The sequence below is a fragment of the Chamaea fasciata genome, unplaced genomic scaffold (genome assembly GCF_029207755.1).
Source record: "Chamaea fasciata isolate MVZ Bird 193981 ecotype frontalis unplaced genomic scaffold, bChaFas1.0.hap1 SCAF_1, whole genome shotgun sequence".
NCBI classification, from domain to species: Eukaryota; Metazoa; Chordata; class Aves; order Passeriformes; family Sylviidae; genus Chamaea; species Chamaea fasciata.
The window spans coordinates 132,354,404-132,473,465 of record NW_027094086.1 but is presented as its reverse complement, the minus strand read 5'-3'; the positions used below and the strand labels follow the sequence as shown (position 1 = coordinate 132,473,465).

The following is a 119,062-nucleotide window of genomic DNA, read 5'->3' as shown; positions in this document are numbered from 1 at the left end:
TGCTTACCTCCTATGCAGTGCAGATCAGTGTGCACTTCAAACATTTCTAAAGTCCAAGGACAGCAAGATGTGAACTGAGCTTCTGGTGATCAGAACAGGTCCAGCTTGTTTAGAGAAACACTGCAAAACCTTAGAAACATAAATTACGTTCTTTTTGTTTGTCTCTAAATTGACTTGGAATATCCTGCATGCATATGTCTCTATATAGGGGTGAGGGGAACTCCTGTATGTTAACACTTGGGGGGTAAAAGAATCTTGAAAGAGAGTTAATTCTTTTCATGCTGCCCTGCCTTCCTACAGGTTTTAGCACTGATAGCCATTTGGAGCACTTTTTTACTTTATAAAATTCAGCTGAAGACAACCAGGTTAGGTAGCATTTCTAACTGAAAGGCAGGTACAAGGGAGCACGTGAGAACTGGTGGTGGTCTTGGTTATGGCTCTTCAGCTTCATTTGTGTGAACACTCACCTATCTCCAACTGGGCTAATTACTGAATTGTAACTCTTTTGGATGGATCAGTCCAAGATGGCTATAGCCAGCACCAGAATGTGCTGCCTTCTCACTTATGAGTGCCAGTGCTCTGGACTGCAGTCTGAGCAGTTCTCCAAGCCCCAGAAACTACATTTGTGACACTCAGCCTTGGAACTGATTGTATGCTAAAAAAGGAGCATTATTGTTATTGTTGTTATTGTTGTAATTATTTAGCATACGGCAACACAACTTCTAAATGCCTTCAATCACCATAAAACTGCATGACTTAAGAGTAGGTGCTAATACTAAAGTCATTCAGAAGTACCTCACTTCTGAATTTATTACTGGTTCTTAGATCTCTAAGAGATACTTGTACAGTGTAAAATAATAAAATAGTGTCAATGGTGATATTTCACTATTTAGCAAATAAATTTGGCATAAATATAAGGCAAGCGGAATTAAGGGATATTACAAGCCTGTGGGGACAGCTAAGGGTCAACCAGTTAATGCCAGAAATAAACAGTTCTATTTTTGTGAGAAAGAATGTCAGTCTTATCTGAATAATCTTGCCATAAAACACTTAAAATAAAACAAACACTAAAGCAACCAGAACCTCACAACAAAACAAAATGCTCTCAACTGCTTTCATAGGTAGATCTAATGTAGCCTGTTTATATTGCTTCTCTATTTATCTTTTTCTAGTTCTGATTTGAACATACCTGTGTTATAAATGCTGAAAAACAATTCTTTTTCCTTGTTGTTGCAGAGCTGATTACATGGAAAATAAAATGTTTCTCCTTTTCTTCCTACCTTTGCGTTGGCCAGAAAAAAATACTAATAATACTGTCCCCTCAAGATGTGGGTGTGATGCCACACTTGGCTTTGTAGGGGATGGGAGCATTTCAGGCAGTCAGGCTTTTCTATTACATTCTTGACAAAACCAGTTAAAACTGTTGTGGAACTTGCAGAGGCAGAACAGTTCAAGAGAAGAGTTACACAGCCCCATCCTTTTAAATTACTTTCACGAAGAAATTACTAGAGGAGCTTTCTAAAAGCACGGTTCCATTTTTGTGCCACGTTCAATAGGTTATTTCTGTGGGAAAGGCGGCATGACACCTGCGCCTGCATGGAGCTGTGCTAAAGGCTCTCCTGTGCACCAGTGCGAGGTGCCCCCTTCAGCTAGTTAAAACTTCACGTAGCCAGGCACCCACGGGGAAACTTTGAGAGCAGCTGAGGAAATAATTGCATCTACTAACGTGTTCTGAACTCTGTGCCCGGCTCTACATCTTTTCTGTGGTTAGAAGGGTTTTTTTCCTTGCTGGGTTTTTTTGGTTTCTATTTAATAACGGCCATGCCGAGCAACCAAATAACAATCTGATGGAGGTTTACATTTTTTCAATGCACTTCAGTTTCCTAAAAGAGATTTTCAAGTATCAGGCTCTTAAGTTCAAACCCTTGAAAATTATGGAAGTCGAGAGAAATTCAACTCGAAACCACCAGCCCACACTCCGACATCTCCCCCAGTGAACACGACCGCCCCACGGCAGCCGTCGGTAGCTGCTGGGCAGTCACGGTGTGTCGTGCTCAGCCGGCGTTTGTCGCAGATTGACCGGCGGAGCCTCCCGGCGCTCGGTGTCCGCGGCCCGGGGCTGCAGCCCCGCGGGGCAGCGCGCTGCCAGCGGCCCTGCCGCGGCTAAGGGCCGCCAGGGGGCGCCCGAGCGCGCCTCCTCGGGGGGCGAGCGGGGCCGAGCCTCCCGCGCCGCCCCCCGCCCGCGCACGGCGGCGGCCGGACCGCACCTCTCCGCCCCGCTCCGCACCTCTCCGCCCCGCTCCGCACCGCACCGCACCGCACCGCACCGCACCGCACCGCACGGCCGCCGCACAACTGCGCTCCGCTCCGCTGCGCCAGCGGGAGCTGGCCGCGGAGGCGGCGAGGATGCTGCCCCTCAGCCGCGGGCGGCCCCGCCGCTGGCAGCACCCGCTGCTCCTCCTGTCAGCGCTGCTCTGGGCGCCGGCGCTGGTGGCTTTCAACCTGGACGAGGAGAAGCTGACGGTGTACAGCGGGCCCCCCGGCAGCTACTTCGGGTACTCGGTGGACTTCTACATCCCCGACCCCAGCACGTGAGTGCCGCCGCCGGGGGTGGCGGGGCCGGGCCGCCCCCGGGCCCGGGGAACGCTTTGGGAAAGCGGTGGGCGAACGGCGGCGTCGCGCCCGCGGGGTGACAGCGCCCATCGCCCGCCCGTCCCGATCGCCCCGGTGACCTCCCGGTGTGTTTCGCAGGGTCAGTGTCCTGGTGGGAGCTCCCAAAGCCAACACCACGCAGCCAGACATCGTGGAAGGAGGTGCGGTGTATTACTGCGCCTGGCCCGCCGCCCGGTGCAGGCAGATCCCCTTCGACAACACCAGTAAGTGCGCGGCTGTCCCGTCTGTGTCGCGCCGCCGTGCCCGGGACCCCTCGGCTCCTCCGCGATCTCTGTACTTGGGTCGCTTTGGTCGGAGTATCTGCACTCGGATAGAAATCCCGCTCCTGGGAGTCTGAATGCATGTGCTCTTGCAGGGAAGAGTTTGATAGTCTCCGGAGAAATAACAGGATTGTGACCTCCAGGATCAGTAGTTCATCTTAGTAACTGCCTTTTTTTCCTTCTTCTTTAATGAAGGGTATTTGTGGCAGATTCCTGCTTTTCAAAATACTTTTACATGTTCAGAAGGCAAAGCCCCAAAAGCCTTTTCTCACACTTCTCTGAACTATGGAAATAAGAGGATTTCTAGTCTTTGCTGTTATTTTCAAGGAGGGGATTTCTGGCTGTTCAGATGGATGAAGTGTCTCGTGTGGCTGGCATGCTTATTTAATTCTACTCAGAAAGCAAGAATTTTGTTTTAGAATACTGAAGTTAGATGCAAACCGATTTAGGGACAATGTGGATAGATTATATCCACTTCCAAAATCCCAAGACAGATGTTTCTTATTTAATTAGAGGGAACACACGTTTTAAACAATTCAAGCTGTTTATGTTTTCTGTTGTCTCTTTATAGGTCTTGAAAATAATTTAAACCTAGTGTTTGCGGAGACTTTAAAACTGATTCCTTTATTTAGGCAGACTTTGACAGCTTGACCATTAAGCAAAAGTTATTATTCTTTAGGTTATATTTAATCTCAATATTTGTGTTTTATTGTAATGGGAACACCATACTTTTTTTTTTCTGAAAGCAGAAGTTAAATTAGAAGAGCTCACTTAACTGTAGCAAATAAGCAGTGCAGTTCTTTACTCCTCCCAACTCCAGCCACCCACATCTGTTACTGTGTTAGTGTCTAGGAATACTGATCAGGACGGTTGTCCCATCATGCTGAGCATTCTTCAAAACAGAGTAAGTGATAGGTCATGTGTGTGTATATGGCTACTGGGGCAGGTAAAATTATGTACAGCATCTGGTTATATATATAAATGGAAATGTATATAGACAGTACGCATACATTATTTAACAAAAGTGAAACGTATTATCTATACAAGATAATTTCAAGTTTGAATAGAAAACTTACAGCCCAAATGAAAATTCCATTACATTTTTGAAGGGGAGTTTTGAAAAATTTATGAAGATATAGTGATGAAACCTAGAAGGACATCTGACTTTCTTGTGGGAAACTTGAAACAGCTCCAGACTCTTGGCAGAGACGTGCTTTTGCAGATACTGTGTTTTGAATGAGGACACAAAGAAACTGAGGAGTAAGTATATCAGTAAGGCTTTGGACTTTATCACACAACTATTCAGCTTGGAATCTCCAGAGGGTGGTTCATTCAGTGTTCCTGAGATGGTTGTGTCCTCTAGATAGAATCCTGACTTGCAGACTGCTGAAGTTAAGCCAGAGTGCAACCATGGTGTAGGCAGAGATGCGCTGTCCTTGTGGGAGGGATGGCAGCATAGGCAGGTTTAGCAGTGCTATCCCTGGCTATCTAACTCCAGTCCCCAGGGCAGTCAAAGTGTCATTTTGCACAGTTCAGCAGTGTCCTGTAGACAAGGACCCCAGGAAGGTTTGCATGGCTTGTACCATGCCCTATTCTTCATTGCCAGCAACAGAAAGGCCATCTCCAGTATGCTTTAGAGGACTCCTTTTGCTGATTTCTGGATGTATATTACATGTCATTTTTTTCTCTCCCAAACCCATTATTTACAGGATCAAGTTTTCCCTCTTTTCCCCTTTTCTCCCAAGCAGAGTAGTCCACATGAGCTCTGTCCGAGGTGAAACTATTGCAAATAGTCTGTCACACAAAGTTTGTTTTGAAGCCTTTAGCTGTGTTATGCCTTCTGGGACTTAGATAGGCCTTGGTAAATATGTGGGGTGTTTGCCATGTTCATGGCTCCTGTACAGGTGTCTCGTACTCATTATGCCTTCTCCTGCAACATCACTCAGAAATGTTGCTATTCCCATTTTTAATATTTATTCTAATAAACAGAAAAAAGTCAGTCTGGGTTGTCAAAGATCATACAAAAAGTTGATGGTGGTACTGGTAACCGACTCGGTAGCTTTTTCTTATTCCAGTGCCTTTACCACAAGATTATTCTTTCTTTCAAAACAGAAACACTTAGAAGTTGTTAGAAGGCTAGAGCAGTTGTAGCAGCTTTAATATTAAAGATTAATACTTCATGCCTTACAAAGCCTTGGGAATGTTTTCTGAAACAAAACAGAACTACAGGGGCTCCTTCAAAGCTGAAAAATTTCATTTTGATGCATTTTATTACAAAGCTTCCATTTTTCAATACTTTCTTCTTGACTCTAACTAAATAGTATCTCTTTCATTAAGATTAGCTAAGCAAAGCACAATAAAAGAAAAAAAACACTGAATAATTGGGAGTGTTCTTGATTAAGTTCAGGAGTAAAAAGCTGAGTGGAAATGAAAAGAACTGGAAAGGCAGTGTGAACCAACAAATGAATAAAGAATTTGCTAAATTGGCATTTTTCAGCCTCAAATTTCAATGGGGAGAACTTCTGAATTCTAAAAAATTGTTAAAGTCAAGCTGACTCACATATACTATATCTAAAGTTCAATATGTGAAACTGCTTCAGGTGACAAAAACTAATATTTTCACTATTACGTAAAAATTCCGTAGATGAACAAATCCAAGAGGTTGAAAGACAGTGCCTTAAATTACATATGAGCATGAGGACTCATGTCTTCTACTTCTGAGGGCTGGATGCACAAATGTATGTTGCATTCAATGCAAGTTATGTTTTGCCTTTGATGAGGGAACATGCGGTGTGTGTACTTGGATGATGTTTGGACTTTCACTGCCACAAACAAGTATCTTAAGTGGCCATCTGATTGGTAAGGCTCATATGGAACTGGACCAATGATTTCTGTTTCCACAAAAATAGTACAGCTAATTTCAAGTAAGATTCCTTTGCTTGCAAGTGCTTTTGTGTTAATTGTATTAACATTGTTACTATCGCAGTACTACTAAATGAAAACAGGGAGGACACTGACTAGTATTCTGTGATGGCTTTAAGTCAAGATTCCGGACATTTTCAGATATCATGATGTGGAGTTATTCTGTACTGATTTATAGTTATCATGTATTTTACAGTTATCAAGTCGTTTAATGAATGGGTAGCTATGCCTTGTTAACTAAAAAGGAACAAAATCTCTCTCCACCAACATTTAAGGCTTGTTAAAAGCAATGATGAACATGAACAGGCTCATGAGTCAGGAAACAGAAAGAAGAAAAAGCAATCCATTGAATTTCTAAACTATTTATTCCCTTAGACAGAGGGGGCATTTGTTCAAGAAGTGGTACAAGGGAACCAAGTAAGTGACAGACACCTTAGTTAAAAACTTAGTCTTGCTTAGGTTAATTTTACAATGTTCAGTGCTGAGATAGGATGATTTTTGGTTCTGCACAGCTGTTTGGTTGAAGGGATTTGTTTGTTTATTTAGTTATGTGAGTAATATATTTTTATTTTTGCAATAACTAAAGTGTTATTTTAAAAAATGTCATTCTATATCCTGAGCCATAGAGTCCTGAAGAGAGAACATGAGTGCCAGGCCTAACTGAATCAGACATCCTGACACTGGTGGGAGACAACTGCAGTGTTGCCCAGTGAATCAGAGATATGATACTGCAAGGGATGCACCCAGTCACTGGCGAGGTGCAGATAACCTCCCTCTTACCACAAAGACTGTGGCACTCAGTATTAAACTTTACTTTTTGCATCATGTAAGCTTTAAATGACAAAAAAAAAAAGTCTTTGTGGTTTATGAAGCCTCCTTACTCTTTTTTATTTTTCCTCAGAGGCTAAGGTCAGGTGAGGGATTATTCACTGTGTTCCCAGTAAAAGATACAAAAAACCTTTAAAAATGCATGACTAGTGCTGAGCGCCATGTTCAACCATGTTCAAAAACAGACTGGGCTTCTGCCCACTGCTAGCAGTGATACTCAAAAACAAGACTACTGCTGAAATCATCTCTGTGGCACTCTGCATGTGTTAGGATGCCCGAGATGGTCTGAGTGCTATGTGCAACTGCATAACCTGTGCTAACGTGGAAATGTATGTGGGCTAAACTACCCTGCTGAGAAGATGACTTAATTGGAGTTAGTGCAGGTGCAGGAGTATCTGCAGCTCATTCCTAAAAGCTACATCACCCAGCTGAAATTGCTGTAGAGGAAGTTGTCCCAGATGGTTACTAATTTCTCAGGCTACCTATCTCTGTTTTTCATGGTAGCTAACCCAGAGATGTCCAAAGCAATGAGGTTATTTACTTGCAGTAATTAATCCTGTTGATGAAATAGCATTCCTGACAAGCAAGAGAGGGGCAAAGGAGGGAAGGAGGATGAAATTTTGTCATGTAGGATTTGAGCAGACCCATCCATAAGCAAGTCATGTAACCGGACATTCCCATATGGGTTGGCCAGTGATATGGCCTGCAGCCAAGAAGGGGCTTTAGCAGGAACTCTCTGTGTTTCCTGCTGTTGATACAGCACTGACTCTGCAGTCCCATGTTTGCACTTCTTTAAAGCTCCCTAAATCTATGTGCCAGGGTCAAGGCTCTGGGAAGAAGCTCAAAGCACTGCCCCTGAGAGCACAATGGGTGCTTTAACCTGCTCCATTGCAGCAGGGAACTGAGATAAAGTATAATGGAAGGGCTTTTAGTATCCCCTTACTCCAGGATATATAGATTGAAGGGCAGTGACTCTTCTCCCTTGTTTCCCTACTTTGTGAAGTTGTCCGGTTGCATTGCGGTGTAAGGCTGTGATACTCTGAAACTCAATGAGAGGACAGGGAAACAAGCCTTGGCATCGTATTAAAGGTTTGTGGTCTGTCTTTCCTCTCTTACCTACACAAAGCTAACTTCTTTTGAGTTTCTTCTCTATGAAATGGGTTTACAATGACTATTTTTGCATTAACACTGAGGTCGAATTACCTCAAGTCCTTGTTTCAGCTGCGTGCCTTTCCTTTCAGCTGCCAGGAGAGGTAGCAGGAGAGCAGTATCAAGAAAACTTTCTCCTCTCTTGATTAACTAGGCAACTTCTGAACCATTTGAAGCGTCTTGCAGGTAGAAGCAGACTTAAATACCCTGTAAAGTGAACTATTGCATTTGAAATCTGATAAAAAGCTCATAGTTCAAATTTTGGAAACTCATTGTTCAGGTCACTTTTAGTTGTAGTACTTAATAGGCTGCATCAAATTCTTATATTTTAAATTAGGTCCTGAAGGCAGAATTTCAGATACCACTTCCCTTAAATTTCCAGAACACACTGGGTTGTTTTCTTTGCTATCAGTTAACTCTTCCAGTTTTACTAAAATAGGCTATATTTTTCTAAACTAGCTGGAAAAAAATCTGAACAGCCTCTGAAGAGGAGCAGGGAAGGGGGATGTAAATCAGTTCTGACCAAGCGTGCAGTTGATAAAAAACATGAGCTAATCTGGCCAGCAGTTGAGCTGATTGTAACAGAACCCAGGTACTGTTACTGTTACTATAAGGAGAAGATGTATTGTGGGACTTGAGAGCTTCAGTTACATGAAAAAATCATTTGCTGTGGAGATAGTAAGATTCTGGGGAAAACTTAGAATCCTGTTATAAAACAGAATTTGCATCTCAAGAGAAATTGCTGAGAGAAAACTTTGTTGTACTTTTAAATGTTGACACATTTTAGTCCACTATGCCAGTAAGACCTTATCTGGAATGTCATGGTTCACTTGTAGCATTCTGATTTATAATAGACCCTCATGAGTTTCTTTTGTAAGTCTCAGCCCTATCTAAAGAAAGGAAAAAATACTCCTAACTATGTTAGTTCAAGCCCTAAGGTCCTAAGGTCTTAATTTGGTTTTGATCAGATTGTATTTAGGGAAAAAATCCTACTGGGTTTGAATAAATTTTTTGTGTGTGTGTGTGTGTGTGTGTGGTTCATGGAATGTCCAAGTAAAACTGTCTAGATATGATCTATTAAATTAAAATGACTCATATGAATAGCAGCTAAGCTGCAGCAGAAACTAGATATAAAGTAGATGGTTGCAGAACCAGATAAATCTAAATATAAAAGCAACTCTTCTCATCATGACAGTGTTTTGCATACCCTTACTATTTCTCCACTTCAGAGTCCCTTTTTCCCCTCAGCATTAATTAAAAGCCATTGTTTATCTTAGTTACGTAGATCATACCTAGAGTTTAGCTTTGCATTTGAATTCAGTCTCTGTGGTGAGGGTCTAATATCAATGACACTGTGAAAGTTACTGAGTTACCTTTGCTTTGTAATGGGTGGTATCATTGGGCTCTTATGTTAGTGATACAGTGGTAGGATTGTCAAGATTCCCTTGTTTCCCTGACTTCTAGAATATGGGAACAAGTATTATAGGACCATTCCCTCTCCCTCTTCCCTTCTGTAAGCCAGAACACTAATGATGCAGCAGAACTGTTTTCTGAGTTAACTGAGGTTGCTCAGAGCCTTTTGTAGCCATCTTCTGAAACCATCTTAGAGGGGGAGAGCCACAGTCTCTCTGGGGAATCTCTTCTAGTGCTTCAGATTTGTTCAGAAATTCCCTTGCTGCAACTTGTGTCTTGTTGCCCCTTTTCCTTTTGCTGCATACCTCACATGGGAGTTTGGCACTCTCTTCTACCTATTGAACACTGGATGGAGCACAAATAAATCATCCTTTGCCTTCTCTTCTTTGGGCCAAACATCTGCAAGGAGTGATGTCTCAGAACTGTACATAGCATTCCAAGTGTTGTCTCCATGTTAGGGATATTCACTTTCCTTTACCTGTAGAAATTTATGGGAATGTTTGTTTATTTTATATGTTTGTATTCACGTTTTATACAAATATGGATAGATTTAGGTAATTGTTCACCTCTGCTCTGTATGTATAGTTATGTACAAATATATGAAATCCGTGTATTATATTTTACCTATATTTTTAATAGGATGGATGTACATAGATACATACACAGATATATCAAAACAGGTATTTGGAAGGGATTTGCCATCATGGATGTAGGCACAGATCTGAGGGCAGAGTGTAGCTGAACCTGCTGCAGATGCCTGGTTAGTGGACATCTGTGTTTATCCAGGACACACAGGCAAATAGACCCAGAGCATTTAGACATAATACTTTTCAACATTCCAGAATGGTGAAAACTTCTGTGAAAGAGCTGTGGGTGTATTACCTAGACAGATATTTTGCTTTGACTAGAAACATTGTTTTCCTGTGTTAAGTTTGATTAAAATATTTTCACAGAATCACAAAATCATTTAAATTTGGAAAGACTTCTACGATCATGGAGTCCAACCTTTGAATGATCACCCCCTTGATTTGCTTTTGTTCATTTGAGTATTTTTAAATTGTAAAAGATGCTGCATTTTTTACTTACGATTTTCAAGACCTGAATGAATCACACTAAGTAATTACCAGTGTTTGCCCATACATCTCTTATGCAGATAATAATTAGTATAAAAAAATACTGGTAAGGGAAATGTCTGGTACATGCCTGTTAAGCTGTTTATGATGTGCTAACTTAGTGACTGAGAGGAGACCAACTCCTATAGAAAGCACCAAATCTACTCAAATGTGTGTAAATTACGGATTTGCACTAATATTTGCTCTAGATTAAGGCTTTAATTCCTACAAGTGAATCTGTGCTATTGTTCTTAACATAGGTTTGCTTTTTGCTATCTGAATTCAATTTTTTCTGTTTGTCCAACTACTGTTCTGGCAATGTAAGGGGCTTTTTTCCCCCCCCCCCCCCCCCTGTTTGGTAGCCCCTAGGTACCGCAACTAAAAAACTGGGTGGAGGAATGCTGGTTTTAATAATCATGTTTCTGTATCTCCAGAGCTGCTTCTGAATCTGGATTGCAGGGCAGTACCATCTATAGGAGTTGTGGCTCCTGCAGTAGAAAATGAGGTGGTTTGGGTTTGCTGAAATGAAATTTAAGGATGTCCTCATACCTAAAATTATATTTATAAATCTCTCTGCTCTGCATGTTCCTGGTTGTCTGGGCCTTAGTCTGCAATATAGTCTTAGGCAGTATCATTATGAGTGACTCCAGAGCTGCATCTCAAGCCAAATTTGCGAGTCATCCAGACTGTTAACCATCTGGAACAGCTCCTGGGCTGGCTCTGAAGCAATCCAGCTGGTACTCAGGCACTCTTTGGACCTCTCTGTGGACAGGCTCAGGCGTTGTGTGCCCAGCCCAGCTGCTGCCTTGTACTCTTGCTAGCCTTGCACTAGTGTCACATATCATGATACAGGATAGCCTGGACTCCTTCTTAAAGGGGGCCAGGCATTCTCATCCAGAAGAGAAGATGATATGTGAATGCAGCCTGAATTCCCACCAAGTTTTGCTGCTCACAAAAATATGGGTAGAGGTACAGTATAAACATAGCCTGTGGGTCTCAGATGCCCATAAATAGCACAAGGAGAGCTATTTCCCTGCCATATTATGGTGTTGTCAGGATACAGATATGTTACTTTTTGAAATGCCTAGATAATGCTGCTTTGAGGAATATACAGATTTATTTTTTTTTTGAACTGGATCGAGATTTATCTGGGTAAATGAATAGTTTTTGTCTGTCTAATCTAAGATTGTCGTTCATGGCTGTTTACAGTTGGTTAAAAAAAAAAAAAGGTACTTTAGGTACTTTTAGGCCATGATTCTTCTGACCTCCTCCAAGTTTTGCTTTAGGAGGAAAAGAACTGGCTTAGATCACGTCCTCAGATGTAAGTGGGTGACTAGCTCATAAGTGGACAATTCCAGCAGGGCAAAGTAATGACAGCTGGTGTGTATTCAGACAAGTTAGTTGTGTATATTGCTTTATTTTGCTAAAGTTACATGGAAAGCAATATATGTTTTATAACATTCTTAAATACTGATAGGCTGTTATATACAAAAGACTAAACCATTTTTTCAGGCACAACCTTAGAAACTAGGAATATGACTCCATAGCTCTAGCAGGGATGCTGAACAAAAGTGTTTAGAAAATCTCTATCAAAAGAGATTTATCTAGGAAAAAAAACCTATTTGTTGATTTGTGTGTCTGTGGTGTTTTTCAAATTATTTTAAAATGAAAATTCCAAGCCACATGAAGGATTCCTACTACACCATATGCCACTAAATGAAGTGGGATTGTGCATGTGTGTATGTACAGTTCTTGCAGATTTACTGGTAAATTCAGCTGTTGTTTGATAAATCCTGCAAATGGTTGTCTAAGTTTTAAAATTTAACTTCTTTTCAAATGTTGGTATACTTTGCCAGTAGACAAGTATGTTGTTTTGATTGAAAATGTGAGCTCCTTTTAAGTTAGAATACTGGCCACAAATATCCTCAAAGCCAGGTTAGCATTGGCTGCTGTAAGCTGGCCTGGGCTGATTTTCAAGCTTGAAAAGCTTTGTTTCTATCAAGACCCCATGTGTGGACATTGATCATATTCAGATCTGCTGGAGCATTAAAAAAAGAAAAAAGAAACCTTAAAAGTCTGAATGGGTCTGGCTCCACTGGAAAAAATAATCGAAAGTAGTGTTGCCAACAACTAGGTAGGAGCTGGCAGCGCCCACCATGCTGTGTATCAAATACACTGTCTCTCACATCCACACAAGTTTAGGCCTAACTTCAATAAAATGTGGTTTTAAAATTAATACTCTTAGGGTAATTTTAAATTGTACTTCCTGAATTTTAAGAGCTAAATATTCCTGAATTTTATCTCTCTGAGCATGAACTTCAACAGTAGCTGCTCTAATTGGTGCAGCACAGAAGCAAAGATGTACAAAAGTAGATGTTTCCTTAGAGACTTTCAAACTTTAAAATCTATTCATTCTTATTCAGCTTTCCTTCATGTTTATTAGGAAAAAATACAGACATAGAGTACCCTTGTTCTCCAAGTATGATGCATTTTTATTTCTAATTCAGTTTATAACATTTATGAGTTTACCATAAGCTGAAATCAATGGAGAGCTGACATCCTAGGAAACATTCAGGTATCTCCTGTATTCCTTCTGGGCAAATCCCAAGGAGTGTTGACTTTTTAAGATGTTGGCTGTATTTTTTCTCAGTTATTTAAAAATGCATGTAAATCTTTAGAATATGATCTGACGCTACTATTTTTTAACATTCCAAGGTATACCGTGGTTTTATTTATTTTTATTTTTATTTTTATTTTAGAGTGACTAAAAAGGATTGATTCTTCTGAAATCTCTCCTGATAGGAACCAGAAACAAACATAAGGGAATGCAGATACAAGGGGGTAGGAGTAATGCCCTTCTTATGTATAAATTAAAAAGTTCATTAGGAATGACTGGTAGGAGAAGAGCATAACTCATGAACATATGGGAAATAAGTTTACTTCAGAGAGCTGAGAGTGAAGGGAAGGGTTGTCTGCTTTTTATTAAAACCTGAAATGCATTATAATTGGCCTGAATCTTTGCCCAGATGGCTTCTCTTATGCTGACATCTGTAGAAGTGTATATAAAGCAACATTAGGAAGCTGTCTCTTGTGACAGTGTGTACATATGTAATTCTGTTAAAAACTAAGTCCTTTGCTATCTGTAGTGTTGGTCTTTGACTACGCATGCTGAGAAATGTCATTTGTTTGACAAAAACTAATTATGGAACATGCTTTTTGCATGGAAGGTTTCTACCGCATCTGAGAAAACATTTTAGGGCTTTTCACCTATTTTTGTAGATTCTTGTTCTTTCTTCAGCATAAATTCCAAGTAAACTTCCCCCCACCCCCCCCCCCCCCCGGTGGAAACACAGCATTTCCTATTCCAGTCCTGTGTAGTTTTTTCTAAAGTTTAAGTGTTACTATTTTGATTTTTCATGTGTGAATTTAAGCTGTTTTCTGCTGACCAATGAAAAGGTTAAATGATAGTAAGAAGTTCATTTCCTATTGAATGGATTGGATGATGACAAGGGGATGCAATGTAATATATGGGTTAATCTGTTCAAAATTCTGTCCTTGTGTTAAAAATAAGCTGTCAACACAATACTTCTTTCTTTGTCAGACAACAGGAAAATTAAAGTCAATGGCACCAGGGAACCTATTGAATTTAAGACAAATCAGTGGTTTGGGGCAACAGTCAAAGCTCATAAAGAAAAAGTTGTGGTAAGTCTTATGCATTTGATATTCATTTGTAGATGTTTCTTTTTCTGGAATGTATATGTTTAATGGCTTTCTATGTTACATTATGAAAATAACTCTGATTATGCATGAATTATAAAACAGAGGATGTATATAAATCAAAAAAAAAAGCAGCCTATAAAATCAGGTTGAACTGATCAAGGGAAGATGATCCTGCTGCCATGTGAAAACAGCAGAATGTTATACTGTTGTGGAAGTGAATGATTTTTTTTTTAACAGATAATGAACATATTTCAGAGATACACAGGAACTGATAGCTGTATGCTATAAAATGTTCAGTATTATGAAGATATATTTGAAATGTTAAATACAGAATATAGTGAAATTGCATGTATTTGAATGTAATGAAATGTTATAAAGCCAAGAACTTCTGTTGATGTTCAGTTAGAAAAACTCTTCCCTCTTTTGTCACATTTGCATTGTTTTGAACAGCTATGTCATAGTCATGGTGAAACAGCTACAAAAAAAAGCTGATAAAAAGCTCCAAATCAAGATGGCTCTCAAAATGCAGTATCTGTTTTCCAGTTTCACTGAACCTTTTACCTGTATTGATAGAGGCCCAGCAGTGGGCAGGTATTTTTATTCCTGGTAAAGTGCTGGTGGTGCTTCCAAGTGCATTAAGGTTTACATTAAAAACAGCACTGAAGTAATTGTGATAAGAATAATTGGTTTGGTCATTAGTTTTACTAGTTTTTACAATTACCAAACAAAACTCTACCTTGGGATTGGATTAAAACTTGAAATTACTACTTAAAAAGTAGTCATAAGGGAGGAAGTATTGAAAGGAAATGCTTTCCCTTATATTGTATCACTTGTGGTTAACCCACAGAAGGATTTTGAAATGAAACAGGTAATAAGTAAAACATCACCCTATTCTGTTACAGACCTAACATAAAAATTCTAAAAAATTCTAAAAATAGATGAGCATTTTTCATTTACTGTACTCTACTAAACAATTCACAAATTGAAATAAAATGCTACTTTACCACCATTTATGAAATCTTAATCAAGTGAGGGGAAAAACTCTTCAACACACGTGCTGTGTCTGTACTGACCAAACTTCGTTTATTTCGGGTATCTCTTCTCAGAATCTGAAACTGAGATATAGTCAACACTTTTTTGGGCAAAAATTTGGACAGCAGACCTGGAAAGCTTTGTCTGTTGAGCTTTGCAGGCTAAGAGTAAAAGAAAATGTTGTCAAATTGTCAGGAACTTGTTTTTTAAGCTACAGATTTAATAGTAAACTGGATTAAGTCAACATTTATGATTATATTGTTCTTGTTTCAGTCCGTTTGGCTTGATGTCAAATGTAACAAAAATCACCCTCACAGGACACATACTCCTCTTTGCTGCCCTCTGTTCTTGCTCTCTGTCTCAATATGCAAGGTTTCCTGGGCAGGAGTGTGTGAAATGTCCCTGTTCCTGAGGCCATTGCTCCACAAGCTCTGAGTGGTGGTAAGCTCTGAGTAGCACTGTGGTTCATACAGCTGGTACTGATTGCAGAACGAAGGCTGATACAATATTGTAAATAATAGCAATACCTTGCTGGAGGTAGACACGTTTGTAATTGAAAGAGTAGGCAGAACATGAATGAAGGATTTATTTGTTATCTTACAGAGGCAAGGTTGCAGGGAGAGATAGTGTCTTCATACTCGCAGGCAATGAAAAGTTTCAGGGCACAGGAAACTGTGAGGAATGACTTGTAGACCTGAGAGCTTATTGTTCTTACTTTTCTAATTATCTGGATTACATTCAGAAAAGATAATGCTTCTCTCTACACAAGTTGTGTATGTTTTATCTTTACTCTGTCATGTTTGTAGCACCACTGCTATAACACAGAAGATTAAATATCTAGCCAAAACTTCCTTAGCAACAACCTATTAACTCAGACTTATGAATGCATTATAACTGTATCCTGTCTATGAAGATTTGAACCAGGGGCTTATGAGGAAGCAGACACTCTGATGATTGTGATTGACCATATGACAACAACCTGACAAATCTGCTAAATGGAGTCAGTTCTGCTGCTGTGCCCATTATCTTAGGACATACCAGGACAGAACTGGGATTGCATTCAGACACATATATGTGACATGCATCTTAAATTATGGGATCAACTCCTGTGCAATGAGCAGTAATAGAGCAAATATATTACTTGTGAAGCAGACTTAGAGGGTATTTGTAACATGGCTTAAATGTGACTTGTAGTGCCTGACAGATTTCACCTGCCAAGGGCTGTGAGTGAAACATCAGTGTGTTTTTCAGCTTATTATGAAATTATATGAAGCAGTGGTCCTGCATTTTCTTGCCTTGTGATCATTGCTATATGAATGATGCCACACCAGAGAGAATCCTTGTACACAGCCTATTAAAAACTACATTTGGCAGATGCAAGGCTGTGTGAAAGTATGTGTGTTTTCTGTTTTGTGTTTCTGTTTTTATAGGCTTGTGCTCCTTTGTATCATTGGAGAACCCTTAAAGACAGCCCTGAGAAGGACCCTGTTGGCACCTGCTATGTAGCAATTCAGAACTTCAGTGCCTATGCTGAATATTCACCTTGTCGCAACAGTAAGTATTAATATGAACAGTTGTGTTGTAGGAATTGGTTTTGCACTGAGGGTTTTCATTCTTTCAGTCTTCACACCATTGAGTCTCGGTTGAATGAAGGTTACTATATGATGTTATTGCATTGAATGAGGGTGTAAAGAAAAATTAACATTAAACTATATGCCTACAATTAGGTGCTTCTTGTATAATAATTTGAAAGTGGAGACACTAAGTAAATAAAGTGTGTGCAGTTACAGTAATCAGCTATAATTGGTTCAATTTTTGTGGCTTTAAATCATAGCAAACAGATCTAGATAAGAACCAGACAGCGTATTAAACCAATTATTCATACTTATGCTGAGTATAAATGTCTCATCACAAGGTCATGGTTTGAAGATCAGACCCTGCATAGAAACACACAAGCCTGTATCATCACTCATGCCAGTATGATCCACAAGAGCTCATTTGTGTAGAACTTTCAGCATGGAAGAAAGCCATGCACATTAGCACTGCTGTTCCACGCTCTTCTCTGTGCTGTTCTGAGGATGTGGTAGCCATCTCTGGGCCTTGCTTCTTGGGGAATAGGGATAAACCACGTATATTCAGAACCAGGTTCAGCTACCTAGAAGTCTGCAGAAAATACCACATATTAGGTTATTCTCAGTCATTCATCTTGTTCAGCATTCTAAGGCTATTGTAGGACTTTAAGTAGTGTTCTGTTGTGTTCTTCCTTTTAAAGCCCAGTTCTGTCTCTGTATAGACAGCTACAGAAAGAAGCTGAATCTGTAAGAAACAGTGACCTTAAGATCTGGTTTATGTACTTACTGATGTCTCACTGGGACTTCAGCAAATGCTTATGTCATTTGAAGAGAGAGTTCAAGCGTCCATTCCTACTCTCAGTTTCACAATCCTGCAGTCTTCTGGCACTCTGGCACATACAGAATTGCCATAAGATGCGTACCAGCACACCGCACAGTTATATAAGGATTTGGAGAAAAGTCAGAAGCAGAAAAGTTATTTTTCCATGTACCCATCCTAACACTTACACTATGTCAAGGTTTTTTTGATAAAACTATAGTAAACACTTATTTCTGTATGACAGATCAGACTGTGATGAGAATTCTACAGTCTAGTTGAGTTTTTTACTTTTTATCTCCAGCTAAATTAAAACTGAATCCCTGATAGTTGTTTCAAGGGTACTTTCTTGGCAGTGGGAGGAGAAAGTCCCAAGTAGCAGGTCGTATTTTTCAAAATCTTTACAAGGGACTGCATGATCGGGATCTTGTAGAAGGTCTTGATTTGCTCTGCCTCTTCTAAAAAAGAATACATATTTTCACATATATTGGCAGCATTGCATTTCGTAACTCCAGGAGTATCTGTGTTATCTTCCACATGCACTGTTAAATAAATAAAATGCTTCTACCTTCATAATTGCAGGCAATGCAGATCCTGAAGGACAAGGCTTTTGTCAAGCAGGTTTCAGCTTAGATTTTTACAAGGTGAGATTGTGCTTCTGAAGTATTTTGACCAAATGTCATTGTGACATATCTGCAGGGTTCAAGTGGTGTCTCAGTGGTCATGAGTTTATCTCCATGCTGTTGGATATGGAAAGTTTTGTGAAGTTGTTGCAAGTTCTTTCCTCCTTTTCAGGCTTCAAGCTTTCTTGTTTCATTAATAAAAATAAATACTCAATCAGCACCTGTTTATCTCTTTGCAGCATTCCAATCTGTCTCAGTCTATCTTAACAGATAATTAGGCAAAATCTTCTATGTGCTTCTATCTCAGTCTGCCCCACTTAAAATGCTTTACTTGACTGTAAGGAAGCAGTGGGGCAGGCACCAACTAGTTTTAAAAAGTTAAAATAGCCTATATAAGGATGCTTTTGGTGGCAGACTAGTCATTGAGTAAAACCATTCTTATCTGGGGGAGAAAGTACTTAAAGGAAAGAACTAGATTTTCTTAATTGCCAAGAGGTCCAGAAACAATGTTGTGGGGGAAAGGATAAACTTTGCATGATTGTTGTTGTCTGGGCCATTATTACCAGAGCCTCAGGTAACTTTGACCATTGCCACTGTTTTGAGCGTTCTGCAGCTGCATGGTATAATTCTCTATAAAACATTATTGTCGATTCATTGAATTGAGCACCCTCTTATCTGTTAACTTGGTTTTGTTACAAATAAGCAGCAAGTTTTGAAATGTTATGTTAGTGGTAAAATAAATGGCTTTCATTTCAAGTGCAGATATATAGGGTGATTTTGACTTTTTTTTTAACTGTGGATTTTCCCGCATGTCCATGCACCTACATCATTTCCTTGAACATGGCTATTCTCCTTTATCATGATTCTGATATTATTTTGACTATTTAAATTGCTTTTTTCTCATGCATGCCTAATTTTGCTGTGTTCTTTTGTTGTATAATTTTATTTAATTCTGCTTTTTGTAGAATGGAGACCTGATAGTAGGCGGGCCTGGTAGTTTTTATTGGCAAGGTATGTTCATCTGGCTGGCTAACTGTATCTAAGAAGTGAAGCAGAAAGTATCGTCATTCTACATTACCATTGTTTTGTCGGTTTAAGATAATCAGTCTCTGATCTTACGTTCAACAAATGTAAATCAAAAGAATTGCTTAACATGCAACAGAGCATAAAAATAAGCCATGAAAATTCAGGATGTAAGTTGTATAGGGAGTTAAAAAATACAAATAACTCTTTTTATGTTGGCATTTTAGTATATTAAAAGTTGAATTTTTCCCTAGAAATACTGCACGTTTTAGAATTGATAATATTTGTAGAGAAAATGTACTATTTTAAAAATGTTTGTTACTGTTTGTTTTTGAAACCAATCTTTTATAGCTATCTACATGTATTTTAAGATCATTTGTGGCATCACTGTAGGTTCCAAGATGTAGTTTCTCATGTAGATAAACCCCGAAGTTGTTTTGGTAAAGGGTTAAGAGGTTATTTTTGTTTTGACCTGCCCTTGCATGTATGATGTAGCTGATTTCCAGCCTCTGCCTACCGGCTAGCCCTCTGTCAGCCTCTTTGATGTGTGTTTTTGCATTTCTTTTAAAGAAGATCTAATTGATTGTGATTGTAGGGAATTCACAACTTTGAATTCTCCATTGAGAAAATTGCTTTCATTGGTCTACTACATTTGTACAGTGCCGTGAGTTTAGTTTAAATTAGTACATTGAAATGGGTCTGGACGTGTTTCTGTAATGGTTCAACAGAGATTCAGTGCCTTGTTTTATTGATCTATGTGTACTCTTGAGACTTCCAGGGGAGTACTGGAGAAAGCTTGAGAGAAGTTACCTACTCTTTGCATCTGTGCTGTATTAGCGTCCTTTCTGCCCTGTTCTGGTGTTCTGCCAGCCCTGTTATATAGAATCTGGCCCTCTTTTAGGTCCCTTTCATTTATGAAGCTGTTTGAATCCAGGTCAGGTAATCACTGCAAGTATTGCGGACATCATTGCAAATTATTCCTTCAAGGACATTCTGAGGAAACTGGCACGAGAGAAGCAAACAGGAGTGGCACCACCCTCATATGATGACAATTACATGGGTAAGCTGAGTTCTATATGAGTTAGCCACTTGTTCTAGAAAGATGAGTCTTACATAAATATGAAAACAAGTCCTACATTACTATTGTCCCAATTGTGAGAGGATTTGAACATGTTTTGCCGTAAGCATAACAGCAAATCAGTAGTTTGCTGGTTACTTCAGCGAGATTATTAACATTCTTAAAATGATGCAGAGCAACAGGGTTTGAATGTTGAGATTTTAAATGGCTTGTAAGGGTTCTTATTATTTGATCTTAAATAATTAAGCAGAAATACAAAATTTTCCCATTTATGTATTTTTTCATTGCAAGATGAGATTGAAATTAATGTAATTAAAGACAATTTCAGTTTTTATTAGATTAATTCAAATTCAGATCTGTGATATTTTGAACAGTATTGCACAAATACCCAATTAATTCTTACTGATTTAAAAGATACAATTGACGTAAGCAATAACAAAAGTCAATTTGAAAATACTATGTCATTAATAGAAAAAAGGCTCCTTATCTATTTTTATTAGCACTGATCTCTGAGAATTTTCTTGATACTCACATGTCTCTGCATGTAAGACAGGTTTTTATTCACACAGTTATAGAAAAGATTCAGTGGAATTTGAAGGCACATCCTTGCACTGTTGGCCATAGATTTGAAATTTAAGTCCCTCGTACAATCCAAAAGTCTTTCTTTACTGTGACAGTAGTAACTGTCTCACAGGTTTACTAAAGCTCCAGGAGGTGCTTTACTGCATCTTTGGAAATCCGTTTTCCATATAAAGCTCAGCCAGGCCACTCACGCATTACACTACAATAATGAAGACCTGAATTGTGTCAGTGGCTATTAGGGCGAAACACCATAGTACCTGGTCTATTTTTCAGATGAATTCGTAAGTATTATTGAATTAGAAGCTCATTTTTGGGGAAGAGGGTTCAATTTCTTATACATTTAGACCTACCATTAATTTAGTCATAGTAGTGCAATAAAAAAATTTCCTTTTCTCCACACAGTTTTAGTATACTCATGTTAGAAAACTTGCATTCAGCAGATCCATTGAACAGACAAATCTGATGGTCCTTGCAAATTTTTTTAAAGAAATTGTTTATCAAGTTGGGGTTTTTTTTCTTAAATTTGTCTTTTAACAGGATACTCAGTGGCTGCTGGGGAATTTACTGGGGATTCTGAACAAGGTAAACACCTATGTACTTGAATGAAAACCATATGGCTGTGCACTTACTGAATTCCTTGTTTTGAGTCTCTACACAGGAACATAACTATTACACATTTGAAACACTGGTGAGACTTAAGCTATCTGTATTCAGTGTTCTCAGAGACAATTATTTCCTTAGACAGTATAACATAACAGAATTAAAATAACACAAAGATTTGAATATGTAATGGAAGGCTACATTTTTGGCTGCTTTTTTAGTGCATGCTCAAAGTTTTATAATGGATGATTTTGAATCAGTATGTCATGTGAATGACTGGCACAAAAATATTGCATAGTTGGCTGACTTCAGATTCATCCTGTGTCATGTTCAGGCCTTCATTAGGACTCTATTTCCCCTTGAGCAAACACATTCAATCAGTATATGATCCCAGTGAGGAACAGAGGAGATCTAGGTCAGTACAAGCAGGTGGCTGAGGTGCTCTGTTATCTGAAGTTCCTGCTGCTGTCTTCTGATGTGGATATCCTAGTGAGGGAAGGTTTAGACCACAAGACTGCAGGCTGGGACTTTGCTTTTTCCTTCTTTTTTCTGCTCATTTTTTCTACTTGTTTAAGTAGAACTTGTTTTCTAGTTGTTTAAGATTTTACCATTGAGCAAAATTACTCCTAGAAGACAGCTAGGTCTAAGGTTTAATGTTCTTATTCAGTGGATCCCTCCAATGCCACTCACAAAAATTTCCTTGTAATGCTTTTAGATAGACTGTGCAGAATTTGTCAAGCACTTATATGGCATCAAGTCAAATAATGGATGAGATAAACTGTTGGTAGGTGAAAAGAAAAGAAGTATTTGTAAGGACAGTTCTATTTAGCTTCTCTGCTAGTATGTGATGCCATAACTAATTCTCATTCCATCACTACACAGCTGTCAGGTAGCAAGCTGAATTGTGCCAAGAACTTTATTATACTGTGCTATGCTAAGCAGTGCTAAACAGAAAGAGATCCATGGATGGGTATATTCAAAAGTCAGAGTGTAACATTTTGTGCAAGTAAATGAACTGAATGAATGCTATAGTCTTATGAAGTAATGGCTTGAAGTGATTTACAGGTCTTTCTGATACAGATCACAAACCAAACTCCTAAGGGATTTGACATATATATCAAGGAAGTTTTAAGTGGTGTGGGATACAAGTTGCATGCACAACTCAGATTGCTAAACCAGTTCACTGTTGATCATTTATCCTTTCAGAGCTGGTTGCTGGAGTCCCAAGGGGAGCACAGAATTTTGGCTATGTATGTACTGGACCTTCATTTTATAATTTTTATAGTGAGAAGGCAATTAAGCTATTTGTAAGGTTCCATGCTACATTTTATTTTCCGTCTCTTTCATAAAAACTTTCAAAACTGAGAAAACTGCCACTGATTTTCATCCTCAGGCTTATCTGGCTGGGTTGAAATGTCTTTACTGGTTTGGGTTTTGACTGGTAAGCATTTAGTCTCTTCTGAAATGTTTTCAATAGGCAATCACAATTACAATTACATGCTCTGACTAGTATCCCTATACCCACCGAGTGTTACCAGACCTAAGCTCACCCATAGGTTAGCATAATTTTGTGCAGTGCTGTGTCCACAGTGCAGAGGAGTCCAAGTTAAGATTATTCATACCCTTGTTTGCTATCAGTGCAAGTGTATACATTGAAATCCAGGTGCAAAGAGTCTGATATGCAGTTAGAAGTCAAGGGGAGAAAACAATATGCATTTGTAGATACAGCTTTTAACTTGTAGGAAAAAAGTTCCACAAGTAACCTGACTGGGAAAAGAGATCACAGCCACAGACACATTCTCTAGTTTTGTGGACTCCAAATTACTTCTGTCTCTGGGACTTGTTTTTAAATATATATATATATATATATATATATATGTATGTATGTATGCTTCTTTATGTTTTAAGTTCATGTTTTCATGCCTAGTCACTGATTAGTTGATAGTCTGTGATTTGTTGTTGTTCAGTGTCCAGCAAGGAAGGGAAATACTTTTCCCTGTTTTTTTCATGGGGAACCTGGGGGTCATGAAATCTTAGCACTTTGTTCAAGATCATACAGGAAAACTGTGGTGAGACAGAAAAAGAACTGCTTTTTCGTGGCCACTTGGGCCATCTTTCAATGTGTCAAATTCTTTTGCAGTGATGTCATGCTGTAGCATCTCCATGTGTGCTTGAAACGTTCCTTATTCCTCTGTTGCCAGGTCTCAATTATTAATTCTTCTGACTTGACCTTTATCCAGAACTTCACTGGTGAGCAGGTAATGTCAAGCAACTATGTGATGAAATATTGTATCTCTAGACCATATTCCTTAAGATAGTTTCAAGAATCTATAAAATGGGTTTTTTTTGTAATAACGACCATAAAAACAAAGAGGATTCAGTAAAAAACTTTACATTTTATAACCACTATGAAAGTCTGTCTGTTGTTTTTTATTTTCAGATGGCGTCCTATTTTGGGTACACAGTTGCAGTATCTGATGTTAACAATGATGGGTAGGTTACCAAATATATTCAGCTCCACAGAACATTAATAGAAGCAATGACTGATATTAATAAATGTAGGTTTTCAGGTGCTTCATACCTTAAATTTTTTTTCTTGGCTTCTCTGCTTTCCTAATTTTAATTGTTCACATGGACTTATCTTTGTGCAGTTACGGTGGCATGAGTATTTGCAGGCCTAGTTTGAGTGAGTTTGTCTTCCTGAATATTTATCCAAAGCAGTGTGTCAAATGAGTGTCCAGAGTCCTAGGAAACAGATCCAGGTAGAAAAACATTGAATAAACAGCCCTAGCTACCACGGGGAAGAGATAGGTGTAAGTCAGAAGTTCATTCTCCCATTCTCACATGCAGGAAAGTCTTTTCATCCATATGTGGGCTCAATATTTTCAGAGCCTGAGAATTGCTGAGCTCTTCCCAAGGGAAACTTTTCAACAGTTTTCTTTTTCCCAAAACAACCTTGTGTAAACAATATTCCTTTCCCATAACAACAGGTGGTGTTTGCTATTTCTGTTACTTAGCCAATGGGAGAGGTGTCAGTCCTATGGACCAATAATGTGCCTTCTTAGCGCAGCCCTTATAAAAGGGCTGAATGAATTGTAAATAAAGCTTCTGATTTCTACTGCGTTCTGACTGGAGTCAAGCATCTTTATTTCGTGTCCCATTGTGACATCCATAGCTTCACTTCTCAATTTTAAAAGCCTTCTAATGTCATCAGCTCTTCTTTCCTCATTCTAGCACCTGCTCTTTGGCCATCCATATTCATCATTCTGAGGACCAGCAAGCGTCTGTGTCCCATAGTTGTTATGGCAGGCATTGTGTTTTGGAGGGACAATAACGCTCCGCTGCCAAGGTGATGATACTTAGGGATGGTATCCTTGGGGGTTTCAGGCTCTGTTGAACAAAACCCTGGTTAACTTTCAAGTCATGTAAAGTCTGATTAAATATTTTAAAAGAGGAGGAATTTAGTAAGAGAATATTTATAGTAGCTGTCTAGCAAGGAGATAAAGATCCCTGAAACTCAGAGGCTTGGAACTCTGCACAAAGATGAGCCAGGACAATATTTAGAGATGTAGTGTACCCTTGCTTATTGCAAAATGTCTCAAATATGTCTACATCATATTTTTTTGTTTTGTGATCATTTCTTATAAAGTGCTTAAGCATAGTGCATGAAATATTTTTTTCTGGGCTAATTCATTGCTTCTTATCAGTGACTAGTGACCCTTTAAAGACTGAGTTTTACAAGAGAAGAGAAAAGTAACAAGGTGGTAAAGTGTTATTACAGTTACAAAATGAAACAGCAACAGAACAGAAGCGTCGGCAGTTTCCAAGGTGGCCTCATAGTACTCAAATCTTCCCAAGATTCTGAGATTAAACTTTGTCATAGTATCACAGCCTTTGAAAATTTCTGATTTTATGATACACAGAATCAGAATTAATTTAGTTCTACTGATGTATTACAAATGTGAAAGAGTGGAAGAACATTAACCTAAGGTGCAATAGACACTCGTTAGACTTTCAGGGAACTTATTATTTAACTTCTCACTGAACCAAACTATTTCCTGTGCAGGTTATTTCCTGCTAACCATAGGGTTACTTGAAAGGTCTCATACTTTCTGTGTACCTCTAAAACCACAGTTTATGTCAATAATATAATCAAACTGCTGTTGAGGCCTGTGTGGTCTCCCAGTCTATATCTTAAAAGAAATCTAAAGACTCTTCCTGAGATCCAAACATCCCACAGAAAACAAAACACAAAAAGCTCTACTTGATAAACATGTCTAATTAGATATGTAGTCTGTGTTTGCTGGTTTGCACATATAATCAATAGAAATATTTATCTGAAAGGAAGAGTAAAAGAGGAGAGAAAAGCAAAAGGGAAGTGAATACTTCAAATTCACTTAGGCATTTTATTCAGCTAAAGATGAGGAGGTAGTGGTGGCCTTATCAGTATGAGAAACCTGATTAAGTTATTTGCTGAAAAATTAATACAAGATTATTAGGAATGGTGCTTTGCTGTAATAAGACTCTTGATATGGCTCAAAAATTAGGCTCATCTTAGGGAAAAAAAAGCTCTGTAGACCTGGCCCAGCAGTTCTGTGGGTGTTTCAAAGTGACTCATGCGCTTTTATCTGCACCACATCAGGACTATAGGCAGAACAGGGAAATTGAGGATACTGTTTGAACTACCTTTTAGTTGCCCGTTGCTAATAATGAGAAATCCACAATGAAACTTAACAAATCAAGTTTTGCTATCAACTTACAGGCTACATTCCTAGTAAAGAAAGAAAAAGAGAACACTTTCAATTTAGCTGAATCAGCCCAATAAAAATAGTGAAATAAACTGTTTACTGTTTGTGGGGGTTTTTTATTTGGCCTATATCGAAGCTTTCCATAGTTATACTTTGACCTCTTGACATTTCCCATATTCCTGCTTTTTATTACTCTGCAGGACACAAAGGAATAGCACAAAGTCTCAGCAGGTGGTCAGCTTTGTGCTTTTTAACATTTTTTTTATGAGAAGGGAAGTAATACTGGCTGGTTACTTTTCTGTGTTGGAGCAAAAATTAATATATAATTTATGTTAACTCTAGCATCTTAGTGCTATAATGAAATCTAATGAACCAGTTCAAAATACCACTGCACACTGAACTGCACTTTACGGTTTAATATTACTGTCCAGGGACTTCTGCTTTTATTTACTCATGACTTCTCAAAAGTAATCACATCAAACTGAATTTGACTGAGAACTCTGAATTTTGTAAATTAAAACTCCTACAATTTAAAAGGCCAATTGAAATATCCTCTTTCACCAACAAAAATGCATAATACTAATCACATAGGCACTTAGAACCCACCAAATACACACACTCCCCCATGGCCCTTTGACTGCTTGTTATCTAAATAATTAAATTGTAGAAGCTGGGCGGCAGAACTGAGTATAAAGTATAGCAAGCAGCAATTGTTTGCTTATTTTACCCACTGGAAGAGAAGCCAGAAGAAAGTAAATGAGGATTAGAGAGAGTTGTGTAGCTGACAAATCCTTCCTTTCTAGTACACTGCTGTGACAGCACAAAAAATCCACTCTGATCCAAACCTCTAGAACTGCCTAAGGGAGAGTTCTGTCTTGCAGAGGACTTGCTAAGGCAGCGTGCATTGACCTACAGAGCTCAGCTCTGAAAGAGGAGGGGGGAAATTTAAGAGGGTGAGGAAAGGAAGGCCTTGGTGAGGGCAGTGCATATGAAGACCCGGAGGGAAGGCCAACCAAGTGCTGTGGGTGTTCCAGGTGGTTCTGCTGCCCATAACCAGTTGAGAAGTAGGCCAGTGTATTAGATGACTGCCTTCCTTCCGCCTATCCTGCCCATCTTAGCTACCAGATTCTGGTCCCTTCTCCCTGGACTGTTCATGCATTTTATATAGTTGTTGTCATTTATTTTAGCAAAGTTAAAATTTTACCAGAAAAATAAACCAGCACTGTGCACTTCTAGCTGGGATGCTGTGGTCCATGTTTAACAAGCTCCAGCTCCTGTCTGCTTGCTTTCTGTACCACCTGAATGACTCTTCTGACTGGTGAATCTTGTGTTCTGGGTTAGGCTTCTGCTTAAGAGAGTTTTAGTACACAATAGATAGTCTGTGCCTCTCTTTTCACCATTTTAGGCATTCTAGATATTGCTCTATGGATTGGGGGTTTAAAGATATCTGAGTATCTATTTACTTTACATCAATGTACTGGGAGCTTTCTGACTTGCAGTGATTTGTTTCTTACCACCTCTAAAAATCTTCCTTTAGTCTCATAATTGCTCATTCGTAAAATATTCAAGGGAGCCAAGCTCATCTTTTATTTCATAGTTTCTACATCACCTAACTCTCTGAGGTCCCAATGTATTGGGAATATCTGGACTGTGAGGTACTAAAAGAGTAATTTATGATAGTGCTACTGTGTAATGCTTTTAGTGCATGACATTAGTTAAATAACTTAATTTTTTAAAAACATTCATGATTTGTTTTTGTTGTTGCTGTAGCCTCATGGCAACCATTTCAGCTGATATAGTGTCCCAACCACAAACATCTTCCATTAGTAGAGGAAGACTTTTAATGTTTAGTGTGAAAGGAAAATCCGACCTTTGATGTCAAGTCAGCATTTGCATCCTTCCTTTTTTAGTTATTTATGCCATAGGGTAAAAGCTAACTAAAAAAATAGGACAGCTATACCAAACTGATCTGACATTTCAAATTACACTGTCCTTTATGGAAACATACTATAAAACTTAGTAGAAAAAAAAATTCCTAGAAGTATTTTGTCACAACTTATAGAATATGTAAGTTCTACAATGTAATTAATTTTTTTTCTAGATGAAATATTCTGTGCACTGTAAATATATTTCACAGATGAAATATTCTGTGCACTGTAAATTCTACGTATCTTAGAATCATAGTGTACATCTGTGGTAAAATAGTAGCTGAACTACTGCTGAATCATACAGCTTTTTTTTCTATCAGGATTAGGAAAAACAATGTAGTGCAATTTTACTATTTGGTTTGCTAATAGATAAAGCCTCATATTGGCAATATGATGAATTGAGAATAGAAATTATTTTGTAAGTTTTACAAAGCTTGAAAGTTTTTCCATTAGAGCAAGAGAATATGTTTTCCAAATTAAATATTCTGGGATCAAGTAGTCCTAGTTATTTGCAGTAACAGACTTCCTTCATACAGATGATCAATGCCCACTGAATATAATGCAAATTACTTTATTATATGGCCTTGAGCAATCTTCAGCAGTTAATCTGATACTATAATTTCATATCTCAAAGTAATACATTAAGAATACTTCTGCTTTTTATGAATCTGTCAATCACACTTGTTTTTATTCTTCCCAGTGCATGAAAGGATCTTTTTATTCCCTCTAAATAAACGTTGGTCACATGTTTTGAAACATGACTATTTAGAACAACAACATGCAAAATATGCTTTGAATGGTCTGTGTTCTTTTACTGATTCTTCTTGGAGTAGTGTAATGGATAGACTTTTCCCTGTAAGCATCTTATTTTTATGATTTGATTATGTCCTTTCTCTATAATACTCAGTATAGAAAACTATATGAGTACTGCAACTACTTGTATACCTGATATTGAACAGATGTGTTTTCAAAAAAGAGTTTTGAATTTGTCTCCCTGTTTCTGTTTGAAGAAGTGATGAGGCATTTGTATTAATTGATGGTCTACTTGTGTCATGTATATTACTCAAAAATCTGTTGTAAAGTGGCAGGGTTTTTTTGTTTTGGTCACTTACTAGTGTAGAAGTTGCAAAAACTAGATTTTATACTGAAATTTGTCTCTCGCTGGCACTGTTAGTAAAACAGATCTACAGAATTTGTTCTAGTGACACAGATTCACTCTTAGATTCCTGACATCAGTGTCATCAATTGCAAAGTAAGTTTTCAGTGTCTATTGTGGGCATGAATTGAAGTACAGGAAATTTCATTTAAACCTAGAAAGAAACATTTTGGCTGTTATGATGTTCAGACACCTGAAGTAGTTGCCCAGAGAGGTTGTGGAGTCTCCATCCGTGGAGATAATCAAAACTGGACTGAGTATAGCTGTGGACAGCCTTCCCTAATTGACCATACTTTGACCAAGTGTTTGGACTTGGACTCCAGATGTGCCTTCTTACCTCAGTTAGTCTGGATGTATGATAATTGTCAGCTTCCTGTTTAGCAAATGTATAAACTGTGTTTTTTGCACTCAGTCTCTCAGTGACACTTTTTTGTTTGTTCCAGTTTAGATGATATCCTAGTCGGTGCCCCTCTTTTTATGGAACGAGAATTTGAGAGCAAGCCTAAAGAAGTTGGGCAAGTTTATCTGTACCTGCAAGAAAGTGCATTCCTCTTCCAAGATGCACAAATTCTGACTGGCACTGAAGTGTTTGGTAGATTTGGCAGTGCGATCACACACCTTGGAGATCTCAATCAAGATGGATATAATGGTAATTTGTATGTAATGTAGTGTATCTCCAGCACTTAAATTACAAATGCCTAAGCAGCAAACATCGCATCTGTGCTGTGCTGGAAAAGGCTTTTTAACATATTTGAAATTAATGAGAATTTACACTAATGCTAATGAAACTGATATTGAGACCCAAATCATGAAAAGCTGGCCAATAAGAGGGCAGTCATAGTGACTACAGTGTGATTTTTTACTAAATATTAGTGTGCTTATTTGAATAAAAATACCTGTTGTTTTATAACCGTTATAACATTTAAGTACTTGGTTAAGATGTTTCGCTTTTTTGAAAGCAGAGTTCTTCTCAAATGCTTGGAAGAGTTTGATAATTGAATCAGGTTCAGTACATGGAGCATTTTGTCAACAACAAAAGAACTGGGCAAGTCCAGAAGTACTAGTTTGGAGTCAGCCTTCCACTGGTACTTAAGTCCTAAAAAAATGGGTACATAATGGGTTCTTTCTCAAATGCTTCACATGTACACAAAAAAATGTTCATGTAAGTTAACTGGCAGCCTACATTCAAGCAAACAGAACAACTAACTGCTTTATTACCTGAGAAAGCTGGGATACCTTGAGCACCTAGAGTTAGTCTCTTAGACATGGTCAGTAGCATCTTGGTTTTCCCTGGATGCATTTCCTTGCTTCTTTTTTCCAGGATGTCAGGGATCTTCAAAGCAGGTATAATTGCATCTAGAACATCAAGTTGTTTTTCCTGGAAGAGTTGTTTTGCACAGTAGCCTTTAGAATAGGTTTTCCACTAAGGAAAAATTAACTTTGCTCCTCCTTACCTCGAGGGCTGTTTTTCACAATGTTCTAGCAACTAGGTTCTAGGGCAATGTCCTCATTGTATGGCTGCTGAGTAAGAGATCATTCATGTCAGGAGTCAGAATTGCATGGGGTTCAGAGTGCACAAAATATGAATACCATCCTGCGGGTAGAAGCCATTGGATTGTAACTACTGAGAGTACCCTCAGTGGCTTGTCCTGGAATCCCACTATGGAGTTCAGCACAGCTGAACCACAGGGTGGAGAATTCCTGTTTTCCACCTGTGAGCAATAGCAGATACCATCAGCTACTCTGGGCAGGCAGTGTTGGTCTCCCTTCTCTCCAGAATTCAGATGAGGTAAGCAGAAGACATTTCTGCTTTTCTCTGTCACTGTAAGACTAAAAAGACTCTAGAGCCAAAGTCTTCTGCTTCATAACTCAACATGCCAGTCATAGAGCTTTGGTGGCCTTCTGACTTCAGAGTGAAGCTACAGAGTCCAGGTACTCAATTCAAGTTTAATAAAGAAGTCCATCATCAACTCCTAGATCGGAACCCAAAAATGAGAGCTATAGATACATATATATCCGCTATTTTTTCCTGTTGGCTAGCTCAGCTAGCACAGCTATTTGATAGACAATGCCTCCATACCCTGTGCACAGAAACTAAGAGCACTGTCAGTTCTACTTGGATATGGCACCTCATTTTTAAGGATTGAACTGTTTAATTCCATAGTGCTTAAGACCTCCTTGAAATTCCTGACACAGAACTATTCCTATTTCTCAATAAAATGATAAATTGGTATAGATGAAAACATGATATTCCATTGTTCTCTCTTGCATTCTAAAGCATTGAATGTTTGAGGGGGTGAAGTTTTTTGTCTATGTAGGATATGTTATCTGGAAAAAGAAAATAAGTTTTATCTAACAGCTGTTCTTTATTTAACTAGGTGATAGAGGAAATCAAAGAAAATTTGTGCCTGTTTAAAAATACGGAAGTAGAAGCAGGCATTCATTAGATCTTGGTTTATTAAGGCTAAGTAACTGCCCCAGATGTATGGAGAGGAATCCAATGTGGACTGGCTATTTAGTATAATTAAATAACCTCTTCATAGGATTATTGTATAAGCTTCTGTCTTGAAAGTTTGACACAGAAAAGACACTGCTAACATTTAGTATATTTGCCTTTAAACTAGAATACATACAGAAGTACAGAATATTGAAGTTCTTGCATGTTTGTTGCAGAAGCAATTTGTGTCTATTTTCTTGCAGGGGGTTAATTTTTAATTGTGTCCATTCTTTTTTATCCTTTTTTTTCTCTCTCTTTTTTTTTTTTTTTTTCTTTTTTTCACTGCAGACATTGCTATTGGTGCACCATTTGCAGGAGAAGACAGCAGAGGGAAAGTGCTCATTTACAATGGACGCAGTAATGGGTTAAACCCTAACCCTTCCCAGGTTCTCAATGGAGCCTGGGCCTCACAGTCCATGCCTTCGGGATTTGGCTTCACTCTAAGAGGAGACTCAGATGTAGACAAGAATGATTACCCAGGTAAGATTTTTTGCATTAGAAAGGGAATTTCATACTTCCATTCTCTGGTAAATGCATCGTGCCTAAACTGCTCCTTTTGGAAGGCAGAGGTCAGAATAAAAGGTAGACATTTCTGGACAGTTCTAGTTTGCTTTCCTGAGAGTTAAAAACAGACAAAACAAATACTCCCTTTCCTGTCAAAAGACATGATCAGAAAGTCAAGAAAGGGCTTAAATAGTTGTATTAACATAAAACATGTGAAGTTTACAATGAAAAGCTTAACCCTTTTCCCCCACTTCCAAAAATTGAATAGTCTCAGCTTATTCAACTTGTAAGGTCTCCTTCATCCTGGCATTCTTTCTTAATTAAAACCATGTTGCATTGTAGAAGAAGGGATTGATTTGGTTGTGTTTCTAAGTTGTTTTTTGCTGACCAAAGAGACACTGAGCTATATATAGTTAATGGCTTTGATTGCATTACAAAAAAGCAGAGAGAACGCAAATTGCTTAAAGCAACTATTTTATTTGGGCCTTTCCATCCCTTTTATGTTTTCATTTTGCTATATGGATTCTTCCTTTTTAGGTTAGCTTTGATTCCTTCTAATGAGTTTACCTGACATGTATTCACATATATCAAGTTAGTAACATTAATTAAGTTTTTCAGGGGAGCATTTGTTTTTTTAAAGAAAAATTTTCCTACCATCTAAGTAGTTTGAATGTAAGTGTGCTTGTATTTACTCTCTCTCATCTGGAAGCAAATATGTTCTGTTTCTTTTCACCACAATTCAAAAGCCTTAGTAACGGTGTGTAGTTAAACATCATATTTTCTTACTGTGAAAGGTTCATCCACAGTAAAATCCTAACAGTCCGTGCTTCCCTGACTTACTGTGAAATCACTTTTGTTAGCCTGAGTTATTTCAAGGCTAGAGTTCTTAAAAGTTGCACTATTTCAAAAGTGAAAATTGTAATTTTTCAAAGGGACAAAAATAGGGTCTTTTACCTTTTCGTGATGGATTATAAAAACCTTGAAAGATGTATCTTTCCAAAAGCAGAAGGCAATTTCTGGGAAGGGGTGTTTACAATAGAAATTACAGTTTTACAAACAGAGAAGCTGACTGCAGAGTAATAAAGTGAGGCTATCATGAGACTAAAGTAAGAAGATCCTTAGCATTTGAGAGAAGAAAGGGCTTTTAAACACTGTTCTGACTTTTTGTTTGCATATTGTTGATGTTGCTATTAATAGTCTTTCATTGTCCATGACTAATGAGGTTCTCTTGGACAACAGAGCTCTTTATTAAAGTTTCAGCATTTAAACATTTCCTAAAGCACCCCCAAGGCCCCCCAGCAAAACCAAAGGAAACAGGATATTGCATTCCTGACATTTCTAAGATTGAAAAGATAGAGGGAAGGGAGAGATTCTTTGACTCACATAGAGAAGAAAGAGGAGTAGAAGTCTCACTGCTGTATTAGTGTACTTTATGTGGAGCATCTTTTAAGCTAATTTGTGGAAAGTTTGGGTGATGAGTCTTGATCTTTCTAAATGTGCACTGAGGAACTGTACTATAATTGCGAGTTCTCTGTCATTGTGCCTCCACCATGCATCCTACTTGCAGAATTTCACATTGTGTCATCAGCTTATTATGTGTTAGATTATTTGGTTTTATTACAGGAATTACCTAATTAAAAAATGAAAACAAACAGAAGAAACACCACCCTGTATTTACTGTAACTAGCTTTTCCCCTGGATGAGCAGTCCACAGTACTGGGGAAAATATCTCAGAAAATGAGAAGAAAACCCCCTTACTCTCAGTCAACCATCTCTTCCTTAATTCACGAAGATTTGGAGCACCAAAACAGAGCTGTAAAAATAGTGTAAACATGGCACAATGCTAGCACAAAAATAGAGTGCCTTCCTATGGGGGAAAAAAAAAAAAAAAAAAAAAAAAAAAAAAGGAAATAATAATATAGGGAAATGCAAGCCTAGGACAAATACACTAGGCAATGAAGTAAGTAATCCTTCTCGTGTCAAAGAGCTTTTCTTCTTCACCTCCTGACGGAAACGCTGAAGGGCAGCCCTTGTAAAAGGAGGAAACAAGCTACTGAAGTTGGACGGATTAGGAAGGAAGTTTTATTTTAGAGAAATGGAGTCTTGCTGACTATAGAAGGTCTAGAAAATTAGCCTTTAATTCCATGCTTCCCAAACTACTGTTTGTGCCTGTGATTCAAAGAGGGTTATGAAAGGTTAGGAAAACAATCACAAAAATTTTAATTTAAGCTTTCCAGTGTGTGTATTCTAAAAGCAACCAATTTATAAAAAAGAAAAATGTAATAAAATCAGATTATTCTGACTTAACCCTCTCAGAAGTTCTGGACTGGGAGATGAGAGACAGGTGTAATGTCTGGCTGCATGTATAAAGATATATTGCTACTGTCTAAGGTGAGATTCTCCAAGCATGTAGCTCTTCCATGGCTAGAATTCAATTGTTCAAGACTGACCTACATAACTATAGCTGTGCTTGTATAATTTACTCAAGCACTTGTGCCTGACATTGTTCATGAGGCAGGCATATCCATGCTAGGAAGTGGGAGTCTGAGACATGGGAATTACTCTGCCATTTCATTTCTAATGCACTGTATAGCATTTTTAGAGCTTTTAGAGTTTCAGACCTTCTTTAAATCAGACCATAAGGTAATGTTTTTGGAGCAAGTCACTGACCCAGAGGACAGAAGATACCACCTGTTCATATGGCTTCTTATCACAGACCACTGAGCTTCATTGGGATCACTGTACTGACCCCAGCAGCCAGTGCTCTTTGATTACAAGTTGGCTAATACATTTCCTAAAATGTGAAGGTGAATTGCACTCAAATTTTTCTCACATTGGAAAAAGGTTAAATCCTCTCTTGGCTGGTGTTCAGTTCAGGCTGAGATCTATGTATTAGCCTTCTGGAGAAGAGCAGCCATTTGGTAGAGGAAGTAATATCTTCCTCTCTTCATCCAAATGCCAGTATAAGCTCAGGAGCAGAGAAGGAAATAGGGAGCAGACGAAGACTCCCTAGTACACAGAGCTCTTCAAATCCCTCAGCTTTCCTGTGGATGGAGTGGTTTCTCTTTTCTCCTCTTCCTGCAACTCCTGGCCACCAGAGGGAGAGAGTCTCCTCCACCCCCCACTTACAGGTCTTCTTCTGGAAAGGCAGAGAAAGAGTGTCTTGTCCCCCATGACCCCAGTTGTATTATAAATTTGGGAGAAAACTGATCACAGACAGGTTTAATGGTGGAGTAGCAGAGCAGACAAGGAAGACCATAATACAGCCATACTGATAGTGATGAAAGATCTGTCTAAGCACCATAGCATGTTTCCAACAGTGGCCAACAACAGATATCCTGGGAATTGTACAGTTGTTGTGATCCTTCCCAAAATATTCACCCAGCGTTAACCAACGAGAATATCAGGGTGGCCTTGAGTCAGAGATGGCACCTCCAAAATTAGTATCGCTTGACAGACTTTTCTTCCATGAATTTGACCGATCAGCTGTAGAACTCATGCAGACTTTTGGCACATGCAGAATTTGTCAAGGGACCCCACAGCCCAACTGAATGTTCTGTGAAGATGTAATTCTCACTGTGCCCATTCAAATCTTAAATGTTCCAGTGGGCTGTTTCTAGTTCTTATACTGAATAGACAGCAAACAGTTCTGCAGTCCATTTATTTTACAGGCTTCCAACATACTTCCTCTATCAGCCATGCATTTTAGCAATCCTGTGGAAGGAATTCTAATACATTTAATTGTTCCTTGTGCAGTGGAGAATGGCGCACCAGTTTTGCTCTACCAAATGATTGTTCATTCTTGCCATCACTGCTGCCTCTTCTCCCCTTTTTCAAATATTTTTATGTAGAGGCCGTAAAAGCAAGTAGGTTATGACTTGTGTCTTGGTGAAGTATTGCTTCTAATAAAGATTTTACCATTGACCTGGGTTTCATACTTAACCAACATAAAAAAGAGCTCTATCTTTACTACTGAGAAGAAAATCAGAATTAGTACTTGGAAAAACAATAATCCCAAATGTTTTTCATTGCTATCAGCAATTATGTTTGTACAAGAAAATAAAGTGAGCCAGGAGCTGTGGTCTGGCCTTGAGGCTACATGGCACAGCACAGCTCACTGTCAACAGCTGAAGCCACTGAAACAGGATGGCAGTACCTAAACTCCCTTTTGTGAAAGGTCTTTGCCCCACATGATTCTCCAGACCTTTCCCAGCTGCTATATGGGAGAGTACTAACTTGCACACACTAAAATCACAGCTTATCTGTACTAACAATACAAAAATATGGATAGTAGTTACACAGTGCTCAAGCTCATGCCCTGCCTTCATTGCACAAGCACAGGGTACAGACAGCTGAATAGCTAACTAGTCAACATCATACCTAAAAATGGAACTTTCTCTGTTAGGGTCAGCATGCAGACAGAACAAGGCTTTTCCTTCTTGTTAGCTGTACTATCAGTGTAATAACCATCTGTCTTCAGCTGTCCTGGCACAGATGTTGTCACTGTAACAGTAACAGACCTCTCAGCATTGTGAAAATACAGAGATTTTTTCAACAGGGAAGACTGAGTTTTGTTACTAAGTACAACCTTTGGTTTACATCTCTGCAGCTTTCTAGGGAGGCAGTTCTGTAAATCGTGTCATACTTACAGACACTCCAGATGTTATGTACCCAGAACTGTTCCTTTATCAGCACAGACAGGAGTGATTATATGGTAGTCTCTGCTTGCAGGCTTGGAGGCAGTGGGAAACTTTCAACCCTGGGAAGCAGCAGAGGCAGAAAACTGTGCTGATAATCCTTACAGCTGTGTTGCCCATGCAATGCCCTCTCTGTACTTGTGTTCATCACCTTCTTCCCCAAATAAAGGGCTCCTCCTCACCTAGCAGGATTGCAATGCCAAGCAGTGGTCATGGTAGTAATTAATGGATGGATGCTCCTTTCTCTGTAGTCCTGTAAGAGGCAGAATCTGATTAAACTTTATAGTCAGATAAGACTAGTAAAAGGAAGCAGGTTAAGCATATTAGTCAGATAGATTGTGCCAAGCCACAATGTGCAGTTTTCCCAGTCTTCTAAGCATGACATTGGCAAGCTTAGCACTATACTAACCTGAAATATTCAGTGTCTCTCCAATACCCAACATGTACCCAGTATTTGAAGGAAAAGACCAATTAATCCTCCTGAGGTACGTCTACACTAGTAAATCAAATATACTGTCTTTGGTTCTGAACTATCACTAAACACTCCTTGTGCACACTATCAAACTCACTTTTTGCCAAAACAGGGTTGCTGAATGCTCACTTCTGGAGTCTAATAATTGACATGGGCGAACTACATTAGGGCTGTTTTAATGATACCACTGCAGATAGTAAAGATACAGCATGCAGGCACATTCTTTGCCACGAATTTACTACCACTGACATAATTGTAGCATCTTTCAGCAGATGATCCATTTCACTGTTTTCTGACAACTCATGTTCTAAGGTCATATTCAAAAGGAAAGATCTGATCTCACTTCTTCCGCAGTAGTAAATACTGGTTTAATCCCATTGTTCTGGATTGAGTGATAAAAAAAAAAAAAAGTGAATGGGATTAAAGAAATAAAGGAGGTGGTGGAATTGAAAAAAGATAAAAGATGGTCTTTTCCCATCAATTTCAGTGCAAATACAGTAGTAGCTGGAATTCTGTGCAAGATTCTGTGCCAAGGTGAGGACATGGCAAAGCAGTATTGTGCTGTGTCTGAGGATCTCCTAGTAAGGGCCATAACACAATGTATTTAACCATGGGATTCTCTGTAACAGCAGCTCTACAAGGTTTGCATAAAGATACTCTGAAATACCTGCCTCAGCACAATCTTCCTGCCTGTCTTCTATGCTGGGACATCTGGGATGCATAATAATATCTTTCAAGGCAACTTCCACTGTCCTGTAAATCTGGGGCTTTTAGGGCCCCTTTGCTCCATCCTGAGCTTTATGTGTGTTATCAAGGCCTGGAGCAGAGAATGAAGCAAAGGCATGCATTTTGAATTACAGTTTATTTTATTTATAATTTTGTCTTTTTCTATTAGCATAGTTCAGTTTTCATAGGAACAAAAGAAATCCATAAATCTGTTTAATGGGAAAGAAATTTGTTTCTTTTGGCTTCTGGGCATCTGTTCAAAGCTGGCCCCACTGAGTGCCTGGACTCTGTGATTATCTAGGTGATGATGCTGCACTTCCAGCTGGTTCATCTATCTGTACAGGGCTCAGACATTTGTAGGCTGTAAGGTTTCCACCCTCACGTTTCAGCATATGTTCAGTCACTTGATGGCTGATTATAGCTGAGCAAATAGTTTATAATGAATAACTTACTCAACTCATTAAACTTGCTTTCTTCTTGTGGCATATCCTCCCAAAGACTGAGGTTTCTTCAAGTGCGTTTCTGAGTCAGAATGATTTAACCAGTTTCTTTGAAGAGCGTGGGTAGATTCAGAGCAGTGCTTTGGATGAATTCACTGTTCAAAGACTGTTGATTAGTTAATTGATCAAACAAATTATGCACTATTGTCTCTGCTCCCTGCCTGTTTAGATGCTTGTGTAAGTCTTCCTTATTAACTTAAGAGAGTTGTTCTGAAATCAGTGCCACTGAATCTTCATCTTCAAGGTATCCTACTTCAGCACAAACACAGCTGTTGGCCTGTTCTTTCGGTTGTTCTTTATAGTCAAGCCTTTGTCAGCTCAGGAAAATGTATAAAGGCATCTTCATGCATTGTTATTTTGTAATCAGTTATTATCCTAAGAATATCATAGTTAGTTCGAATATCATAGTAGTTAATATCAAACTACTCTAGAAACATTTTAAGAAGGAAAGAAATGTAATAAGACAGAATTTTCACATAACTTCAGTAATCCAGTCTAATCTTAATAAAACAGGAGTATTTAACAGCTCCATCTGCTGAGTACATTAACTGAAACAGCAGGAAGAAAATCCTCAAATTTCTTTCTGAGAGGCAAGGGTTCTTCAGATTAATACATTTTTTTGAGAACAGTAGGCATTGTGCCAACAATATTACAAATCGGAATCTAGTGATGATTAAATTATGAAGTTGGTCCAGGAGATTTGTGGAAGATAAACAAATTAAATCAATGAGAAGCTGCATCTGCTCTGGTAAGAGGGGACTGCTACGTGTGGGAGCCAGAACAATGGCTTGGGTTCTGCCAGCAAATGCAGAAAAGCTGAAGTAGTTCTATTAGCTAATTATTTTTTCACATGAATAATCAGTCAAAAATGTAGTGACAAGCCAAGAACTGTGTACAAATATGTTGATTTTATGGGAAATTAATATCTCTGTAATTTATAGGTATGTTTTTCTAAAATTCTTCACAATATTTTATGAAATCACAATATTGTGCCCACTGGAATATAATATAAGAGTAAAGCAATTGATCCCAGTAAGTAGTGTTTTACTTAAATGATAAAACATTAACTGCCCTCTTTGGGATTCTTTTGTAATATAATGAATAATATTGTTGTATTGTGAAAGGGATTAATTCAGACAAAAGAGAAGCATTGATATGAATTAGCCTTACATGTTATCTTTAACACACCTGCTACCACAGTGGTTTAAAAACAGGGAAGGATTAAAGTAGCTGAGAATGTTAAGATTGGAAGAAAGTGACTCTGCTATGAGTGATAGCTGTTCGTAGTATTTAACTAAAATTCTTGAGTAAAGCGGCCTATGCTGGACAGGCCTGTATCCTTTACTACGGTCAAACCTGAAGTGATGTCCATTTAAAGGCATTTCTTATTCTGGACCTTTCCTACTGAGATTTGGGGTTCTAATGCACACTGAAATCCTAGAAAACAAATAGAGATATGATCATGAGCCTTTTTGGCACCTGATCTGCTGAGGAAAATAGTGTCAAAAAGGCTTACAAAGATTTTTTAACAGAGTTTACAGTTAGGTGGTTTTCTCCCTTTTACAAAATTTCCATTGGCACCTGTACTCAGATAAAATATGACTGGTTTCCAGTCCCTTTTTATACTGTACAATGAAACTGAAAGACTGCATGAGGTTGTGTTTAAAGTTGTCAACAAATCATTCTGAGTCCCCAAAGTTAACACTTTCCTGCCTGTGTCCTGGTAGAGTTGCAGCAGAGAGGTGACTCAGCTGTCATCTCATTTTTGAGTTTCTGACAAGTGAAATGTTTCCAGTTATGTAGTTGTTCACTGGTTGTTTTTCTTGTCCACTGTCTCCCATGTACTGATATGAGGCACCATGTCCTGGAAGTTTCTCTTGGGATTGCTGCACAGGCTCCAGCCAAGTGTGGAGTGCTGAACATGTTGCATGTTCCTCCCCACTCAGACTCCTTGAGGCTGCATCTATCAGAGAGAATGGAGATGAGATTTAAAAATGTGAGGGAATCAAAAAATTTTCTCAAGTGAATAAATGAATATGTCTTGTTGAGACTCGAAGTAGGACTTAGTTGATCTTCCTACTTCCTTCATTTGGTTAAAGGTCTGGTGAGCATCATGGCAAGTTTCTGCCCTTTATCACACAATGTTTCAGGTTTGGCACACTCACATGGCAGAAGATGGAAGTGAACACACAAAATCCAGTGTCCCTTTCAGTGCCATCACCTTAACTTTTTATGATGATTTTATCTCTGAAAATAGACTTCTTGTACCAGACAGCATCTTGCAACCCTTCTCTTCAGAGCAAAGTAAATTTGAAATATTTGAAATAAGCATTAGGATTGTTTAACTTTGTTCAGTGCCCTTTGACTTGAGTTAAATATGTCCCAAAGACACTTGTTTCAGCATTAAGCTCTGAACTCCACCTGTTGGGACTTTGATATATACAAACTGCGAAAATGTGTGTTAAAAATGGGAGTCAAAAATTCCTGTAGAGTTGCTCCATGCTTGTTTTCTTAATTTTTGCAATGTGGTTGTGACCCCACAGCTCATTTATTCCTCAAAGGCAATGGAGCAGAAGCATATGGGTGCTGCCACCAACCCTTCCTTACAGATCTTGGCTTCTCTACAGGTGAGCAGCTGATAGATGATCTTCTCAAGCAGACAAAGGGCAAAGTGGTCATTTAACAAAACAAACGAGGTCCCTCATCATCTCAGAAACATGAAATATGAGAAAAGAAGAACTGAAGGATATTTTGTGATTCTTACACTTCTCCATCTTTGTTTTTATGTTTTAATCACCCATTTTAATCTGAGTTTGACAAAAATGCCTCGATGCAAAGGTTTTCATAGGCTTTTGTTCAGGCTCTTTTTGGAAGGGTACTAGGGAGTTAAGCTGGATTTTTTAAGCTGGTTTCTTCTGCTCTGTAATTGCTTGTTAAAACCTTGTTTTTCAGCTAGTGACCTTTGCATCGGTGACATTGCATGCGTAGCATTAACAAGAATTAATAAAGAAAACTTCTATTTTTAGGAGTGGAAAGTTGCCAAAATTCAGATAATTTCGACATCTCATGCATTTTTTTCGTAGAAATGATTAGTAACTTTTCTTCTACGGAACAGTCAACAAATTTGAAACTTCTGCTTACAAAAGTGCACTGATTGGATGTGTATTCAAATCTCACTCATTTGTAGCAACATCAGAAATGATTTTTTCCAATTATGGGCATAGGAGTTGCACCCCACAAAGCAATGAAAGAAGGAAGAATGAAATTACTGCTCTGTAACAGAACAAGACAAAGCAAAGAAAAACCACCAGTTAATCTTCCAGTGAATATTCTGCTTGAATATATAATCATTTTGTCCTTCCTGCTCATGGAAAACCAGTCTTTAGGTGGCTGAGGCCTGTATTTGCTCCTCTAGACCCATCACCCTCTGTCTTCAAATAAGCTGGGTCCTGTCCCAAAAAAACAGGATTTAACCATTAAGCAGATGTACAAAATCCTTTTTAATATTAAAGGCGGGATGCCAAGATAGAGGGGACCTTTGCACAGCAGTACATACTGAAATTGCACTCACTCACACTAGTGAGGACAGCTGTATCTGACAGAATCATTCTCAATTTCAGATTCTAACTGGCTACATTTTATTAAGCTTACCCAAGTTGTGTGTTTAACCTTTATTTTTTAATGAAAAATCACCACTAGGCCAAGATCTGAATAAGTCTTGGATATCTACCTATTTTGTCTCTTACAACATAACCCTGAAACCTTGTGAGTTATCAGGTCTGGTAAGAACCAGTACATATCCTAAGTCAAGTCTGTTACAGAATTCACAGTGTCCAGCTGGGAAGAATAGAACAGAAATGCTTTCCTTCTTGTCTTTCACTTTCTGTTTATAACATAATGTTTCTTTTTCCTTAAGAAACAACAAACAGAAGAAAACCCTACCAAACACAAACCTCACAAAAAAACCTTCAAACACAAGCAAAATAAAAATCAACAAAATATTAAATCTTTGGGGGGGGTTACTATGAGTGCCACTATAAGTGAACTGTCAGGAGAAGTTCTGTTTTTGTGTGGTGCAGCCTTCATGATGATGGCTTTGTCTCAATTAGTTGTTTATTTAAGAGGAAAACATATTTAGGTTTTGGTACTGCGGGCAAGTTGTGTATAAAAGCTACTAAGGAATACAAGGCACAAATGTCCCAAAAAGGAGATAAAAATACTTACTTTCTTCTGCTATTTAAAGTGTTCCTGACCCTGAAACATATTTCTCTAAGGCCAGTGAAATTAGAAAAATGTAAATGTTGTACAAAAAGAGGATCAGACCAATAAACTGTCCGTCTCTGCTCCTATTAGGACATTAATTAATGGAATTGAGTGAAGGACTGGCTGTTGCCCATGTGAAGTGTTTGTTTAAACCTTTTTGTGAAATCCAGACCATCTGAAAGACGTAGGAGCACTAGAAAATACACTGCCAGCCCTGGACCAAACTCATCCAAATAAATAACAGCAAAGCTTGGTATTTGCATCATGCTCGATGACTTCAGGGCTTCTTAAGCAAACCACTGCTCCAACTATAGAAGCAGCAAGTAAGAGTTTGTTTACAAGCCTAAGTACTCATTTAATTAACTTATTTAGATAAATTTAGGTTGCCAGTCTGTACCACTGCAAGGTCTGTTGTAAGGCTCAGTCTTCTGAATTGGATACATGTCAGTCATGTTGAATGATAGCAGTAGAGGAGTGAAAGCTGTGCCCAGATGGACTCTGGGGGCTTTGAAAATGAAACAAAGCTCTTTCTAAAGGCAGAGGCAGCAAGAAAGTTGATCCTTTTACCTCATGGCTTGGCTCCAGTTTTTCTCCAGCAAGCTTGAATGGATCCAGCAAGCCAGTCTGGATCTTTCCAGAGAGCACTATGTGGGGACTCCAAGCAAAAAGTGGAAACATTCTGGCCCAGGCCAATGACCATTGACAAAGACATGCCCAAGTCCAAGTAGCGTTTGTGTTGTTGACTCTGTCTGTCAGGGAAAATGACAGCTTTAGATGGATAACTGTTGTAAGCCTTAGCACGTATTGCTACAATGCTGGAAACATTAGAACCTATCAAATCAGCCTTCCTCTAACCTTGCATTGTGTTTATTTGCACAGAGATGTAATGCCTAAATTAATAAACAAATTACTTAAAACACAAAGTAAAATGGAAGGGTTGTCAGGAAGGAACACTGTAAAGTTTCAATATGACTTATATGAAACTGGCAAGAAATTGTTTAGCAGCTCTTCATTTAATGGACAGTTAAGGATTTGGAATAAAATGCGTAGAGTTTAATGGCATTTTTCCCCTATGATACAAGTTGGAGAGAAGCAAGATCGTGGCGTGGGTGACCTCATGTTAAATAGTTTGGTAGTTACTGGTTACAACTGAGACGTTTATGACACCATCTCTGACATGTGAAATGTTTTATTTCAGGTACGCTTGTGGAGAAAACTGCTTAGAAAGGAATTATCATATTTGTTTTATGTTACTGCAGTGTTAATGTAAATAATCTAATTTATGATGGGGGAAAAAAGTGTGAGAGATTTCTGTATAGCTATTCTGAAGCCGTTTTGTTTTTTCCAGATTTAATTGTGGGTGCATTTGGAGCTGGAAAAGCAGTTGTTTACAGGTATGTGGCAAATACAATTTATTTGATATTTTACAGCTTTGGTGGGAGATACTAAATTTAAAAAATGATATATTCCCATTTCCCTGTTGCAGTGTGTAAAAGATGGTCATTAGAGATGATAAATTAAACATCTTGTGCGAAACAAATGCTTTTTTCCCATGCTCAAAACCTGTAATTTTCAATTAAAATTTCCATGCTTAGACTTAGTTCAAGCAGTTTCTGGAATGTTTGATTCTTCAGTTAATTTTAAATAAGAAATTTAAAAGGCACGGCACTGAAAATTAATTTCTTTCCTGGGGAATGGTGCTAGTAAGAAATTTTAAAGTGGCCAGTCTTCAGAGATTGTGTATGTTAAGACATGAACCATTGATTGAAAATAAAGACTTCTACTTTTAGCCTCAATTAAAAAAAAATGCACAAGATCCCATTTTACAAAACAAAAAGTTGTTGCTGACTACAGAGTTTCACTAAATGCACTTTTTGATTCGATGTGAAATTTAAAACCACCAAATACATAAACAAAACATAAACATACATAAAATCTGTTAATGCTATCTTAGTCCAGCCATGCTGACAGCTCATTTCATGTAAGTATTTGTAATGTAAGTATGTCATTTGACATGTAAGTCTTTTGCTACAACAATGTAGTCATATTTCTGATTCCTGTCTGGCTTCCTGTTGTCTGTATTCCCAACAGCACTTGACTGAGAAAAGGCATGTTCTTCTTCCCAGCTGAATGTTTGTGACAGCATAAGAATTTTGTAAAACAGGAATGTTAGCTCAACACATCTAACACTGTAGGTGCAGTGATTTTCCTACTGCGCTATGTAAGAACCATGCAAATACTTTGCAATGCCATGAGTGACTGCACAGGATGAAACACTGAAGAAATAGATCCACTCTGTATTTTCAATAACAATAAAATGTGTTCTATTTAATTTAAGAAAGTGAATAGCAGGGGGCCATTTCCTGTCCCGAATGTATCAAATATGCAACTTGTCATGCTGTTGTAATAGAATTTTATTACTGAAATTTTCTAGGCAAGAAAAGGTTTTCCCTGTTGCACAAAAGTGAAGAAAGTAATTTTTTTTTAATGTCTTGCTGAAGTAATATAAAGAAGTAATCATAAAAGCTCAGATATGGATTAAAATATCAGGAAAGTTAGAAAACTGCAATTATGTAAGTTACTATAAATAGTATTGCTGTCTTAAAACAGAATCTGGGCTTATACTTGTTACTAGTTATCTTCTAAACTGCTTGCAGTAATAGATTATCCCATCACTTAACAATAGCTTCAGAGGGTTGGTTTCTGTCACCAAAACCATATATTCGTGTACTCAGCACAATTTACTGATGATTATTCCTGGTTTACAAAGTCAATTGTCTGACTCAAGAAGTGTCAGAGTTTTCTTCATTATTGGCTCAAGAAAGTCTGCACCAACTTCTAATTTAACCAAATCATGTTTATTTTTTAAGAGTCTTAAAACTGACATAGTAAGTCTGAATGTAGCATTAGTCATGGAGAGAGTACAAAAGCAATCTGCAAGATGGCCAGAAGACTGCTGTAAAACCCAAAAAGGCAAACTCTGTCCCTTTGAGAAAACTCAGTGTGATGAAATGTGTCTGATGTGCCTCAGTCCTGGGACACATCTATTGCTTAACCATGGGATACTGTTTCCGTGATGTGTTAACGTGATTTTTTTTTGTAAATCTCAGTAGGATTCTGGTGGGAAAAGAAAAAAAAAGGTCTTTTGGCAATGAGCAGCATTATAAAATTGTGTTCTCCCAAGTAACCCTACATGTCTGGCTTCTTTGCAGCCAACTCAGTTTTTTCTCTGCTGCAGCTAAATGTGCTCCTTCTGAACGTGGTGAACCTTATTTCTATCCCCCAGAGCCAGACCTGTTGTGACAGTGAATGCTCATCTTATTCTGAACCCCATGATTGTGAATCCAGACAATAAAACCTGTCAGCTCCCCAGCTCTCAGCTTTTGGTGGCCTGGTAAGTCCATGATTACTCCATATCCTCTTTCTCAAATAACTTCCTGTTCCTTAATTTTATTGCCACTCTTTGTTGAAGATGTTCAAAGGTCAGAATGTTGGAACATGCTCTGGGCACAACAAAACGTCCCTGCACTGAAATCTTTTTGGTATTTTCAAGTACTTAGCAGACTGCCTAGCTAACTGTGATAGCAAAAAGTTGAGTCACCTTCTGCATAGGAGGAACCTCTGTGTCTGCTAGGGGCAAGCTGCAAAGTTATATGCAATGTTTAGATGAAAGAAACATGAAACAGCTTAAACAGACAAAACACATAAATAGTCATCTGTTTGCTGACAAAAAGTAACAGTGAAAGTGATGCAGAGCTGGTGGAGCCACCATTTTCTGTTGGAGAAAGACAGACCTTAGTCCTTTCTAGAAGAGAGAAGGTATCTGGCTGGCCATCCTGAGAGAAATTCACAGGATGTTGTTCCTGGCTGTCTTTGGTCAGAGGAAAGTTTTTTTAGCACATTGTGCCGGACAATGTTTCAATCATCCCTAAAAGAGAAACCCTTAACCACAGTAGCATTTAACTTTGAACAGGGAAAAAAAAAAAAAAATAAAAAACCACAAACCAACGACAAAACAACCCAGCATAAAAAACCTTGGAGTTAATTAAAACTGTTTAAGATCAGTTACACGTACAAAATGCTTGCAGGACATTTGGAAGCTATCTAATAGCATGTAACATCACATAAAGGCACGTTTACTGCTCTAGAAAAAAGTCACTTTGAAAGAACCCCAGGAGCAGTTGACAAAAGATGCTATTACAAATACATCAGATACTGTTTAAAAGTGGAAATAATAACAAATGAGGAAACTAAAAACACAGCATAAACACGTGCAAGTTGAATATAAAATGGTAGTAAGTCTTGCCAGAGAGACTGTGAGCAACATATTTCTAAGATGTAAAAATATTAGAAGCAGGAAGCCTGCCAGGACATGGGCTGGACAAAAACAATATTAAAGTGTAAAGGAGGAGTCCAGAAGATGACATGAATGCAGAAATTTTGCATTGCTTTTAGACTGAAGATGGTCAGAGGATTTCCTCACATTGGAGACATTCTTTATAGGAGATGAGTCCTAAAAATCATCTCAAATGTAAGTTTCAGCAAAAGAATCTTAAGAATTAATTGATAAATATGAACTGTAAAACATAATAATGAGAAGCAGTTCATTTAAGAGCCATGGAGGCTCTAATAAACTCTGATACACTTAAACCAATAAATATGTGGACTTCCAAAGCATCTGGGATGGGGTTGTCAAGAGATTTTCACTCTTGCATTGTTCTTTTAAACTTTATGGGACTTCTCATATTTTTTATCATGTTCCTCATTTCTACATCCAGTGTAGAAAATTGCCCATCTACAGAGCAAGGTAAAAGGCACTTGGTGGAACTATGCAATCCCAGAACTTTACACAAAGAGCTTTGGCCTTTCTGGAATTTTTTGATTCAATTATCTTTTGTTTTAACTGTTGATTTAAAAGAACAATTTGAAATATAGACACTTGGCTGAAACATGTTCATTGATCCAAATTATGTTGTTTCACAACTCCAGATTTTAAGAATTTTAAAAAATGCTTAATGTCATAATGGAAAAATATTTTGGAACCGTAACAGTTAACGACGGGTATTGAAAGAAGAAAGGTGGGATTTTTTTTGCCCAAGAGGAAAAACATCTCTTTTAAAAAATATTCTTGCTCTGAGACATTGTTTAGAAAAGGAAGGAAGAAATGCATACTCCTTTAAAATATATTTTTTTTGTTTCTTTTCATTTCTCCACTACCAGAAGTTTGGCTCATATTTACAAGAGCTTTAATAGGAGCATAATTTAATTTCTGTCAGCTTTATTCTAAAATACTGTTCCCTAAAGGTTTAGTTCGTGTTATGAAATGACTGAAGAGCAGCTGCTATTTTCCACACTGTTATTTTTTTCCTTAGTTGATATAAGCTTGTGTTGTACATATGAAAACAATTAGTAGGGAAACTCCAACAGGCAAAGAATTCCTCAGTCCCATGGGACAGACTTCTGTACCTCTTAGCCAGCTGTGCAACTTGTTTAAAACTCTACTGACTGACACTGCAAAATTAGAATGTAAGGAAACCTCCTACCAGAAAAGTTTCAGGAAGTGTGTGTGCATGAATAATGTGGATTATTGTACGTTTCCAAGTATTAGGAAAATATTTTTTCTGCCATGATATAAATTGCAAAGCTGAAGCAGCAGGGGAAACATGCACAAAAAGTCATTTTTATGCCCAGCTCAAAGAGAACTGTCCTGAACTTCTAGAAACACATAATTCATTCTCTGCTGTGTGTGTAAAATGTGGCTGTTCCTGAGTTCCCAATACTAGCAAATCTATAACAAATTCTGCAACTTCGAAGGTATTAAAGAACATGGAAAAAGATTTTTTTTCCCCCTCAGTGTGAAAGATGCAAGTTAATATCTGTAAAAAGAGGTAAATAAAGATTTTCATTTTTCCAAACCTCTTTCCATATCATGTGATTTATTATGTTCAAGATTGGGTTCTAGCTGTCAGGAGGTCTAATTTATTGGTATTTTTATTACCATTTTAGGTTTGATTATCCACTAGCTACCTCATGTATTTGTTCTTAAATTTCATCTACAAAAGTTTTTACTCACCTCCCACTAATTTAAGGTGAATATTGTTAATTCTGTTTTGTAGAGGAGCAGTAAGTCTGAGAAGTTTCCTGACTTACCAAAAGTTGCATAGAAGTGTCCAATCGTGATAAAAAAATCAAATTGTAGAATATATTGTGTATATATATTTTTATATTTCTATTTTTATATTTGTAGGCTATTTTTTATTTGCAAGTGCTTTTCAGGTTTGAATGCCTGATTTGAGATGTGTCTTGTAGGCTATCCACCTTCTGTAAACCCACTAAAAACAGAAGCAGAGTGCTTAAAATTGCTGATCTTCAAGTTCCTACTATAAAAAATACGTCAAAAAAAATGTAGCTCATTTATCTCCAAATTTCTTACTATTAAAGTAGTAATAAAATATTCATGATCTTGAGTCAGCTAGATTCAGTAGATGAGACTTTTCTACATACACTTTAAAGAAAGCTGAATACAAAATTCCTACCAAAGATATAAACCCCCAAAATAATATTTCAACCTTTCCTAGCTACATAGGTTCGACTATATTTCTACCTTTTCTCCTTTCTACTGCTAGTATTTTCTTTTCTCATTGACCTAATTTGAAAGAGAATGAGATCGGTGCCCTGTGAATATGGACCTAGGGGCCGCTGATGAGATGAATTTGTGTGAGATTTTCCAAAGACTGTTGGCCAGTCTGACTCCATGCGTTGGATAGCAAAGCCATATGGCCAAGAGTCAGAAGATGGATACCTCACTTTTCAGGGGCTGGTCAAAGCGGGGTAGACAGGTGGTGTCAGTTGCTACCAACACAGCTGAGCTGCTGTACAGGAGGCCTCTGTGCCACGTTTTAGCTTCAGTCGCCCTAGAGAAATCCAAAGGGCAGTCACTTATCTAGCAGCCCTAGTGCTATTGCAGCCTGGGCATGTGACGTAGTTTAGGCATGAGATGGCTTCAGCATTAAAACTGTGTGTTGGACACTGGATTAGTCTTTGCCATAACAAAATCTAAATGCAGGGCAAGTATTAGAGCATCACAATAGAAGTGTATTGACTTGCTTTGGCATATTAGACTTCAAAAGGAAACTGTTTGTTTAAAGGTCATTCATCAGTAGACGATAACAGCTTCTTCTCTTCTGTGGAGGTTTGTGACCTTGGGTTGGGTATCAGACTCACACAGAATGGAAGGCCATAACATTAAAGCTTACATGGTGTTTCTGCTTAGGCATTAACCATTCATTCTATCCATCTACAAACCTGGGTGCTAAAGAATTTGTTAGCAATGACAAATGACATCTGGTAGGATCTGCTAATGCCTTGCTTTTCACCTCCTGAAATAAGTTGCTGGTTTTTTGGTGTTTGTTTTGTTGTTTTGTTTTTTTTTTTTAGCTGCTAGAGTAGCCAGACCAAAATAATTTCTTTCTGGTACTAAGTGTGGTCTAGAAAATATTATACATGGGTAACTAACTTTTCACTGCTTCTGGTGATATTAGGTAATTTTATTAGGGTTAACTATTGAAGAGACTGCTCCCATCTGTGCTGACAGTAGTTTTGAAGAAAGGAATATTTTCAAGCTTCTTGTTCTTGAAAAAGTACTTCTGTCTACCTGAAGAACATAAAATTACTTTAAACAAACTGCTTTATTGCCCCAAGATTATCAGGAAAAGCTAGTGTGTTAAGTTTTAAGGCTTTCCCTCTATTTTGTAACTACAGTAAAATATTATTCAAAGCATAATCTCATAGTGATGACAGACACTGCAGAATAAATATGCTGTGGGGATCTCTTCAGAGAGGCAAGATTGAAAGCACATAAAAAGTTCATATGCTTTAGGATGATGCACTATTTCCCATTTGTTTCTTATTTGCTGAAGTTTTCTTCCTTTGATTGTTAATTGTGTTTTTTGGTTGATTGCTCCTACAAGCAAGCTGAAAAGCTCAGCTGTTTTATTTCTTACTGTGCCTAGGAGTCAGATATTGAACCTCTATAACTTCTTTAGACTCCTGTCCTCTTTTGTTGTCTGTCTTTCCCTCTGCTTTTCTTCTTTTTGACACTGAAACATCCCTCAACATCTCTCCAGCATCTTCTTGTTGAAGTGATGAGCGAATTTAAATTCGTCTAGGTTTGCAATTGAAATCTTTGATGTCTTTAGCACTATTTCTGAACTAAATAATAAAATCACAAATGTGTGGCAAAATTCTGTTAAAACCATAGTCTTTCCTCTTGGCTGGAGTGTAGGAGATTATTAACTCCAAATTTTTGCCTTTTTGCTCTGCCATTCCCTTTTTGACATGCTCTGCCTGGAGTGGAATGAGTAAATCTTGACTCTTACAATAATATTTAAGAGCATGACTTCAGTTATCAAGTATGTATGATGAATTATTCTGTTCAATGCAGTAAATAAAGCATAGACTGAAATTGTTCTGTTTAACAAGTAAAGCATTCCAAGTTGCATTTTTGAATGAACCTTTTTTCAAACATGATAGGGCAAAATTTATACGATTCCTCTGAAGCAGGATAACTAAGTTTAATACAATGACATCTCTTGAGTTTATGTTTGAGGAAATACACTCTTACATTTTGACATGTGAGACTAGCTTGTGAAGAATGATGTCTAAATTGCATTTATGCAATTACACAAGATTTCCTCATTTTTGTTATTTTGTCCTTGGGTATTTGGAAATAACTGGTTCTTCATGTATTAACTCATAATTGTAAAGAAATAGTAATATGAATAAACTTGCAATTTCTGCATGGACTGGAAAGTCATTTGAAGGCTACAGTTCAGCAGAGATTAATGGCATTATGCCATTCTTGTTCCTCAAGACATAATGGCTTTTTTTTTTCCCAAGAAAAGAGTTTTTCATTAAGGTCAGGAGAGTGACACAAATCCCAGATGTGGCAGTTTCATTACATCTGTCAGAGGAAACAAGCATGCAATTAGAATGTGATTACAGGTCGGTTTAAAGGTTATGTTAGTGGTTTTGTATCCACTGCGTGGCAACATTAGTATATAGGATAACAGTAGTGAGGAGATCAAGATCAGTGAATAAGGCAAATATTTTATTTAACTCAAGCTGATTTTAATGCTGACCTACAATTTTTTGTCCATATACAAACTAAAACATTTTATAAAGCCTTGAAAATTTTCTTTAAGAATGATCGTTAACCAGAGACACTTGCAAGAATGTTTCACCTGAGCAATTTGGTTACGTTACATGGGATTTCATTAGGAATTACAGTATGCAGAACTAAGTCTATGTGGCAGATGACAGCAGAAATCAAAAATCAAGAACATCATTCCAGTGACAGATTCCTTGTTTTGCCACTTGTCAGAGAAGTACACTCTGCTAATTGCATCAACAGGCATAATTAATACTATTTCTCGTACCATCCAGGGTAATTTGTGAAAACTTTCAAAATTCAATTCAGTTAAATATTTATAAAACTTGCTTACCAAGATTCCTTACAAAGTGAAACTTCTATAATCACTACTTTTTTAGTTTTTTAAATGAATTTTTGTGTAAGTTAAAAGTTCTGATTAGAAGGTATCAGCCAATAAAACTATAAAAGGCTTCTCCTATCAGTTGTTGAGTATAACTGTAAATCTGTTGCCAGTCTTACACAGAAATATTTTGTTATGGGAAAGGACTCACCTATGGCTGAGGTGACATTTGTATCTTTATAGTTGTGATGTGAGTATTTCTAGGCTCAAAACAGCTTGCTATACATTCAGAACACGCAAATTAAAAGAATTAACTTATGGTGTGTTGCTTTTTGTAGAATGCATTGCTTTAGCATTCTAGATAAAGAACATGAATCACCAGTTTCTCTGTGCTTTGATTTAGGTCGTCTAAGTGCCACCTTCTGCGAAACTTAGCAAATTAAATGCAGTGCAGGTTGGTTAGTCTAATGCCACAAAAATCAAACAATTTAGGTTTTATGTTTGGAATTAATTATAGCCTGTTGAAATAATGAAAATCTTACAGTAACGCCAATGAAACACATTGGTATCCTGAGTGTTTTAATTTGCTGGAAAACAACTTGAGCATTGACAACATGCTCTAAGATTTTTCTGACTTGACCTTGATGAACCAGAAAGGATATCTGCAGACAGCCTGCTCCAAAGGTGGTTTGCTGAACTTCAACATAAAGAATTCAGCTTTGGCAATGTTATCGAAGGATCATCTCCCTGGGCTCTCTCCAGAACTACTGGGACCATCTGGGAGGATCTTCTCCACACCTTTGCCAAGGTGTGAAGTATTCAGAGACTTCTTCTGTTACTATCAGTGGAGCCTAGGACACTTCCTGACTTAATTAGGGAATATCATAGGTAGCTAGATACAATCTCAGTTAACATCTTTTTAAGCAAAATGAAAAAGAAACTTAAAATATGACTTGGGAACTGCTGATTCCCAGGTCAGTCCATTTTCTAATAATGAATTACTTCTACTTTTTTTATATGTAGCTTTACTGTAAGAGTCTGCGCAGATTTTGAAGGTCAAAGTATTTCAGATGAGATAGGTAAGAAATGTTTTCTATTCCTAGAATTTACCCTGTCCTGCTCCGTTTCGGATGTATTTTATTCCTACCCTTGGAAAGACATTAGGAGTGAGATCCTCCTAAGGCAAGAAAATGCAGTTAAAAAAAAAGTATTTGTGTGTATGTGTATATATATATATATATATGTAAGCACAAACATTTTATTACTCCCTTGAAGTATTTTTGTTTCAGATTTAGTCATTTTCTAAATAAAATGAAGAATGTACCTTGTTGGAGAATGTTCTGTTTTGGAAAAAAATAAAGAGACCGAAGTCCTGTACACATAATATCTGTCAATAAAATAAGAATGCTTAAATTAATTGTCCTGCATAATTTGGATCAAAACCTAGTGGGCTTTCAGACAGGCACTAAAACCATAGATTAGTTATTCTTGGAAGACTTGCTTAGGTTAATTAATTGTAATACATAATTAATTCTTTACTATTTTCCTTCCGTTAAATCAATAACTAATATATTTCTTTGTATCCTTTAGTGCTGAAAGGTGAATTACAATTAGATTCCTTGAAACAGAAGGGAGCTGTTAGGAGGACCCTCTTCTTTGATCACCATCAGTCTCATCACTACTTCTCCATTGTGATAGAAAGACAGAAGCACCTTCATTGCCATGACTTCCTTGTTTATCTCAGAGTAAGTTGTTTAAAATATTTTTCGTTCTCATCATGGTTTGAGTAGTTCCAGGGATTTAAAGATAATAGTAAAAAAGGAGTCACTGGGAAAGGAAGAAATAATTTCCAAAATTACAGAAATGGGATACAATATTGACCTCATCTGTATGTTCAGTATGTCCAGAGCATACTGCTACCTTGAAAAAATTTCCTCTGTAAATCTTTGGCTTTTGTCAATATAAGTATAAAAAAAAGACTGAATTTGAAGAGTGTAAAATTTCTCTGTGTAAAAATACATTCATTTCACACTTTTCTGGAAATTCAGATCAAATGCTGCATCTTCTGATACAAAAATGTAAGATTCCTTTCCTTTTTTGCTATCCCTTTATTTTTTATTATTCACCGTGCAGTAATAAACTAATCATGTTAAATATCATGCCAATTCAGGTTCAAAAGATTTGAAAGGAGTCTTACCAGAAATACTGGCCTAAAATTCATACATTTTTAAAAGTATTTTAAAGATATTTTGAAATGTTTTTAGAAAACCTAGAACTACGGAATTGAAATTGTAAAGGAGAAAGGGTCAACACTTGCTCACTTGCAGGTGGAGTTACTTCATGCAATTGAAGTAGATTCCAAGTCTGATCCAAGAAATGCAGTGGAAGGTGAAATGGAGAAGTTTCAAGCACTGTGTAAGGACATATCTAGACAATAAAGATGGTTGAATTTTACCGCTGCTAATTCTTATAAATTCTTGGTTATGGTACAAACCAGCAATATTACCTCCACAAATCCACACATGCCCTACCTCCATTTCAAAAGGAAGGGGGGCAGCAGCTGTTAGGAGTTGGTTCTGTGTGTCTCTCTTACACAGCTTCATTTTAGGCTAATGCTTTGAAAAATTTCTGAGTCTACTCAGCTCAGCCAGCTTCTTCCGAAATGGGGCTGTGGAGGCAATGTGTTCTGGGCATTCCAATTACTGGTGAGTCACTTTGCTTTCCTAATGACACCACATGCAGCCAGAATTTGGCCAAAATCTGTCAAAGAACCATGTCTTTACCTTCAATAAAGACCACATCTTTACCTTCAGAAGTCTGAATTTGTTATCATACCATACTAACTGAAATAAAATAGTAAACCATTGATTCTTATTGTGTGATTGTCACTCACAGGATGAAACAGAATTTAGAGATAAATTATCTCCCATCAATATAAACTTCAATTATAGTTTGGATGAGTCCAGTTTTGAAGATGGTTTGACTGTGAAGCCAATACTGAACCATTATCAGAAAAACTCACTAGCAGAGCAGGTATGAATTTTGCATGCCACATTTTCTGTATATAAACATGAAAGCATTTACAAATACTTTCTGTGTCATCTTTCTTAAAAGAGAGTATCACAGCCAGAAATTACACAACACGGATTTAATTAATACAAAATGTAGATTGAATATAAATATATAACCAACAGGCCTTTCAAGTTTTTCCAAAACTTTCTTGTGCTCATAGTTTTGATTGCCTTCTAGAATATGTAAGCCAAGTTAGTGTGGAAAAGGGCCTGAAGATCATATTGTTCTGCTAAGGACATATTTGACCATCTAAATAGTCTCCAACCTCCAGCTACCATGTGAGAAGGAACTTATAGGAAGGAGAAAAAAGATTAATTCAATAAGGCAGTACTAGTGGTATTTAAGACACTTGGATTAGCAATATTTAATGAAGTGATTTAGACTTTGAGGCATGTACTAATTGTATTTTGATTTTTTACTTTGCAATGATACAGGCTTACATTCTGGTTGACTGTGGGGAGGACAACTTATGTATTCCTGACTTGCAACTTTCTGCAGTGCCGTAAGTCAAATAAAATAAATTATTCTGTAAAGAGAAAGTTCAAACACTGCTAACTGTTGCAACAGAATGAAGCATGTAGAATACAGTTCTGTTGTTTATTGTAGCTAATCATTCTTACCTGATTTCCAGATTTTAATTTGTGCGACCATTTGAGCTATAAAACCAAGAAATGGAGAAATACACACTTGCAAACCACATTCATGATGTTTAATGGTTATTGTAGAAAATATAGTTTGCAGGTGTTTGTTAGGAGTGGTTCCAGTTCTCTGAAAACCAAGAGATGAGACAAATTGTTGTTCATAGGAGGTTTCGAGGGTTTTTTTTTATTTCAGTGTGCCAGTGATTTTGAACTTGGACACAATTCTCCTGAACTCAACATACAATGAATTAAATTGATCTCAAAATAAAATTTTCAAAACATGTCAACAGTTTCTCCTATGGAGGGAGAAATATGCCAAGCAGGACAAGTGGGGAACATCTGAGAGTTACCTGACTCTCATCAGAATCAGTCTGTAGCTGTGAAACAAAAGGGCACAGGGCCATTGCAGGTCTAGGGAGAATTTCTGTCATTGTTTATATCACAATGGACATGAGGAGAAAACTACTGCCATTGTGTTCTCCAGAAAACAATGCTGATGGGACCCCTGTGGCAAGAGATTCCTCCACTAAATACTTCTTGCCATTTAGAAAGTAGTCAGGCTCTGAAATTTTACACCAGTTACTTTGAAGTTCTGGGTAGTCCATTTTGACCACGGTGGTGTTTTCTCTTGACCTCTTTTCTAACCAGGTGCTGGTATATTTTTCATGGGGTCATTTTTATAGAAAACGTTTTATTTTGTGTTCACAGAGTATTTTCCAGAACAGGTGCTCTGAGAGCCAAATGTCCTTCTGCTTTACTCATACATAAATCATAATTGTGCATGTTTAGTATGTTATGACTATTAGTATGTTCTGTACAGGGATACAGACCAGCTAATAATTGGAGAAGAAAACTGTGTCATGCTTATAATAAATCCAAGGAATGATGGGGAAGGAGCCTATGAAGCTGAGCTACATATAAAGATTCCACCTGAAGCAGATTACACTGGGGTTGAACGCAACAACAAGGTAAAGTAAAATCAAAATGTTAGTGATAATGAAGCAGACAACTGAGAGCAAGGATAACCTACATAGGTTGTACCAACTGAAAGCAGCACATAAAGAGGTTTCTTTCCGGAATGGCGATTCCATCAACTTTCACCTATCTTTGCTTGCACTTCCCAGGGTAAAGATAAGCCATGCCTCCAAAAGATAGGAAGGACAGGACCATTCTGATCACATCCAGCACAGGTTCAGCTCCTTCCCATTAACTTTTTCATAATACTACACAAATACTGTCACATTTCTTCTAGGAATAGAGGTATTCATGTCATTCAGATTTTGAACCAGTAAACAATACTAGTAGCAGAAAGTAATACTGCCAAATTCCCTTAGTGCTTCCAACCTGGGATCCCATGGTACCAACTCCCAGCCAGAGTTAATGAGCCCTGCTGACCCCCAGACATTTGGACACTGCTGTCTCCTCTCACAGCCCACCAGTGTTTTACCATTATTAAGGGTGACCCAGTCTCCAATATCCTGAATAGCTGGACATTAACTGCACTACTAAACTTGACAAAGTTACTTCCCCTTGTCAATTTTTTATGTTACAAATGGACCAAAATTGCAAATTAAAATGTAAAATGTGCCAGTGTTCACAGAAGGACTGACTGAAGTCCTGCTGAGCTGTACTGAACATGCAATGTTTTTCCTTTTTGGATCTGTTTGTTTTTTAAGAGCAAAGATGAAACACTATCCTGCAAACAAGCAGTGTTCATGTATTCTCTGTTGGACAGCAAGTCTGAATCACCTCATCTGCACATATATCTCCCAAGCTGTTGCAACATGAGCCTGCTTTTTTTCTGTTAGTGCCTGGAATGTTCAAAAGGGCCTCAAGGGTGAGAGTGGGAGAAAGCAAGTTAATTTCCTTTCTGAAGGAAAATGTTTTTAAGGAAGTTGAAAGTAACTTACAAGGTATTTCCTTATTCTCCTTCTGTCAGTGACTTTATTAATGGGCTTGTAACCTAGTTTGAAAAAAATTACAAGAAATAATGCTATTATCAAAAATGAAAGAAATTCTCTGCAACCTCACATCTCTGAAGTGTATCTTAAAGACACCAGCCTTTTCTACTGCCTGTTCCTTTTGTTCTCTTAGTAAAGCCTCTGGTTTTTTGGACTGTAATCTACAAAACTAAAGTTCTCTTTAATATGCTACAAATGGTTATCTTTTTCCTTCATTCCTCTTTAGAAATCTTTTGCTGTTCTTTTGGACTTTATCAAGGTGTCAGAGGAGGCACTAATTCCAACACCCAAGCACGTATTAGCACATATCTGTTATTTCAAGGACCTGGGGGTGGGAGTAGGCAAGAGGCTGGACATGAGCTGGCAATGTGCATTCACAGCCCAGAAAGCCACATGTGTCCTGGACTGCATCAGGCTTTCCACTACCTGAAGGGAGCCTGAAAGAAAGACACACAGGGACTTCTTACACTAACATGTTGTGACAGGACAAGGGAGAATAAATTCAAACTGAAAGAAAGTAGGTTTAGATTAGATATTAAGAAAATTTCTTGGCTGTGAGGGTGATGAGGCACTGGATCGGGTTGTCCAGGGAAGCTGTGGATGCCCCATTCCTCGAAATGTTTGAGGCCAAGTTGGATGGAGCAACCTGGTCTAGTGGAAGGTTTCCCTGTCCGCAACAGAAGAGGGTGGAACTAGATAATCTTTGAGATGGCTTCCAATCCAAACTATTCTATGGTTTGGACCAGGGAGAAATCATTCAGAGCTTTTTATGATATTAGGAATAATTTAATTTTGTAGTGCCAACATGATATACTCATGGAGAAAGGAAGGAAAGATCCTGGTGCTTTGGAAGAATAAAGAGAAGCTAGAATGGGTTGGGAAGGAGTTTTGAAGTTAGAATACTTTTTCTTTTGACTTTGTCTTTCTTTTGAAGACAAAATTTTAAAAACCCAGGAAACACAACACAACTACTTTTTTCAGATTTTGGGGAAGAAAAAATGCCTTTCTGACAAATTCAATTCCGAATTCTTGTAGATTTATAAAAAAACTGCCTTCCTTTTATCCACATAGCTCACTCCCACACATAATTTATTTCATATTCTTTGCTTTTCATACGTACTCCATTCAAAAAAATGTCATCATGTTCTTTCTGAGAAGGATCAAAACATTAGTCCTACTTTCTAGGACATTTTTAGTGTCTTTCTTTCTGCATTTCAAGGACAATTTTCACAAGGATTACAAATGGCACTGAAAGTAAATTCTTTCTATTGTTTTTAAATGGTAAATGTATATTTTTTTAAAACTATGACTTTTGCAATATTATGTTTCCATTAAGTAAGCTAAAATATTAATTTCTAAGTGAATTTGAAAAAAAATGGATACTGTCAATTTGTTCTAACATTTTCTAAATGTAAATTCTTCTGCTACCAGGATCACCACATTCTTAGGAGTCATAGTATAAATGAATATAAGTGATTATAAATAAGAGAGACTCAATTCATTCAACTTACAGGATTTTGAGAAAATCCAGTAATTTGAACTTACAAGATAACAGAAGAAATTATCACACTGGATGCTGTAAACACTGAGGTATATGGAAAAAAAAGTCCCTCCATCTGCAGGCAGTTTTTGAGGCATGGGCTAGAGATGAAAATTACAGTTTTCATGTCAGTTGCAGTGGAATCAGGATTTCAGTTCTTTTATTTGTGTTTTTGTTGTATCCTGACAATTGGGCATCTGTGACTGCTCCTGAAATATACTTAATTTAATGCAGACCAATTTCAGCAGACAGGTCGATTTATGGTAGAGCCCATTGCAATCATGTTCTTAAAGCTCTGCCTCTAGGATTGCATTTCCTCTTGGTTGCATCTGTGTTTACAGTCCTCTGTGTGGCTTTTTTTCTCCAAACTGCAGAATTCCTGGTATTAAGGCAGAGATAAGATTCTTCTTGGAGCCAGTAAAATAGGTAGACTGAGACCAGGGTAAATGAAATGTATTCGGCTGAACAAATCACTTGATACATTTCTGATGGAACTGAAATATCTGTAGAATCAAAGAATTCAATTACATTGTCATAATTTCAAAGTGACTGTATTTGTAGAGGATATTTGTCTATTGTGGGGCTATTCTGGATTAAGTCTATCTGATAAAGAAACACGATTAAGTGCTTAATAGAGAAACTCCTTAGGTGCCTCCTGTCCAGCCCTGTTTTTTTTTCTTCATGTTAACAATCTATTGTGTTATTCTATATCATTTCAATACTTGGAAGCTGTTGAAGTCAAAAATTTAACTGAAAATTCACTTGCCTTCTACCTCCTCCCTTCAGCTTTATGCAATATGGTGTTTGACCTGCCTCAATTGGCGTTATCTCCTTTTCTTGGACCTGATTCTGTAGAGTATTGCACACAGACTGTGCAACTGCATTAAAAATGAACAACATTTTGCAGAAATGTGATCATATGCAAGTGGAGACACAAGTGAATGTATGTGATCCTAAAGTTTGAGGTCAGGGACATGATTTTGGAGCTTTATTGATTCCTGCAGATGCTGACATTTCCTTCAGTCAAAAACTAAGGATTGAAATAGAATGACTTTAAATAAAATCAAGTGTGTTTTTCATCAGTTGTATTGTGGAAACACTTAGAAGGTCCAGAGACCAGGTAAATGAGAAAATTACCGCAGCATCACTAGTTCCTGGAACCCATTGACTTGCCATAACTGTTCATATGCAGTAGGTGTGAATTTACTGAAATTATCTGCAATGAAGAAAGTATAACCATGTTATATTACCTCTTATTTCCAGCAGTAGATGCAGAGACAATATATACTGCTATATGGTACATTCTTACACTACAACAGTCACTAGCATGACTGTGTTTGAACCCCCAGCCATTGCCTGAATACTGTGCTCTAATCCTCTGCTCCAAGGCAGAGTTGCTCATATTGAACAGCTCAATCCTGCCTTAGTAGCAAAAGCTGGGACCCAAATTCTTATGGAATAATTAGTAAATCAGGCAAATACAAACCACTAACAGATATTTGTTACACACCAAAAACGTTGTGTATTTTGGCAGAGCTGCCTCTGCTCAGGCTGGAAACTGCTGGTAAAGATCACATCTAGATAGGTATTGCAGTGGATAAGCTCTGAGCCATTTCCCCCTGTGCCTTTCTGAACTAAAGAATGGCACTCTTAAAATAAGAAAAAGACCTGGAACATTCTTGTCTTACATGGAAATTCTTAGACTACGTTTATTGTGACTTGCTAGATGATATGTGATTTGAGTTTGGTGAAGGCAAAGACTACTCTTCATACATCAACTAGATACATACATATCCATCGACTAGAAGATGGTACCTAATCCATCCCCTTTCCCTCAGAAAATAAAATTGGAATGTGATGGTAAAGGAAAAAGGAAGTTTTTTACTTGCCAGCCTGTTTTGTTTAGCTGTCGTGGCATTAATTAGTAATTCATCACTACAACCACAAAAAAGAGTTTCAAGTTCTTAGACTTCCTGGATTACTTAAATCATCCAATCACTTTCTAGTTAAAATGCACCCTGGGAGCACATGTGTTAATTGTCGGGGTTTTACTTCTGCTCGAGGCTGCCAAAAAAATCATGTGTTGCTTCAGAAATGTGAATTGCTACCAATGTCAGGTAGAAGGGCTTTGTGGCAAACCCTTTTGTCTGGCTGAGTTACATGTGAATGCACTGATACTGACAATAGTAGGTGTACAAGTCTCAGCTCTTGCTAGCTTCCTGACTGGTTTTAATTTTCTTAACCACCTCAAAAAGGTGATCAATGCAAAAACAAAGACAGTAAATCTCATTACGGAAGGAATTCTACCACAGTTGATCCTTTGTCACATCTTCATACCGCACAAATTAGCTTTTGTGATGGTGGTCATATAAATTCTGCACCATTAATCATTTTTAGTCTAGGAACATAACCTCTGGATTGCAGAAGAACTACTTCAAAAATTCCTCTATTCCCAGCCTTTGAGGGACCAAAAAAAAAAAAAGAGTGAAAAGGGCTTATTTTCTCTTGTATCTTGCTGTATCATCTCTTATGATACAGCATCTTTAAAGAAACTGCCAAATATCTAATAAAAATGAGTATTTATTTCTAACTTCTAGACCTCAATTTCAACCCCCCTCCCCCAATGAAAGCAAAACTATAAACCCACACATCAAGATCAAATGGACAATTTTCCAGACAAGTTTGATTCCAACTGTGTTAACACCCTCTTTTCTCCCATGTGTTGCTTCCCACCTCTAATTAACCAGCTGGAAAGAGTGTAAAAGTGCTTCCCTCCCAACCCTAGAGAGGCTTGGGAAGGCTGTTAGTTCACTGGACATGCTGTGTAACAAACTTTGTTTCCTCCTAGCAAACTATAAAAATGTCAGCGTACAATGAGGTGTGTGCTGAGGGCATGCTTCACATGGGCTCTGTTCAGGACATGCCCTGTCTTTTCTTTTAATCTCAGGAAGTTATGAGGACAGCATGTCCATACTGGCTTTTACAGATAGGGTAAATCGGACCAGAGATTTCCCAGGTCTTTTTATGTCAAGAGCATGAACTTGTTCACACTGCTTCATCTGTGAGAATCAAAAATGAGCAGAAAGGTAATGCAACTTGCTGAATCCTGCTTTTACAAAGCCGGTTTACTTCTGCACTTATATGGAAATACCTTCACTTACTGAAGATGTTGGAGAGGAAAACAGAACCCCCACCCCCCCACACACACACATTTTATGGAAAACCTCACACATTTTATTGTTTTGCCTTATTCCGTATCTCTTAGCTTGCACTGTTTTACAGCTGTTCCTCCTCTTGTAGAGTTGGCTTTGTTTACTGATGATATTACTAGTGATAAAAATTGCAGTAAACAACAGAAGCGTTTATATCTGATTATATGAAAGTTTATCTCCTTTGTTGCTAATTTATAAAAACATATAACCATATATGTTTTTACAGAAATATTTAATATTCTAAGTATTTTACCACAGATTGGAAAACAAAAATCTAGAATTGATCCATACTCAAGTTTTGCCAATGTCAGAAATTCATATAGAGACTTCCAGTGATGGATAACCCTCTAATTACTGTGAGACCTGTTCTTCTCATTCATTTATTTTTGCCTGCTCTTCATTTCTTCATTGAGTCATACGGCTATATGAATGATTCACAACAACAAAGCAGTGTGGTAAAACTAGACATAGAGTGATCTCATCATGATTCTTAAGGTACTGGGAAACTATCCTGTTTGTTTTTCCCTGGCATCAGTTTTCCTCCATTGTCTGACAACCAGTTAAATGTTTTGATAGTGCACTGAGCAGGTGTCCGAAATCAAAAGAAAGGTCACAGTCAAAAAGGCATCACTTTCCCAACTGGATGCATTTCACTGTGATCTCTGACCTCTGTATTGGTGTCCTTTTGTTGCAGGCACTGCGTGTATTGAGCTGTGATTACAAGATGGAAAATGAAACTAGAATGGTGGTTTGTGATCTTGGGAACCCCATGGTGGCTGGCGCAAACGTAAGGGAAAACCAGATGCTTTTACTGATTTTTATCTAATTGAATTTTAAAGGGGAACAAATGGAAATTTATTCAATTACCAGAATGTGTCCCAAAAAGCAGCACATAAACCAAATTATTTACCTAGACGAGAATTTGTTGGTGTAATAAGAGGCAGAACTGTGCTTCTGAAAAATTAACAACTTGTTTTTTTAAAAGATTATGTATACTAGAACTTGGGGTTTATGTCACTCAAAGAAAATGAGAGTAACTCAATTTATCACTATCATTTCATTAGAAGTTGCACTAGTATAATGAGATTCCAATCTATAATGTGATCGTTTTATTTCTCCATTTTAGTATTCCTTCTGCTTAAAATATATAGATATATGTATAGTAAATGACAACTTCTTCAGCTGGATTCTCCTTTTGAGTGCATAGGGGTTGTCTTACCAGTTTATATCACAATTTATATCAAGAAAAGTGCATTTGGAATAAACTTCTGCTTTAAAGCTATTATTTTAATTCTAAAGATTTTCCTAAGACAGCCTCTCATAAATCTTATTACACATTAGATATAATGATGGTAGCCTTGCTTTTGGACAAAAGCAGACCTGTGTAATAACTGATGATAAACGCTAGATAAGCATAAAAATAGGTTTGGAGATAAAAAATTCCACAATTGTCATTCTTTTGTCCCTTTTTCATCACAATTGTCATTCTTTTGTCCCTTTTTCATGACAAAACAACCCAGGAAATCCCAGAAGTGTTAAATCCAGGAATGTTCAGCTATGGATATTCTTGCAGAGGAATTTAGTGTTTATCATAAACTTCTAAGTTCCATGAATATTTAACTAAAAGAAAATAATCCAAATATTGATACCTAGATAAAAAACTGTCCTAATAAAAACAAAGCAGTCAACAGCATAAACACATTTCAGGAATAACTAACAGCTTTTAACTGAAAACTACTACTGTTTAAATTTCGTATTGGATGGTTTTGCAAAGAAACCAAAGCAAATTTCTTTAGTATTTTCAAAATCCCTACTAAGTTAAGGTTTATCCCATGGAAGATCAATATTTCAATCTTCAGCCTCTCTTTAGAGAGAGGCTTTCCTGGCCTCCTTTAATCTTGAAGCAGTTCATGTGTGACCTTTGACAGAAGAAAAAAATGGGTCATATCATTGGAGATTGGGACTAGAATAAATTTCTTTGGATCTTAGGGATAGCCTCAGATCAACCATAGAACTTTAGAAAGAGAGCAAGTGTCTCATTCAGTGATCTGCTTGCATGGTCACAGGCAGTCCCAGAGATTATTTGGGACTACAGGGAGGTGCAAACCATTGAAAATTGAACTCTAGGCAATGGATCTCCTAGGAAGAAGAATCTTCCTGGTGAGGATCCTTCTCCATTGAACTACTTTGAACTAGAAGTCTGAAGGGACTACTATAAACATTTTCTGGGAAGGACACAGACAAGAAGGCCAAAAGATTTTGTAGGTTTTGTTTTATTCTACTTAATGAAAATCCTAAAAAGTGAAAGTAATTGAAAACATTTCTGTGGAATGGAATTTTCATAATGGGATGATGGGATGCATTGATGGGCCAAAGCACGAGACAAATTCCAATTCAAAGCAAATAATTCCTTGTATTGTGAAGACAGCAGTTTTACTTATCTGCTTAGTAGTTTCCTAGTTAGTCTCAAGGCAGAAGCAAATTCTCAGGATACAGACAGAAGTGGACAGGAATATTGTGGGTGATTGGAATGCAGTGGAGTGGGGCAGGAGAGCATAAAACCCTTTGGGCTGGAAGAGAAAAGGAAGAACAAAAACAAGAGACACTGACTTGTATACCAAGAAGAAAATCTTTGTAGTTTGCATATTGTCCTAACCATAAGTGATGGAAAGGTCTAAGTGTAGAGGTGTTAGAGTACAGACCCTCATACACCTCCCTTTGAATCCAAAGGCCTGTTTCCACATAATCATTTGCCCAAAATGCTAGCAGTGTGAGGACTTCAGGAATGCCATTTGGTGGCCACTAAAACATTACTACTCTCACCTGTCTATGAATTTTCACATCATAACTAATCCTTCTTTTCTTCAGAATCAACTCCAGGACTGCTGCAAGTTCCATTACCAGATACTCCTAAGCAAACTACTTCATAAAGAGAGAAGTAGCAGAACAAAACAGCAGGGTTCATAACATATTCAAGGGTTTTCTACTTTATAACTAAACAATCCAGCCCTTTAAAATTGAGGCATATGAATGTGGAGCATTACAAAGCCAGATGGCAACATTGTTTGATTAGAGTAAGTGAAATCTTAAATCCTAAGTTTATCTTTGAAGCCAGCTCTCCTGGACGCTCAGTAAAGGTGAAAGGACTTGTGTTTTTTCAGTCCAAACATATTTATGATGGCAAATGTACTTCCAAAAGCAAAATACCAGCCCTTTGTACAAATTGCATAAATCTGAAAAGGTTACTCTGATCCATTTCCAGTTTTGCAAAACAATTCTGCTCTGGCAGGAGATCACAAAATAGTCAGAAAGGGACTCTTTGTGGAAGCTGTGAGTGGGAAGGAAGGGTTAGGTCAAAATTGAACATTCCTAAAACTCTTTAAATATTGAGTCACCTTAATGACTTGCCAGCACCCTGAAATCCTGGAATGCTTGAGCTCTTGAAGATCAACTTCTGAGTATGAGGGTTATGTTGGGATTTTGTAATATAATCCATGAGATATTACTGCAGCAGACTACAGGGTTGTAGTCTTTACATCTTCAAAATGCATTATGTCATCTGTGTTCTTAAAACTGTTTACTGGGCACAAAAAAATACTTCACCTTTTCAGTAATATTTTTGAAGTTAAAAGAAAAAAAAATGAAAGACTAAAAATGAAGATAAAAAGAATTGGTAAGGAAAACCTCATTGCCAAATGGCCCAGAATGCAAACTAAATGTCTGACAACATCTCACTGGCAAAGATTGCACAACATACTTATTTATGACACTGAAATGGATCAAATTGACAAGCTTTCTAATGCCTGTTCAGTGGCATTGGCAAGTGAGAAAATTCTAGTAGAAAAATCTGGAAGTTTAATAGAAATAAGGTTAGAAAATTGGAGGCTTGGAAGATCTTGCCTATTTCTTGGTATGTACCAAACTGATTCTTCAAGAGTGCCACGTTTTATCTTTCTTATGCACTGTATGACACTTCAAAAAAAGCTACTCCTCTGTCTCCTAGCATACTTCTAAATCCTGTCAAACATAATAGATTAAAACTTATTACTAATAGCAGAAATGTCATATATTTCAAAGATACATGATGTTACAAACATGGAAATAATGCAATTTTAATGAAATTAACTTCACTTCGAAAATTTTAAGTAAAAATAAGCCATTCTGATGAAATTTATGTCCTACTAAAATAAGGATGTTGAGTAATTGCTGAGTTACAGGTTCAAGCAAGTTAAACTCCTTTGGCCTCAGTGGGTTTTCAGCAAGGGCATGTGAGCATCTTTGCCCCATTATTAGTAGCAATGTCAAGGGTTACTTGACATTGACAAAGTCATATGACTATACAAAGACAACATCTGCAACTTATTAGAATTATACAGTAGGAGTGTGTTTCACTATTAAATAGGGGATTAAGCCTCAGGGGTGTAATAGATCATCAAAACTGCCGTTCATGTCTGCTCTGTCTAATGAAAATTTTATCTTTGATTCATCAAATCTTTTTTCTGCTCTAAGTGGAAACAAATTTATTTATACTGGTTAGTAAAAACAGTAAGAGAAATGGTGAGTTTAATATTTGAAAAATTTTGTCTAAAAGACTAAAGAGATTATTATCTTTTTAAAGATGAATGGAATATCAATAGAGTTGCTAATATCATCTCCAAAAAGTGAGCTTAAAATTAAAAAGAGCTTACATCTCTATTCCAAGTCAGCTATTCAACTTCTGAGTAATTTAATGAGCACTGTCTTTTCATCTGAAAGACTTTGCTTTAAAAAGGAGAGATCAACTGTAACTGTGACATTAAGATAATCAGAATTCAAAGATTTGAACTCACCATTCCATTTATGATGACAGTATTGTTTCAGCATGAGTCAGCGGAAAGTAGTTGAAACATATTAGGTAAGTTTTGTTCTGGTAATGGATTGTGTTGCACACTGCAAATGAAGAAATAGGAGAATTGAATGAAAAAAAATTGGTGGGAAAAACAGATTGCTTTAACATATGAAATGACATCCACAGAGGAAAATTCCTCATCTTCATGATGTTGAATGGAAGTCCCTACATTGGTGTGTCCTGTCCTGTTGTTAACAAGGTTTCCCTAAATATTCTAAGGAAATTATGCCAAGCAGACAACTTCTTTGTCTTCCCCCACCCTGCTCCCCCATCTAGTCAGACATTGGCAGAAATGAGGGAATAATGTTCTCATTTCCTCTGATGCCTTTTGATGAATTTCTCAGGAAGATCGTTTATCCACATGGAGTATATATCTATGTGTTACCATCCTTTTTTGGAAAATGGAAGTACAATGTTCATGTTATCCTGCAAAAAATTCTGCCGTCAGGCCAGATTGAAGGTAGAGGGGGAGTGAGAAGTTGTAGGAATTGCAAAATTCACATTTTGAAAATTACCAGATGTAAAACATGCAGTTGAAATAACAGAAACAATAATTTAAACATTACAGTAGAATTTAATTAATTTAACACTGAGGGCAGCTGGAATCTCCTGTTACTCACCGGCCACTTCCACACTGGGGCTGTAAATATGTCCAACAAGAGGCTTACAGAGACCCCCACCATGGGCTATTGTACATTCCTTCTCTAGTTAGCCCTTCTTCTCATCTGAATAAACTTGATCTGCTTATCCCTGCTCTTCTTGCAAAGCAAATGGAAATTGTCAAAGGGAGGAAGTGTCTGCTTAAATGCAAGGCAGCACCGGTGGAAGCACTTACCTCCCTCAGTTTTGGGACATGTGTGTTTTACTGTCTCCTCTGGTCACTCACTCCAAGTTGTGGCAAATTGAACTGCAAATACAACTTTGAAGCTGTATTCTGCTTAACAGAACTGCAATGGAGAAAAGAATCAAACTAAAAGTAAATTAAAACTGCTGCTAATTTAGCCTCAGGTACTCAATCAGTCCCACAACATCTAAAGCATGCAGTGCAGAGCTCCCAGGTGCAGAGACAATGCGGGGACCAGGAAGCCCTGCAGACCTGGACAAAGACGTGCATGGATGGAGGCAGGGATGAGAGCTGCCAGACAACTGTTATTTTCTTCTGGCTTGGCTTGGCAAAGAATGTCTGGATGAAGAAGGGCCCACTGCTGTGTTCTTGGGAGTGTGCTTCTCTATTCCTCTGATCTTTCCTCTCTTCAGCCAAGTTTTCCATCTGGTGACATACACAGGCAAGATGGTATTTTTTCCTGAGAACAACTAGATGATGTTATTTCATACTAATTTTAAAAGGCAACAGTATCCAGTATAAGTCTGTGAAATGCAATGTTGAACTGTACTGCATTATTGATCTGGAGAGATCTACTGTTTCTAGTAACCTAATGTTTTGTTTCTTTCTCAGTTCTCCACAGGCATTCGATTTTCTGTTCAGCATTTTGAAAATGCAGATTTCAGCATCAATTTTGAGCTGCAAATAAAAAGGTTAGATACTTTATCAAGAGCATGGTTATTCAAATTATGAACTCCTCTTGGCATATGAAGTTTATTATATAATAAGGTCCCTCTTAAGTATCAGCAGTAATTTCAGGGGCTTTCCAACGGTGGCTTATGTCAGGAGAATTTTTGAGGTTGGAGCCTTGTTAGCTGTTAGGAAAATCAGTCTTATTTCTTTAAAATGTAGGTTAACTGATTTTGGTCAACAATACAAAGATCTTCTACAGATTTGCCAAATCCGAACTTAATAAACAGTAATCACTTTGTAACCAAGATGAATATGTGCAAACCTATCATGCTCTGAATTAACCCAGACAGGCTCCTTCTTCACAAAAATTTAGAAAATAAAAGGAAAGCAGTTAAAATCTGCTCAGCAGATTTACTGCATGAAGAGAAGTGTTTCAGTTTGATGCAGGTGAACCTTTGTAATTTTTCCATTAGATTCCTCCCTATTTGTGGGCCTCACATATTAATACTGTAGAATCTTGTGTTTTATGCTGAGGAGTACTTCTTCCACAGGGACGTAAAAGCACAGAGTGGGCTAGGTTAGGATAACAGCAAAAACAAACCTGGGCCTTTTTCAGTAGGTGGCAGGGTTTCTGCTCCTTCTGTCCTCATCAAATGCACACTGGAGTTCTGTATGGGGCCCTCTCTGCCCCACATGCAGAGACTTAATTGCTAATGTCTGGCCTTTAATGAGGGCCTTGATCATGTTCATTATGGTAAATAACTGAGACATTTTAAATGTTTAAGTCATGTCTCCATAACGTAACCCTTGAAAGGAAAGGACATGCAGAAACTCAGGAAGGGCACAGCAATGCCACAGAAGTCCATTAGGCACTTGATCAGGCCTCAGCCCTGTCCCTGGAATCTGGCTGAGGATCATGCAAACCTGGACATGAGCTTCTCTGGGGAGAGACACATTTACATTGTAGGTCCCCTGTCCTTGGCACTATTCATTTCTTAATGCAAGCAATAGTTTTAAGTGGTTATCCAAGGCTCATGTCAGTATCCTTTTCATGCTGTGAGATTGAGGAGGTCTAGAGCTTTTTGGGTAGTTAAATCTGTCTAAGTAACAAGAGTTGAATGTAGGTAACTGTTTTTAAAAGGTGACAAGAATTTCCTGAGGAATAAGTCTGAACTCAAGAGAAATAATATCTCATGCTTCTTCCATGAGTGTGACTCCCTAAAATGTAAAGGAAGGAAATGTGTTGGGCTAGAAACTGGTATGAAAATGCTGAAGAGCACACAGCTATTTAAAAAAAAAAACAAAAAAGGAAAGAGTAAAAGAGTAAAATTTCTTGCATAGGGAATGTACCCTACAGTTAAAACTCACTGCTTTGTACATTCATTCACAAGCAGCAGGATAGTTTGTGTGTTTCTCCGTCCTTAGTGAACAAGGACAAGGTAAAACAATCCTAAAAGAAAAAGGGAACCGAACTCTGTGAGGCAAAAAGAGGAAATTGCATAAATGGAGGCAAGAATACGTCTGAATTTGAGTCCTACTTTATTTTATTAAAAATAGAGAACTTTCATTTGCTTCAAAACATCAAGGGGAAAATAACTATTTTGGTTTGGAAGCCTGAAGTTCATTACTTACAAGAAATGAGCAAGAGGCTGAGTAGTGTCTTGAAATCTGATTCCTTTTCTGATGCAGATGTTGCTATGCAGTTATGTACCGCTTAGAGAGAGAGGTCTTGGCATTTTTATTTAAACTATATTCTTCTCTAAAAAAATGCCATAAAGCATGAACAAGATTTGAATATCAGATATATATGACCAAAATCTGTGTGTTAACTCTATGGAAAGTAGGATGAATATGCAAATTGGAGAGCAGCTATTTTAACAAAGTAGTGGTATAAAAATTTTTATACTTCAGACAATTTTTGTACATTTACACTCAAAACAATGGTTATAGAGGATTACATAAAAGTTAAAATAATGTTAGATGGGAATCTGCATTAGTTTACAAACAAATTAGAGATGCTCTTAATTTTAGCAATCTGTGACTAGAAAGCCTGGATCAAAGCAGTGTTGCTCTTTACTTCTCAGGAGTCAGTCACTGGGAATGCTGACCTTCTCTGAATGTTTCCAATTGACTGATGCTACCCAGATGTGATAACAGCAAACTGAGACAACAATAGAAACTTAGTGTTCATGGAGCAAGGAAGACCACACTTGATTGGAAAAAAATTCCCAATTTAGTGTCTTTAATCCCATAATTAAATAAATTCTAAGTCTGTAATTACTTCACCATCTTCATGAATTTGAACCTGCAAACTTTTCTTTATATAAATGGGCTATAATCACTGGAGTAGCCTTTTGAAGTAAGAGAAACTACCTTTATTACTAAGGATTTGCAATAAAAAAAGACAGTAAGATGAGTGAGAGCTCTAGATTTTAAAGATCTGTTTTCACTTCTAAGTGGTTTTAAAAATGTTAACAGTCTGGATAGGGGAGGGAAGAAAATAAGAAAATGAAAAAAACAGTTGATCTTGGTTCTTTTTCCCCAAAGACTCTGTCATGCAAAAGTCACAAGTTTGGAGAGTCATAAAAATAAATTTTATTCTAACAAAGCCTGTCTTGTTCATTAACACTGCCTTCTTGAAATGCATGAAACAAACTTCTATTCTATAAAGATACTTTTATCTATACAGATAGCCAAGTTGTACAAAGGAATTTACATGATATTCTGAGCGAAATAAATTTGTATCATCCTATTCATCATCACAGAATTCTTTAAAGGAGGCTTGAGTTGAAGATATTATTAAATATGTGATGAGCTCAAATAATATGCAACTTAAATACCAGTGTCCTACAAGACTGAAGAGTGGCAATAGGAATCCCATTTTGTAGTATGTCCAGTGGACCTTGTGTATTGAGTGATACGATAATCTAGAGTTCTGATATAAAGCCTTTGTTAATACTTGTACATATATTTTTCAGTTCTAACAAGATAAATCCCACCAGCAACTTAGTGAACCTCCATATCAATATCAGTGCTGTGGCTCAAGTACAGATCAGAGGGTAAGTGTTCAACTATTTCAATTCATTATGGTAACTACTTTTTTACAGAATCTTTCTGCATATGATAATCCCGTGTAGTGAATCTTTTGGCATATTATAAACCTAAATGCTTTATCCATCTAGGACACCTGAGTCTCATCCCTGCAAGCCTTGCAGGATGGAGCTACTACAGACTTATTGAGTGTCTGTGCAAAGACAGCAATCTAAAGAATCTGGCATTGTGGGGACACCTGTCAGAGCCAACATTTTATCTGGGCATTCAAATTGTGCATGGATGTTACTAATATAAAATGCCTGCTCATATGTGTAGGTCTTCCTGTGCAACCACTTGGACACTTAATGCTGAATACTAAACAGAATCTACTGCTTTTATGGCTGGAAATGTGAAACGCATTATGGCAAGGCATGTACTAACAGAGAGCAGAGTGAGGCCTTTGGAGAAAGGATGAGTAAGAAATGAGTTACGATAAACTGTTCACTGACACGAAGTATATCAAAATTAAACACAGGATATGATCAAAGATTATAATTTCTATCTCTGTTTTCATATACAGCTTAGTTTTGGAAATTATAAAATGCAATTAGGTGATAATTACCAGCCAAACATGGGCCAGCACTGTGCCTATGTGGCCAAGAAGACCAATGGCATCCTGGCTTGTGTCAGACATAGTGTGGCCAGCAGGCACTGATCAATGCTCTGTACTTGGCACTGGTGAGGCCGTACCTCAAATACTGGGATCATTTTTGCACCCCTCACTACAAGAAGGACATTGAGGTACTGGAGCAAGTCCAGCACAGAGCAACAAAGCTGGTGAAGGGCCTGGAGCAGCTGAGGGAGCTGGGGGTGTTCAGCCTGGAGAAAAGGAGGCTCAGGAAGACCTTATTGCTCTCTACAGTTAACTGAAAGGAGGTTTTAGTGTGGTGGGGATCTGTCTCCCCTCCCAGGTAACAAGTGACAGGACAAGATGAAATAACCTCTAGTGGCAGCAGGGGAGGTTCAGTTTAGATGTTAGGAAAATTTTCTTCACAGACGGAGTTGCCAAGCACTGGAAGAAGCTCCTCAGAGAAGTGTCTCAACCACTGTCCTGGGAGATACTGAAAAGACATGTAGATCTGGCACTGAGGGGCATGATTTAACAGTGAACTTGACAGAACTAGTTTTATGGTTGGACTCAATGATCTTTCAGGTTTTTTCCAACCTAAATGATTCTAAGATTTTATAAGAATATTAGAGTACCCCATAAAATATTGGAACTAGACTCCTATTCTGCCATCTTGGAGGAAGTCAGGAGGATGTCTTTTTAAAGCAAATAATTTCTCTCATTGCTTTTTGTCTGGGATATTAAATTTCCTACATCTCCTCTTATGAAACTACAGCTCAAAAAACCCCTTAGCCAGCCAGCTCTGCAAGGGTTGAACAGGAGTTACAAGGCCCATATTCACTTCCACAGTCAGGCTGTGAGGCTTGGCTGATGCAAGAGTGCTAGATGTCTCTTATGTGATGCACCTCAAGGGGCTGCCTTAGATGTAAACAAATAAAAATGCATTTACTGGGTTTTTAATTTATAAAAATATAGTTGTCACTTCTGAGACAATATGACTGCCTAGTGCTAGCAATAAGTCAAATAATCTGGCAGATCACAGAAAACATGTTTTCTTCTCTAATATTCAGTCTATCTGCTCTAATCGGGTCTAATATTCAGTCTAAACCAGAGAGACTTTTAAAGGATTTTTCATCATATTTTGTAAGTGTATTCCAGGTTAAGAAGAACCTAAAACTAGTCAGGTGGGTAGAAAAGGTGGCACTCAAAGACTGTGTGGATATATTTTAATTATTTTATTTCTGAAAAGGAGCACTTGACAGACAACATGTTTAATAAGAACAGAAGTGAAAATATAATTTCATTTTCTGAAGCTAGTGGTGATCTAAGGAAATGAGCCGGATAGAAAGGTGAAAAATACAGAAGGTGTAATATAGTAGTAGAGGCTGAGGAAAAATAATTCAAGGTGTTAGTTAATGGGCTACAGATGTGTGAGAAAGTGTTGGGAGCTAGTGGCTGCTAGGTGTTGCCATGGGTGAACACCCACGCTGAGGACTGTCTGAGGTTCCAGACCAGAACAGTTATGGTTACATATACAGAGCTTCCCAGTAAGGGTTGCTTCCAGTGCTGTGGATTCTATTTTTTTAGTGAAGTCTCTCCTCACTGTAATAAAAAAGTCTTACAAACTTCTTATTCTTTGAAGACTCTTGGGAAACTTTGCCTCCATCATGCTTTTTCTGTGCCATAGTGTGTTCTTTTTAATGAAACAGGTAAATAGATAGATCAAAAAATGACCACAAAATCCTCAGTTCTTATGAACTTGGTGATAAGTGGAAAAAGTTGCTTGAATTGCTGCCTGCAGTTCTAAGGAATGGGTTATTAAATACAGTGGAATTACTCAATTGAATGACTTCCAGTTTCTGTCCTCTTAAGTGTTTTAGTTTTCTTATTAGCTGTAGCATTCCCAACTGCTTTGTTGACAGATTTTGCTAATTACTCAGAGATGCTAAAACGTGCAGTTCCAAGGGAATTGCTCACTGTTTCCTAGATAAAAATAAAAGAGAGACTGTGTCCACATTTGGACTGGAAAATATCTTGGAATCGTTTCTTTATTTTTCTGAGAGTTGCAGAGAGTGGAACTGGATGCCCTGAACATTTTACTGAGGAAAAGTAAGTAGTTATGAAATTGTGCATATGCATACATGCAGATATACTTGCAGAGTGGAACCATGCAATATTTCTTCTGTGAGAAAGGAAAAAATCTTCTTCAATATCCTATTTAAAAGAAAATTAACATAACTCTTTAAATAGTTAAATAAGCGGTTGCTTTGATAATTCAGATTTGATTATTCTGCTTATCTTTTCTTGTCTATAAAAATGCAGGAGTTTTAGTATTGTCATTTTTATCTCCCACTGCTGAAAGAGCACTAGAGGAATGAGGGATTCAGGAAGGAAGTAATTTGGATTGAGAGGATTTGGAGCTGGCAGAATTTTTATTGTATATCCCCATATAAGCCTTTTCTGTGGGCCATACTTCATTTGCCTTATTATTCAGTACTCTTGTTTCATGATAATTGTCACCTAAAATTCTAGGATAAATCTTTGTCTGATAATTCATTCAAATGTTAAAAATATTCTCAATTTAATGCAAAATAAAATAGTGAAAAGAGCAGATTTGCTTTTCATTTGACCTAATTTTGCTATTTTCATGTCAATAGCAGAAGTCCTCAAAATAACCATCTGTGAGGTAAAAATAACTGTAAGTTCTTTTAACATAAATGTTCTTATATGTGCTACAATAATTTAAATTTAATGTCTAAATTTATTCTTTGCATTTTGTAATTCCGTGAATAAGAATACTGCCCTGACAGTGCCATGGAAAACACTGAATTTTGAAACTGCAAGTCTTCTTTTTGTCTCTGTACAGTTTCTGATTTGTAGTTTCTTGTGGTAGATTAAGAGTCTATGTGTCTTGGCTTTTGTAACAACACTCTGAAGTTTCTATTCTCCAACAGCAATCAATAATTAAAATTTATATTGGAAACAAGATGATTTGTGAAATTCAGGCTAAGTACCCAATCAGAGATAGTTTTTTAAATGAATATGTTGAGTTTCTTTTATTATTAGTGTTGGCTTGTGAATTTGTCCTCTGGCATACTTATTAGTACAAACTGCTAGCATTTTGAAGTCTGAAGAAGTATTAAGAGTTACAGGATACTCCAGAATACACCAAACTTCACAAAACATTGTACTTCAGCCGAATGGTATTAAGCTGTTCTTCTCTGGGATTTCTTTCTGCTTTGAGAAGCTGTGTACTGTAGAAAATTGTCTTTCAGTCATTTCATTCATTGTATATGACATAAGAGCTGTAATTGAAAACAGTTTATTTCTTCCAATAGTATTTTTTCAGCATTTGCAACAAAACCATCCAATCTTTTCTTCAAGGGACAATCTGCAGCAGGGCCACTGCAAAGTGTGCCATCAGTGCCTAGAAGTCCATCATGTTACTTAAATTTTACACTCTAAAACAATTAATGATTGTTTTTTTAACAGTTTTCTGTTAGCAAAACTCCAGCTTTGGCAGAACCAACACTGAAATTTTATGGATTTTATTTCAGCTAAAGACTCCATAAATGAGCAAAACTGAGTGGGAGTTGACCCTAGCAAAGAAAGGGTAATACCATTTTAGCACCAAGAGCTACATGTAGTACTTGTAGATGACAGATGTCTGTGCCAGAACTGACCTATCATGCTAAAGGAAATTCTTGGGATCTGATTTCCCAACTGCTGAACACCTGAGTGAGGTTTAGTTGGCATCTGAATGGGACCGGTACAATGAAATTCCAATTTTTATGGGAAATAAAATCTTTGTGATTCAAGTAAAGATGTTAACAGAAGAGTAGTTTCTTAAGGACAGATAGAGAAGAAATGGAAAAATGAAAAAGCTGCTGGAAAGATGTAAAATATTAAGTCACAGTTTTCTTTGTTTATGTTTTATATATTTGTTGCAAGTCACAACAATATTTTAGGGAATGTTTGAACTGCCACTTTGTTCACAAAGCAGTTGGAAAGCTTGGAGCACTCTTTTAGACTCTAGTCCTGAATTCTGTTTCTCAGTACACCAATTTCCACTATGACTTTATGGAAGGCAAAATATCTGTAAGATGAGATAGGCTACTTTGCCTGGTTATTTAAAGGAATAATAACAGATGTTATAGAAATTTGTGGTCAGAACAGTTGAAGTAATATCTAAAAATGTGTTCTAGGGAAGAAAGATGCATAGCATTAAACACCTACAGACATTAAATGGAAATAGAAAAATACATTTATTTACTCTACTTTTGTGGATAATGTATTCAGGTATCTCATCAGTGAGAATCATATAAATGCCCAACAGACTGGATTCCTCTCTCCAAAGAGAGCTCCACCCTTGTCTGGAAAGGACAATCCATCACAGGAAGTATGACACTAAATGCACACCCTCAGTCATTTGGAAGGATTGGGTAGTATTTTGTGGAGGCATTGTAGTATTCACCTCACCTAATTCTAATTAATGTGCCCAAATTACAAGCCTCTGAGGTCTCAGTTTTTTATATTGGTAATCATTTTTAAAAAAAAAACTAATGCAATCAGTCACTGGTAACACTTGCTGTTTTAACCTGGTTTGTATATTACAGAGTGTCTCACCCCCCAACAATTATTCTGCCACTTCACAACTGGGAACCCAAAGATCAACCTACAAAAGAAGAAGAAGTTGGTCCTTTAGTAGAACACATCTATGAGGTAAAAATTATGTATGTTGCCACAGGACCTCACACTGCTCCCACTGAATTCCCGATGAATTTGGTTTATTGTCTTTATCTGTAGCTAGATAAAGGCACAAATGTAAATACTCTGACTTGAGCACATGACCCAAATTTAATCTGGGAATTCGCAACCCCGTTATCTGTTCATGTGAGTGGAGGAGATAGTAGTTTATGCTAGGAGTCTGTCTTAGATATTTAAGGGATTTATAAATATTTTGGGTGTTTGACAAGAACTAAAAACAGTCCTTAAAAGTTCCTTATAATCAATGTCAAATATCTTCTCAATAGAAGCTGTGCATACTGTGCACTGGAAAAAATGTTTTCTTTGACATTTAGCTAACTGAAAAAAACCCCAAAAACGTAGACATACATGTAATTTGTTACCTCAGAAAGTGTTCTGTTGAAAACTAACTAACTCACAATTTTTGAAGTACACATATTTTTACCTTGTATTTTTGTTAGGTTTTTCCTATGGATGATTCGTCAATTAAGAGTTCAGCTTAGAAAAAGGGCATTGAGTGAACTATATGGAATAGAAACCATCCTTAGAATCTGATGGATGGCCTTTATTCTAGAGGGTAAAGCAGAGGGCTTCACATATGGTTATAATTTACAAACTAGCACTCAAGAAAACATAAGCAACTGAGCTTAATCAGCAGTGTAAGATTACAATTTGCATGACATACTAAAGTGTAGTGAGTACAATTGTAAAATACAAATTATCATTTGTGAATTCCTCATCTTAATACATTTCTCTAAACTGAAAAATACTTAACAAATCATCCTGTCTCAAGCATTTGGGTTGTTTGTGAAACTGTATTTTTGACTTCAAATACATTAAAATTATTACAGTGATTAGTTACAGTTACTAAGGAAACCACTTACATGGTTTATTTCAGCAAAGCATAAAAATGACAAAGCAGTCTCCCAGAAGATGTACGATTGAAAGGGCTTTTTATTTAGTTGTAACTAAAGGTCATCAGTCACAAAAATTCTGCAAATTGAAAAAAAAGGAGGTTCTCACATCTCTAGAAACTTTGCATAAAGGTCCATGGTGTTCAGCTTCTTTAGCTCTTCATGCCCAGTGACAGCACATGTCCAGACTTCTGTTGTCATCAGTTATTTTCAAACTGTAAATTTACATAAGGAAACTATTTTAATTGTCTAGATTTCTAAACTTTTATATCTTTGCTCATTTTCCCCAGAAAAAAATAATGTCCTGGGATATTAATTTAGGAAAACTAGTTCCTTTACTTCTTTTGAGGAAATTTAGATTGAGAGTGTTGAAAATACAGTTCCCAACCAAAGAGGCTAGTTTAGGTTCTCCTCTACCTTCTAGTCTTGAAATGTGTTTCTTCTGTATTCTGAAGTTTTGGCTACTATTTTCAAGTATGATCTGTTAAGGTTCATTGTTCATATTTCTGTGGGATTTATGTGCTACTGTGTTTTGGGTTGGGATTTTTTTTATACTTTTTTAGATCATTTCAACTCTTCACATGTAGGAAAAAATGGGAAAGATGGTGGATATCCTGAATACAGACTCAGAGAGAAAAGACTGTTACTGTCTCAGATTTGCCATTGGCTTTGTGACTAATGTGGAGAGGTTCTTCTCTCCTACTTGCCACAGACTCTCCAGCAATGAAGTGATATTAATAACCTATACATCCTTCCCTAAATACTTCAAGGCTGTGTCTGCTAAGAATTTTAAAATATCTGAATAGTTGTTGCAGTGTTTTTTGTTGTTATTTAGTGCCTTAGAAAGTACTGATCATATTTCTTCAACAGCTGCACAATATAGGACCAAGTGCCATCAACAATACAATTCTCCATGTTGGTTGGCCTATATCTAGTAGAGAGGAATTTCTTCTTTATATTCTTCACATTCAAACACACGGACCATTGAACTGTCAAACAAGCTCTCCTATTAATACAATGCAAATAAAGGTAAGTATTTTATTTCCGACCCTTTCTGCATTTTGATTGGGGTTTTTTTTGCCTACACTTCACAATGGCTGGGGCTTTCTTGGGAATTTTTAACAGTCCAAGATAATTTTCCTGGATAAGAAGCAAGACATAGGCAGTCTGTAACATTTCTAATGTGAGTGTTGTGTTGCTCAGTACGTATTTGGTTTCTGTTTATGAGAAAGATTTATATGAGAAGATTTATATGAGAGATATAAGATATTTATATCTCTGTGCTCAGCAGAGATGTTAAAAAGGGCCCTATCCCAATACCAAGCACTGAGGAACACCACACATCACTGGTCTCCAACTGGACATTAAGCCATTGACCACAATTCCTTGAGTGTGATCACACAGCCCATTCATTATCCCCTGAGGACTCCATCAAATCCATGTCTTTGCAGCACAGAGACCAGGATGTCATCTGCGACTGTGGCAGATGCTTTGTGCAAGCAGATGATGTTAGTTGTTCTTCCCTTATCCACCCACACTGTGACCCCACCATAGAAGACCACCAAATCTGTCAGGCACATTTTGCCTTTAGTGAAGCCATATTGGCTGTCACAAATCACCTCCTCATTTGCCATGTACCTTGGCATAATATTCAGGAAGATCTTCCCCATGACTGAGCTGGGCACTGAAGTGAGACTAACTGGTCTGTAGTTCTGCAGGTTTTCCTTTTTCAGTCCTTTCAGAAATGGGGGTTATGTTTCCCCTTTTCCAGTCAGTGAGAACTTCACCAGACTGCCACAACTTTTCAGATCTGGAGAGTGGCTTAGCCAGTTTATCTGCCAATTCCCTCAGGTCCCATGGATGCACCTCATCAAGTGTCATGGACATGTGCACCTCCAGGTCCTTTAGATGTTCTCAAACCTGACCTCCTACAGCAGGCAGTCCTTCATTCACCCTTCGGTGATTTGGGCAGTGTGCCTGGAGCGTTTGCCAGTGAAGACTGAGGCAAAAAAGTCATTGAGTACCTCAGCCTTCCTAATATCCTGGGTAACCATGTCTCCTGTTCCCTTCTGGAGAGGACTTACATTTTCCCTCATCTTCCTTTGAGCATCCATAGAAGCTTTTTCATATTGTTTTTAACATCTCTGGCCGCATTTAATTCTCTTAGGGCTTTAGCTTTCCTAACCCGATCCCCGGCTGCTTGGACAATTTCCTGTTTTAAGATCTGTGTTTGTGATGGCAGATCCCCTCAATAGAGCTTGGTTTGGCTCAAAGTCAGAAGATTAAGCAAAGCACAGCTCTATGTATTATCCCATCAAAAACAAGGTATCCAGTTTATTAAGAATGACTGATTCCAGACATTTCTGGAGTAAACAACAACACTTCTCAAGTTTAAGCAGTAGCCTGTTAAACATCTTTCAGGGAGAGCTGCATTCCAAGTGCTAAAAATGCTCTATGTCTTTCGCATACCAGAAGGGGTTTGGAGTTCGGTATATTCAATGAAAGGGGAGACAGCTTTCTAGTGGTGAGGAGTGTTCACAACCTAAGGAGCTACGAGTCAAGACTTTAGCTAAAACAGACAGAACTACAATGCATTCTTAAAAAGAGTAAAGAAAAATTGATATCCACCAAATACAGTATGGCTAGAGCTTTGTGTTTCACCCAGGAAACCAAGGAGGCATTGGAATTCCACCCTTTTAGTTAGTTTCTTTAGAGAAAGAAAAAGCAAATGAGTGATTTACTCATTTACTGAAAACAGAAGATAGAAAATATCTGTTCATTTTATACCCAAAGCACAGCGAGATTGAGACAGGGAATTTCTACATATCTTTTCTACCTAATTTTCACCTCTTTTCCTAAAGTGGTGAGGAGGAAGAAGTTAAGGGGCTGCATTTGTACTTGCAAGTCTAGCTTCTCAAACTCGCTGATCAGATCAGGTTGCAAGTACCTGAAAAGTAGTTCAGAATCCTCCCACCATAGCCAGTGTGTTCTGTTTAAGGTTGAATTAAGAAGCTGGGTAGAATACTGCCACAGTCCTTACTGACATTTTCAGAAAATGTATATTTTTTAATTTATTTTACTTTTTTAGTTTGCTTTTCCTTCTCCTACGTGATAATGATTGCATCTGTTACATAAAAAAGACTAAATTCTTGTGAAGCTTGTGAGAAGTTTTCCTGTAATAATGGTCCCTCTGTTGTGGCAGAGTATGTCTTTAGATGCACAGTCATTATGGCAAGAAATTAAATATCTTTTCCTAATTTCAGTTTTTCAAAGCACTGAACAGCATGAATACACAATCAGGTTTCAAATATGTAATGCTTATCTATTGCTTTAGATGGCAAGAGGACCCAGGAACAAGCTCCTTCAAGTTTCTTATAAACAATATGATGCTTAGCTCAAATTTCCAAATAAGGGCAAGGACATTAAATGCCTGACTTCTTTTGGATATCCAAACCTACCTCTCTCAGGGCACTGAGGCATTTTCCCTTTTAAATTACTCAGATTGTTCTGTTTCAATCAAAGCAGTATATTCCTCCCTACAACTGAATTTCTTGTACAGAGGTTTTCCTTGAGCTCTATTGTCTAGTCCACAAAGATAAGTCACACCTGTGCTCACATGGAAAGACTTCTGTTTAGGCACTTTTCTGTAGCTTATCTTTCTATAAAGGCAGTGAGGGATGTGAAAGAATAATAAAATTATGGATCTTGAAAAAGGTGTAAAAAGGAGCAAAAGTACTTATCAAAGATACAGAATTAATTCCAATGCAGAAGAACTCAGAACTCGGTACACTAGGACACTTCAGTCTAGAAAAGAGGTGACTATGCACTAATATGATCCTCAAAATGAGTAGTGGCAGGAAGAGCGTGGGTGTGGATTGACTGTTCTCTGCCTCTTCCTGCACAGGAACTGGAACGTCTAATGAAGCGTGGAGAGCCAGATTCAAAACAAGGAAAAGGAAGTGATTGTTCATGGTGGCAGGTCTCAGGTGTCTGCAACTCGTGGCCAAAGGGAAGTAGTCAGGGTTAAAAGTTTACGTGATTCTAAGAGGAAAGTAAACAAATTCCCAAAAGAGAAGTCCAGTGAAGATTAGTAAATGAACAAAAACTTCATATAGATAAGCAAGTCCCTGATCTGAAAACATTTGGAAGCTGAAAGTTATTAGGAGAGTATTGTGTATGCATGCCTCATTCTTATTTCCTTCTTACTCTTCCTAAAGCCAGCTGTGATGAGAAGAAGGCTCAGTTAGATTGTCTTCTGGCTTGAGACAATATTCCTGATGAGTTTGTTTTTTCTCCCAGACTGATGGCAAAAAGCATTTTTATGAAACCTGTACCTAATGAAGACCACTGTGGTAGAATATACAGATACACATGGCATGTTCTCAATAGCTGAGTGCTGCAGTCCCACGAGTGAAGCATCTGTCAGGGAAGCAGTGAAATAACAGCAAAAATCCACCATATAAGATACATCCACCAACATGAGTGGCAGGAGCTAACCACTTCCAGAGGCACTGTCTCCTCATGCTGGAAAACTGTTGCTACTGTGTTTAGGGCTTGGTCTTGTGACAAAGTAATACCATCCAATGCATTGCTCTTGAATGGTCACCAAGTCCTGTTGTATAATTTTTGTATAATCTAGTAATATAATATATTTCTAGTCTATTATATTTTAATATATGATATAATATATATAATATTGAAATACGTGTAATTTAATGTAATATAATGTAATATAAGTAACATAAAATAATGTGTATAGTATTTGTGTAAAAAAGTCCTCTTCCAGAACATTTCTGATGGAGTTACACAATGCAGCAAAGCTATTGACTGGTTAGAAAACAAGAAAAGTGAAACAGGGTTTTGAAATGACAAGTGGGGAACTGGAGAGGTCTGGAAACCTGCTCAAAGTAATAATGCTCAGGAGAAGAAAGCAGCACAGTTTTCCACGGTGGGGAAACTGAGACAGTACACTGTAGTTAAAGGGAAGGAAGATAAAGTATAGTGTGCTAAATATGTAGCATATAAAATAGCTACAGAGACAGATTGTACAGTTGAGCATTTCCATGTGACCAGCTCAAGAATGATAAAATAATATCTTTAACCTGGACATCTAGGCCACTGGACAAATTCTGCTTTTAAATGGTTGCAGGAGACACATGTGTTTTCTCTTAACCACAGAGGGCTGTTTTCGAACCTTTGCTGTAACAATTCACTACTAAGATGCTAACACTCTAGCATCTATAAAAAAATAAAAATGTAAATATGAAAACTCTCTAGTATTCAAATGGATCTACATATATATCCACTGGGATCATATATTGAGGGCTTCTTCGCAGGCATATTACTGTATTGTGGGGGTTTTTAAATTTGTCAATAAAGAAGTCTATATGCTGGTGAAAGAATTCTGGAAGGAGAATTCACACGTTACCACATTGAGAGAGACAGATTTACTAACTACTTAAGGGTTCCCTATTGCAAAGAGACAATGTTAACCTCATGAAACAACAGAAAAAAGGAAAAAAGAGGGTTCTTTTTTTTTTTTTAAATGGGTTTTCATCTGTTTTACAAATTATAATATCTTTCACTTTGTAGGATGCTTTTGACTGAAGATCTCGGACAATGTCAAACGTTTATGTTCTCTTTACAGCATTATAATTTTAATCAGATAAATGACACAAATTTTCCAAATCTAGTAAAACAGACCATCAGCATGTGGAAGGTTTTGTGTCTTTATAGGTATTCTCTTCCCTTTAGTGCTACAGCATTATTACAATTACAAACATTTTCTTTAGGAATTTGTTTAAGATATTTTGTGTTCAGAGGTTAAAGGAACTGATAAGAACAATCTGATGTAGCATTTTATAATCTGACGTCCTTAGGAAATAGCTTTGGCTATGTTTATTGAGTTCCTATTGAGATCTTATTGTAAACTTCCATGTATATTTTATTTTGATTTTACATGATTGGATCGTCATGAATTAAAATTTATCTTTCCTTCTGTAGCAGTTGGCTCCAGGAGTTATTTGAGGCTTCATAAAAGAAGCCATAAATGCCCTGTATAGAAATTAGAGACAAACTGCCAACAAAAAAAGTAGTTTTTAATTGGAGAACAAGGATCTGTAAATATAAAATAATAATGTGAGATTAAAAATTAAGAAGTTGTTGCATTATATGAAGTTGAGCTGTTACCAAAACAAATCTGTAATATATTTGTTATATGATCAAAAATTGTGTTGTTTGAAGTCAAACTTCCTTCTTTTTCTAAAACTGGTAAAATTGTTATATTTCATTAGGCAGATTCTGATTTGAACTAATGACTAAACTACTGAGCAACAACTCTGAATTTATCCTGTTATATATATCAGATTTTACCCCTGAGAGTCTAACCAAATTAAGTAAAGCAATGAAATTGACACCAGTAAAAAGTGGAGAAAAATGTTGTCTACTGTAATTCCTATAACTGGGCAATATTTTTCTGTGCTATAACTCATCATGCTCCTAGTTGAAGACAGTGTATTCCCATGATTGTGCTGTTCAATTGAAAAAACAGTGTTAATCCAAAATTCAAGACCTCTGAGACAGGAACCAATCTGTTAGAATCGTTCTGTGTGTGTGTCATTACCATTCCCACTTCTCTCTTTGCAGTTTGCTGTTCCAGAAGACACTCCTGAACTTGCTGCTTTTTTATATAATTCCACAATTTCTCATTACATCAGGAGAAGAGATGCTGCAGTGGCAGAACCTCACAGGAAAAACTCTGCAAAAATATTGGTGAGCTATGTAAAAGCTGTATACTGGGACTGTGCAGGGAAAGGTGAGACTCTCTACAGTACCACAGGCAAGGCAAATAGGACAGGTCACTGTACTTTTAACAATCCAGAAAATGCTGGAGCAATAACAATGCTTCTCTAAAATAGTTCTGATTAGACAGTCTGGTACCTGAGTATTTGAACTTGGCTATATTTTCAGAAGTTTTTTTTTTTTCCACTTCTGCCATCCTGAGCGTACTTCAGCGCTGTAGGTGTCAGCTGCCCTTGCCTAAAGGCAATGTGCAAACTCGGTGACCTTGAGATCAATCAAGGGACTCACATAGTCAGTGCTTTCCATCTATTTTTCTGAACCTTGGGCAGAGTTTCTTTCATGCTGTCCAGTCTCTTATTAAGCTGTTTACTGCAAACTCATGCTTGAATTCCTTGACCTCACTAGAATTTGGAAGCAAAGAACCTCACAAACCTAAGTCTCTTCGAGTAATAGAATTATTATTGCTTCTGAAAGTTAATTTGGCAATTGTTATATAAGGAAGAAGATAGAATCTCAAAGTAATGAAAACTGTAACATATTAAGAGCAAAATCACAGATTAACCTATTTTAAACAATAATCACTGTTGATTCCTGTGCCATTCTTTCATCAACCCAATACCCTAGGAAGGATCTGGTTCAACTTGGTCTAAAGGAAAAATGCCAGGACTTTCAAAGACATGTCCATCAATATCACAGAACACTTAATCCATTCTTCAGTGATATCTTAATTTTCAGTCATCTTTCTAAGTGACTAGGCTCATAGGCTGCCAGCATAAAAATGACTGCAGCAACTGGAAGTGGTTAACAAAGTTCTAAAGTATGCATTGGGTCTGCAACTTAAAATATGAAGCAGAGAATTTTCAGCTGCTTGATGTAGATGGATCAAACATATTTAGTGGGGTACTCAGTAATAGGAAATTGGAACTTTGATGAACAGTCTTCTAAAAAAATAAGCTTTTGATCAGCACAAATTAAGATAGAATTGGGTGCAGTGCTTACCACTGGATATATAGCAAGACTTTTCCAGGGTGAGCACAGAAAAGCAGTGTCATTAGTTCAGTTAGAAGGTGGCCCAATTGTGGGTGCCTTCACCATCAATTACTGCTGATGCATAATTTATTTTTTTTTATTTGACGCATTGGAAGTATACATGGAAAAGGAATGTTGCTCTGAAAAAGACTGATTAGCCAAAGATAATTCTTTGTTAAAATTTGAAAATTTTTTTAGAATTTTTAAATTATTTTCATCAAAGCTTTTTCACAGAGAGTCAAAATGTAGTGAGAATCTCATATTCTATTTATACTGTTGATTAAACACTTGGTTTGTTTTCCATTAGTTTCAATGTTACATTGTTCTGAAAATCACTACAGGCTAAATGCATTACTAAGAAAAACAGAAATATGTGTTCAGGTCCTAAAATGTCAGCCAAAAAGTAGAGTTTTTCGCATACTAATGATTTATTTTGCTAATGTGTGTTTTTGGCCACTATGATTAACGAAAACAAGTCTTCTCCTTCCTGCAAAATAAATAAATCTGTTTGGAGGATGTTTAAAGCCAAATAAACAGATACTTTAAAATGTTCATTTAAAAAAAAGAGTTTATAGTTTCAGGGTTTACAGTTTCATTTTCAGGCAGATATAGAAAGCAGCAATTAATCATACAGCTTCTGCTTATCCTCCAGTAAGACAGAGACTTGTGGGGAAAGCTGTCTGTAAAGATACAGGATTCCTTAAGGGTGTTTTCAGATCTGTTGCATGCATCATCATCTCATTTCCTGAAGATTAGGTATTGGTAGTGCATTCTCAATCTCACTAGGGAATATACTTACTTGTGAAAACTCAGCTTTGCTTTTGAGGTCACAAGGCCTTCTGTCATGGGAGGGATTCTCTGCTTTGTTATAAAAATAGGAATCAATTAAAACCTCAGCCTTCCCCTGAGTCAAACAAAACTTTTCAGATAAAACCTATTTGTGTATACAAAATTTTTCATTTTTTCCACAAACATTTACTCATTTTTATGAGGTCTTTTTTTCTTTTTATGCCCTGAACAACCATGTAATTTCTGTGGTTACCCCATTAGACTCTGCTTATTCCCTTCAGTGGCTTCCAGTCAGCTTTTAACCTTTAGTGTGACATTCCTCTGGCAGACTTTAGGAGTATAGTTTTGAGTTGCAATGCTTGGCTTTTCCCCTCAGCCTTGTGTATGAGCCAGAATCACTGCTCATCAGGAATGTTTCATGGACAATAAGTTTCAAGTAAAGCAACTAATTAATCTCAGCAAATGTTCTGGCTGCTATGATGTAAATATCAGTGGGAAAACCAGGAGAGTTAGAAATGGGGAAAAATTTAGGAAAATAAATAAACACTTAATGCATAGAGAACAGAAAAAAAAAAAAGTGTTGAAACCATAAAATGATTGATAGGTGAGGAAAAAAAAACATGCTTCAAAGGGTTGGTAAGTGCCTGGACGTTTTAAGAGTTCTTCATAGCAGAACTGTTGAAAATTATTACTTTTTTTTTCTTTACTATAGGTAGGTGTTTGTATTCATTGATAATTCAAAAAGAATCTGCTCCTTGGTTTAGAGCTATCACAATGACTCATGGGGTATCTCATGTATATTAGATGAAATTACTGATTTCAGACTATGTAACTCTTTAAGGAAAAAGTTGATTTGTTTTTGCTTATTTATAGTATTTGAAAATTACTTTGTTTTCAAAGCATAAATATGACTTCCCTTTATTTTTTGCTCAGAACTGTACAAATGTGAAGTGTGTCCTAATTTCATGCACTGTGGGACAGCTGGAAAGAGGAAAGAGTGCTGCACTAAAAATCAGGTCCCGGCTCTGGGCACAAACATTCCTGGAGGTAATGCACACAAACATCTCTTTCCATACACATTTAATTTTTTAATAGATATTTAAAAATAAAAATTATTAAATTAAGTGGGGCAAATGTAAATACTTTTTGTTACCTCACAGCTGGCCATGTGTCTGTATTTACTGTGTAGTTGTCATATCTTTAACACTGGAAAATACACTGAGAAATTTACAATTTTATTTGTTGTTACTAAGAAATACCTGGATCTCCTATCTTGATCAAACTGATTTATTATCAGCTTCTTTCTCAAGGAATTTAGAATTTCCCAGTCTTTCTATCTGGAATGCAAGAACCTTCCTGTGTTCCCTATAGCTGTGGGAGAAGAATTCTTATGATGCAGGGTACCTTTTACCCTAGCAAGAGAAGAATTGAGGATCTTCAATTTGCAGCTTTAAATTAAGTTCCTCACGCCTTTTAAGTTAATTTCTCCATTCCCTCATATATGAAAGTAGAGAAAAGAAATTCATCTTCACTTGCCTTCCTGGAGAAATGAGAGCAGATGGGATAATATTTCCAGAAAGTTGAATGCCAGCTCAGTAGCAAACCACCTTTGCTCCAAATCCATAATGGGTGCAAACTTTTGGGAGGTCATTGGTCTCCCAGTAGTGTACAGGACTATGGCAGTGGTTACTTGAAAGGATGACTTGAAAGGTTTTTCTACCTATCTGGCAGGACACCAGGTCACATTCTGTGTTTCTTCTCCAAAAGCTGTTATAGGATCACTATGACTGAAGAGCACTTAAGTTCTGTCCTCACTACCTGGCCTTGCTTGAGGAAAAGAGATTCCTGTCTCACTCAGTAACAAAGGACATCCTTTCAGATACTAAGTGAACTAATTCCTGATTTGCTAGTGCATTGTCTTTTTATGAAAAATCAACCCCAAGAAAATTCCATATCTTTTCTTCAGTTCCATTGATACAAATAAAATGCTTTTAAGACCAAGCATGTTTAACAAATGTTAGATATGTCTAGATACTCTAGACTCTATGTATCTTATTTAGGTTTGCTGAGTCAGTCATCTGCTAGAGCAAAAAACAAAAAAAAAGACAAGGTCTGGTTCAAATTCAAGCCCAGAAACATGTCAGCTTGGATGTCTCTGTCCTTTCAAATCTGGGAACTGGGATGGACATTGTCTGGTGCAAGCTTTTGCAAGGGACAGAAAATACCAGTATGTAAGCATCTCTACAGCTATAGAAAATACATATCTATTGGGAATAGAATGGGAATTTTATTCCAGTTTATCCCAATTCCATTAAGAGACTGCTGGACAAGTTCACACAGGCCAGTTACCCTGTTAAGTTCAGGTAAGAATTTCACTGCACTGGTTCTCTGTTCCTAACACACAGACAGGCAGAGAGGCAGAGATACTATCCTTGACTGGAACTATGTGTGACAATTTTGAGCACTGCAGTGGGCAAGGAATAACACAGAGGATCTTCATCATTTTCTTCACCAAGCAAAAGATAAAGCTCCCTTAGCTACCTTCCTTACTGGGAACTGAGCCTGATGTATTCCAGATCCAGTCAAGTCTTTCTCCTCATCATTCTGCTGGTGAAATATAATTAACTCTGTAAGGGCCATAAAGAAGATTTTGTGAAAAATCCTGTGCACAGATCTTTAGATGAAATTTCTATGCTATTTACAATATTTCAGTGGAAATTAGCCTCATTAGGATTTTCCTAAGTCTAGGTTAGTAAATATCAAGAAATATCTGTAAGAGAATAAAGTTAAACAAAATTAATGAGAAACAGTTTATCTGAGTTTTTGGCTGTGACAGAAGATGCGTAACAATTGAAATAAACTAGCTACAGAAGACACAAAATCTCCTCTTTTGGTGACTCTTACTAAAAACAAAATCTTTTTCTGAGGTGTAACCTTCGTTAGCCTGACTTAGGTTCAGAACAAGTATAACTGTGTGAAATTCAGTGGCACATTTAATGCAAGAGCAGTGGAACTCATGTAACTTGTAAGTAGTAGTAATCTGAAAGTTAGATGCCAAAGCTGGTTGCTAATTCTGTAGACAGTGACAAGACAGAAAGGTATCTTTAGAGGATGCATTATCCAGCTGATTTGAAACATCTTCTCTCTGTCTGATCTGGATGGGGAGAAGAGTCAAAGCTGGGCCTTGGGATATTGATATATGCAAACACACCAGGCAATGCCAGTGCTGCAGTCCCTTTAGCTCCTTCTTGCTCCTTAATAAATCCTGTTTGCTTTCCCTGCCCCTCTCTTCACTGGGTGAGCTCCAGGCAGAGATGGAATGTTACACCAGCTTGTGGGCAGGGACAAGGCTGAGCCATCCTGTAGATTCACTGGGTGGAAAGACCTCATGTGAAATATTCCTACCAGAGTATCTTCTGCTTACTCCACTGGCCTTACATGCCTTTGCTATTACACAAGACTTTTTATGGGCCATGATTTTACCTTTTCCTTGTAAACATTTCTGTGTCCTTTGAACAGTAACTTGCAAGTCTTGTTAAGAATCAGAAAAACGCCACTCAGAGCAACAGAATTTTTTCCTAAGTAGAAAAAGGTAGCTCCCAGAGAACTGTTCCGTCCCCCCATTTATGTCAAATTAGCTGCCAGAATAACATGATCCCTATTTCACATGCAAACTTGGAAACAGTAAATAGTGTCCTAGGGTCTGGTTATCTTCCTTCCACTCATCTCAAAACAGTTCCCTTTTTCACAACCCCTTTTAAAATTAACAGTTATACAGTCATCACCATAAAAGACTGTACAACATAATTAGTTTCCTAAAAAGGACATAATCTGCTCTTAGTAAGTCTGTAACTGTTGTTAACTAGGCTGAAATCTTCAGATTCAAACTGAGAATTAAAATGCAGTCAAAATAATCAGGATGAGATGACTGTGAACCAGGAAGGACTGTTCAAGAGTAAGACTGAACTCCACTGTCATGCTTTTGTAAAGAAACTTAGGGTAAAAGTCTCTAGAGAAACATTGCAACCTCTTTTGCACATTCAGTTAATATAAAAGTTTTCATATGCCAAAGAAATAAGAATAATGGTGACATACAACATTCCTCAACTGTGTTATAATCTAAAAGACATGGCGATTTGCAGACGAAATTGTTGGTGCTAATTAAAGCCAAGAACACTGTGTCATGATGTATTTTCTTCTTATAAATATGCTAATGCAAACCTGAGAAGGATTTTGTTGAAAGTGATTGATTTATGCTAGGGTGAAATAATTAATATTTTTCATCAAAGTTATATGGGCCAACATGTGTGTTTTATTGCTGCAAAAGACCTGTCATGTAGTGAGTGACTCCTTCCTCTTCGACTTAGTTTAACTGACAACAGCTGACCCTTTTGTCTCTTGACAGTTGTAACCTGTCACCTTAAAACCCAAACTCCCATAACAAATAACAGTTAAATGACGTGCAGTGATTAGACATGTTTGAATAAATAAAGCAGCCCAAATTTCCCAACCAGCCAACAAAGATAGAGACAGACATTGTGCAAAGGCCAAAAAGAATCACATACTTTTTTGGATTAACTTCAAAGTCTGGCTGTAAATATGAACCCTCTAGTAAAGCTGACTTTTGCATTCAGACTTGCTGATCAGGCAAATAATAGCCTAATTCATTCAAAACAAAATCAACCTTACATGGTTATGTTACATTGTGTTCTGATGGGGCTCCATTATGTCCCCATTTGTCTCATCATATTTCTGAGTCATCTGAGGGAGACCCAAGGGAGACTGGCCCAGTATTCTTTGAATGGATGGGTACTTTTTAATATAAGACTTGGGAGTTGTCTAGTAAAACATCTGTTTTGAAAATACATTTCTAAGTGATGAATCTGCATAATCTGTCTCATTTGTGGCAACCTTCAGGCTCCAAGCTCTTTGGAACTTACACTGTGGGATATGGAGCTCAGCACATTTTTAGCTACTATTTCATCCCGTGAAATTTCTCATAATGATAGAAATCTCCTTCTGGGACAGCTAGGGAAGGCAGTAATGTTAAAAAAAAAAAAAAAAAACAACAAAACAAAACAAAAAAAAACCACAGAAGATGTGTGAGTTTCCCAAGAAGTTTGAAGTTTGTTGTATTTTCTCTTTAAATATTACTGAGTATAATTGTATTGTTTCTCTCTTGACTTTTTGACAGCTCCAGATATGTGAATTTGGCACTCCTGATCGCGTGAACTTTAATAGTTAGAAGGGAGAAAAATCTAGTTTTAATCACAAAAAGTTGAAAAGCAAGAGAAGCACCACTGCATTTGAATGCTCTCTTGGTACCCAAAGTCATATTTTGGCTTCTCTGTTAAATACTCATTATTTCAATGTTTCTTAATGTGCACTGATCCTGTTTCTTTTTAGATGCCGAAAACTAGAAATATATGCTTGACATATTAACGGTGATGTGTGCTGCAACACTCATATCTTAACTGCCTGACCCCAGAGTGGAATCCAAAACCTGAAACTAAATACCTAGGCTCCCTGTTCAGCACATGGAGAAAATGAGATAACTCAGACAAAGTGACCTGCATTAACCATCAGCTTGGTTCATACAGGCTATTCCTTATCAGGAGGATAGGCACCCAAATCAGGATTTAGTGGGAATATGTCCTCCCTCTCTGAACACAGAATCCAAAAATGGTTTAGAAGGTACCTACAGAATTAGTTGAAAGACTTTAAGAGGACTTGGTTTATTCCATATTAATTGCCAGAAGCAAGAGCTGGAAGTCCAATGATTAGAGAATTCAGGACTAGAAGTCACAAGTTCAATTCAAACTGAGCTTGAGAGGCCCCACATCCCTGCTTTATAAAATGATGGTGTTGCCTTCTGCAGAAGCTGCACCAAGGGTATAAAAAGAAAATGAGAGGTCTGGAAGGGTATAGAAAATGAGGAAGACCATGATGTAATAATACCTTGTTGGTTTGGGCTATCAACTACAAGTTCTCCCAGTCCTGGCATCCACCTTTGCCTTCATTGCCTGGAACCTGGAGCTGTCACCACCGTTATAGTGCATATTCTAATGAGAAATTTTGTTGAGAATCTCCATATTTTATTACTGGTGAACTCAGAACCTCTTTAGTGGGGTAGAAGTTCTCTAGGCCAGGTAATGCTTTTGTGGTAAGGATTCAGTTCAGCTACACAAAAGTCATTAGAGGAAGAATGCAGATAGCCTGTGCAGTGGGGCCATACAGACTGCAGCACGTGTGTGTCGGCAGAGGCTTGGAGCACAGAACAGATATGGAGGTGATGTGAGACAGGTGAGAGATCCTCTTGCATAAGGTCCTTTATTTTTTCACTTTTCTTCCTATTGTCTTTATTATGGGAGCAATTATTTGATCTGTAAGTGGAATGTGACCACAAGGAACAGTAATTTCTATCCTTGGCATCCTCCAGCACAGAACCTCTTTCTGTGTCCAGTGGAAAACATCCCAGTAAAGGGAAGACTGCTTAGTATTTTCAAAGAATAATTCTGCAGTCAACCTAAATTCCCTGTGTGTGGATGGAAGTGGGAAACAAAAATTAGTGAGAGAGACGTCTTGTGCCCTCAGTCATTGCCATATATAAGCCATATATGGAAGTTTAAGTAGATTATTTTAGTTCAGACTGAGAATTAAAAGCCAAAAATTTGATGCACTGCCCTTCAAGGCACATATATAATAACAAAAGGAGGAAGTAATCGACAAAATTTTCAGTTGCATCAAAAAACTGTTGTTATTTGAAAAAACAAAATGAGTAAAAGCCAAAACTTTGGTTGTGGCCAAAAATAATATATTATACTGGATTTGATTGTTTATGTGAATTGAAGGCTAGAAAGAAAGAGACATTTGCATGGGGCTGAACTAACTGGAGGTCTTTTGGGTGTGGGCTGGTTTTGTTTTCACTCATTTTTATTTAAAATATTTTCAGTGTTTACAAGAACAGAACATGAGACTCTTCCTAGATGTGCTACAGTATATATAATGTTAGGAATATGAATAAATAAACATCTTAGATTGATAACCATTATAATCTGTATATTGAGGTCTTTTGGAATCACAAGAAAATAGCTGCCTCTATTATAACTTAAAATAGGCTGTTAAAATGGATGTAAAAATACAATATGTGAAGTGTAAGAATATAATGATAGAGAGAAGGACGTGCTGATTGTCAGAATACTGTCTTTGGTCACAGCCATATTTGGGTGGACATATCCTCTTGCTACAAATAGCACAAATACTTTTTGACCATGTGTACAGAGTCACATGTGCATTGTTAAATAAATTATTAAGAAGTAGGTGTATGAGCTCTACTCTCATCATTTATGTAAGCTACTCTATTGGCAGCAGTTGAGGTTTTGGAAGGTATTGGTCAAAGAAAACAAGCTAATGAATTCCCAAAGCATGTATTTAAAAGGTATTGCTTACTCTCCTGTCTTTAAAGTGTTCCAGACTCCAGCAGAAAGGAAACAAATTTTAATCAAGCAGTGACAATATTGTTGTAACAGCACTGAACTCCATGTGCAAAATTCGTAAGTTCTTGGGTTGAAAATGCCACTGCAGCATGCAGCTTGCCATAGGGGAAGTATATGCACTTCAGCTAGGGAGACTTCACTGGGCTACATCTCAGCAGAGAAAAAAAAGGATTTCCCAGAGCTAAACAATTCTCCATAGAGGCAATGGAGCAGAGTCATTCTGGAGACACTCTCCAGCAGCTGAACTCTTCAAACCTGCAGAACAGCAATGATCTGCCAGTCTTTAAACTGCTTAAGATTTTGTTCCTCCTATCCTCAGTCTAGCTCCTTGGGATCCAGATTTGTCCCTGCTTTTCAGTGAGCTCTCTGACCAAGATGCCCACATGCCTTAGAGATCCTTTGGGAGAGTCAGCAGATCTGCACTTGAGATTCCTGCAGAAAGCACCAGCATTCCACTGGAGCCTGGAGAACTGTTTCTCACAGTGTCAGTGGTTTTCCATCACTTCTCACATTATTTCAGTCTCAATTGTCCGTAGTAAAACACTGCACTGAATATTTATTTGGAGCACTTTCCTTCATTTCTGACTGCTTTATTGTCATGCAGCTTTTAAAGAAAACAAAGGCTTTAATTCAAAAATCCATTTGCAAAACAAAAGCATGTAGAGAGAGAGAAGCTTTAATATATACATCATCAGGATCTGCCACCCAGGCAACACAGGGGATGGCCATGTTTTGCCTGCTTCCCAGAATATTGCAAACTACTGTCTCAGCAATGAGCACAAGATCAGGTTCTGCTTGTTCTAACACGAGGAGAACCACAAATAGCCAGTGTACTTATGGCTGGGCTCTCTACTGTTGGTCATTAAGCACTGGCATAAATACCAGATTCTTTCTTCTCCTTCCTCTGAGCCATGACTAAGTCCTCAGCTTGAATTTCAAACCACAAGTCCTGCAGCTTCCAGTAAATACTGACTATTTAAACATACGCTACTTAAAAAATGAAATGGTAAAGAAATGCTTTACGATTGGCTTGAGAATTATAAAAAAGGCTGTAGGAAAGACAGCTGCTCGTATCTCAAAGGTGTCAGTACAAGTAAGAATCCTGCTTGCAACCAATGTTGACCGCAGTCGTTGTTTTCAAGTCCTTTGCCCCAAACTCATAATTCTGTAAATGCAGGAAAATACTCTCTAGTCTTTTATGGTCTCCATTCCTGTATTCCAGCATTTCCAAGAGCCTAATCAAGGGTTGAGGCAAGCTGTTAGCTGTGGTCACAACCCAAGCTTATTAACCCAAGCCAAGCATTAATCCTCAGGAAGTACCCTCCTCTGATGTTCTTGTTGCTGATAAAAGCTGAAAATTAAATAAGCCATGTATAGTAGGTGAAAGGCTTTATTTTTCCATTACTGCTGTGTTTCCTTTATAGGAGGTTTCAAGAGAGTTAATGCCTTTACTGTACTTTAGCCAATCCAGCTGAATGTCTAATGTCTACTTCTTCAAAAATGTAGCATGTTCTGTTCTGTCCATTACAGATTATGTGTATAAATCATATAATAATATCCAGAATCCTGCTTAATGTGAATTTCTTAGGATTGAAAATATAAGGCTTTTTTCAGGCTTTTTTTTCTGAATGCACAGCCACAGAAACATACTGAGATTTTGTGTGAGGAGGAATCTAGTGCAGAAAAATAAAATATGAAGAATGTATTGAGCCTGGAAATGGAAAAGAATTAATGTGATAAGGAAAAGTTATTTTTCTGAATATCACCTCATAGATGATCATCACCTTGAAAGTGCATAAAACTACTGATTTACCAAGTCTAATTTTTCATTTTATATGCTACTCATAGAAATAGATAGATACTGATCATTCCTTTTCATTTGATACTATCCGTGTTAAGCAGCTGATTTGACTATCCCTGTGTAGTTGTTTGAGACAGATTATTTAGTATTGCTCTTTCCTAGTATAAGCCCCAAGCAGAGGTTGAATTTTCTGATAATAACCATTCAGCTGCTCTCAATATTTTAAAAGAAAAAAATTATGGCATAGCCAAATGAGTTCCAGAAGGCAATAAATGTGCTGGCTTTTTATCACCCTCACATATTTGCAGAGAAAATTAGTTTTTTAAAAGGAGACTGAATGGACAAGGCAAATACCACGACTACAACCCTGGAGCTCAGGAGAACACCTTTTACAGGGAACTGTTTGGAAGAAGTCCATGGGAGACGATCCTGGAAAAGAGAAGTGCAGAAGAACTACTGATTCTCCAGGATCATCATCCTTTAGGCTCCAGAACTGTGCATCCTGAAAAATGGGGGTTTACCATCTTGGTACAACACAGACATACAAACATGGTAATAGTGTAAAGGTCAGACTCAATCATCTTGGAGGTGTTTTCCAATCTTTATGATTCTGTGTTTCTGTGAAACCTAAAAGAGGTGGAAGCAGAGTCAGTTGACCCAGTGCAGGGGTTGAATAAGGATTGGAGAGAGTATCTGAGGATTCAGGGACAGAGTTGTTAAATTAGAAGCCCACCAGCACCATTTTACTGGGAAAATCTGCGTACAGTAATCCAAGGTCTCTGCAACCAGAGAGAAAACTTGCCGCTATCAACATTTATCTTCAGCAGAGAGATATCAGGATAGGGGAACATTTAAATAAATTGGACACACGAAAGTCCAAGGAACCTGACAGAATACACGTACAAGTCCTGAGGGAGGGGCAATTATCTTCGAAAGTTCATGATGATTGGAGAGAATTCCTGAAAACTGGAAGAAAGCACATGGTAACATCTGTCTTCAAGGAGGATTCAGAGAACTGTACATCAGTCAGCCTTATTTCAGTCCTTGAGCAGAGAAAGTGATGGAGAAAAAACATGGAAGCCATTTGCAAACATCTTAAGGACAGGAAGATGATTGGAAGCTGTCAGCGTGGATTTACATCCTTACCAACCTGATGGCCTGATAATTTGTAGATGGTAGTGAAGTGGAAAGAGTGGTTGATACATCAGTTGTTTGTGCTGCCCTTCAGAGGAACCTCAACAGGCTGGAGAAGTGAGTTGACAGGAATTTCATGAAGTGTGACAAAGGGAAATGCAAAGTGCTGTAGCACAAGAGGAATAATCCTATGCATCAGTACATACGATTATTCCAACCAACCAACTGGAAGGCAGTGTTCTAGCAAAGGATCTTGGAGTCCTGGGATGCAAAATTGAACATGAGCCCACTCTGTGTGCCCTTGCAGAAAAGAAAGTCAACAACCTCTTGGGCTGCACTAGGAAGAACGTTGCCAGCAGGCCAAGGGAATTAATTCTTCCTCTGTACTCAGCACCAATTAAACAGATCTGGAGTTCAGTCCTGGCCTAACTGAGCAAGAGAGTCATGGACATACTGGTGCAAGTCCAGCTAAAAGCCACAATGATGATTAAGGGCTTGGAGCATTCAATATACCAGGAGAGACTGAGAGAGATGGGAATGTTAAGTCTGGAGAAGAGAAAGCTCAGGAGGGATCGCATCAGCATGTGTAAACATCTGGTTGGAGGGAGTAAAGACCACACTGTAAGGTCTTCTCAGTTTCAAGGAGCAGGAAAGAAGCACAAATTGAAATACAGGAAATTCCTATTAAACATTAAAAAACCCCTTTTTTACTTGGAGGATAGTAAAAAACTGGAATTTTTTCAACAAGGTTGCTTCTTGAGATTGTGGAGTTTCCTTTCTTAGAGATACTCAAACCCTAACTGGACATAGTCCTGAACATACTGCTCTAGTTAATTCTACTGTGCCTGAGCTTGGAGCAAACATACTCTAAATATGCTCTCCAACCACAGCAGTTCTGTGAAAACTTTGATTTGGGCCATGGTCATTCAAATGCATACAAGTTGGCTCCCAGGCTTATATTATGCTTATTTCAGGTAATTTTCACAAACAAACCTTTCTCCATCAGTGAAGGAAAGAAACAGTAGCCCAAATTATCAAGGGGTCTTCTTTTTACCTCAGTCTTTGCTCAACCTAACAGCTGAAAGAGGAAAAGCAGTTCTTTGAGAGGGTTTATGCCTTTGATGCAACAGGAAACAAGGGAAAACTGAAGAAAAGATGCTGAACAATCACACAGGAATCAAATCTTGTCAATGAAGGAGAACTCTTAATGTGTGAGAAACAGAAGGAAGGAGAAGGTTTTGCAAAAGGGGGTTAAGGAAATGACAACAATGTTCCAAATATGCTGGACTGAAAGAAGCTGGTGACAAAAAGAAAGACTGATTTACTTACAAGGCTCTGTCTTTCCGTAAATCTTCAGCCAAATATTGTATTGAAATCTGATCATCATATTTCATAAAGGATTAAGATAGGTAGCAAAAATAGGATGATAATTACAATAATATAGAAAAAGGATATAACAGTCATAACTCCTAGCCCTCTGGATTCCTTTGACCATATTAGCACTTAACAATCTAATGCTTCTCAGAGAATATTGAAGCACTTTTAAAGGAGATCCTTATCACTACCCCAGATTTACATGGGAAGGGATATACAAAATGAGTTGCATGTAGTGTCACCCCGAAAATTGCACGTTTTGTCTGCGCATCTTTGGGTTTGTTGAAATGCTTAATGACAGCTATATAAATATTTTACTAGGTGGCCAGTTAAAAAAATGTCTGCTTTACATTCCTCTCACATTGACACTACTTGGTAAACAATCAAAGTGAGTTGGATTTATGAGCTCTACTGCAACAGGAAATCAATCACATTCTAAGTGCAGCTTGGTCTAGGTGACTCGGCGTGGGCAGGTGAGTTGGACAAGCTGATCGCCAGAGAGCCCTTCCAACCCAAACTATTCTGTCATTCTGTGTAAGTGAAGTTCAAAGATGGTTGTTTCTTCCATTGCTTGGTGGGAAGGCACAGGCATTTCTTTGATGTTATCAGGAAGCTCTCCCAACCTGGTCTCAACATAAGCCTGTAAATGTTCTCAATATACACGTTGGTTGTTGAGCTTGGTCAGCAGAGGTGAGGGTTTAAAACACGGACACCCCATAAACTTCACTCATGCTTTTAACTAAACTATTTCAGAGAGAAGTATGAGAAACAACTGTATGTATCTTTCTGCATATAACCCTTCTTCCCCATTTTGAACATGTGCCCTTTATATTGCAGCTTTGTGCTGTATTTATCTCATGGACACATAGAGGTCTCAATATTCCTGCACTGTTCACCAAAAGATACCATCTTTGACTTATGAAATCAGTGCTCTGGAGCTTTTTTGTCTGCTTATCTTTCATAATGCTTTTAAATATAAAACATGGGTTTTAATAATTTCTTTTTTTCTATCATTTCAGAGAAAGAATTATCTCTATAGTCTTTCTTCCAGTGTTTCCTTTGAAGTTAAGAGCATGCCATATAAAGTGCAACCAGCAAAGCTCCCTGAGGGAAGCATAGCAGTAAGTAACTGAAAATTATGTCTTTGTGTGAAGCACATGTATTTGATCACTCTGATCACAGCTGTGAAAGTTCTTATAGATGAAAATATTGAGATTGGTCTTTCCTGTGTTTCCAGTGTAAATTCCTGAAGTAATACCTAAAGGAAATAACTTCATTGCTTTCTGTGGAAGTTGATGGTACATGATTCTAATTACATTTTAAAATAATTTCTTGCTGAACTAATGTGCAGACTGTTTTATTGCAATTAGGATGGATTTTTCACCCAAAAGAAAACAGAACTGTGAAGGCAAGTATCTAGTTACTTTGTTTGGGGAAAAAAAAAATCTGGAGGAAATTTTAATGCAAAATCCAGAACCATGTTTCTGTCAGGTTTAGAGATCTCACTCTTCTCCCAGTCAGCAGTTCTCTCACACAAGCTAGTGTATTGCCTACAGCAACTTCTCTCTTATCTGTATTAAGCTTCTTTGATACCCTGATTTTCAGGAAGGTGTGTATGCCTTTCTAGAATTTCCACTTCACAGCACATCAAGTGCAAGTTACAAATTTACTTGGTAATCCTTACAGAAGTGATAGATAGATGCTAAAGTACTTGCCTTATTTGCAGACCAAGACTTATATGCCCCTGGAGTACTATATGAAAAATTAATTTTGGAGGCATAAGTTTGATTTAATTGTTTGCTGGTGCCAAATGCTTTGGTTTGGGGAGCACTTTAAAGTAATTTGCTTCTTACGGTGTCTAATACTGTGGTTAAAAATCACTCTATTTTGTCATTACTGATAAAAATAAGTAAAATGTGAGGGCAAAAAATGGTTCTAGTGGAAGAGTAATCTGAAATTTTAAGCCTTAATGTTCTCATCTTTATAAAGATTCATCGGTTGCATTCCTTCTTTTAAAAGGTTAGCCCAGTCCAAACTTTGCTAAGTTGAATTGTGGTGGAAATACATCAGATCAGTCTGCTGAGATGTAGTAGTAGGGACAGAATACTTTCTTACTTAGAAAACCAAAAGAATAACACACTTTATAGCTTACTTTCAATATATTTTAGAGGCTATAAGGTTTTGTTTTGTTCATGCACAGATTGAATGGTTGCTTGATACTTGCTCTGGGGAGACACAAGGAAAAATCTTGGTTCTTGTGTGCACAGTGCACAGTGACTCCATCAGTGGAACCATGATTTCACTAGAGAAGACTGGTGCTTAATGCAGTATTCATCCAGAAGGGTTCAAAGGCACCAAGCTGACAGATATACTCAGGCTCTTTTTTATTTTCTTGCAGCATGTGTTTCATACCAGAAACACATGTGCAGAATTCTGTTGATAGTGGGGCCTTCATCTGGACTGGAGTGCTTTACCCCAGGTGATAGCCTGCTGTTCTCAACAAGTGTCAGATGATCTACCAAATGATCAGATAAGCATTTCATTCTCTTACTCCAGCCAGTATAATGCTTGTTATTTGCAGCAGATGATTTACAGCAAAATGCCTGTAATGGCAACTGTAAAATGTTGAAAAATGATAACACTTTTATGTCATTTCATATCTGGACAAGGTAGTGGATGCCTGCCAGCTCTACAGCTTGATGTGTTATGTGCACCAGTTCTTTGATGTTCCACTTGCAAGAAGAAATATTTCCTTGAAGTTGGGCAAAGCTTAATATTTTTGCTCCTTCTGAAGAAGATCACTAGTTGTGTTTTAAAAGCTTCCAAAGATTTATTTCAAGGTTTATGGTTTTCTTTCAGATAATGAAAAGGTGTAAGTGGAAGAAAGATTTAAATATTTTTAAAATCAATTTTCAGAGGTATATATCTAATAATCAGCTAGCACTTTAAAGTTTATATAAAGATAATATATTTTAAAGAATAGAGCAAATATCGTTCATTTAATTCATATAGTGCTGGATTCCAATGATGCAGGCTGATACTTTTAGTTCTAATGGCGTGAATAATCCTATACACATCAGTAACTTACAGAGTCATGTAGTCTTATTTGTAGCTCTGAGGACTTTATCATCATAGAATATAGGTCATGGACACATGGATCTTGAAGACAGAGTCATGATACAGAGCTATGTGAAACGTTAGGTAAATGTAAGAAAATCTGGATCTCTTATAGCAGAACCTTAAAATGAAAATGCATCAAACAAAATTAGCATGGAGCTTAAACCAGAATCAACTGACATCTATAATAGTATTTCCATTAATTTTGATAGTCCTAGAATTGCAACCATATATTATACAACTGGTTGAATTTCCTTGCCAACAGCTATTGCATTCAAGAGAAAATTTTCTTTTTTTTGCTACAAGTATTATTGTGGTAAATAATACCGTCTTACTTGGTGAATTTCATGTGCAACATGAAAGTACTTTTTATTGCAAAAAGTACAAAGTTAGAATAAGCAGAAATTTGCTCTATTTTAATTTAAGATTCTTGAGACAGTTTGGGAGTTGAATTAAATATTGTTGCTTTTCTTAAACATTTGATAGGATTTTCACTGTGGATGCCTTTAGTCTAAACTGTTTGACCAGTGAGTAATGTTGGTTTCAGACTAAGGCTTATAACTTTTTTTAGTTATTACATGGTAATAGTACTTTAAAAAAGCTCATATTCCTCATGAAATGTATTTGCATAATCATTTGTAATGTGTAAACACAAATGTGACTTCAACCTGAGGGAGCTTTCACGTTCTATTTTGAGTATCTTTTGAGAACGTATAAGAACATCATGCTGTAATGGTGGGCTGGGGACATGTAGGAGTACAAAAGAATTTCTTTTTCTCAGCCTCTGTAAAGAAAATTTCTGAAGACTAAAGAAAGGTCATCATGGGCAGCAAAAGCAGTAGCACTAAGAATAATAATTTAGCTGCTGTTTCTTAAAGTAGCAGAATAAATTATAGAGAAGTTATTTTTATCTTTTAAAGTGTGTCTTTTAAAGAACCATGGAAGAAAAAAATAATTTTGGTAAAATCCCACTAGCATGCACTGGATTCTGACCACAGATACTGGAAATTTGCACCAGTCAAACCTAACTCCCATCTATACACAAGGAAGTGCCAGAGAACCAGCAGATTACTACATGTGCTTCTCTCTGCTTTGTGCTCCCTTCCAGATGAATCAAAAACTATTTTGAAGACACACTAACACCAAAATCAGAAGCAAAATCCAAACTGGATGAAAAATAGCAGCAAAAACCCTAATAATTGTTATATTTACTTAATTGTTTTATCTACTTTATCTACTTACTTTATCTACAGTGAGCTTAACTGTGGCCCATTTTAAAAAAGGCACATTTTAAGAGCCTCCCCAGAAAAATACTTTAATAAGCAACAAATGACTTTCATCGAGCTACAAGAGGGGTTGTGAAGTTAAGGCTATCTGACAGCATCTGTGCTAAGATCAGTGTGGATTTTATTTTCAATAGCAAACAGAGGGTCTCTCCATAACCCTTGGGTTGACTTCACCCTTATCTCAGTGCCTGAGGTAGATGGCATTCTTTGGCACCCTTTGGATACCAAAGGTGGGAGATGTTCAGCAGTGTCAGAAATGAGATGGTTCCTCTCAAGTCTATGAGATGTGCTTTTCACCCACCTGACAGAGAAGCAAGCATTGTTTTCAGTGTTCAGCATAGTCTTGCCCTGAACAGAGAGGAAAGCCAACACTCATCTAAAGTACACTGTCAACATGCAACACTTGTGTAAAAATTCCACTTCATATTGGCCACCTTAGATGGAGAAACATTCCCTGGCTCTGATCCTGCAGTACTAAACCTACCACATGGAGAAGAACAGAAATCCAAGCTGAAAATACAAACTTGTTTTAAATCAAAATCATATGTAAAACTGTTGTGGACAGCATGGGGTGAAGAAGTGACAGTCCTCTGTAAAAATGGTGAAACAAGGCAGACAAAACTGAAGGAATATTTTGTTTCTGTCTTCCCCTCCAGCTTCTGCCTCAACTCTGTGGGTGTTCAGGACTCGCAGTGTCAAACTCTTCACCAGCAGTTCCATTAGTAGCTTTGCAAGTCTTTGTGTAGGGTATAAAGTGTAGCAGCCCAGGGGCATTACATCCTACTGGTAATGCACACAAGCAGGAGTGACACTGATACCTATATATAATCCCCTGCTCAGGGAATCAATCTCAAGTCCTTTGCACAACCATCCCCTTCCTTTTAAAACCTAAGACAAAGAAGGATTCATGGGAAAAGGGTGTGGGTGTGACAGGATGGTTTCAAGATTTTAGCAGGCAAATATTTCATGAGCATTGGCTGCACTCTGGCTAAAAGAGAAGAGAATGTGCCAGCTTTGCAGCAGTGTTCTGCTTGATACAGGATAGACCTAATTTCTGCTGTCTATTTTGCTCATTGATGATAATCTAAGGATTATGAACACTATACCCTGCTTTCTGTAAGATTACAATTTCTTGTTTATGTTTCAACATTTGTCAAGCTCCAGCTGAGCTACTGAATTTAAACAAGTTCCACTTGACTGTCTGTAAAGGCAGAATGACAGAAGGAAGAAGGGAGAAATGATTCTGAACACAGGCAGCACAAGCAAGGCTAAGTACTGCTACACCGCTCATAATTGTTTAGCATCCTCAGGAAGATACACATGTCCTTGTCTGGATCTATGCTGATAGGTGGTCTGTAGATATCAGAAGAAGACCTAGCTCGTCTTACTATTTTCATTGCCTAAGAGGAAACACAGCACACAGATACAGCAAACATGTAGAAGTGGCACATAAAAGAAGGCATGGAAAGGCCACATGTGTACTTGTAGTTGCATACACTACTGTCAGCTTTATCCAAAACCTAATGAAATCTACCATCCCTAATGAAATAGTCTGTTTACACTGATTTCAGGAAGATCTCAAACATGCTTTGAAGTCTGGATTGACCCTACCTAATTTTGAAGAGTGAACTGGCATACATTAAGAGTCTAGTTGTTGCTCTGCTCCTGTGAAATCATATGCTGCCCCATGAGCTATTCAGCCCTAAACACCACACAGCAGCTTACTTCACCTCTCAGAGCACCTATGGTGCTGAAGTAGTGACCTTGGATTGGGTTAAAGTGGACTTGGTGCCCAAAGAACCAGATGTGGTTCAGTCAAATACTATCTGAAGAAATCTATAAACCAAAATTTCTTCCTACTCCAAGAAGAAAGTACTTGCCACTCAGATACTTTTCATATTCAGGATGTACAATCCTTCAGTAGGCTGTTGTCATGGTTTAGGAATGGTACTCCCCAATTTAGTTCTCCTGCTGTGACTCTCCAAACCATGCACCTCTTGCTCACTTCCATGCTTTCCCCTCCCTCTCACCCTGCAACAGGATGGAAATAAGAATTGAAGATGCAAAACATAAAGATCATGAGTTGAGATAAGAACAGTTTACAGGACACAGCAGTGAGATATGATTAGCAGTAACAGCAACAATACTAATAACAGAGGGTACAAGAAAGGAAAGATTGACAGGGAAGCTCCCTAACAATAGACAATTCCCGACAGCTCCTTCTGCCAGGCTTACTCCACTGGGAGGAACTTTGGAAGTGACTCCCTTCCTCACCCTCAGGCAATAATGAGAGCTCTTACAGAGTAACCTCCAGGTCCTGGCCATGCCCCCTCCAGACTGCTCCAGAAATTAGCCCTTTCCTGGCCCGACCCAGGATGACTTTCCATCTATCAAGCCATCTATAGTAGCCAGCAGCTTGTCAGAATCTTTTTGTTCTGTTTTACTGATTTTCTACAATCCACTCTAAAGCAGCAGTGCTGGCTCCCACTTCCTCTTGTGTTTATCTCAGACACATTATGCCACCTAGCAATTTGGTTGAAGCTATCAGTAGCAGAAATAGCAAAATAAAGTCTTTGTATGTAAATGGGTCTTCCCAGTGGTTTGGTCTTGCTGTAAAATGGAGTCGGTCTTTCATTAACTTGAGACAACAGAAAAAAGTGCTTGCCTTTTATTTTTTTCTGCTGTTTTAAGATGGTTTTGGTTAGCAGTCTTTCACATTAGTGCTCCAGATTCACAGCAACATGCTCAGGCAAGTGATAGTGTTACGGATAGAAACAGTAGTGAAGCTCAAATCTTAGATATGCAATCTGTATGTTGACAATGTCAGATCTTTTCCAAACAATAATTAAAATTTGTAACTTCCTGTGTGTAGTACCTCAGAGTTTCCCAACAGAGGAAGTGCACATTTTGAATGACTTGGGGGTTTTTGAATCAGTCCATTTTTGCTGTCTTTGGGTCCATGAATTTTCATCAGCACTTCCCAACTCCTGTGCTGTATCTGATCAGGCTTGCTTCAGGGCAGCGTTCATGATTTTCAAGCAGTAGAATGGAGATGCTTTCTTCCTTGGACAGCTGAGCTCATTGTTTTCTACAGCTTCAAGCTGCCCCTTGTAACTGCATCCTTTCTGTTTTCCCTGGTCAGTTAACCTTTTACTTGAATTCATCTTTCTCCTTAATTGGCTCTTGGGAAGAATCTCTGCAGACTGTTGAGATGACCCTCCTCTCATTTTCTCTGCCCTTGCATTTTAATGCCACTCTGAGACAGAAGCAGAGTCATTCAAGAGCATTTTATCCTTACTAAATGAGCTCTTCTCTAGCTGAATTTAATGATACAGAGAGCCTATGAAGTTTTGCAGTGTTTAAGAAGTAACCCAAAGAAGAGGCTGGCAAAGGGAATGGTATTCCTGCAATGGCATGGTTGATCACTTGATCAGACCATCAGGATATCTGTTGGGACATAAGGGTGACATTCCGTGGATTGGTTTATTAATGCTATTTGCCTTAAAATAATTTTCTCTTGCTTTAATTAGCTCTCATATTTATTCTTTTTAGATGTTACCTTTTTGAAATATTTTAGACTTACAACTGCTGCTCCAAAGATGTATATTAGCTGCATTTGTTAGATCAACGATGGTATGGCCAGCACTGCAAGTCCTTCATCTTCAGAGCCAATGTTACAGTGCAAACTCCAGGACTGGGCAGTGTCTTGGAATTTTCTGTGTAACCCTCAGTGTAAGCTTTGGTGGAAAGCAAGTGGTTTACTACATAGAAAGTTTGTCTCTACATTTTGTTTCCCAGTGAGGGATACTATAAAAAATATGTTCATCAGTAGAGCTCACCAGACTGCCATCTCTGCAAGCACTGTGTCAGAGTAGGGAGCAGTTGGCTGCACAGATGAAGCAAGTGAAAAGGACTATTCAAAAGTGCCTTCCAGTTAAGCCTGACAGTAGCTGGAAGACAGATCTACTGGTGCTTTCAGAATGAAAAGTCTATGAAAGAATGCTGATCACAAGAAAAAGTGAGAGTGGAAAGGACTGGATGTTGCAGAAAGGATTAAATGATGAAATTTGCCATCTTCAAGGACAGAAGTGAGAGGCATGAGAATGGAAACAGTTTTGAGCTGAATTACAGAGTTGTGTCCATTCTTAAAACTTGGGCTGCTGTTCCTTCAACAAACAAATTAGAAATTTGTATTTTGTTAAATTTCTAGTGCATCAATCACTAAGAAAATAGAGGGGGAAAAACCACAGAAAGAAAATTTAAAATGAGTGCAGCTTAAGGACTGGACAGTAGCCAAGAAACTGATTAAAAAGAGTAGATTTCCTAGCTCTACCTTAAGTACAGAAGAGAATATCATTTGAGAGTTGGTGTCATCAGTTTCTTTGCAAACTGATTTCATCATGTCATAAAGCAAATAACTTCCATCTGTCACATACTTAACCTGTTTAAAGAAGACTAAGAGTAAATGAGAGAGGTCCAAGAGAAAACCCCAGACAGAAATCACTTCCTAGGGTAACAAAAAAGAGAAAATAAACTAAGACTGAAGGGATATAATTGTGTCAGAAGAGCTAAGGAAAGCCCAAACTCATTCCTTCCCACTTGGGAGTAGCAGGGACAGAGCAAATATTCAGTGAGACTGATGATGAGTCAGTAACTTTGTAAAAGGTATGAAAAGGAGAGTAAGGAGGAGAGTGTGGATGTCCCCAAAAGGAGAAATACAAAAGGGTTATTACTACTCTTTGTCCATGTGAAAGTCTAAAGAGAGAGGTTTTCCAAGTCAATTAAAACCTTTGATAACTGATGTTAACATCTGCTGCTTTGTAGAGCCTCAGACAATGAGAGAGCGCGTTTCATGCTTGTTTCCCGTTTAGGTAGTACTCTATATGCTTGGCTTCTTTTAAAAAAGATAACATCATACTGTGTGTTAGGCTTTATCACAAGGACAATACACACGGCTTGAATTTCATTTTTGGACTGCTTAGCTGAAATGCAAATCATCGGAAAAAAGTATACTGGTATGTCAGCAGAAATTAAAATAAGAAAAATGTAGCTGGTATCTACTGTGGTTTGAGTTAAGAGTTTGGGCCAAAGTCAACCATTGTTTGAGAGTAATTCAGTGCAGTTCAGTGTACTGGCCTAAGCTGCACCAGCATGTGAGCAGAACTTTGCTCCTTGAATGTTCATGAAGCATCTGCACAAAAGGGCTTTTTTTTTGCCACTCTGTATAATGGGAAAATTATTCGTATGTCTGATAAGACAAGACTTCAATGTTTGTGTGAATTCCATTTCTGGTAATTACTATGAACAAGGGGAAGGGAAATTACAATAAATGAAGCCAACATGGGAAAATTTTGGTCAACGTGTATTTCTAATCTGAAAAATGCTGTTGAAGTCAATGCTTCTAACCTCTATATTCTACTGTCGAACTTGCTTTACTTGTTTCATTTTTGTTCATTAAATGTATTGCTTTCATTGCAGATCAGAACATCTGTCATTTGGTCCACCCCAAATGTCTCCTTTGAGATCCCTTTATGGGTTATAATACTAGCCATACTTCTTGGACTACTAGTACTAGCTCTGCTGACCCTTGCTTTATGGAAGGTATGTTTCATTATTACTGTTACTGTTGTCTAAATAAAACCCTTGAAAATACTGGAAGATTCTAACAGATAAAAAGAGAGGCTAGACATTTTTGATCTTTAACAGTTTGGAGCAAAAGCAACAGTACACATGTCTTTTTTGTTTTGGCATTTCTGACAAGCTAGTGTCATTGACCTTTATGCAGGGAACTTGTTTTCAAAGTCCTCCTTTATTATTGAAACCTGGTTACCAACGGGCATACAGAGTTTGGCTCTGTTTCCCAAGACCTATGATCCTCTATTTCAGGATGTTTAGGTTCAAAAAGAAGTTATTCTAACTTTGTTTTCTCTGAATAATTCAGGAATTTCCAGTTTTTGTCAGCATGGAACAACACTCCCAGTTCTGAGAATTAATTTTTAGAAGATTTCCTTTTATATTAATAGATCATATATTTTGTTTTTTTAAAGTTTTCTATTTTTGTGTTGGTTGTTACACTCCCTTCACAAGTTTTGAGACAAATTACTGGAAACTGCTATATTACAGGGAGCCAGTGTAGCCTTTCTCCATCCTCCCAGTTCACATTAAAAATAAGATTGAAATCATTCCTTACGTTAGGATACGGTTCACCTGTCTTTAGCTGCCTCAAGGTTATGGTTAGGTGTACAGCCTATGCTAACTTCCCAACATCACCTGGTCGGGTAGCAGCAGCAAAAAGCTATGTCTAAACATGCAAGGAGGAGAGAAATTACATTCTGGTGGTACCTTCCTTGAACCACTAGTGAACTTTCAACCTTCCAACTAAAAGAGTGACTTTTAGGCAGTTTAAGTAAGATGGGAGGAATCTCATCTTTAGTGATCTTTAGACTAGGTCACAACACTGTCCTGTGGACATTTCCCAACACATATTACACTTCTCTTATTATTACTGTGTGTCAGTCTAAATCTCTTTTCTGAATGAGCATATTGCGGAACTGAGAGGAGCAGATTTCTCATTAGCATCAGTCCATACCAGCATTCGGGCCAACTTTACATCTCCTGCAAAGAAATCGTCTATATAATTTGGATTTTTAAAGCTGTGCTTTGTAACTCAATGCCTTGCATCTAAAACTTTCATAGGGAATGATTTGGATAGAAATAAAATGTCTTCACAGTCTCTCATCCTGCCATACATTGTGCCCAACATTGCAGGTTGCCTGAGTGAAGAATCAAACTGCAGCTGAGTCTTCCTGTGGTTGTTTTACCATGACATCTTTGTTTCTGTTGATTGTTTTCTGCAGTGTGGCTTCTTTGACAGAGCTAGACCTCCTCAAGATGACATGACTGACAGGCAACAGCTGACAAATAACAAGACTACTGATGCATAAAGGAAGAGAGTGACAGTTCAAGTCAGAATTCTGCCTGAGAGACTAGAAACACGATGAGGATTAAATGAAAGATTCCTTCCAACCAGTCTTCCTTTGTACCTGCAAGTGACATGGTGTCAATCTGATCTATGCAATGTTCTGAGAACATGCCACATGATGGCCATCCTTGCCAAAGAAAGCAATTTATCACTGCCTTATAAACATATTTGTCACTGAACCAAATGTTTATCCCATATTCCAGTCAGTCTACGTTTCAGCAGATGCTTCTGAGCACGTGTGGTATACTGAGATGCTTCCAGAACAAGCCCAAATCTCTCAAGGAGAGAATGCCTTCATTGCTGTATCGTCTAGAAGATGAAGCAGGACAAACCTGAATGCTACTGTATCATGCAGAGTACCTTTGAAACCTCCCTAAGAACTTCTATGAAATTATGGCTCAGGGAGACAGGCAATATATCAGTACTGTGAAAGTACTTCTGAAACACAAAGGTAGTCTATAAATAACTTTATAGATGGGGCACAATTATTTATTTTTCCACCTTTTTGGAATAAGTATCTGATATAATCATCAACATAGATTTTGAGAGAAGAAAGGAAAAAATAATAGAAATCACGTACTTACTTTGCATGTAAATAGAAGAGTAAATGCATTGTACACCTAAAACACAACTTCCTTGGCTACAAGGTGTTTTGCAAAGCAGAAGATTTATTGAATACTTTTCAAGATGAGACATACGATAAGCAAGTACACATTATATCTCTTTCAGCCCAGAGCTGGCAGTATCACACCCAGATAACTAAATCCATGCACAGTATACAGCAGGGATGAGTTACCCTGTCCTTGCTTTGCTGATGGCTGGCAGCTGTACACTGAACAGGATACAGTCATTTCTGAAACACTGTTTTAAATTATCACAGCCACACTGGTGATATTGAAAAGGCTTGGGGGGTTTGGGGCTGGGGCAAATTTTCTTGGCCTTTTCCCTGTTACTTTGTTGAAATCACTTCTTAAAATGGGACAGCTACTGCCATAATTGTTCACCTAAAGAAATCTTTGCTTTTTTCATTTCTCAATCTACAAGCTGGCAGCATCTTAAAAGTAATTCTTTTGGCAAAGTTTAGGGCTTAATAAAATTATTTTTTAAGTAAAGTCTTGCAGGAAAGGGTGACAGGATTTGTTTTTATTCAGAAAAATAGGATGCCAGCCGACCAAGCATGAACAAAAAAAAGGAAGAGATTTTGAGGTAAAGATTAAAAAAATACACTTAGTATTCTTTTTTCTGGGTTTAGGATTCCAAAGAAGGTATGTTTCATTCTTTCCCTTCTATCAGCAAATGGTCTTTGTCTCAGCAGGGGCTCTAAGCCCTGATATGTGCAAGGTTTTTTTGTGAACACTTGAGTCTTTCAGTGCTGCCTGTGAGTGTGGAATTAGCAATATTGTGTTAACTTCAGGAGGGATTGTTCATTTTATGGAACATACACACCACTTGCCTTCTCCTGAGTTCCTCTTCTTTCCAATCCATCTCAGCTACTCAACTGGTAAATGGCCTGATCCATTCTGCCACTTTCTGGCTGCTTTTAAACAACTGCTCTTCTTTCTAATATTTCAAGACAGGAGTAGTCATGAGACATTGTCAGTTCTGCCAGTCTGACACGAGATTTTAGAGTTTTATCATTTCTTGTATGCAGACTGACCTGGGAAACCCAAGCAGGAGCTGTGGTATATCTTCATGTCTAAGTCAACTTTTCAAAAAGACCTTTACAGAGTCTTTAGCTTATCAGATGCAGTGTGCCCACAAGACACATGCCTCTGAACACGGAGGTGAAGCACCTATGTGCTTCACACAAACAAGCACCTCTGTTTCCTAGGGATGGGGAGGCCTGACAACTTCCCAGTCCCCCAGAAAACCATTAACAAACTCCTTCCCCCAGATGGTTTTGAGCTGATCCCTTGTAGATTAGAGACATCAGCCGATAAACACCATCACAAAGCAAGCCTGTCCCATATTTGCACACCTCTGTATCCCATACATTCCAGGCAAAATCATCCTTCCATGAAGAAAAAAAGTGAGCTTCCAGCTTTTGTAAATATTTAATTGTTGTGTGTAGCAGCTTCAGAAATAATACCAGCAGCTCATTGTAATCACATCATCTACACAACCACCATAAGGAGATACTGAGCATAGGACTTCTGTATGTGCAATACGTTATATTACTTATATACCTGAAGCATGTTTACACTGGCATTTGTGGTTGTTTTTTTTAAACTTTTGAATATACTGATAACAATTACAATAAAGGAAAAATGATATTGGGGGTGGGGGGGAGAGGGGGAAAGGAAAACAATACAGTGCTGTTCAGTGTTTCTTGCAATGTGTTTTCAATCCTGCATTGCTCTGAGGATGGGACTAGGTGACCAAATATGTTCTTTGCAGTTGTAACTTCTACAGTTCACTTTTGAGCAATTACTCTCCATTTTAATGACGGGCAAAACATGTTCAGATACTAAATTTAAACAAAAAAGGAACTTCAGTGACTGTTAGGCCTGGCTGGAATCCATTGGCTGCAGCTGTGTAATGTCACTGGAAACCAAATTAGAGGCACATGATCTGACAGTTACTTTGAGCAATACTTTGTTTTATATTTCTACATCCTTGTAGATTAAACTTCCCCCATGGAAATGTCTAGAGTTGTGTATTGTCAAGGACTGTAGTCTGTTCCCAGCATTTGTGGATAGTTTTGGCTGCAAATTGCAAACAGCTTTGTGAAGATTTCTGGGTTTCAGTGCTTGCCAAGAGTGTTTATTCCCTTAGGAGATTGCATCCTGGATGTGGACACTAGCAGGCAGTTGACATAATCTTTCCCCCCAGTATATTAGTACTGTGCTACATGATAACCTCTGCCACATCCCTACATGACTGAACTTTTGTTGCCATGATGTCAGCTTTTTAATGAGTTACTAAATGCAGCTTTCTGTAAAGGTAATTCAGCCTTATGCTTCCCAATGTATGTGGTGAGCTGCTAATTGCAGAGAACATGGGAGGAGTCCAGAGAGCAGGAAAACCAGAAGATTACTTAAAAAAATTAGTCTTTTAAAACTCTTAATTGCTATGACCACCACAGCAGTCTAGTAAACAGAGAGACATTCATCCTTTATTTCACATGCTTCTTGATGAATTTGAGAAAGGCTGTTCGGTTATTTTATCTATGCAGCAGACTGTATCATATTTTCTGTTTCATGAAAATTTCAGAATTTGCATAACAGGGATCAGTATATTTGAATATGTTTTCATTTTTGAATATTATTTTTGATAATAATATTATTTTGAATATTATATTTGAATATGTTTTAGGGATTTAATCTTTAACGGTATTTAGCAAATACAATTTTAAATTTACCACAGGTTAATTTTTTTCTTGTCACCATTCTGTAGCTCATTTTGAGTTTTTCCTGTTTCTCACAGCTTTTACAGGTTTCCCACATTAGACAGCTCTTGAAAACAACATTGATTTTCTCTGTTTTAGCTGTGAACTTTCCATCCATTAGCATGAAGGATCTTCTAGTGGGCATAGCTTACATTAACTAAAAAGCCTTTTGAGAACCAACAAAACACCTAGAGATAGGCAGGGGAAAGAAAGCCCCAGCCAGCCATGGCCTATGGTACTCCATTGCTGCAAGCCTTTTTTTAATGAAATACCATCTGACACACTGCCTTTAGGAATAGTTTATGAGTGTTTTATTTATGATTGTTGGCAAAGATCCATATTAAAATGTAGTGTAATGGCAGTACCTCTTAACAATAAAAAGTTTTGAATTCAGCTCGTGTAGGCACCATGATGTGACACAGCAGGAATGCTTTTAATATTGAAGGACTGTTCTTGTTTTCCCTGTGTGCTGTATTGGAGAGGCACTTAGCTATTCAAGATGCTACCTTACTGTACACAGTGACTTTTAGAAAAGAAGAATGGAAGTAATTGTTCAACTTGCTTTTCAGATGGTTTCATTTGTTTTCAACATGTTATTCTACTTAGCCAATGCACTACATTTCATTTGGTTGTATATTGTTCTTTGTTTCAGTGAGGGTTTTTTTTAAGGCAGACTTCAGGAACTGTTTCCAAAACTGGACTGCATCAGACAGCATTACTTTTCCAGAAGCCACTCAGGATAACACCGGCAGAGCAGAATTCAGTAAACTGTGTGAAATGGTCAGTGCATTACAGGGGTTAGCTTACTTTTCAGGAGTTGTGTTAACAGAACATCAACCTTAGATTCTGCATTTCTCTTCTCAAGGAGGGCCAGGGTGTGCCCTGTTTATCATTGCTGTAAAAGCCAAACACCAAGAAATTCTCACAGCAAAGCTGGGGAGAGGAGGGCATGTTTTAAACTTGCACAAGACAAATGTATAGCAGCCAAACCAAGTGTATGGCAAGAGTACAGACACCATCTCTTGTGATGTTCTCCTGGTCATGAAGGTTAACATTTTCCATTTAACATTTCCTAAAGCACTCTGCCTATTTCTCACGCACCTGCAGCACCAGAAAATAATCTCTGAAGCTGCAAAAAGTTTCAAAAAAGTTTCCATAGATTTCATATTCTTTGTAGAAATTTTACATTATGAATTTATATGATAGTCCTTGGCTCTTCAGGTAGCCTTACTGATTTTTTGTTGGTTTTTAATATTTTAATAGCATTTGAGAAAAGACAGGTCAGCATAGTAAGACCTGAAAAAGAAAATATATTTAAGCTAACAGTGAAGTTTCACAGGAGACTCTGGCTTATATCTGGGTTAGGTTTTTTTTCCATTTTAGGCTTGGAAGAGGCATCAGGAGTGCCTCAGCTCAGGTGGGGAGTGTTCTGGCTTTGTTGTAACAAATACTCCCATGCCAACTGATGTGAAAAATTTTGTTTTAAAGAACCAGGTCTACCATCTCCTCCTGTGTGCCCTGTATATGAGAACAGGCACAGCATGGGTAACTGACATCATTAAAGTAGGGGTAGGAGACATTCACAATTTGACTCAGTACACCAAGAAGAAACTTTCTTGTGGAGAAGGACAAAAACTAAAACTTTCTCACTGCCTAAAATTAGGAAAGGTTTGTTTTTCTTGAGGAGAACACAACCCCGTGGAAGCCCTGCCCTTCAAGCACTGTGGGTACAAGAATAAACACAAAGTAACTGCACACAAGGGACTTGCTATCAAACAGTTAAGGAGGCTGCAGGATACTACATTAACTATGAACAACTTAGGAAGAGGAGGCTGGAGAGGAGAAATCAAACCTTTAAACACAGAGATATTGTCACAGATCAGAAGCAACAGAAAGAATGATTAGTAAAATGGATGGATTGGAAATAAGGAGATGAGAAGTTGTGACCCCAGAATATAATGAGATTAATGATCTACTAGAGTGATTTGATTTTTTTTTTCTTTTTCACAGTGGTCAACTGATTCATTGCTCATGCAAAGTTTGAGATTATTTCCCTAGTAATTAGATAATGAAAGAAAAAAATAGCTGCAGCTGTGAGAGGCTTCTTGTGTTAACTGTGAATCTCTTCCATTCCTAAATGAAGGACTGTATTCATTGACTTTGAGAGAAGGAAGGAGGTGATAATGACATGACACTTGAAGTTTTTCCAGCTTCGGGCTTCACTGCTGTTTCAGAGTGACTTCAGTATTTGCTGAGGCACTGTGACATATTTCACTGTAGTGGTACAGAGTGTGCTATCCAAAGGTAACAGAAAGCCTTTTCTTTCAAACCAGTAGAAACTAAATCTTTTGTGGAAACTTTCTAGCTTACCCAGGAAACCTAAGGAGTAAATTGGTGTTTAAGTGGGATGGTTTTATCAAGTGTTGCTACCTGCACTAAGAAGCTTCTCTGTACATGTAAAATCTTTGGTCTTTAAATCCAGTTTCAAGTAGTTAAACTGAAGCAATTCTTTACAAACAGATGAAGGAGGCACAAATAAGTCAGCAATGGAATTGAAAATTTAATTGATGTAGTGAAGATGGCACCTATGTAATTTTGGCTGTAATGAATCCTTGATGTTTTCAAGGTGTACTAGTTTATTAATTCCACATTTAATATATTATGGTACTAATGAAGCACTTACACATTAACAGTGGTATTTGTGTTTAGTGTCAGATACTAACAGATCAGACAAAGCCGTTACTCTCCCAAGAGGAAAAAATGCTAATACCATAACAGTTTTCAGTCCTTTTGACATGTTTGCTTTCCTCAAAGATTTCTGAAGCATGTTGCTCTGCTCTGTTGAATGCTGCTTCATCAATATTATTTGCTTAATTGGTTCCTCCATACTCAACTGGTTTGGATGGTAGAGAATCAATGCCATCTCCTCTGCATCTGCTTCTTGTTTAAAATGCTGAGGATGTCTCCTGTCTCATGAACATCTCTGCAGCTTTTCAGTAATTCCCATGTGACTGATGAGAATATACTCTACTTGATTTGGGGGGAAAGGGGTGTTTAGTCTCCACCCCACTTTTCTAATGCCCATATATACACAAAAAGTCAGTCTTGCGGTATCTGTTCCAGATTATTTCACTAAGCAACCAGCCAAGTCTTTGTTCTGTAATTTAGCAGAACATAGTAACCCTGCACTTGGCCCCCCAGCCATTTTAAGCAAACATCTGTGTGAAACCAGACTCACTGCAATGTCTTTAAGAGGAAATCTTGTAAAATATATTGTGGACTCCTCATTGTCATCACTACAGTTGTTATGTTGTGTCAAGTGTATACTGATCTTGTGTAGATCATGGTTATCAGACTTTATTATCTCAAAAATGCTTTCTCTGGAGAGTGGGAATGAAGGGCAGGAAAAAATGTGGATTGACTTTTAAAAGCACACTCAGAGCTGGTGAACTTTTAACTAACATCCCCCTCAGTAGTACCTCCTGAGCTGGTCTGCAGGAGAAGGGGAAGTGGCAGTGTGGGATGTGGGCACCACCAAGGAGGAGCAGTGCCTGGAAAGACATGGATTGGCTCCAGCATAAAGCGTTGTCTAGAGCTGGCATGAAGAGGTGCTTCCTCAGCGGCCATTGGACTGAGGGGCTCTGTGCTTGGCCTCCCTTTTTTCCTGAAGCACTCTCTTCCTTTGTCTGTGCCCCTTTGCTCCCTCCCCTCACTCCCTTCTGCAGTCGGTGTCTTGCCTACCCTCCAGCCTCCTCCTTGAGGGCAGTGGGATTGCCCACAAACTTAATGTAATTTTGGGAAAGCACTTCGTCCCTTGCGTCCTCATCTGCAGCAAGGCTGCCAAATAATAGTGCTGGATATGTGTTGCAAATAAAAAACTCCTCAGGTGGAAACCAGGACTCTCCTATTTCTCTAAGGCTGAAGCAAGCTTATAAAGCCAAATCAGTGCTGAGTAACATCAACCTCCATAGACCTGCTGCTGCAAGTTCAAGTGCCTGTATTGGAGAAGCATGTGACTGCTCCCTTTCTTTCCCCACAGACCCACAAAACTGTATAGGATTATTTTTTAGCTGCTTATGCTTGCATTATTTGGCCCATCACTTATAAGTGATGAAATAAAGTAAAACCAAACTGATGAAAAAAGTAGCAATGGATACTGTGATTTGAGCTATTTATTAATACCAGGGTTGCAGAAAAGAAAGTCTGCTTTTCCATTCTCATCAATCCAATATATATGAAGCTATTGAACTGTCATACAAATAATAGTTTTCCAAGCTGCTGTGTAGAACAATTTAGTTGGGAAGAATTAGTAATATTAAATACTAATCTTTTCAACTTTGGATACATGAACGCTAAAAGGATCAAGCTTGTATTTCTTTTGAACATAGAATTATAGAAATTATGTGTCACATCTGGAGCTTCTCTAGGATTACTCTGGAGATTTTCAGCAATGAGATAGAAATGTACTGTCTTGTCTTTGTTCTATTGCACACCAGGCTATGGCATTTTTGTTTCTGTAACAGAAAAGATGCAGAGCCCTCAATGAGAGTACAGATACACAAGCAACGGTGAATCAGATTATTGAAGAGGATTTCAAGGAATTGAAAATGTGTGTCTCTGAGCAACCGCCAAGCTGGTGTGTTGACTCAAATAAGGAGTGGTTGCAGATGAAGTGACTGGGGCATTGAATCCCGGTGTGCCCTCCAAAAATCAGAGCTGCCTGAAGCCAAGCAGTCAGAAAGATTAGAACATTTGACAGTCTTGGCCTAGGCATGCTTTTTTGTCAAACAGAGCCAAATCATTTCATATCAGCATCCAAAGCTGCCATTAAATCACCATGAGTGGAAGAGGCTGGCAGTGGAGCCCATGTGTTAACAAGGCAGTTCCTTGTTTTGGCTGGCTTGTGTCACAGATGTAAAGATGGCATGTAAAGCTTTTGTAAAAACTGCCTTCTCCATGTACTGCAATTATGTCTACAGCTTAAAATGCTGAATCTCTTACTATGTCCTCCAAGTCCTGAATTTTTTGTCTCACTAAATAGCAGGCACCAGCTGACAAACACCTCAAATGCTGGTGCTCTGAGGAGGAATGAAGCATTTTTCCACGTGATCTACTGTCTTAACTATTTTGTTCAACTGTTCAGTGCTTCCACCAGGACTTGTGGGGGAAGTGCAGGATTTGGGTGTTGGCATGCCTTTACTATGTGCTAGGCACAGAGCAAATCTGTGGCACCGAAGGCCTGCACTTCAAATATAAAATATGGAGCAGCAGATGGATGTAATAAAATGTTTCATACGGAAACAATGACACGATTATGAACAGCATAATA

At 37.7% G+C, this 119,062-nt stretch overlaps 1 protein-coding gene across 1 annotated transcript; it reads left to right on the top strand.

Moving 5' to 3' along the window:
* Positions 1 to 2,406: 2,406 nt before the first annotated feature.
* Positions 2,407 to 114,418, top strand: ITGA8 (integrin subunit alpha 8). The gene is made up of 30 exons (XM_066198317.1): positions 2,407 to 2,591; positions 2,752 to 2,876; positions 13,959 to 14,059; positions 16,540 to 16,663; positions 18,080 to 18,141; positions 19,086 to 19,131; positions 20,078 to 20,203; positions 21,341 to 21,385; positions 22,610 to 22,653; positions 23,605 to 23,661; positions 23,844 to 23,896; positions 29,679 to 29,884; positions 32,021 to 32,212; positions 44,243 to 44,288; positions 46,181 to 46,288; positions 53,409 to 53,464; positions 53,976 to 54,130; positions 55,281 to 55,418; positions 55,892 to 55,959; positions 56,919 to 57,066; positions 63,506 to 63,598; positions 69,156 to 69,235; positions 72,194 to 72,274; positions 77,493 to 77,598; positions 79,407 to 79,565; positions 85,182 to 85,307; positions 88,089 to 88,202; positions 99,980 to 100,081; positions 108,842 to 108,964; positions 110,221 to 114,418. The coding sequence occupies exons 1-30, from the start codon at positions 2,407 to 2,409 to the stop codon at positions 110,305 to 110,307; spliced, it is 3,156 nt and encodes a 1,051-aa protein (XP_066054414.1). The 3' UTR covers positions 110,308 to 114,418.
* Positions 114,419 to 119,062: the final 4,644 nt, after the last annotated feature.

Excerpts from the sequence above, each read along its gene's own strand:
- ITGA8 (XM_066198317.1), top strand. The coding sequence starts at position 2,407 with ATGCTGCCCCTCAGCCGCGGGCGGCCCCGCCGCTGGCAGCACCCGCTG. Across the intron at positions 23,662-23,843 it reads AGAACTTCACTGGTGAGCAG|ATGGCGTCCTATTTTGGGTA; the intron begins GTAATGTCAAGC and ends TTTTATTTTCAG. Across the intron at positions 46,289-53,408 it reads TCTCAGCTTTTGGTGGCCTG|CTTTACTGTAAGAGTCTGCG; the intron begins GTAAGTCCATGA and ends TTTTATATGTAG.